The sequence below is a fragment of the Chamaea fasciata genome, unplaced genomic scaffold (genome assembly GCF_029207755.1).
Source record: "Chamaea fasciata isolate MVZ Bird 193981 ecotype frontalis unplaced genomic scaffold, bChaFas1.0.hap1 SCAF_7, whole genome shotgun sequence".
Taxonomy (NCBI): Eukaryota; Metazoa; Chordata; class Aves; order Passeriformes; family Sylviidae; genus Chamaea; species Chamaea fasciata.
Genome location: NW_027094092.1, coordinates 28,107,989 through 28,214,598, shown reverse-complemented (window position 1 = coordinate 28,214,598; position 106,610 = coordinate 28,107,989). Strand labels below are relative to the sequence as shown.

Here is a 106,610-nt window from a genome sequence, read left to right as displayed (position 1 = left end):
CCAATGCAAGTGGTCTTGGGAAATACAAGCACTTCTGGATGCCTGAGAATTCCTAAGGATCTGCCATGAGGGATTTACAGGCTGTTCCATGATGGGTAAATTCCCTCATTTCTGAGCAAAAGATCAGGAAAAAACTCTCCAAAGCCTTACATCTTCTCAGAGCATATCCTGTGGGTTTTTCCACAGAAGGGATGGACAAATGAACAAGGTTTGTAGAAGACCCTTTAGACAGGCTGAGAGCTGGAATTCATCCACTTACAATTCTCTGACCCATGAACCTCACCACATCTGTGCTGGTCATTTTCTGCTCCTGATATGAGCTAGGGAACACGCTTATGGGATTAATAGGTATAGGGGAAAGAATAGCCTTAGTTCCATCCCACTGTCTTGTCTCTGAACCAAGAAAAAATTCACTTGTCTACCACTGGCTGAAGAAGCTGTGACAGTTTGTGAAGATGTTACGTTTGTGTAAAACCTAACTCTTGTTTAATTGATCAGGACTCGGGAGATCTAGGTGCTAGATCTAGGATTTGCCAATGATTTACATCACGACCCAGAGCAGATCACTCCATTTCTAACAGTATCAACATCTGTACAAAGCAATTAAGGATACCTTCTTTGCAGGTTGCTTTCATCCAGATTAAGAAAATATGTCCAACATGCAGTAGTATCAGTGCCACTTAACAGATAACTTCGAGTTGCAAAGAGTTCATCTATTTCTAAGTCCACTTTTCTTGGCTGCACATATTGCTCTAATCAGTCTGGTGCTATTGGGACACTTCATGATGAGTATCATCAGGATTTACTTGTGTGGCAAAGAATTCTGATGTCAGACCTCATGGACACAAGGACAAAATAAAAAGTGAAACCAAGTCTGATGTGAGAAGAGGCTGAAGACTATCAAGTCATGCAGCTGAGAGAAGATTTGCATGAAAAATCATGCAGTCTCAGAACCTGTGGTGTATCTATACATGTGCGTGAACACACGTGTCCATACGTACACGTACGTGTGCTCTTTGTTCACAGGGATTGCCTTATTGAGTTGCAGCTCAGAGCTGTGTGAAGGGAGAGGCTGCAAGGAGAGACAAGTCAAACGTGTGCAGGTGTTTTTTTATAGTTATGGGTTTCTTTTACACTAAGAGCTCCCTACCACATCAGTTTAATGTGGAAGGCTGTTTTTGGAGGCAGGCCAAAACCAGTTGCCCATTGAATGGCTGTAACAAATCTATTCAGTCAGCACAAGAAGGAGAAGACCTTTGTTGCTGCTGCTGCTGTTTCCTTGATCAATCCTGTGCCATCTCCAGCTGGCTGCCAAAGACCCTTTCTTTACAGGCCATATGTCCTCTTTATGAAAGCACTCATCACACCTCTTGCAGGCTTCCATCATTCTGCTGTACTTATGCTCGATTTCATTTAGTTCATGAAGTGATGCAACTGTAGGATGATGGCTTTCTTCAGCTTGTGCTTAGAGAAAACATGGCCTAGGGAAAAAGAAACAATTGTCTAGGACAGGAAATGTTACTCACTGGATACCTCATATGGGTTTTCTTTCTAGATAGCTCTTTAAAGGGTTGCTGGAACACAAGTTATTTTAGATCTGCCATAAAGTGGCAGCGTTTCAGGGCACACTCCTCTCCTCCATTAATAATTTTCACATTCTGAAATCTGTCAACTATACCTCCAGGCACTGCCAATTCTAGCAAATACAAAAAAGAGTATTCACAACACCTTAGGGCATGATTTCATCTTTCTTCTACACTAAGCAGGTTTGACCTGCTCAGTATTTATCTAGGAGACCTCCAGAGAACAGGAAGAAGAGTACAGGAATGGGCAGATCTTGTGAGGCAGCTGAGATTTCTTGCCAGTATAAATCATGCAACATCTCTGGGAATTTAAACCTTGGTAGTTTATAAAAAATAGCACTGCTTCTTCTGTGACCGACCTATGTTGGCACTGAAGCACTGTATCACTAGAGATGTTACCTTCCAAAAGGGATTTAAAACTGAGATTCTTCACTTCTTTTCTCAAATTCAGGTTGTTAACTATGGCCACATTCCATCTCAAGGCAATGAATTACAGACTGTTTCCAATAGTCTTGAATGTCAAAATTATTCTTCACACCTCCTACTAAAGCGCACAGTCACTGCCATGTTCCACTTCAGACAAGGCTGTATTCAGTGAGGCGTCTTATACACACAGTTAGCAAAGGAATTGAAGTCAGACAGAAATATGAAGTTACTTTTCTAATTATTCCGAATGAACTTAAAATCCAAGAAAGTTCTAGGGAAACTGCTAAGATTTGCAGGACCTCTCAACTAAATTTCCCAAGCAAATCCTTGTAAGAAATGCAATTGCATGAAATCATGACTTATATTCACTTCAACACTCTCACTTTGCAGTGCCACTAGTTATTCCACAGATTTCCACAGTTCCCTGTTGATAAGCCAGGTGTCTTAACACTATTGTTCAAACCCTGCCCACATTTCCTCCTCAGAGTTCCTAATTTTTGCCTCTTTTCAGTACCCTGAAATTGATAGGCATTTAATATATGTTGTAATTCTGCCTCTGGCAATGTGCTTTAAACCAGAACTGTTTCCTAGGCAGGGACTGACCAATTCAAAAGGCTGAACTTTCTTAGAAAAATGGCCACAAAGAGCCATAAGCGAGAGGAAATCCTTCAAAATTGAGAAGATTCTCTTGGGGGCTCATTATTGTACTATGGGAGCTTTGTACTTCAGTCAGAGAATTCAACTGCAAACAAAGATCTTAAAATGCAATTTATCCCAGTAACATCACAAATCACTGTTTGGTAGAAATCTCTTACAGAGAGGCACCACTGTGCTGTACTTTAAAGAATGTGGTATAAATGCTGCTAAAATACTGTCAGCTGAGTGTTTGGATATTCTAATTTTAGCCTTGTTTATTATGTTTCATCTCCATGGCATTTTTAGGCAATTCATGTACCAGCAATTCTAGCAAATTCCTCTTTTTCAGAGACCTCACGGTCACTGGGACATGGATGATGCTTCTCATCGTGATTTCTGTATGGACACATTCACACAATTAGTTCTTAAATGTAAAAGTGCATGATGCCTGTACAATTTTTTTGTAAGAAGCACCGAACAGAGCTATTTTTAGGAGGAAAATCCATGTAAAACTCCACCCTTTCTCCAGCAATGGGACTATTAAAGCCATTCTGATTGATTTTTCAACCATGCTGAAGCAGCTGCAAAAAGGTAGGATAGAGAGACTGTGGCCTACATAGCTGTTAAAAGTGTACAGCAGAAAGATGCATAAATACAAATTCTAACATGAAATAAAAAGAATGGAATTGAAGATACTATTGTTCTAGTGGCAACTTACAGAAAGCTGCTATCAACAAGTTGGTAAGAATTTGTTTTTATTAGCTGTCACGAGATTTCTTTGTCTGTGTGGATCTATTTTAAACAGTTTTCCCCTTTCAGCACTTCCTGATAATAAGAAACTTATGTAAGTGCTTTATTCGGAAAGACTCTTACTTTGGTCTTCTTATTTTGTCTTGAGAAAACCACAAGGCTCAGACAGTGTACCAATAGAGCTAACATACTCAAAAGGTAGAGCAGGCAGCAGAGATAAACTGCAAGGGCAGGATTAGTGGGACTTTGGACTCCACAGTTCAGCTGTTTGCAGATGAGTAATTAGCATCCTCCACCCAGTGAATTATCTCCTCCTCAGTAGCACTGTGAGGTAATATGAAAAGCTGCATTAGTCACAGTGATATGAAAAAAACCCAAAACCAAATCAAAAACCAAACCAAACCTAAACCTTTTTTCTCCTTTCTTCTATTGTGAGGGTAAAAACAATGTTCTCCCACATTGAGAGGGACTAGTTTGGCCTTTCCCACAAGGTGCTGGGAAGCGTGTATCCTGAAAGCACAGGTGGATCTGGGGATGTGATTGGTGGTGTGGCTCTCTGCAATAAAGGTGGGTGTGGAGAGTAGTCGGTTATATATCTGGGGCTGCTGCCTGCACTGTCTGTGGTAAGCCTGCCAGCACAGCATGGAGAGGATGTCTGCTGCTACAGAACCTTTCTGCTGATAGATTCCTTTTCTGGTCTGTACTGAAGTACTAGAGAATAGGCATCTTTTTTGTGGTATTTCTAAAGGCTGTATTCTAGTTGTGTATTAGGTTAATATGTAGGGCTAGATTTTGTGAAGTAAGTTCATCGCAATCCCTTAATATGCAAGGCTATATCTTGCGTGACTTCTAGAAATGAAATGGGGTCTGTGAGATTGTCTGGTTTGTGCTTAGAAGTTTGTTTAAAACCTGTACAAATAGCAGATAGGCTGCTGTCAGCTGCTGATGTCATGGCAACATGTTAAGTAGAGTCCTGGAGCTGCTAAAAACTACTTTACTGTAATTAAAAGTTAACCTAGAACAACTTCCTGACAGGCTTTATAAGAAAATTAGCTATCTTTCAGTGAAAGTAGGCTAGCAAATATTATTGTAGAATGACTTTCTGCTTTCTCTCACCCTTGGAAATAAGTTTGTTTCATAATTCTCATATGAGATGAGGGAATAAAACACATCACTGTACTTTTTGACAATGTTTCAAATTCAGATAAAACATTTTCTAACTTGCTTGCAGTTAAAGGAATGGTAGAGGGAAAAAAAGTCAAGGCACCAAATTACACAAAGGTTTAATTCCTTCATATCAAGCATACATTTTACTATTTTCTCTTCAGAAAACCAAAAAGTACATGTACTTTTCTCCTAGGCTGTTCAATTATATACAAAATTGACTTTGGTTGGTTGGGGGGTTTTTTTTGTTTGTTTGTTTTTTGTGCCAAGGTTGTTGCTTTGAATCCTGCATGCAAATCACATAGAGTAGTCTGTGTCACCAGGATGCAAAAATGGGTTGAAATGCTGCTGCCTAGCTACAGATCCCAAGTCAAGGGATCGATGGAAAGACATATATAAAAGTTGGTAGTGAGCCCCCAAGGCCTGGTTTGTTAGTCTTCATCTGAGAATAAATACTTTATCCAGCACAGAGAGAAGTGCTAGCCCTCACAACTGTAAAGTGAGTAAATTGGTGTTTTTCTTGTTTTCTGCTGATTGTTTTATTAGCTGCTCACAGTTTGGTGTCATACAGTGATGATTTACAGTAACAAAAATTTCCAAGTCATAAGCTTTTTTTTCTGGACATAAGTTTTGTCCAATTTAGGCAAAATATTCTTTTTAACTTTCTGCTTCACTTCTTGTCCTAATTATTAGTTATGTTCTCATGAAACTTAGTAATTCTCTTGATAATTAATTTAAAAATTATAATTTTGGGTATCCTGTGAAAGATGTCTGGAGGGAAAGTGTAGAACCTCATTGCCCTGAATGAGAAGATGAGAGACTAATGTACTTCTAATGGTGCAATATTATTCTTAGAAATAGCAATGTGCTGAAGCATTTTGTGACAAGTTTCAGTGTTTTATTACTGTTTTGATTAACTTCCTCTTCTTGCAATAGCATGCATTGGTTGGTCTCCAATCACTTGATTGAATGCCCACTCTCTTAAATATTTTATCTAATAAATTGTCATGCTCTGTTTTTTATAGAGCAAACTATTTTTCCTGTACCCATCCTGAAGAAAAACTGTAAGGCTAAAGTACAGTGCAGATGATAAGCTTCTTATTTGTTGGCATATACAGATTGAATCTACCGCTGTTACTTTCTATCTAACAAAGGTGTCAACTCTTTATTTCCCCATGAAAGCTAATAATTTCTTTTTTCTTGCTTTGTTAATGATGCCTACAACCACACTTGTTATCAATTTTACCTTTGGGTATTGATGGATTCCAAAAATATTATTTCCCCCTCTTGTGTCCAAATGTTTTCAGTCCGTCTGTATTTAAAAAACTAAACATTGAAATCTTAATTGTCCCATCAAACACGTGATAATCTCTTATTTTACTGTATGCAGACTAGATCCTCCCATGATGAAGTGCACTATCTGTGTGGAGCTAGGTTATGCTGGTTTGGATCAGGGCTGAGTCTGTAATTTTACTTGTATTTTATGTGTGTATGTATATATATAATGTTTTGGTTCCTCTGGGTTGGGTTTTTTTTTGTTTGGTTGTGTTTTTTTTGGTTTTTTGGGGGTTTTTTTGGTGGTTTTTTTTTGTTTTTTTGGTTTGGTTTCTTTGGGTTTTTGGTTTTTTCGCTTTTAGCTTACACACTCTTGCCCCCGCACCCTTGCCCCATGCAATACCCCCAAGCCTTCGTAACACCATGGCTGGCTCAATGGTCCAACAACTTCTAGGAGTGGGGCTGGGGAAACAGCTAGAAGCTTCCACAGCATTCAGCCTCTTACACAGGGGCACTGTTTAATGTGAATCATTACTAGGAAGCTGAAGATAATCTGTCCAGATTTAATCAAAGGCTCCCAAACAGGAGCATAAATGTTTCCAAAGCATTTACTGTAGCCTTCAGACATGTTATTAATGAATGTTATCCCTCTTGCCTCCCTTTGTGAAGGTGAACAGCTTTTATGTAACATTGATAGAACAGCTGCTGAAAGAACTAACACTTCATAATCCTGATCACCACAGTGATCACGTATATGTAAGATATCAAAGTATATGTAAGGACAACACAATCTAACAAGTTCATCTTTTAAAAACTGTATTTATAATTTTAGTTTTTAATGGTATTTTGGCAAACACTGCAGTTGAAACAGTTTTACTTTTTTTTCTGAGCATACTGGTGAGCCTTGTCATGCTTGCCTTTAATGCAAAAGGATAAAGGGAATTCCCCCTCCTCATCCATGATAATCCTCTGTAGTTTTTCACTGCTGTTTTTTTCCCCATCCCCCTCCTTTATTTCCTTTAATATCTCTATCCTGTTTGACAGAGTGAAAACATGCTCTTTTGTAAAATATTCCTCCCAGTTTTGCATTTGAAAATGCACTATCTGAAAAAGGTTTTTTTTTTTTATACTGGGAAGAAAGCCATTGTGGTCGAGGCTTTGTGTCCATCCTTTCTCCCTACTTTCTCGCTGGGGGAACAAAAAAATAGATGAAATACATGTGCTTTGAGTCAGTAATTTGTGTCTTCTGGTTTTCCAAGAATAGCCAAATGCTGCCATTGGCTCACTAACTGTCAGGGAGACAGCAGAGACTGAGGAATTAATGCAGCCTCTTGAAAATACCAGCCCAAATGCATGCTCATCATGAGTCATGGCTCAGTGCTTGGGTTATTTCATTCCTGCAGTTTTTCTGCAGTAGAAACCCGGTGTCACAGAATGGGTCAGGTTGGAAGAAACCCCCACAGTGGGCCATCTGGTCCAACCTCCCTGCTCAATCAAGGACCTCCTAGAGCACATGGCAGAGGACTGCATCCAGACATAACCTGAGTATTGTCAATCAGGGAGCCTCTGCAACCTCTCTGGACAATGTGTGTGGTGACCTGCACAGTAAAGATGTTCTTCCTCATGTTCCACTGGAACTTTCTGTGCATTTCTGCCTGTTGCCTCTCGTTCTACTTCTTGGCACCTCAGAGAAGACCCTGGCTCCTTTTTCTGACACTCTCCTCCAGGTACTTATGGACAAGAAAGAAGTCCCCTCTCAGATAGCTCTTCTCAAGGCTGAGCAGGCTCGGTTCCCTCAGTCTTTCCTTGAGAGATGCTCCTGTCCCCTCATCATCTTTGGAGCCCATAGTGTTTGTAGGAATAGGACTCCTCTTGTCCCTTCTTGAGAGCACTGTCTAAACTCCTTCCCTAACCTGTCCCCTTCTAAGACATGTGTATGTCTAAGGGGAAAGCTCAAAAACCCAGCATGATGAGAACTGGTGACCTATAAAGATAGCTGAATGCGGAAGTCAAAATTTAAATCTGTGAGGGACTTGTGGTGCCCCCATAGCCTGCTGTGTTGTTTTCACTCTGTAAACCCTAATGATGCTGGATTTTAGGTGTCGCAACCTACAACACATCCTGTGGTGGGGATAGACATGCCTGGGTTTTGGTAACCTATGCACTGAGAGTAAATGGGGGTGGGGAGGTGCTCAAGAAATGGTGAGGTTATTAGCTTGCTGTAAGTTTGGAACCTTAAAAGTGTATGCTGGACAAACATCTTCCTGTCCTGCTGCAAGGAGAGGACGCAGGCACTTTGCGGGGAGTCAGGCTCTGGGAGAGGCAAAGAAGGGTGGTTTGAAGGGGAAAAGGCTTTAGACCAGGCTCCTTAGAGGTGAGCCTGGAGATGGTATGCCTGTCTTAGGGGCAGCGTCGGGAGCCTTGCTGAAGTGCATCTGCACCAACGCCTGCAGTGTTTAGGCCGGGCATCAGGAGGAGTTTCTTCACAGAAAGGGCGATTAGACATTGGAATGGGGTGCCCAAGGCCGTGGCGGAGTCACCGTGCCTGGAGGCCTTTAAGGAACGACTGGATGTGATAGTGCCATGGTGTGGTTGGTTCGCTGGTGTTTGGGCATGGCTTGGACTCGATGATCACAGAGCGTTTTCTAACCTAATTGATTTCGTAATTCTTCGATTGAAAAACCCCATTCCGAGGGGCGTGTTTCCGCGTTCCACAGCACCCTCAGTGGGCGGGAGCGCCGTGGCCCGCAGGGGGGGCGGGAGGCGGGACCTGCGCTCGGGGCCGGCCCGGGCCGCCAGGGGGCGCTGCGCTGGAGCGCCGGGCGGGCGGGGGCGGGGCTGCGGGCCGGCCGCGCGCAGGCGCAGCGCTGCCCCCCGGCGGCGGCGGCGCGCGTTCCCTGCCGCAAGGGCCGCCGGTCCGTCGGCGGCGCGGGGGCGGGCGGGCGGCCCGGGCCCGGACATAAGATGGCGGCGGCGTTGCTGGGGCGGCGGCGGCGGCGGTTGCGGCTGTCGCGGAGCGCGGGCGGCGCGCGGCTCTGCCCGGGCTCGCAGGGCGGATAGAGCGGGGCCGGCGCGGCGGAGCGGGGCCGCCATGGGCTCCCAGGTGCTGCAGATCCTGCGCCAGGGCGTGTGGGCGGCGCTGAGCGGCGGCTGGTACCAGGACCCGCACCAGGGCGCGGGGGTCAACGCGCTGCACCTCTACCTGTGGCTCTTCCTGCTCGGCTTCCCCTTCACCCTGTACATGGTGAGCGCGGCCCCGGCCCGTGCCGGGGGTCGGCCGGGCCTTGCGGGGCCCGGAGTGGGGGGAGGGCCGGGAGGGGCCGCCGCGCGCGCGCCCCCTGCCCGCGGCGCGGCCCCGCGAACGCCCCGGGCCCGCGGCCGGGCTCCCCTGCGCCGGGAGCGGCCCCCGGCCCCGATCCGGGCCGCGGCCTTTCGGGAGCGCCGGCCCGCTACTGGGAGTCTCTGCGTGAGCGCTATCGGGGCGCGGTGGGGCTATAGGCGCTGGCGCTTTGCCTTCGTTTTTCTGTTTACTTTCCTTCGGAATTGGAAATGCCTCGGGCAGTTTCCGCTGCTGGTCTCCTGGCAGGTCAGTAAAAAGCAGTTTCTGCAGGAGCTGTCAGATTTGGCCAGTGTTTCTGACCGGCAGCAGTATCTGTTTCTGACTTTCGAGTCTGGTGGAGGGATGTGGTTCCATAACCTACAAGTTTTATTTGGATGTAGTGTGATGTACTGGCTGGCGGTGTATCTGGATTGTGTGTTAGCGACGAGAAGTTAGTCTGGCTTTTTTGTTTGTGTCCAGATTTCAGTGAGAATTCCTGTCCTAAATATCTTTGCAACTGACCCTTCAATCAAAGCTGTTAAAACACTAACCTTTAAACCTAGAAACTTTCTTGACGTTTGGACTTGGGAGCACAGAGGAGTGGTGTGATCAGTTACAAGAAAAGGGGGCGGTTTCCTGTTGGCCAGTAGTTTTTTTCCCTGTGTAAGCTGTGTTTAACTTGTGAAATGCTAATTGTTTACTTTGGGTTTTTCAATAAGAAAAGTGTGATCATAACAGTGTGTTTTGACCAGTTTTGTGCATGTGAGGTAGAACATCATTTAGAAGATTCCCAGCTGCTGTGACAACCTAAAGTAGAAGCTGCCTTGTGAAAATTTAGTTAGTGAATGAAATGTTGCAGATAAAATCATATGCAAGTGCAGTTGCAGAAATTGAGAGCTCTGAGGTCGGGCACTTGCTTTGTTTAAAAGCAATTTGTAAGGTTGCAGTATGAGACACTACATACTAAGAAATAGCTAATATGGAAAAGGAGGTTACAACTGTATGGTTTTTAATTCATGTTACAGTGTCTTGGAAAAGGTAGCTCTAACGCTTTTTGTTTGAAAACTTCTGAGCTGCTGGCAGGGAAGCTGAAGTCTGAGACAAATTGCTTTTAAAACTGAAGTTACATGAAAACAGCTAGATAAAACTTCTAACTTAGAAAATACTTTGTCTTTATATGAGAACTATGAATCTGTATTTATTGAAATTCTGAAGAGTATGGAAAGAAGAGACACCTTTAGGTTTCATATATAACTTTACATTTTTTTTTTAATATGAAAGTACTGCTTTTCTGTATTGATAGAAAAATATTTAATTAGCAGTGCCTTGCTGAGAAAGCTGACCACACCTGTAGGAACAGCTATCGCCTGCATGCACAGGAGGCTTTTGAAAGTGGACTGATCTATACTGCACATAGGTCTTTTGACAAGTAGTAAATCTGGGCCAGCCCTTGAGTCTCCTGCTCTTAAAGCAGTAGGTAAGCTTCAGTTACCCATACAATGGGATAAACTTCAGTGTTTCTTGAACACTTTTTCCTGTGTGAAGGGAAAAGACAGACAGCAGCAAGCTGCCTTGGGTTTTGTTGAGGTCAGGGAAATTCTCTTGCTTCATAGCTCTGGACGAGTTAAAGATGCAACAAGTGCCAACTTCCCTGAGAATAAGTAGGGAGATTAGTCACAAGTTAAAGGAGATTGAATCATATTTGGCTCTTTTCCCTCTTTCCACCCTCTACAGTTTTAAGTGTTGTCTAGACATAAACTAAACAGGCAGAACTGTGTTGGTCATCTTAGCTCTTTAGCATGCCTTAAGCTCTTTTTCAGAATAAAAAGCAGTAAGTGTTGCATTGCTGTAGGACATACATAAATAAAGAGAAGATTTGCTTAAAAAGTCTTAGGTAATTGTAATCTGAATTCTGAGCATGGCTCACTGGTGTGTAGGAGGGAGTTTCTAAGCTAGCTTCGAGTGACTTGTTGCTGGCAGACAACCCTGTGTGTTTAAAAAATCAAGGTATATAGAAAGACTTATACTGCTGACAGGTTTTATATTACTTAGAAGACTTCCCCGTGTAAAGAATTACAAGATCATAACATTGCTTTTGTGTATTGCATCAGCAATAACTGTAGTTGTTTCTAAGTTGTTTTGTAGCAAAGTCAAAAGTATCCCCTAAGAACTTTGTAGCTGGCTCTCAAGGCTGAACGCATTTAACAGTAGGCTAATCACTTTTTACCCCCCAAATGTTATTTAACCTCCAACAGGAATAGAACAGACTAGGATATTGGAGTTTAGGTGTACTTACTGCTTTAAGACTTGTTTTACCGCACCCAACATTGCTACTCTTTTTTTCTGTGTATTTGTTCTGTTGATCTGGTATTTTCAGAATGGAATCTGCTAATGGTTGTGGTCAGCAAGTAAAGCCATAAGTCTGTGTGTTCCTTTGTATGTGTATGCCTGTGCTGTTAGGGTTGATGGATTTAATGTGTGGTACAAACCTACTGAAAAAATTAGCATTAGAATTCAATAACCAGCCTTTCTTCCTTGGTGCCTCATCTGCCTTCTGAGTTTCAGCACGTGCAAGTGATGTGTCCTGTGTGAAGATGATGGGTGTTTACCTAAATGTACCCATTTTACCAGTCTGGGTACTTTTTCTTGTGTATTTATACACTTAAACTGCGCTTGTTGGAAGTGTGGCAAAAATAAGTGTGGAGATAATGAAGGAGCTGGGGTCTAGAGTAAGATATGCCTGCTTTAGGGAAGCTGCTTGAATCTGTGGTTTTGGATTTGTGGCTTGGCAGTAGACGTACAAAAATTCTGCTTTCTAGACTAGTTAAGTCTTTCCTGTTTGTATATTTGTATTCAGTAACAGACTCAACTGTGCCTATTGATGTGCCGTTTTGTTGTAAGAGCTGATCCCTGCTTTAATGCAAAATTGGGAGAAGAAAATGTGCTTTCTCTATGGGGAAGCTGTCCAATCACTTTGTAAAATCTAGTGGTAGAGTCGAAAAAAATCCCCTGAATGCAGAGGCCGATGTTATGCATCGGTGTTGCGGGGGGAGGGGAAAGAGAGGCGGCTGCCAAAGCGCTTCCCCGAGTCGGAATGCTGCTTCAGCCCCACCACGTGCGCATGAGGGGGTGAAGTCTTGGCTCTGGCACTTGTGGAATTTTGCCAGTGACTGAAGAGCAGCCAGGACTGTACCTTGCTTGGGGTGATGGGCTCATATGTACCTACAGAACTTGTCTGTCAAAGTCGAGCTCGTTTAGACAACAGTTCACTTAACTTCCTGACTTGTGTACATAGTTATAGAAGTAGGTCATATAAATGCCGCTTTACGTGGAAGTTTTTTCCACTGAAGTTTCTGAAATATGTCCTGTTTCTTAAACTAAGACTTTAATTGAAATTTAATCTGTGATAGCAATCCCTGGTATGCCATATTGTTGCAAGACACTTCTAGTTTCTTGGCTACTCAAGTTTCGGTTGTATGCTTTGAGGTTTCAGTCAAAAACTAGATAACTTGTAACTGAACTTTCTTCCAGATAATGGCTGTTCTTAAGGACTCTGGTTGTCCATGAACAAGAATTGAGGACAAAACTATGTCTGTTTCTTGATTTTTTCCTCTTTTCCAGTAAAACTATTTCTATAAAATACTGGGTTCAAAATACTTGTACTTTTAAGTCTTTTTACAAGATAACTTACTTCTTCATAGTTGATAACACCTTTATGTAGGGATTTGCAATCTGGTTCAATTTTGAAAACTTAGCTGTCGAAAACACTCATAGCAATGTATTTCTTTTTTTGAAAATAATCTGGAGTTTTTGTTACATCTCTGCGGCCTAGCTAAAGCTAGGTAATTAGGTAATCAGATTAGGTAGGATCCATATAATGTTTGATTCTTCATAAGGATGTTGTACAGCCTGTGATCATTGAAGTTTCCTTTGGTTCCTGGCACATATGTGCTGGAAGCGTTCACTTGAGATACAGTGACCTTCTGTAGTTTGAGTGGAAATATTTTGGTGCTGTAGCTGATGGTGGAAGCTTTCTTTTCTATTTTGACCATTGGAATTTAGGTGTGCTTAAACTTTTTTCGGCCTGTCTTTTAATAAAGACGTGTTGTGATACAAGAGAGCTAATTTAACAGCCAGGAGGTTTCAGGAGAAATAGCTAGTTCTCCGTAACTATGCTTTCCTGTATTTTGCCTTTGTCCATATGTACGTCTTGCATTTAGATAAGTTGACTTGAAGGATTTAAATTTGAAAGATAACTTGTGGGAAAGGTGGTAGAAAATCAGTGTCCTTCCCTCTGTCCCCCATGTTTGAGAGTACTACTTTGCTTCCCTTTAAGACTCAGGGACATAATTTGAGGTTGGAGTTTATCTAATAGTTGGGTCTGCTCATTCATTAGATAACTGAAGTTTTCAAAAGAACATAATTAAAAGTACACAGCTTTTATATGGTTCTATGTTGCTCTTTATATTGTACAAGAGCTTCAGTTGTGATGACTGCTGTGGAGTATGTTTTCTTTTGGTGCAAGTGAATAGAAATGTGCAGTAAAAAGGAGTGTTCTCTGAAATGCTGTTGCAGCTGTAGCCTTGTGGCCAACTGGTGTCTGCTAACAAGCTCTAGCCTGAGGGTTTTAGTGTGCTGGGCTCAATTAAAATAGTTTAGTATTCGAAATAATTTTGATATTAAGATGTAATCTAGTGGGAAATTTGTATGACTTAGGTTTGTATTCCAGTCTTGAAGGTGGGTATCATACCATAGGATGCTGGTGAGAAACATCTCTCCTCAAATGTGGTAAAATGCTGAGCATTGAGGTTGGAAGTGGTAATCTCACTTCAACTTGTTTTGTTTTGTGTGGAGAAGACCCCAAATTTATTTTGAATGCTTCTAAATTTGGCTAAGAAAAACAGAGAAGTCGCAAGTGGTTTAGCTTAGGCTGCAGTAAGTTTCCTCTTGAGGCGGTACTGCAGACAAATTGCTGGTACCATGAGTGGCAGTGCTGCACCACAGCATGATACTTGATGTCAGCTGTGTTCGTATGGCAGGCTAAGCTGGTTAAAATGCCCTCTATTCCCAGAATATATGCCCTATTCTGCGGTGGGTAGCTACTACAAATACGAAGAAGGAAAACTAGTCGGTTACCTTAGCTTTTTTTTTTTTTAATTTTTTTTCTGCAATCCTGTGAAAACAGGATGTGAGGAAAAAAATTGAATTCCTTGTTAGGTTTGCTGCAAGTAACATGAGGTGTTTTGCCTTTTTTCTCATGCTTGTTCTTAAAGCTTTCCTTTGAAAAACCGGATGTGTAGATTTTGCAGGATAAACTGGATATACTGTGACCTCACTGCTGCCAGAGTAGAGGGGAGAAATTGATGAGCTCTCTAGACAGAAAAGTACAGGCATGTCTTTCGGGGAGTAACTCTAGCTTTTGTTATCTGGCTTTAGTCTGACTCTTCTGGTAATGGCTTCTGGACACTGGGTATTGTTAAGGAGAGCAAAGTTGAAGCTGTGTGTGATGGGGTTGCAGACTGCCGAGCTGGTACAGGAAGCTCATGCATTTTTCCAGAGTTAAAGGGCTGGCCTTGCCTGCAGGGAACCGACTCTGAAGGTTTTGGAAGTAAAAGCTCCTCATTTCTTGAGGAAACCATTCTAGCATGGCTTCAGGGCTTGTAGGGTTGCCATATCGTTCGTTGTGCATCCTGTTTGCTTATTGATGCCAGTTTTAAGTATCTTGGTTTCCTCTTTCTTCTTAGCTGGTGCTTGGTGAGTGAATCTCTGTTAATCATGGTGTTTTCCAGCTCAACATGCAAAATGAGACTTAGCAAACTTCAGCTTAGTTTGCCTGGCCTACTTCAACTATTATATTCAGTGTTGACTTAACTTGTTTTGGAGGAAAAGGTAGGTGTTGATTGTTTTGGAGGAATACATTGCTACGTTACAGAGAGTCATCATGGTGATCAAAGGTCCAGGGACATCTTGAAGAGTCAGAAGGGGAAAATAAGTAGAGAAAAAGAAAAGGAGGCCTCTCTATTCAGCACATATGACTAGGTTGAGTCCTTTAAAATTTTTTGCTGACTACTGTGGTTAGGTTATGCTGCTTAAAGTCCTTCTAAGATTCAGGGGAATAATTTTAGGTTAGAGATTGTTACATTGTGTAATGTTACCCTGCGTTGTTAGCCAGTCAATTATAAATGACTCAAAATGTTTCTATGTACTGGTTTAGAGAGTGCGTAGAAATGCTGTCGTCTACTCTGATCATTTTTTTTACTTTGCAAGATGTTCCTGGGACTTGTTTATCAATGATTGCTCTTCCCATGGTCTCTGTAGGGAGGTATGAAAATGAGCTGGAGTTGTCCTTCAGCCGTGAGGTTTAAAAAGACAGTTCATTTGTTCTACTCATTTACTACATTAAGATTCAGGCTGGATATCAGATGTTTAATTCTGGTTGTCATATTTGTGTGTGTATTTTTATATTTTGGAGGTATATCTCAAACTACGCCATAAGCAGGGTAGTGGTGTGGTGAAATACTTCAGAACCTAAACTTTTGTTGCTTTTGTAAAGGAAATTGTCTCTTTTTGGATGAATACTGAGACTTAATACCTCATTTTCTTTAGTCACTGCCTAGAGAAATGGCAAAAATTAAAAACACAAATAAAGCATGTTTTAGAAGCATGAAAGCATTGAAGTGAAATCTGAAGTTTAACCAGTACTTTGAACACTTTAAATAGCTGTCAGGTTGGACTCTATCAATACCTATTGCTGAAGTGATTGGTCTGTAAAAGCCTTATTTATCTCTGCAAGAGTTGCATGGCGACTCTTGAGTGCAATTTCAAATGTTGAATTCAGGACTGAGAGTATTTTTTATGTGGCTTCTGGCCACTTTTCATACAGATGAAAATTTTTCTTCAGAACATGCATTGGCTACCTTTCCATGGGCTAACAATGATCCAGCACAAATCTTTGCTGCCTGTGGTCTTGCAGGTTGTGTTCTGCTGTGCAGTGTGTGAGTCATGCATGTAAGCAACCTCTTTAGGTATGCAAGTAGAAAACATTTTGGCTTTTGTGACTGATCAGTGTCTTGTCATGCAGCAGTAGCTGTTAAAAGCTGTGAAGCAAAGTAAAAACACCAGTGTTTGCTATCTAAGCAGGTTTTCTCCCATCTAACCATGCTGTCAAGCTTGCATCAAGTTTTTCTGAAATGGACTTGGTGCTGTGTACTAGCCCTGAAATAAGATCTCACCCCATGCTTGGTTGGTTTTTCATATGCTTAAAATCCTCCCATCTGTTTTTTTACTCTTAACAGTTAATAAAAAATATTGGGTGTCAAACATGCTAGCTCTAAGTTTCCTAGTCTTGCATTGCAAAAGTGTGGAAGAAGAGAATGAGAGTTGAACGTGGTTCTCAAGCTTCAGTGAAATGAGTTTATTTAGCACAATGCTGTGGGGATTTAGTATCTTTGGTAGTCCAACTGTTAGTTTTTTTCTGTGTTACAAGACTTTTGACAGTTTTCACACAAAGACTGGCTCTAGGTGGTGTAACTTTCAGAATGACTGTATTTTCTTACAAAAGAAACTGTTAAAATGTAGACAGCGTTCTTACGGATATTCAACCTTGTGTTCATTAACTTTTTCTTACTTTTTTTGAAAGGCTCTTCCTTCTTCCATGATGATAGTAGCTGTCTACTGCCCAGTGATAGCAGCTCTCTTTATCGTTTTGAAGATGGTGAATTACCGTTTGCACAGGGCACTGGATGAGGGCGAAATTGTGGAGAGGAATGCCAGTGAGCATCTGGACAGAGGTGCTAAAACAGAACAAAGCAATGTTTCAGCCAAGAGGAAAGACAGCAATGGGCCCAGGTAAGTTGTCTGCTGATGTTTGCATACTGCTTCAAATGACTAACAGTCCCGTCTTCATCAGCTGTTTAACTGGACTGGTGATTGAGATTAAACACTGAGGAATATAGATACAGATGTGTAGTTCTGAAAGATGGTTTTAAGTCTGGTCTTGAAAAGCAGACTTATTTATGTATTAGGTTTGAAATGGTGCATTCACAGTAGTTTCCTAGTTCCTCTCCCAAAGGAGTTTGAGAACAATATTGAACATGCTATAGCATGGAAATTATAGCATGGAAACTATAGCATGGAAAATGTGAGCCGATTAGGTCACTAAATACTTAATGAACATAATTAGTACAAGTAATCTTACTTCAGTAGTAGATGTAGTATTAAAAATCTAGCTGTCAAAGACCACATACTACATGCTAATTCTTTTATCACCAGGAAGTGTCTGATTGGGTTTCAATTTTAGTGTTGTAGAAGCAGGAGTCAGATACAATGCTTGACTCCAGTTGTAGTCTTTTTAAGGAGAATGCTGTCCTGTGAATTTGGAAATTCTGGAAATGCTCTGCTCAGTAATGAAGATAATGATTCTGAAGTACTGTCAATAGGAGGTGATTCCTTTCCAGAGATTGCCTTTGTAGCCAGTGTAAAAAAAAAACGCCAGAGGTTTTCCTCCTCTAACCATACTATTTGGTGAAAGAAGGGCAAAAGATGACTCATCAGCAAGGCCAGCTTAACCAGTTTGATCAGACTCTGGATGTGTTATGAGCTCTGCTATCAAAGCCTCTGCCTGCCTTAGATAATTGAGGCCATCTTAAAAGTTAAACTGTATGAAATAAATCAACCTTGAATTGTTAGCTTTTAGAGATGACCTTTTTCTTGTCTCTGAGTTTCCGGTATTAGTAGCCATGAGTAGTTTTCAAAGTGAGGTGATTTGTATGCTGTCCTGACTCTTAAAAGATTGTGTGTCTTACTAAGGAAATGTAGTTGAAAGAAGCCTCTTGAGTCTGTTTATTGTAATGCTTTTGAAGAAAGGAAGTGTTAAACTGCTGCTCTTTAAAATGCTAAGCCTAGAAGTTAAAGGACTTGCCCATGTATATGTGGGGTAGCTTCTCATCGTCCTAGGTTCTTGTGTGTCTTCTCTCAGCTCAGGTATTGTTGGCAAAACCGGTGTCTTAGATTCCTCTGAAGCTGATATACAGTAACTTCTTGTATCAATCTTTTATAAACCTGACCCTTTTTCCATGATGTGTTTGGCAACTGAAGCTGCTGATTTTAATTGTGACTGTGCAGATCACCCTATACCTTACTAAAACTGTACTGAGGTATTTTGGCAGACTGCTTCCCGAACTGTATATCTTAATGCTTACTCTGCTTAATAAAATTCATGGAAGTAAACTAGTGGTCTGTTCTTTCTCATGCAACCTTGGTAATGCATGTTTTAGGTGTGACCTTTAGGCGTTTTGTCTGAGTGGTTTTGGTGGGGTTTTCTTTTTGTTTGGTGATTTTGCCATGTAGCTTTTGCTTCCAAAACAGGGGCCCAAAGCTGGTAAGGGAGTTTCTACTAGTGTTGTGAATTACTTCTGGATGTTTCAGTTCTGTTTTGTCTAGGGAGCAGTTGACATGGGACGAGATACTACATTATAAGCATTGTGAGCTCAGAAGTAGAGGTTAGTTTGATGCTGTGTGTCCTGCTTGCCAACTAAAGTTTCATTAACTTTTATATGATCCTTGTTCCCACTTTCAGGTCTCTTAACTAGAACTGGGAACAAGGTCAATGCAGAAATTACGGAGTTACTATTTGGTAAGTGGGATGTACAGTATATACTAATCTTTGCCTGGAAGCTTACAAGAACTCTGGGGTAGCATTCAGACCAGTAGATGGAGATGGGATGTAGAATGAGTGTTTAATATTGAGCTGTAAGCTTTTTAATAAACTGAACTGGAACACTAATAAAACCCCAAACGTGTTTGGGAAGAGAATGTGTATGTAGGGTTTTCTGATTTTTTTTTAAAGTCTGCTCCCCTAATACATGGTGGATATAGGGGAGATCTGAGCAGGGGTGCTATCTTAAATATTTACATAATCAGAATATTAGTTTTGATAACTTAGGCTACAGCATGTGGTGCTGAATAAATGGATGTAGTTTGCAAAGCCATCCTCGAGTTTTTACCCTGCCACATAAACACGCCAGGGAGGCCACTTTAGATACAAATCTTAGTATATTTGTAGGATTAAGCAGTGGTTGTGTTCAGGATTCTATTTAGCTTTTAAAAACTGCTGTCCTTTTTTTTTATGGAGATGTTTGTCCTCAAAGCGGTGCTTTCAGGTACCTTAAATTATGTGCTGTCATTTGTAGGCTTGCTCAGACTGCTCATTTATCTTCAGTTAAACATGGTTTATGGATGGGGGTTTCTTTCCATGAAACTTTGGCCTGTTTAAGCAAAGAACAACTTACCATTCCTTTGGAATGCCTTGTTTATTTTTTGCTGTCCTCTTTCTATAGCTGAAATTCTCTAGTTAATATTTTTGAAAGAAAGTCTTAATTTAGAGAAAGGAATGTGAGTTGCTGTTTTCCTACTTCAGGTGTTAGTATAGGAGTGTTTGTGTGAGGTTTCATGAAAGCAAGTAGAGGGGATACAGGCTTCTGGTCTCATAGAAATACAGAAGAAGCAGTGCAAACATGATCTCTGTTGGGTATCAGTGGACCCACATAAATAATTTAAAACATTTTTAAGTCAATCCTTTTTTTGGATATATGAATATGGCTTCTTGTCAGTGGCTGTTATGGCTCAAAGTATCATAAAGTGTTCATCTAGTGACACTGCTGTTCCTTATCTCTATCAGCCTGGTGGAACTGTAATAATGATGCTACACTAACCTCATGTGTACTTCTACCAAATAAAGCTAGTGGCTGGAGAATGTTGCATCTTTGAAGTATTTAGAGCCTACTTAAATATGAGCAAGAAAAACAAAATCTTAAAAAGGCAATCTCTAAAATTGCTGCCTTGCCTTTGCTCTTTATTCTCCTTGCAGTTTTCTGTAGTTGGTGGTCCTGTTCTTGATTTTGGAGTTAGTTTTTATTTTTGACTATCATTAGTGACTCCAAGCTTGGAAGAAAATCTCTTAATACTTGAATCTGTTGTGATCTAGCATTTGCAGTCCATGCAGTGGTTCTTGGGTATTTTGAGAACAGCCTCCTGGCTAGTTACCCTACTCTTATATTGGACATTAAGACAGATGATGACTTTCAAAAGAAAATAATAAAAATCTTCCTCTGCTTTTTCCAGAAATCAAAGTAACTTATTCCAGGTTACCTCTTGAAGTTCTGATCTGAATGTCAGATTTCTGTAGTCAATCAGCCTAAGTCAGACTTTCAACTTGAATTCACGTAGACTTATGGCCTCTTCGTGCTTTTGCTTAGTCTCTGACATGCTGATGAGATATACCTGTTGATAGTAATTTTAGTTCAGAGTTACTAATAATTAGAAATAGTAATTTTCATTTGCCTTTATCGTCTTTGAGTGCCTCTTTCACAGCAATCTCCTTTGCTGGATGTAATTTTTTCAGTCTTCTTGATTGGTGTAGTAACTTCGCTGCAGTTACTTTGTTTGCAAACTGAAAAGTGTAACACTTGGTTTAAGGAATGAAGACAGCAAACTATAAGAAACAGATTGTAGAATTTCTTATCAGGAAGGCCTGGCCACAGCACTAGCATCAAGTAGCTCCTAAAGAACTCTGGATGTTGCTGAAGTCCAGGTACTTAGGCATACAGCCGTCAATCCTAGATACCTGTATTTCCTGCTTCTTTCTGCAGACTTTATTTGTTGATGTTTGTTACTGGCTTTTGTTCAGCCATTGATTTGTGCGTGCTATCACAGAATATAGAAGCTGTGAGTGGCAATGATGGATTTTGTTTTTGCTTATGCTGGTATCTGATGGTTCAGTTTTAGTCAAAATTGCCACCTTCTTTGGCTAAATACCTGGTTCTATGCATGAAAGCTTATTTGCAATGACTTACTTTTCTACATCATAAGATCCAGTGTTTCTTAATGAATTATTCAAACAGGAAAGGAATTTCATGTTTTTTTGTGAAAGGCATTCTGTTATATCTTCAGTTGTCATTATAATGTATGCTGAACTTAAACATTGTGATAGTTGTTCTGTTTAGTCTTTAAATTCATGTTATGTCCTTATGTATTCTTAAAATGCTTACAGAAGGCATACTTTGTCTGAAGCTGGTGCTGTACCTTTTAAAATTAATTTTCCTTACCTGCCTTAGTGTAATTGATAATACTAGATCAGAGAGGTCTCTGTAAACAGCCTTTTCCAAGAGTATGCCTGTCTCATTGCTGAGCTGTAACAAAATGGTTGCTTCTCACTTCTTTTTTTAATTTGCTGAAGTTGGCCCATAGTTGTTCTGCTAACTGATGGCTGATTGTTTTTAAGTTAACTTATTTTTACTGAAGGAATGTATTCCTAACTTAAAACGGTCCTTTTTTTGTCACCTCTGATGTAGGAGAAATCATGTGCCTCTTACCTAGAATGATTCCTGAGGTTGTGCCTTTACACCTCTCCAAGGTGGCAACAGCTTGACATGTCATGCTGCAGGATGAATCATGTGTCAGGTCCTTTAGTGTACAGACAGTTTGTTTACAATATCCTTGATTGATGTCCATATATTTAGAAAAATTATTGGAACCACAGACTATGCTGAGATTGAAGAGACCCATCAGGATCATCAGTTCCAATTCCTGGCCCTGTGCAGGCCACCCCTATTAAGTGTTGTTCTTACTGGGTAAGACCTTCCTGTAAGACTGGTTGTCTATTAAGTAAGCCCTGCAGTGCTTTGGTCCACTTCTGCCCCCTTCTTCAGAGGCCCTTTGTCTTTAGTGTATTTTATCTGTTGGGAAGCTGTTGTTTATATTTGGGAAGAAGCAGAGAGGATCAGTGTCAAACTACTGTGCAGTTACTCTTGTTCAGAAGTCTCCTGGATCAAGGTGCTTGAAGAGAACTATTATGGGATAGGAAAAAGATTGCCTCAACTGCTTCCTCTTTGCAATTAGCAATGAATGCTAGGTTGGATCCTTGTGTTCTAGTGCTCAACTTACTTCAGACCCCGTTGTCCTAATGGATGAATCCAACTTGCTTTTGTTTTATAAAATACCTGCCTTTGACAAGCAGAATTCTCTTGAATTACAATTTGATGGTGTTGCTCTAGGAAATACTTTCAAACCAACAGTTATTAATCAGGAAGGGGTGAAATCACTAGAACGCAATGATGTATACTTGTACCTCAAAATGTTTCTTGGTAGGGACTGTAAAGTTCCCTGTAAAGAAGGCAAGTAATTTTTGAGTAGAAAGATGTGGTTTGCACCCGTGGGAGAGATACCATGGGCCTATATGTCTCTGCCTGTTCAAAAATCTTCACATGTGGCTTTTTTCATTAGCCATCCTTGCTTTTGCTCCCAGATTCAGTCTAAGGAAAAGACCAGGAGTCCTTTCCATGCTCTGAGTCCTATGTATTTTATTTTTCTGTTGGTGAATTTCTGGGTGTTACAGTTGAACAGCTGATCCAAAAGTTACATGTGTGCAGGCACAGGGAGAATTTAATGTGTCAGCGTTTTGGAATGCCTTATAGCACCTAAGTCTTGAGTTTGTGTTGGCTGGTGGCAGCAGTCTTGTGGCGGCAGTTTGTGACAGTGTGTAGTGCTCTGCTCTGACTGAGCTTTCTGTGTCAGACAGCCAGTGTTCATCCAAGATATGGGGATGTGTTTGAGCCCCTGATTTTTGAGAAGGGAAAATGTGTTTTGAATATGCACTCAACATAGACAAACTTTTGTTTAACTGGTGGGATAATATGTGTTGGTTTTTTTTTTAATGTTTCTCTCAGTGACCCTGGTGGAGGGATTGAGATGTCAGAGTTCATACGAGAAGCAACTCCCCCTGTTGGCTGTAGCTCACGCAATTCTTATGCTGGGATAGATCCGAACAACCAGGTAAGAATTAAAGCTACTGCAGTTGTTCCTTTAGTATTGCTGGCTTAGTAGTAGATAACCTCTTGCTATTATTTTATGGGGTTTTTTGGTAAATCATATTAAACAGTTTTCCTTTCTATATGGAGCTGCTTTATTAGGAAGGCATTGCATTCTCCCAGCAGCATAGCTCTCATCTCATTTTGTACTTTAATTAGAAATGGCTGGATTTTGAAAGGGAGCCTCCTGTCCCATTAGAAAGTTTTTTTTTTCAGTTAGCTTTCTTCTGATTTAAGAAATCAAAATGGCTCAGAGTATGGTGAGCTAAGTACTAAGACCCACTGTGGTGGGATTCCTTTGTCACTTTGGATATCTGTGAGCTCAAACTGTATCTTCGTCCTTATGTTCTAACTTTGTCTTCCTCCCTTTTTTTTTTTTTTTTGTTCTGTCATTTAAAGCTTAATTGGTAAATTTAAATGCTGTATTTGAGGAGGCTTCTGTTATCTTAGAATGTATCCACTGCTGATTATCTCTTGCAATTGTAAATGGCTTTCTGCAGGCTATTATTCCTAAGAGTTCAGATTTTGTGGTCTAAAAAGTTAGTTGCCTAAACTATAAAGAAAGAAAAACTGCTAGAAATGGGAAAACTAAAACTGTTTCGTTTTTTGCCAGTCCTTTGCAAAATCTTCACTTTCTTGATTCTTCAGCAGGGTTGGGAAGAAAGCAATAAATAGGGACTCCTGCCAGATGGAAGTGCTGAAGAACATGACTTTATTACATTTTAATGTAACTTCTTTATGCTCTAGTTGCCTTGAATTTCACTGGGGAAGTTGCTTTGTTTCTGTATTATGTCTACTAGGTTTCTGTGTTCAAATTCCATAGCGTTGGATGTGCTGTTCCTTCTGTTTGGCTTGTGACATTTAGCTAGTTGTGGCTAGTTTTTATCAACCCTTCATGAGGACAAGTAGATGAACTGGCCAGGCTGTACAGTTATGTTGATAATGAGCAATGCAGCATCGTGGTAAAGACACAGAACCTGTCTGCAAATGACATGGAAGTCCTTGGCATGGTATTACAATATCATGTTCTTCTAATTAGCTCTCTGAGCAAGCAGTAGATAATGAAGTGCAGTGGTATGCTAATGTTGGTGTTTTATCTGAATCATGCTGAGTTACGCAGCATAGATACCCTTAAGAGATTTTCCTTCCTTTAAAAGAGAAGGCATTTGCTGGTGTTCAGAGGAATAGGAAGTGATAGTCCATGTAGGCAGATAGAAACATGATGCCCAGACTAGTTCTTTGGATGGTCTTTGAAAAAAATATGTTCCAAACATAACAGTTTTAATATTAGTGCATGTGAAGAAGTTCATGCTACTGTGAAAGAAAGTATAGCATTTAGAATATATTTGTCCTAATAAAATTAGTATTCACTGGTCCCCTGTGATTGAATGTGCAGCATCAAAAGAGAACATGACCAGTAAGCATCTGAGTTCTGTTCAGTTTTTGTGTGTGAAATAGCTTTTCTGTGATGATGCATTTGTATTCAGTGATAGCATTCATCGAAGCGTATTATTGAATAAAAAAATGTTGAAACAGGACAAAATGAATAACTAAAAGTGTGTGTGACAGTGTTGTAAAGAAAATTTATTAAACAAGCTCTTAGCTGTTTTTTCACATTACACATAAAGCCATTGTTCTTCTGTGCCATGGCTGAATAGGATCTGCACACATGTTCAGGTTACCTGAAATTGCTGTGCTTGCAGAAAAGAATTAGTAGAATTATGCTCTTTTCCCCAGAGCAATTTTAACTAGGAATTTTTGGAAAACAGCATCCCAGTAAGTATATGTCTGTCAGTTAAATGGCCATCATTTTTTATGTATTTTAGGTTCAGATTTTGCCTTTGAGTGCTCTTCCTCCATCTTATTTCTGAGAGATTTAATTATCTGACACATGCATTTTGTATGCTATTTATAGTTGAGAGGTAGTATTGAAAATGTTATTGAAGGAAAGACCAAATTCTCTTTAGCGTCTCTGCAAAGTAATCTCCAATGAGTTATAGGATATATTTAGAAAGGTAGATTGCAAGCCTAAATGGTGAAATTTTTTGTATGAGGAGGTACCATGCCTGCTGGTTTGCCATTGAATGTGAAATTAACTGGAAAAATATATATCTTTTCACATGAGAGCAGTTTTTGTCCTTAGCTTGGTGTTTACTGTGTTGGACAGGTAGGTTTTAATACTAAGATTGTATTTTCTTTAAGCATTTTGGGCAACCAGGATCGCTGCATTAAATGTTCAGTTTTCCAACAGCAGTTATTAGTGGAGCACTGCACTTTGTTGCCACATTAAGTAAGGGGAATTCCTAGATTAGAAACTTTTTAATATCAGCGTAGTAAAGTCTCCATGGACACTGACTTTTGAATGGAATAGTGCTGTGATGTACTTGGATGTCTAATTTACCTAACTTTTCATCTCTTTGTAGTGGAAACACAGTCAGAATTTTAGAGCACTGTGCTGCTGGATGCTTTTGTGCCTTTAAAAACCTCTCCTGGGTGTATAGGCAAATGCGTGTGTTGCAGTAATAAGAAATAACAATTGTTTATTTACTGAAAGTGTACTGCTTTTTACATAATTTCCTGTTTCTAGGTTGGATCTGGATTATCTCGTCTGGGAACAGCAGCAACCATCAAAGGTGAGATTTTTAGCTACTTAAATTACCTTGCAGAAGCACTTCAAATCACTGTTGTTTCCTGCGTTGTTTCCAAATACTGTCTTACTTCAGTCATCTTGATTTTTATTTTTTTTTAGTACAGCTTTTACTAGTTGGGGGAAGTTTTCTTTAGACATGTGAATTATATGACCAAAACATGAGGAGAGGATATTCTGGGGCCCATATTCTACTTCCTGTGTAATGGCAGGTTTTCCCTTTGCCTATAAATTGCAGAGCCAAAGGGTTGGTTGGGGTAGACTTTTCTCTACTATTTTGAGTTCAGAGCAACCAAGTTCCCTTCTGGTATTTTGTATCAATGACTTGATTGCTTCTCATTGGTTGACATCTAGCTGAAGTATTTTCCAGCCCTTGTGAGCTCCTCTTAGATGGAAAGATAACATTTTGTGTATTATGAATATCTTCTTGTAAATGTATCCAGCCAATAATAAGGCAAAAAAGTTTGAATGCGGATTTTTGTCACCTTGATTTTTTTTTCCCCCTCCTTGCTTTTCTGACCATTACAAGTATTATCTTGGTCTACCCCTCTTTTCCTTATGGACAACTATGCAAAAAGAAATATTCCAATAGATAAACCTTTAAGAGAAAAAAAAAATTATTGCTGTTGTTCTGTGCAAGATAAGAAATACAGTGGACAGTACTTGTATCTAAAAGAAATCTTCTGTTATTGTAATAATGTAATTATTGTTACTTAGCTATAAATGAAGAAATACAAGCAACAGTTTTTCATGGCGAGTGAGAAGGTAGATGCACGTGTTTAAACTTTGAGCACTAGTACTCTTATTTCTTAAAATTTGCAGGTGATACAGACACTGCCAAGACTTCTGATGATATCAGTTTGAGTCTTGGCCAGAGTTCTAGCCTATGTAAAGAAGGGAGTGAAGAACAAGGTAAAATTTCTTCTTCTCCATATTTAAACATGGTATTTTGTTACCAAAGACCCTCTGCTTAATATGCTAAATAAGTTCATGCAGTTTGTTGATACCCTTTCGTAGAGTCTATCTTGAAGTTCCCTGTTTCCTTTCTTAATTACTCAAGCTCCTGAGAAGTGTAATTTGAATGCTTATAACTTTTTGTGTTCCTTGTTCTGATATCTTCCAGCTGGTAGTAAATATTTACTGTCATCTTGTTGCTGCAAGATACCTAACTTACATTTCTTTAGACAGTGTCTCTTAGACTACAGGGGGCCTGGAGTTAATGAACTTCACTGTAGACTAATTTGCTTTCTTTACAAGTACAGATAAATATAAATGTGGTGGGCTTTTTCTATAAAGTAAATAACTCCATACAGAGCTCTATGTTCTAAGAGCTGCAGACTGCTTCCAAGATGCAAGTTATCAGAGCTTGGTGAATTTTTTAAAACATTTTTTTCTAATATATATAAGGAAACTGTTGCTTGTGTTCTGAAACAAAACAGGACCATTTTTAATTTAGCTTCATTGCCAGGAAAAGACCTGCTCAGACTAAAATAGAGTATAAAAACAAAGGGAAATCTTTGTTTGCTGATTTTCAAGTACCTGATGATTAGGAGGAAGTTAACTCTGAGAATACCACCTCTCATTTTTGCCAGTCTAATCACTAATGGGTGATTGGAGCCAGTAGATGGATGATTTCATCACTACTGTGTGTTTCAGTGCAGAAAGTGTGTTTGAAATGGAGCATCACAGGTGGTTGTGTTGTAATAGGCATCAGGGTTCTGCTACTTTCAGCTGAGTAATCTAACTGTGAAGTCCCTTAAGATGCATGTGTTCAAATATACAGAAATTTAAAAACTGTAGAAACTTAACTTGACCTCCAGATCTTCTGTTTTTAGTGACAGTAGCAAAAGGGAAAGGAGCTTGGCTTTTAGTACTGCCTGCAGATGGACACTTTTACAGGGGACTACTTGTGATGGGTAAAGGAATGATTGTGTTAACTAAGAGCTGACAGTAAATCCTCATGATTTGCTTTAACAGCAAAAACCACCTCTTTTTTTTTTTTAGAGGTAGTAAAACTCAGTGACTTCATAGGAAGTTTCATTATAGTACAGAAAGGCCTGTGACAGTGCTAGCTGTGAGCTTGCTTGGTATCTGGTAGGAAATACGATTTTTGTTGGGTTTTTGGTGACTTCAGAGTTAATGGGGTTTACTGTGTTTTCATTAATAACTTTAAAGTTTGTTTACTGTATGTAGGAACCACAACAAAAGGCAGGGTACTCTTTTATAATTAAGAAATTTCAGGATATGTAAAAATATTAAGTCAGACACATAAGCAACAGAGGAAGTTGGGGACTTGTCAGAATTGCCTTGTCTTATTAGTTGCTAGGGATAAGCTGGTATTGACAGTTTCTTTTTTTTTAATTAGAAAAAAGCCTGTCAGGTTTGCCCAGATGTTATAAAATATTTTTAAATGGTAATGTGATGAATTCGTAGTACTTGCAATTGGATTTTTCAGCTCATTTACTTTGTCTGTTATAAACAGTTTTAAAGCAAATTGTATAGTTTACGTGAACATTCTACATGAATATTTTTAAATATGTACTTAAACAGATTTGGCAACTGATCGGAAGCTTTTTCGTCTGGTGTCGAACGACTCGTTTGTCTCCATCCAACCTTCGTTGTCCTCTGGACAGGATTTGCCAAGGGACAGCAGTGACAAAGTGTGCCTCTCGAACAACCAGCTTGTGGACCAGTCTAAAAACAGTGCATGTGACACAGAAGTAGCTTCGCTGGTAACTCTGCATTCTCATTCCTACAGAAAGGATCATAGACCACGAGGTGTACCAAGGACTTCTAGCTCTGCTGTTGCTTTTCCAGATGCTTCACTAAATGACTTCCCCCTTTATCAGCAAAAACGAGGACTAGATCCCGTCAGTGAGTTAGAAGCTTCCAAACCCCCTTCTGGATCCCGAGAGTCTTTGGGTGAGAACTCCTGCATTTCAGGAGTTTTTCAATTAGATGACATTCTGAAAAGTAGCAGCCCTCAGCCATTGACTAAGAGTGGGAAGAGCAAATCCTTGAAAGCAGACAAAAGTATGGACAGTCTGAGAAGCCTGAGTACTAGAAGCAGTGGTTCAACAGAAAGCTACTGCAGCGGGACTGATCGTGACACCAACAGTACCATCAGTAGCTATAAAAGTGAACACACTAGCTCAACGCATATAGAAAGTGTATTGTCAGAGCACGAGGAGGAGTCTCCTAGAGAGGAGAAAAAGGATGGTAAGAAAAAAGACTGTGGTGTCGACTCAGAGGATGACAGTAGTTCTACTACTGACAAAAGGACTAGTAGCGAAAGGACTGCTGTGGAAGTGAGTCCTCTGGGTGGTGTTCAAGAGGTAAAGGGTTCTAATGCATCTGATGAGATGCACGGCCAGAAAGGTCTTGGTGCCTCTGCTTCAGAAGAGGCCAATAAGAACCCACACGCCAATGAATTGACTACACAAGCTGACAGGCCGCATGGGAAGGCTGCTGAACAAAGAGATGAGCAGAGTGAGAAGCTAGCTGTGTTAGTAGAATCAAGAGCTTCTAAAGAAACTAGTGGAAAACAAAAAGAAGGAGATGTTCGACCAAAATCTTCTAGTTTAATACATCGAACAGCCTCTACCCACAAGTCCAGCCGGAGAAGGACAGGAAAAAAGCGGGCTAGTAGTTTTGATTCAAGTCGGCACAGGGAATATGTTTCCTTCCGAGGTGTATCTGGTACTAAACCTCACAGTGCTGTGTTTTGTCATGATGAGGACTCCAGTGATCAAAGTGACTTGAGCAGGACATCAAGCATGCAGTCAGCTCACCAGTTCAGCAGTGATAGCTCTTCCAGCACCACCTCCCATTCATGCCAGTCTCCTGAGGGGAAATACAGTGCTTTAAAGACCAAATACGTTTCTAAAGACCGTGGGGGCATAGACTCTGAAAATGCTCACAAAACCCATGTAAGCTCTGAAGGAATTAGCAAAAAAAGATCTACACGACGGACTTCTAGCACAAACAGTGCCAAGAATCGTGCCAGAGTGTTAAGCCTGGACAGTGGTACTGTAGCTTGTTTAAATGACCCAAATAGTTTAATGGCACCAGGTAACATAAAACAGTTAACCACTTCAAAATCTGATTTGGAAGCCAAAGAAGGAGAGGTGCTAGATGAGCTATCTCTGTTGGGAAGGGCTTCACACTTAGAGTCAGTCACTCGTTCTAGGAATAGCTTACCAAGCCAGGCTACATTTCCTGAAGGGGAAGACCAAGAATCAGCAAGTGGAGGTAAGTAAATGACCTGCCGGAAGTACCTTCTTGTATTTTGTTAATGAGTCTGGTATCTATGACTTAAACTAAAACTGTTCTTAAGCATCCTCCTTGTTTCTGGACTCTTGCCCAGTAAAACTGGAAAAGCATTTCTTTCATAATCTCTTGAAGATCTACTGAAGTGGGTCTTCAATCCAAACAGCTTTTACAAAATCTGTAAGTAGAGGTGTTAGGGGTTTGTTACCAGCAGTCTTCATTAATTAGAGCTGTATCTTAAAACTATTATTTGTGATCAAATACAACCTACTCCATTGTACTGAGTAATGCAAACAACTGCAGCCTCTCTGGCATGGCTTGAGGTGGTATCAAGGAATAAAACCAATCCCAAACCCTTGCCATGCTGCCTTTAATTGTGGATTCTTACAATGGTCTACTTACTAAGCTGAAGTTAGTAAGCAGGTTTTTGCTTAGCCTTGCCATTGCTGGCTAGACAGTTGTGTTTACTTTGGGTTTTGGGATTTTTTTGTCTTCATTTTGTGAACACAATAACCTTCCAGTGCTGGAGAGGTGTGTAGTTTCCTCTTATTTTCTCTAACTATTGTTTTGCTTGGTGTAATGTGAACAATAAGCTACCTGGAGTAGCTGTTATTAGTAATGGCATTTAAAACAAAATTTGGAGCTCTTAATATTTTTTTTATATATATTGACTGCCTCAACTGGAAGGCTTCTTGTGTCATGGTAGATAAGTGTCTTTAAAATACATTTTCAGAACAGTATGAGGTTGCTAATTAACTCAGTTTGACTTCTGAAGCTTTCAGAGGCCAATACCTACCAGATAATCTGGATCTTTACATCTAGGTGGAGAAACCCTTCATAAAGTTGTTTTTATATCAAGACAGGTATTTTTAACAAACTATAGCAAATTTGATTATTCCTATTATGTAGACTGCCTAAACAAAGTGTAGTGATTCATCTTAAAAACACATTTCCAGCCCACAGTGAGATAAGATGTATGACCAATAGTGGGGTTTTCTTTTGGTTTTGTTTGGGGTTTTTTGTGGGGGTTTTTTGTGGTGTGTCCCCCAATATTAACAAAAGAACTATAATAATCAGTACAATTAACGTCTGGGGAGGAAAAGAAAGTGTGCCGCACTGAAATTCAGCTGTATATTGATTATTGATCCAATTTGACTGGTTTATAATTAGTTTAGACTTATTTATATGCCTTCACTTCACTGATGTATGCAGGGATTTTTTTGGGTTTTTTTTTACTTTCTCTGTTATTCCTAGTAACAGATTTTTTCAGTAGCTTTAATAAAAGTCAAGGTTGTTCTTCTAGTACTAACTCTACAAGCTAAACAGTACACATTCTTCCTAAGGCCTTGTTTAAGTGACAGCTCTTCATTTCTACTGAGAGTAATTTGACTAATAAAAGGTCTCCTTTATGTATTTACCCTTTTGACTCTATGCTTTCCTTAGCACAGAATTTGATTTTTTAATTTTGTTTTGTGTTATTACTGCTTAAAGCTGTTAAAATTCTCCCTTTATGTGCAAAGGAGGATTAATGTACCTTATCTTTCAGAATATGTCAGTCTTTATATGCACTTACTACTTATTAGTAGTCTGAAAGAATTAATGGAAGATAGATGCTGAATATTATCAAATATTTTGATTGCTCTTCTGAAAACGTTTATCTTCCCCACCATTTCACTCAACCCATTTCAAAGCAGTCTTAAAGGTACAAATCTGTAGCAACTTAAGCAGGAAAGGCTTGCTGTTGTTCTTGCTGGCCTGATCCATTTTCAGTTTAAAATTTTACGTGCTGGTTATTTTGAAGTTGTTAGTATTTTTAATAAGTGGCAGGTACCCAAGTACTTCTCTATGGGTTGCAGGCTGTCTTTGAGAAGCAATCTGGAATCAAGTTCTCCAGATCTGGTGACATGGTACGAGTTAATAACACTAGCTGTTTATCGTTTCTTCCTGCCAAAATTAAAGGAAGTATTTGCTTTATGATTGTAAGGAATTATTGTCATTCTGCCTTGTTTTTTTTTTTTGAAAGCAGAACAAAATCGTGACTTACTGTTCTTTAGCACTACTTAAATATTTAATCAGTCTTGTCTAGCACCAAGGCAGTAATTGGATTGCATTTATCTGTTCATTATCAATCTGAATAATTCTTTCATAATGTCCTCCTTTACTGCTTTTTCCTTTGTGTGAGTTTGTTGGGATTTTTCCCCAAAATTTATAGCTTATATTACAAGTTTTGTAACATCTGTATTTTTAATTGTGGCTTTCTTCTTCAGGCTTACTCATGACTAATAGTAATTAGATAAAATGTAACTCTGTGGAATCTCTAAAGTGCTTTATATTTAGTATTTCTTACTATTGAGATGTCTTCACCTTTTGGGAGGCTTTCCAAGACATACGTGTGTAATATAAATACATGTTGTGTGTATGTATGTATAGCATTTTTTTGACAAAATTAAGAAATTTTATTTACTTGTTGCAGGTGAATTACAGAATAAACTTGGTTTGGATTTTCATAAGATCAGGGGATATTGGTTGGATGTGATTTTTAGGAATGGTCTGATCCAACCTCCTGCTGAAAGAATTGTTTTATAATTTTTATATATATATATTTAAATGTTTGTGATACTTTATGATAACTTTCTGAAACAAATGATTAACAGATGCACACAGGATAACTAAAATACTGATATTAATAACACCTCCTCTTTTCAGTCAGCAGCTTTCAGTTCCTGTTTTTTAAATATGACTTAAATCAGTATTTACAAGTTCATTTTATCCTTCCGTCTTTAGAGACTAGAAGTACGTTCTTGTTTGCGTGACTGCTAAAATGTGTTTTGTAATGGATATGGCCTTCACTAAACTTCCACTAAGCAGGATGTTGTACCAACTTGTACATATTTCACATCTGCAGATAGAACTTAGTAGTTTGATTTCTATATTATTATGCCAGGAAGTGGTGGATGACTCACTTGCTGTGAGATAGTATGTGCATTTGAATAGAAATTGCAATTCATTAAAATGCAGAGAAACAGCAACTGAAAATTCTGAAATTAAGTGTATGCAGTGGATGTGTAACAAAAAATGGAACATGTCTTACAGTAGTTATCCTTGTTCAATTGTTCAGACTCCAAAAGTAGCTAGTGAATTGATGAGTCATGTGTTAGCTGAAGTTGCTCTGCTGTCTAGTGATATTCTGGAAATACCCCCTTTGCCCTGACCTGTGCCTGGTTTCTGTCAGATGTATGCTGTTTCTGGATTGCTGTTTGTAACCATTTAAAGAACCACCATAATGCTGTATATACCACAGTGATGTTTTGTAAAACTTGAGCTGGCCTGAAAAGTCAAGTGTTTTCTCCAGTTCTATATTAACTGTAAAAGATGTGCCCTTTAAGTTGCTGCTCTGTTTTACAGCTTGCTGCTATTTAGGGTTTATATACTTTCAGTTCTTGAGATACATACCCTTTTGTAAATAAAACTGCATGTAATGTGATGCATTTTTCCTTCTGTATGTTCCACAGCAATATTGAAATAACAGCTCATACTGTTTTCTGTGTTTTGAGGTCTGCAGTACATCTCTACAGGCAGGCAAAATAGGGCTTTGTGAGTTTGTGTTTCATATGATACATGAAAACCTGTTCACCCCTTCAGTCTGTGCGTATTTGTACATATATGCTTAGCATGTCTGCTTGCAATTATTACAATTCAGTTCTCTGTTACTCTGCCAATGGTCATGGCGGCTGCTAGCAGTATATTACTTTTTTTCCTACTGTGCTGATGTTGCACATGGTCTTTGTCATGACTCGATTTTGCAAAACATTCCTGTTTTGCAGAGCTGTTCCGTGCTTCTGATGATTTTAGTTTTTGCTACATTTTCCTGCAGATAGAATGAATATAATTATAAAAGATGGGACTTCTGATGGATCTGTCAGTTCATTCTCAAATTACTAAACCAAACAGTTTTGCATGAGAAATTAGAGTTTAGTAACGGTAAAACTGAAAAATGTGTAAAGCTCCTGTGCTCCGGGTTGTGTGTGTGTATTGGCTGTCTCTATTCATGTATTCAGCAGAACCCTGCTGTAACTGGACCCAGGTAAGCAGATCAGCAGCAGAAAGGGCTCTCTTCTATAAGCATTTTACTGTACTGTCACAGCTTTTGTGTGTGAAGGTTGAGTTTTACAGAATTCCCTCTGATATTGGATATCTTGTCATCTCAGTGGCGGTCAGATTGCTACCTTAAAACACTTAAAGATGTAGACTATGTTAGGAATGATATATGAGGCTGCTGTGGAATTTCTGCAGTTTTGGAACTTACCAGTGAAATAAAACTTGGAGTAAGTCTTGCATCTATTAATTGTTAAACCACTTGCTAGTGAAGCAAAATTTTAGTACCTTTTTTGGCGACTCAGTCCTGTGTTTTGTCCCCTTTCTGGTATTTATGGATAATGCAGAGGCTTTCTTTAGATAAATTTTGCTTGATTTGGAAAGAGTGGTTCTATTTTGTTGACATGAGTAGTTCGTGTGTTTGCTAAGCATTCATCTCAAACAGGAGTTGATTAGGAATTTTTGGTATTAGATAAAAAGCTGCATCTTCATGCTGGCTTGTAGATGTACCTGGGTTTATTGGTATACATATAAGCAAGAAAGTTTTAAAAGTTTTATCAGCTGTGATGGAATTGCTCACATTGCTGAAAAATGTAGTGGGTAGATAAAACTCATTCATTTATTGAAGTTGGCCACTAATTAATGTTTGGCATTTTGGTTAAGGCTATGTAATGCAAACATGACTTTCTATGTATGATATGCTAACATAGTATGCCACATGCTGGAAATGCTGTGTTCTGAAGATTTACAGCATCTTTTCCTTTAGGTGAATAAATCTAAACACAAAGTCAGAACTAACTGTATTAAAGATTAATGTCAGTTCTGAACGTTTGTCTGCTATGTGAATGTAATACAAGGTGTCGATACCTGAACCCTGGATATAGGGTCTGTGTTGGGTAGGGGATCAGATGGGGTTTTAATTCTTCTACCCAAAGTACATCAGCATTATGTTCAAGAGGTCTATATGAGTAGCCTAATGTTTTTAAAAGTGGAATAATTCAAGTAGGTAGTACAATGAAGTAGAATAACTAAGACTCCTAGTTTTATCTTTGGCCTTAGTATAAAAATTTTACTGTCAAGCTGGTCTGTAAAAATGTTTGGTTCAGAATTTAAACCAGATGGTTCTATTGTCCTGCTTTGTTCCCTCCTTGATAGTCTTTTGCTTTTCAGGTTGTTGTAGTGACTGTTTTGACATAATTGTAAATATTTCTTTAGGCTAGTTTCAGACTTAATTTTTTTTTCTTTTTTGTCAATGCAACCACAACATTGAAGTCTTGGGCTTTACTTTCTTTCCTGAATTGTGTTGTTTTCTTCTGCACTATTTTCCAGCAAAAGTTTGTAACGTGGAGATATCACTCAGTTCTTCATTGTTTCTCCTTTGCTGCCCGCATCTGTTCTTCAGAAATAGTCATTAGTGATAGTTTTCATTAAATATCCACAGTAAGTTTTAACACACTCAGCCAATGTTTGATTTTTTTTATCAGAGAAGTATAAGTAATCCCTGCAGCTGTAGGTTTTATTAAGATTGCATGATAATATGGTGATTAACCCCTGCATACTGAAGATATGGACTGAACGGACTACTTCGTTCTACTCGGGTATCTTTCAAGTATGGTCTTTAAAATACTGTTAGGGCATGTGAAAATAAATTATAAGTACCTCAGCCATGAGGAGAATAGTAGTGCTAACCCATAAAAGCATGTGAAGTACATCTCTCAGGTTTCGAACACAAATGAGATATAGATGCTCAATACTGAAGAACAACGTTTCAGCTGTTTGGTTTGGCAAAGTACGTTCTATATTTGAAGAATTTCATTGCTTATTTGCATTTGCTAATTTTATTGCTTATGTGAGTGCATGAACCATAAACTACTCATTCCAGCTCTTGCTGAGAGCATGTAGGCTTAGTAATTAGTCATTGAAAATCAGTTTCCCATTTGATAATGTCAGAAAGGGCATGTGCAAGCGTCGCTCAGGTTCCATGTGCATCTTTAACCATGCTTAACCTGACTAATGTTCAAAACCATCTCGGTTTTAAGTGATGGGAGAAGGGGTGTTGGGTTTTTTGGCTGTATTTTTTTTTCCTTTTTTCTTGAGAAGACTGAAGGAGACTTTCTGCTGTGGTAGGTTTTTTTCCTGCTTGCTGTCTAGTTAGACTGCTTGCAGTTTTTATCCTGAGAACTTTATGGTTTTCCACGTGGATGCTTCACCTTTGTGTTAGTTTCATACCATATCTTTCCAGGAATCTTCTTATGAAGATTTTTTCAGTATTTCAGAATTTATCTAAGGCACTGGGTTTAGCATTTGTTGGTAGCAAAATGAAATGGTCTTATTAATGCAATAAAGTTTTGGCAGTTCTGCTTTTTCATGTTGTGCTTCTTAAGCTTCTGTCTTCTAAGTTTTGTTTGAAAGAAGTGTTAAATAGCTGCAGGGAGATATTGCAAATGTTTTGGCTTGTTTTTATATAAATGTTCCTGTTCAAAGGAATATATTTGTCCTTTGCTTCTTAAAGCTAAGTGTCTTATACAACAGTTTCATAGCTGTAGTGTAAAACTGAGTCTTCAGTTCTGTTTAAAACTTAGTAAAACTACAGAGGTGAGTGTAAAAAGGTTCAACGTAAAGTGTCGTTCCAAGTGTCTGATGACAAAATGGTATCCTCATGACATTTTAAGCGTGTAAGTGCTAATTTGGTTCTTTTCCAATCAGAAGTGTTATACAAGTTAATTTTTATGCAATTGTGCATGCTTAACAGATATAAGTGTCATTTCTTCTTCGAAAATAGTTGTATTATATTTGGGAATTGGCATGTGAGGGGTTAAGTTTGCCACAAGGTTGTCACTAGGTCTCCATATCTTATTTTATTGATCTCTGGGATGTAGGTTTGTATTTGTAATTTGTGCACCTTGAACTTCAAATGTGATTTTTTTGTTCTTGAGACTAGATAATGCTGAAGACTCACATTCATATGATAACATGCAGAGGAAATGCTTAAATTTCTTGATATTTCAACGAACATTCTGTAGGCTGAAAAGCTTATCTTCCTCTGCTGATTAAACTGAAGTAAGCAGGAAGTCTAGAAGCATTACCTGTGTTATCTCTTCCTGTTACATCTAGATTTTCTATATGATGGTAGATGTTGGATCTTACATTTCTGGAGACTAGGTTAAGTTGTTGTAAGTAGCAGTACTGGAGGAGTGTATGTGACATCATAAATATTAAATAAAGCGTATTTATATTAAAACATTATAAAACTGCTGTCAGATCATGGTAGAGGGTAAGGTAGGAATTTTTTCTTACTTTCTACTGGTGAACTCACAAGCAGTTGCACTGGTCCTTCTCATTAAAGGCAAGTAGGAACCCAATTAATACAAATTACCATTAAGAGCTTTCCATACTGGTATGTATACATTTTAAATTGTATGTCTTCTGTGAAATGATACTAAAAACGAAAACTCACCAAAACATCCTCCCCAAGACTAGGCAAACCCAATGGGCCAATACAATAAACAAAACAGAACCACAGCCCTTCTGGTTTTCCTTTACAACCAAAAGCAAACTTGGCTCAGTTTGACTTTCCACACTTCATGTTAATACTCCGTGCTCAGCTAGCACTTCTTTTTTTTAAACTTCTTTCGTGAAGTTTTCTGTGTGTAGCTTCTTACAATGTTGCATAAGATAAGCAGACTTATCTTATGTTGGTCTGAAAAGCCCTGCAGGTCTTTTCAAAAGAACTTGTAGACTTGTGTAGTGACCCTGAATGTCACCACCTGCATTCAAGAAGAATGTGTATAAAAGATGTGCACTGAACGAAAGTTTCAAGATGATAAATCAAGAATCTCGTGGTAAAAACAGGTAGAAAGCTACACCAAAATCTATTCTGACTTTTAAAAGTTAAAATAAAATAATAAAAGGTTAGGAAATGCCAAAGCTGTTTGCCTGTAAAGCTTTGAATTTAATCCCCAAGTACAAATTAGGTTTTTAATTTTCTTTGTTTCTTATCCTGAAGGATGTTTGTGTGTCTAGTTGCCTCACAGGACACTGCCTCTGTTAGTTCTTGAGTCTTGCTTTAGTGATAAAATGGAGCTATATAGGGAGGACGTATCGTGTTTTCATAGTCCCTGCTTCAGTTATTGAAGATGTTTGCTAAAGAAAAACAGAGATCTGTCCATGTTAGGTATGCTTGCTACCTTAAAGAATTGCACTAGAATGCTGCTTTTGCTAAGTAGTTGCAAGTGGTAATGGAGATGTAATGCTGATGTGAACCATCTTAATGGTATTTCAGATAAGACTAGTCACCATTCCATGTTTCATGGTGATTAACTATGATCTGATTACCCCAATTGCTTTTGCATCTGAACTCCGTGGAAACTGTTGTAAATGTGAATTTTTATATGCTGATGTGTATCCTAGAGAAAATGAGCTTTAGAAATTGTCATCCAAAATTCATGTGTGGTTTTGACCTTGTGTGTCAGAATTCAGTCTGTCTTGTTTAGTGGTTCACTTGCTTTGTACTTCAAGTTTGAGAGCTGCAAAGAAATGCTTAAAGAAATTAGGCAGTGTATTAAAATAAAGCTGTATATTAAACCACAGGAGAAACTTACTGAATTCCTGATGGAATACTCTGAAAAGGTAGTATAATCTATTGATGCTTAGAATTGTCAAAGCACTTGTGGAGGAATGAGGAGAGAATGAGCAAACCCCTGGTTTTCCTGGAAGTAGAGGAAAGGACTGAATTAGGGTTGCCCTTAAATTCTGTAGTTTTGGTAATGAAATGCTTGTAGCTTGAATGTTGGTGTTAAAGTGTATCTCTTTATGTAGCTTCTTTTGTTTTAAAGAAGGCTATGAATTGAAGTTTCAGATACAGAATTCATTTGGGAACATGTGGTTCATGGGTGAATTAAACTCTTGTTTCAGCCTTTATTGCTTGAGCTATGGCAGTAGTGCACAACAGCAGTAGGTTGCTGTTCCCTGTAGACCAGCATTAGAATTATTGCTGGTAAAGTGTTGAAAGTTTAATGGCAGCGGTGTTGTAACTTGAAGTGTGCTGAAGTGCATAAGGGCTGCTCTGCCTGCAGTTTTCCTGCCATTGCTCTCTGTGGATTTTTTTTTTGTGGGGGGGAAGAGGGAGTGTTTGACACAATTCTTGGTTTTCTCAGTCTAGTAACAGGCTGCTTGGCCACCAAGTTGTGACTTCCCTGACAAGATGGTAATTCTCCTCTTGCACTGACTTCATGTCATTATTTTTTTTTCTCCTCTGCTTGCCTGCCAAACCCTATTTTCTCTCCGGCCCATTCATTTGAGCCCTTTAGTGCTCTGCAGTCAAATTGGCTAGGAGCTTCCTTGGCTCAGGAGGAAGACGTCTCAGATTGTAGACACACCTTGAAGCAGTCCAAATCTGAAACCGATCTGATTGTAGAGCTTAAGAAGCACAGGTGGATTTCGGGGGATAATGTGTGGATAAATATTTTAATCCCTTGAGTGCATACAAACTTTTTTTTTATGATGTTGCCTTATAAATGAACCAAACCTTTTGTCTGGGGAGTTGAAGTAACAAAACCACCAGTCCTTTAAAAGAAGTTATTCTTTCACTTATTCTCAACCTCCTGCCTCCATAAATTTTATTGTAACTAGTCTAAAAGGAGCAGCATGTATCCCTTGATGCTTATGAGGAAGAAAAAAAAAGCTATTCTTGTTTCATCCCCTGAAAGAGTTGTGATGAGGTTAACATCAACCCTACCTATTTGGCAGAAGTTATAAAATTGAGAACATTATGGTGAGAAATGGTAGACAACTTTGCTAGGTTGTCTTTCAGGTTTCTTCTTAATTATCTGGTCAATGAGATAAAGGGTGAGATCAGGTATCTCTTCCTGCCACGTGTAAATGGAAAAGATTTGGGATATCCCTTCTTTTGCAACCTGGCTATTTGGATCTGGGGGTGAAAAAAAAGTAAGCTGTATACTCAACACTCCCCCGACCATCCAGATTTTTGCTAATAATTGTGTGTTGTGATCCTGTCTTGAGGCAGCTTGTTTGAACAGTTAGGGCATAAGCTACTTTCGTTGTTGAGAGTCACGTTCATTAACTTGGGGAGGGTCAGAGGGAAGAAAGGAGTCTTAAGTTACTGTGTACGTAACTAGGATGGGTTCTTATTTGACCTAAAGTCTGTCTTGCTGCAGCAGCACAAGCCAGCGAGGAGACTGTCACATTTCGCCGTGAACGCAGCACATTTAGGCGTCAGGCAGTACGACGCCGGCACAATGCAGGGAGTAACCCTACCCCTCCTACATTGCTCATCGGATCACCCCTCAGGTAGGGTATCTAAATGTTCCACCATATTTAGCATGCATGCAGCAGACCACTCCCCCACACCCACCAGTGTTGCCAGAAAAGCACTTTTTACTTCCTTCCCCACCATAACCTCCTTGAGCTGTCACTGCATGTCACTGTGGGCTTGTTGAATTGTGCATGTATATGTGGCACTATTTTAAAAATGGTCAGGATAGTCAGTCTCTAACATGTTATAGCTGTTTTCAGATTGATATAAAAATTAACTAATGCTAACAAACTTAGCCTCAGTGGTTTTTATCAAAAATTTTAGGAACTTTTACTTCCAATCAACAAAAGAAACCCAAGAAAATAGTATCAGCACTCCCCATTTTGGTTTTCTTGAAGAATGTAAGCATTAGGGACTAGTACTTTGATCACTTTTCACATTTGTAGGTTGTGAGAGTGAAGCAAAATGACAACATTATAAAGAGCTAAATACATACAAAGACTCCAAATCTAAAATACAGGTAAACCTTTATGAAGATCTTGGAGCTTTTTACAGCAAAACAGAAATAATCAAGTGAATAGAATGCCCAGGATTGCTAAGTATTAAATCTAATTGTATGGCACTTTGCATGCCTTGGCAATGCTTAAAATGTACTGTGTACATGTTATCTCAGGAGTCCTCCAACCTTTACTGGCCCCTTTGTTAACAATACTGAGCCTAATGATTTGTTGCATACAGCAGTTCTGTTTGATCAATCAGCCTGAGCAGTAGAAACAGCTGCCACTATAAGTTTTTAAATTTGTGTTTTAAGTCTTTCAATTTCTTGGTTACTTATGGTATTGGAGAATCTGGTGAGGAGAACATGGCCTGTAGAAGAAGGAACACTCCCCTATCAGTGTTGAAGTAATTCTTCCTTCGGTTACATGGTCAATATGTAGGAGTAATTGCATATATTACATGTTCTTAATGATCTTCCTTGGTATGTTAAACTGGTTTGGGGAATATTTTTGTAATTTTTTTAACTAGTCAAACTGCAGAAACTGAACAAATAAAAAGAAAATACCTTACAATAGAGGATGGCAGAGGAATTGTTACCTTTGTCACACCACTAAAATATTTGAGGACTACATTTGCAGATTTTCCTCAGGCAGGGGGAGTGCAAGAATGGTACCTAGAAATCCAACAGATGAAGGATTGGCTTCAGTCATATCAAGGACTGAAACTTGTTAGGTGTGTTTTTAGTGGCTAGTGCAGTATGAAGCAGTGATCATGTAATTTCAGATTTTTCTTTTTTAAGCTTTTGGTCTTGCTGAATGTAGGGTGTTCAAGCTAGTAATTTACTTCATAGTGAAGGATGATAAAACTTTGTATTCTTTCTGTTCTCTTTTGCTTTGCCTGGTTGCCTTCACTTGCCTCTTGAGTTTTTGTTTTCCTTTTTTACTTTTTAATAAAGGAAGGTAGTGCAGCTTTGTATATTGCAGCATAAGAGGCTGTTCAGACTAATGAAAGCTCCTTAACTGTGTATTAGTTAGAAAACAGCGTTTTCTTTCTTGTAGGTATAAAGTAAGGAAAATAAAGGACTCTGTTTTAAACAGTGGTTGACAGCTGCCTCATTTCCACATGCTAGTGCAGTCATTAAGGTTCCCATGGCTTAAGCTTGACTTCAGTGAGAGACTATGAAGTAACTTTGTGAACTTTCTAAATCATGAATTTCACTTCGTGAAGTGGGAGCAACTCTTTAATCAGACAAGATGTTCAAGGGTGAAAAAAGCAGATTAAATATTCTAGCCTTGTATTTCCTCTAAGCATCTTTGTTACCTAAATTTGTTCTGTTCTAAATTTAAAAAAAAACCACCCCAAACTCTGCTCACTGTACTTTCTCTAACATAATGACATACATTATCAAAAATACTTTAAATATAAACATATTCAGAATTGAATACTTCATTTACTCAGAGTACTTTTTGTGATGCTAAATGACTGTCACTTGGAGTGGAGTTAAATTGCCTCGGTCCAACCAAACACCAAAGTGCTTTCGTATTTGTTTGACACAAATTCCATTTGAGCTATCAACTGTGGAATGGATCTGAAAAAAATACATGTATTCGTGTTCTAATTTTTAGGTGAACAGTCTAAAAAAAACCCTTTCCTTTACATAGGTGGCTTAATTTTAGTGTAAATTCTGTGTTATTGGAAGAAGGAAACCCTTAAAGATTTAAAAGAAGTCATGCCTAAGGAGCAAATGTGAAGAAATATAGAGATATTTTTAGCCATTGACCACCAAGAAGTTTTCAAAATATTGCTGTGATTGTACTGGCATCACTCCTGTGTGCTGTTGGTGAGCTGCCCCAGTCTAGTTTCTGATACTGGTAATCCATTACTTCAGATACTGAACTTCTAGGTGTATTAGATTCAGTAGTCTTTAGTTGCCCTGATGTTATGCGTTTCTTATTCTTGCCAGCAAACCTTTAATCTCTAAGCTTCGAACTCTGTCATAAAATTGGATGTTTGGGGGAATGTTCCCTAAGAGCTGTTGAGTTAAACCTGATTTCTTTTTTAATTTCCTGTCCATGATTGCAATTCCTTTTCTCTTTCCTCTGTGAAATATTTAGTAAAAGAGACAATAGCATTATATATGTGTGTCTTTGGCGATGGTAGACAAGTCAAACCTGGTTTAGTAAATTCTGCTGGTTTGATGCTAAATTAGACATGAGATTATTTTGCCTGATAACCTAAAAAAACAAACCTAAAATACACCATAAAACACCATCCACCCCTGCTTTTGTCCTGCCTAAATGTCAGCAGTGTTTTGGGCACTTGAAAAATAAGTGTTCATTGGCATCCCATGTAGTCAATGGTGTATGCATGTGTGTAAGTGACTGTATGGAGCAGAATTTTATTCATAAATAATCAGAGAATAAATGTGGTTTTTGCATATCTATGTAATTGGTTGACATTGATATTCTGGTGTGATTTTTTAATCGTGACAGATGTGGATAAGTATTCAAAGGGCAGCTGTGTATATACCTCTTGAGATGTACCTGCTGTTTATGGGAAAGCAGTATTGTTTAGCATTGGTTTGGTGTTGCTTCAGGAGGGCAGTGAAGGTTGGCACATCTGTGGACTTCCCTAGGGCTTTTGTTGCTGCATAGCTCACTGAAAGCCTTGTGTACTGCAGCAAAACGGAATTTAAATTTCAGATTAAAATGTTAGAACACAGTAAATAATGCGTTGCAGTTCTTTTCTTCCTCAGCTGTGTGCATGTCTGCATTATTTTGCATGAGCTTTTTGTAACACCTATTCTTATATCCATATTTTGTTTTCCAGTGATGCTCTAACAAAAGAACTGAAAAGTAGATGATGTAGAAAATACTGTTAAAAGCAAGTACATCAGATATAACCCTTCAACTATTAGTAAGATCTTTTTTTTAGTTGCCTCATTTGCCATCTTTAGCATCATGCTGTAAACAGTGAAGTGTTGAAAGCAATGGCTGATACATATTGTTTTTCAAAAGAGTGTTTAAGCTATTTTCCTGTCTTTAAAATGCAAAAATCTTTTATCTAAGACACATCTAACGACTTACATAATGTAGCTTCTTTAAATCCACAAAATGAGGGATAATAAAACCACTGCACTTGCTAAGATGGTATGATATCAATTGTAAACATCATGTACTCTGACACTTTATCATACCTAATATTAAACAAGCTATTAAAAAAAATCTAACTTTTATAAATAGCTTTATAAAGTAATTTTGCAATGGAACTCTGTGAAGAGGAGAATTAACATTTTCAAACATTGTCTGCTCATGGCTATAAGTGTACAAATTTCTCTAAAAGCCAGGTTGATGTTTTAAACCTGTGTATTGGCAAGTAATAAAGTTTTTGCTGTAACTTTAAAATAACTTCAGAATCAACCTAACTTTTGCCAATTAGCAACTTTCTGTAGAGAGAGTCTTAATATGTTCAAAATAATTCTGAATCCAGACATATTACTACCATTATCTACAAGGTCTGTGGTATCCTATGGCTGTTAACAAAGCTTAAAGTTGTTTTTCTAGTTAGTGTGGATTAGTAATAAGAAAAGTGATGTCTCAGTGATTAATTAAAAAGCCCTGAACAGCTGATCAGGTCATACTTGAATAAGCAAAAAGAACCCCAACTATTGTGAGAAGACTGGGATAGTCAGTGTAAATATAGGTGATACCTCTGGTTAGTCTGTAGTTAAACTAAACTGCAGTAATTGGCTTTTGCACCCACAAATTAGGATTTGAAGAATATACTTCTTGGGTGATGTGGGAAGATCTTAGAAAGCAATACTACTGAAAAGTTAATAGGAACAGTTTTTCTAGATTACTGAATGTAATTAGGGCCTAAATTCTGTTACATGGAACTTAGGGGTTACTTTAACCCTAACTGTTGGCTGCTTAATGCTACTATACTCTTTTAAAAAATGGTTTTCCTCTTTAAACAGAAAAATCTTATTTTGCTTCACTTCTGGCTCTTTTTCACTTCTTCCTGGTAATGTGTCCCCAATGCATGTTTTCTTGTAGCCTTCAAGATGGTCAGCAAGGCCAGCAGTGCTCCTCCCAGGTCAGAGTGCAGTCCCGCCCCCCTTCCCAGGCAGCTGTGCCCGGCGCTAGCGCCTCCTTGCTGGTGAGAAATGGGAGTGTCCACTTAGAAGCATCACATGCCACTGCATCTGCTGTAGGCGGTAGCAGTTTGCACGATGAACTTGGTATGCAGGCCTTATGTAACCTTGGTGACATGGACATTTTAATACAGCAGGTTGATTGGTAATGCAGTGAAAATCAGCTAACCTGAGCTTTGTTTCTGAGTCTTGTAGGTGTCTTTCTAGGAAGGCCACATTGCTCATCAATTCGTTGCCTTTGTAGATCACCTTTCCAGGCACTTTCTCTAACAAATGCATGATGGGAAATAGGGAGGCATAGATACAAGTAATGATGGTGTGAGAGTTTTCTTGATTTGAACAATGTAACACTAGTGTTAAATCTTTGTGGTCCTGCAGGCAGTTGAGCAGAGATGGAGACTTGGGGGATCTTCTGGTTCCTGAAAAAAAAGACTTGTTATGGTTCCTAGGAATTCTTCATCTTACCTTTTTTAGATGAGTTGTTTAGCTGCTGTTCAAAAAAGAAATACTTATGTAAAAAGTAATTTGCTTTTCATGTACACCTTAATTTAGGAGCTTGGTATCGAAAGTAAATCATGGACTCCTTCGTATATCAAATGTCACAATTTTATGGAGCTTTATATTGCCCTCTTAGTTCTTCATGGTCGATTTTGTGTGGTATTCTTGATTATTAACTTCTTAATTAACTTCTATGCAGCTAATAAAATTGCTAGGAAGAAGTTAAGATGAATTTAATAAATGACTGATTTGCCACATAGTGCAGGGGCAGGTTTGGAAAAATTCCTGACAGGGATCTTTGCAGCTATCTATGCATGGCGTGAATTACTTATGACTTCATCATTAATATGTAACTCTTCCTTGAATTATTAAAATGGGCATCTTGAGCACTGACAATTATTAGTGATGGAATTTTGAGCAGCTGTCAGCTGTAATAACCTAAAAGTGCAGGGTTGATCAGAACACTGACAAAACATTTGTTTCAGACCTTTCTGTAATCCAGTACTAAAAGATAAGTGAGTTGTCATCTTACCCCGCTAGAGGGGAAGACTCCATGAGTTGCCAGTCTGGTAACTTTTCAAACATGAGTTTGACTGAGACATTCTTCTACATCATCTAGCTGCAGTATAAGGAAAAATGGAATATAAGCAAAACTGGAAACCACCTTGATGTACTCTGAGATGTTTTGTGAAGCTTAACTACAGATGTAACAAACACATATGATCTAGTTATCTAATAATTTTTGTTGTACATTCTGCTGCTTTACTGTTTTCTAGATGGAAGTGTCGTTGTTTCAGTCTCAGTGCTTGTGTCTCGACTATGAAAGCTTGTTACACAAAACCTATTTTCTTTATTTAATTTGGTTTCATTTCTTACTTGAAAAAATATGTTTGCAATATAACTCTGAAATTGTTATACAGGTTTTATCTGTCCAAGGTTAATGTTGAGCTGTATTCCTGAGGCTGCCATTATTTATTTGAAGGATTTCATTTATCTTACCCAAAATGATAGTTAAGTTCTGTAGAATTTGTCATTTAATGTAGAATCTAGGTCTACATTATTTAAGAGCTTTAATTATTTGCTCTAGCAGAAATCAAAGTAGATTATATATAAAATTCAGCATGCCATTCAAGCTCTCTTAAAAGGCAATATTGATTGTATTTTTTGTGCATTGGAGTCTTCAGAAATTCATATGACTCAATCCTTCGGGAACTTTACCCGTGCTGTGCTTACAATTAAATGGGACATCGTGTTGTCTTTGGGAGGCACAAAACTTCTGGGATCTGCTAGAAGGAAATCTGATGTATAATAGGGATTTGTTTCCTGTTTTGAAATTCTGAGCATCTAGTTTAGAATCCTTTGAGAGAAAGGAGCTATTCTAGGCAGGATCTTCTTGTGTTATTTTAGGAAAATAAAATTTTCCAGTTTGTGTAGCAGGTTTTGTGGAACAGGTGCTATCTTTGGTTAAGAGTAAAATAGTTGGCAAAATGGTGCAAGCTTTCATGTGTGTGATTCCTTTAATCAGGCCTGACAAAAAAAAGTATCTTTCCTTATAAATGGTATATGGTTAGTTTGTTTGGGGTTTTTTGTTGTGTTTTTTTTTTAAAATCCTCACTCAGGGATGAATAAACAGTATTTTTCTCTTTCCATTGAGTCTAAGGCTCTTAGTTTTGCTGTTATCCCAAGGTATCTTACAGTGAAAGATGACCTTGTTACTTTAGATTGTTTGTGGATTTGGTTGGGAGAAGGTTGTAGTTTTTTTTCCTTGATCAGCATCAGAGTAAAAATTAAAGCAATGAAGGAGGTATGACCAGTTCTTTGTCACTGTGAAAATCATTGTAACTGCCCAGTGGAAAAAAAAAAAAAAAAAAAAAATTAGTGGCTAGGGGAATATATGGAAGCAAAACTCGGTTTACACCAACTGGAAATACCAGTGACAAACAGAGATGGGATTATATATCTCTGTACAGTGCATATAAGAGTTGCTTATTTAAATCCTCTTGGAAAGGCAAGCAGGGCACGTATTTATTTACTTTAAAAGCCCTCACATATAGGGCTCATGTTTTCCTTTACCAGTGTACTATCTGCTTCTACTTTTTTTCTGTTCATGTTGATGTTAAGCTGCAGCACTTAACAAGACACACAGTTTTTGGTTTTGTTTGCTTTCAGGTTTCTTGTCTTGTTAATTTGATTCTGGTGGCTTATTTTACCTAGGATGAGCATCAGTGTATTATACCTGTCGCACACCTACTGGTGATGATACAGTTGTCTTTAACTTGGTGTTGCCCTGGGATTAGGGCAAGAGATGCTGTGAGGCATTATCTTCAGTCTTCCAGGTTCAAAGCAGGAAGATTTTTATCAGTTATACTGTTGGAAGGTTGAGGGGGGAGGAACTTGAAGGGATGGAAAAGGAGCTTGATGGGGAGCATTAAACATGAAGTAATTCATAGAAAGAATGCAGGATGGAAAGGAAAGGTGGCAGGCTAAATGCAGGATTGATAGAATACAAATCTCAAAAGCAACAAAACATATGCTGTTAGTTAAATGAATGACAGTTTTCAGAGCAGAGTGTGGCAGTACTGATGCTTTTTGTTCTCACTAATATCTCATTCTTTGGTCAGGTAGGTGGGAATTTTCAGCCCTTGCAGTGAAGGTTGATTAAATTCATATTAGAACTTGTCAAGTAGTTAGGAGTCCAAGTACTGAGTTAGTAGAACAGATGCCCAGTGTCTGAAGCTGGGGAGAAGTAACACTTGTCCTTGGCTAGATGACTTCTTAAAATTGTTGTTGTGCTTAAAGAGAACTGCTCATCTAGGGCTTTAAAGGACAATAACGGTGCTATAGTGGACTTCTGGTTGTATTGTTTATAAAACAAGCAATAATCTTTCAAATTTAAGCGTTTTAATTTATCAAGGCAGTTGAATGGTTTTGAATATCAAAACTTTTATGTAAAGATAAACTTATATGCTGGTTACTTATATGATTAAAAGCAATTTAGAAGCAGTTACTCAGTACCTTTTGATAATAAAATATACGTAATTTATTTGGGATGGATGTGGGAACATGATCAAAGGTCCATGTAGAAAATAAATATTCACTTCCTGTGAATATTCCTGTGGAAAATAGCCATGTTGTGGTCTGGAATTTGGTATAATACGTAAGTTACTCTTTTGACCAACTTCATATTGGAACAAAAAATGAAGTACTTTGAAGTGTTCTGACAACATGTATGTCTTCCTACCATAGGTAATGGTAAAATTCTGACCTTTAGAAATAAAGCTCCTAGCAGTCTACCAAGTTGTCAAATTCTGAGACTTTGGTTTTGCTGACTAGGATTTAAAAAATACTGACTGAAGCAGAAGACAAATATATCTTGATCTAATGATGGTGTAATTTCAACATGTCAGTAAGCCTTTGCATGTGAACTAGTCTGAGAGGTTTGAAAAAAGGGAGTATTTATTAGATGTAAAGCTGGAAAGCAAACTCAAGATAACTTAGCTGAGGAAAACATCAGAGCACCATTTTAGCTAGATCCTGAGCCATTTAAGTCTTCCAGGTTTTGTCTGTGTAAGCTCATTAGCCTGTTGCTGTTGCCTGTTGATGCCCTTAACTGTGGGAATATGAGTTTGTACAGTGTGAGCTGTTACATGGTTGTCTCTGGATCTGGTGATGAGATATTTTGGTCGTTTGCAACAAGGAAACTTGCTTCAAAGAACATAATCTGTCTTTTCTTCTCCTTGTCAGAATGAAGATGTATTTTGGTTTTGTGTGCTTGAGTATCACAGTGTCTTGGTTTGGTATTGTAACCTGGTCCAAATAGAATATTTTTGAGTGACTTTAATTTGCTAAGAACTTACAGGTTTTCTTTTTTTTGTGTGTGTCTTTGTGCAGAGATGTTACAGACATTTATGTTGAGTGGGAAAACGTGCTATTGATCATATATCTTGATTTGCAACATAATCTTTGGAGTCTCCTATTTGTTCACAACTTGATAAACCTACAGGCTTTAGAGAGAAAATACATTCTTAAGCTTATTCAGTGTGATGCTGTTCCAAGTGTCCCACAGAGAATGCTGTGGGAGACAGGAAAAGGAGAGAGTCACTAGCGTAAATAAAAATGCTAGGTATATCCGTATGTATTGAATCTTGAGGATTGAAATTCTTTGTTAGAATTTGTGTACTGTGAGGAAGCTGTTCCTATCTCACAGTGTTGAAAAATTATGGGGTTTGAAGCTCAGATGCATTATCTCCAGTCGCACTTCGGAGTTTGTGTCATCAACAGCAATGAACAGTCCTGTCAAAGTTTTCTACTCAGTTGAGGCTTTTCTAAAAAATATTTTTATTTAAACCAACTAAAAAACCCCAACAGAGCAGCCACAACAAAACCAAACCAAATCAAAAACAGCGAAAGAAGAACAAAAAAAGGGGGCAGAAAAAGATTGTTTTATGAGAAGATGTGCTTTGCTTGCCAGGGAGCAGACTTTCAATAGGAAGCGTATTTGAATAGGTGGGTGAATTGCAAGCATGACATACTCTGAGTCCATTTTGTAGTTTGTGTATAAACAGTGGGAATTAAGCATTCTCTTTGTTTGCTACCTCTGTTAATCAGGTTTGTTATATCCCACTGCAGCAGTGCAGTACTTACTGCAGCAATATAAATGCAGTAAATTTCGATAGATTCAAAAATAAGTTGGGTGACAGGGAGCTGTAGATATGGGTGTACTAGTTCAGTAAAGTTCTTCTGAAATAAATATCCGATGTGTTTTCTCAGCCTAAGGGAGGGCAAAGTTACATGTCCAAGTAGTATATTCTGACTTCTGTGAGTAGAATCTCATTAAGTTAAAAATTAAAAACTTGAATTTCCAAGATCTCTATTCGGTAATGCAAAACCATGAGGAATTTAACCCGATTTTTTTTTTAAGGACTGGTTGCCCAGGAGAGTTTTCCATAATTGTTTATGCATGTTTTTGTCCTGAACAGAACCTGAAGTGTATTTGTATTGTCCAGTATCTCTATGTTTGCTCTTAAAACTTTTATTGACATAGTTAAGAAATAAATCTTTGTAGCCAAGGATTTTCATCAGTTGTGGGAAGATTCCCCATGTTATCTACTAGTTCAAATGTTAAGCTTCATTATCAACAGTGTACTACACACTGCATTGAAAAACCAAAAGATAATCAGCTAAAGCACTTCATTAAAATGTTATCCATTGAGGAAAAAGTCCTAACAAGTGAGTTTTGTACTTATGCCTGTGGCAGATGTAATTGAATATCAAGAGGAGTGCTGCTGTGTTGCTGAGCTCTGGCACATGCCCTTTGTGCCTCCGGAGCTATGCAGGGGACTGTCTTGTCACAGCGGTGCCTCTGAGCACTGCTGTGGGATTGCCTGGTTCGTCTGAAGTGCTCCCTCTGAGGGGAGAAAGCTTTAGGAAGATGTTTTCAATATACCAGTATTTTTTCTTCTTTTCACTGGCTTTAAGCACCTAGTTTGAAGGATTTCACCTGCTAAGATTCAAATGCTTCTGAATCAAACTTAATTGTCTGTGGGTTTGAAGAGAAGCTGGAACAGGATTATATTGTGTTAATAAAGTCAAAATCCATGGTATTTGAAGTAGGTGATGTTCTCACAGAAATGGGAAAGATTGGACCCTCTGATCTTGTGGGGATTGCTTGTTATCTTTTATCAGCAGAAGGAAAAGCTGCAAGACATACAGCTGAGAGATGTATACAGTTTTACTTCACACGCTCCAAAGTGGGATTTTTTCTTTTGTTTATATAAGCTGATCTTGGAATATTGCATGTTTTGCATCATGCCTTAAGAGGGATTTTAAGCTAGAAGAGATGGAGAAGTTGGCAGATGATTTCATATGAGATCAGTTTCAAAATCAGGTTCCCTGTATTCAGAGCTGAAATGTATTGAACCTGGCCTTCAGGGAAAATTGCAGCACTTATCTCTCTGATCAGGCCAATGTTGGGAGGAGGGCACTGTGAAAACATCATATTGTAAGGTAGTTTACCATTTGAGTTATAATCTTTGGCTACTTTTTAAAATTACGTATTTTGGAAGTAAGTCCAAATGGTTTATCAAAGAAGTTAGTTTGCAGTCCTTTGTTCTTGCACTGAAGCATTTGGTTTAGCTTGTAGAATAAATCTCTGCCTCACATTCCTTTTTTGAGTTTCCTGAGTTAACTTATGAAGCATGCTAGTTCTTTCAGTCTTTGTGTTTCTTTTCAAATAGACATAGTCTTCTCAGAAGAATTCTGTTCAGGATACTTGGGTTACCTCTGTGGTTAAATGTTCTTAAAAGCTGATAGTGAATGATTTACTGATGGTTCTGTTGGGGGTGGGGAAGAACTGAAAGAAGCTGGTCACTGCAAATTTTTGATGTGTTTATTCTCTATGGGGAAAAGAAGGCTTACATTGTCCTTTTGTTGTGTTAATGGTGGCATCTTGTAAATACAAACTCTTTAATTCAGTTCTGCAGTTACAGTATATGTGTTATGTAAAATGGTACAAAAGACAACTGTGTAGCTAATGTCTGCACTGGTGACATTCGTGTGTAATCAGATTTTATCTCTTGACACTGATGTAAATTCAGATGTCTGAATTGATCTCTATAGTAAGTTAATGAACAGAAGCTGCTGCCAATGAGATGAACGATGAGGAAATTTTGACCTGCTTTTGACCTTTTCTTTAATAGGTAAGTTCAGTTCTACGCTCTACGAGACAGGGGGCTGCGACATGTCACTTGTGAACTTTGAGCCAGCTGCAAGAAGAGCATCCAACATCTGGTGTGTGTGAAGGCCAGTCAAGAGTGATGATTCTTGTCTTACACAATATTTTATTTTAATTTTAAAAGGTTATTTAGCAGGGACTACCAAAAAAATCAATACAATATATTAACTGTATACTTTTACTTTTGTCACCTAAGTGATTTTTACTAGAAGATGACATTGAATTAAATATTATCTCAGAAAATGAAGACTACTATTAGCTTAAGCAACACAGTTCCAAACTGAGAACTTGACAAATGCATTTTTTGTTGGCTTATAGAAGGTCTTTGTTAAAGAATGTAACCCATTTTTGAGAAAGCAGATGGCTGTTGACCATAATGGCTATTTAACTTCCAGTTGTGAAGCCATTGTAAACTGATCAATTCATTCTCAAGTTCATAGATGGCATCAGACAGTATATGGAAGTGTTAACATATCTGAGATTAAAATTTGACTTGCAGCTTAAATAGCCAGCTACATACTGGAAAGTTCATCCTCTGTTGGAAAGATGCCCTTTCTTTCTCTGGAGGGATAGGAAGCAGAAGAAAGAAAAGCAACCCAAAACCTCCTGTGGCTTCCCACCTGCCCCCAATCTACTTCACTGTGTAGAATTGCTCTGAAGCTGTTGTGCCCTGCTGAATGCTTTAATTCCTACCACATGTAGGTGGAATAGCTCTTGGAATTGTGGAGTAATGAATATAAAATGTCCCATCTTCAAATCTTTCTTGTGAGAGTATGCAAGTGCCTTTTGTAGAATTGAACGTTGACAAAAAGTTCTGCTTTCCTTCCACAAAGCTGCCAGTCCTTACCTCTACTGCTTGCATGTTCTAGATGCAATGGCTTTGCTGATGGCTGCTGTTATGAAGTTGTATGTGCTAATGGAAGGAGCAAACTGGCCACTTCAGATAATCAGATCTCGGCTGTAGAGAATACTTGAGTTTCAGTGAAGTAAAATTGATAACAAAGAATGTTTTTATCTTAAGGCAAGGAACTGAAGGAAAGTTGCATTAATTTAATACAAGTCTTACAACCATGTGATTTACATGGAAAACAAACATCCAAAAGCTATCCAAAATTGGGGAAAAAAGCAATGGTTGGATATGGACTCTCATACAGTAAGAGAAATTTCGCTTCCTCTCTAATGAATGGAAATTGCAAAGTAATTTTGCTCTTCTTATCAGAGGTTTAACTTTATTTAAAGTTAAGTTTTTCAAAAGCAATTTAGGTAGTTCACTTTACTTGTTCTAAGTATGTACTATTTTTGGCAGTTTTGAGATCTTGATAAAAACAGTATAGAATTAAGAGAAACTGCATGTGGACACCTAGCGGCCTCTGCACTTCTTTAGAGATGTGATGTATGTTTACAAATCAGTAGCTAACAGCTTATGAAATATTTTTGTTTTTTCAAGTGGAATAATGACTATCATTGTAGTTCTTTTTAGGCAATTTAGGGACTGGATGTTGAGAAAATGTTATTAAGGGTAAGATTAAAGAGTCTCTTAGCTTACTATAGGTGTGGAATGTACCACAATACATGAGACTAAGTGGCTACTTGCATTTATAGTAAGTGACTGAAGGAAAAACTTAGATATTAAAAAAAAATTCACAAAGTATTAAAATTAATTTGGGCCACTAGAACCTTATAGTGACCTGTTGAAAAAAAATGTAGTTTATAATCTGAAGTATTTTCCCTGTTCTTATAGTGACACGGACTCTCACGTATCGAGTTCTACCTCAGTTCGCTTTTATCCACATGATCTTGTAAGTTTTTCTTTCTTATTTTTAAAGCATGTGAAGAATGAGAAGACTATCCAACTTTATAACACTGATTAATCATTCTGTGTGGTAGTTCTCTGTTCTTATGAAAGAATTGTCTGGATCAATGAAGAGAAAGTATTTGGTATTGTAGTGTCTTCATATATACATACAAATCTTTTTGCATAGCACTTTAAAACTTAGTTGGTTTCCTCTGATCTAAAACATAGTGATTTAAAAACACTCATAGAAGTTGGATGTTCTAAGATACCTTGTAAAAATTTCCAGAGATAATGTGTACAATTTGGACAGTTTTTCTTCTGTGCCTTACTGAGGTTAACAGGCAGCAGAAAGACTTAAGTACTGTGTTCTGCCTGAAAGAAACTTCACTTGAGTAATTTCCCTGAAAGGAATTTAGAAATTTGTCATTGGAGTCGGCTGTACAAAATTTAAATTAATGTGCACGGAGTGACTGGGAAAACAAGGCAGAAGCTTACACTGTTTCATCCTGCAAATAGCTTTATAATTCCTTAGTTCTATGATCTCGTAGTGTTTGTATTATTGTCAAGTGCAGACATACCTGTACTCTTAATTCTGAAGTCATATGTTATGAAAACAGTACAAATGGTCATGATTCTTAAGCTCTTGAAGTACCTAATGACCTAATCAAGAGGGAAAATGAAATACAGCCTTAGGATTTGGCAGAGGAGCAGCAGACCTACATTTGCCTGACCATGCTTTTGATCAAGAATGTGCTTTTTAAACTTGGTGTCTGCTAGAGGAACTTGGTTTGCTTTCCACAGTCCCCCTTGAACACGTAGTCTTTAGAAAAGAGGCTGTATCACCTCTTCTGTGCTTTTGGTTTGCCAGTGTAGTCCCATTGGAAGGAATGATTCTGTTTTAAGGCAAATTTGTGACTGTAAAAGCTCAGCCCATGCACCTAAATGGAAATTTCCACTGGAATTTTTTATTATTAGTGCCATGAATGTTATGCTGATTCTACTTTTTAAGAAACTAAGTTTTTAAAAAATAGTCAAAAAAGAACCTGTTTTCTGACACAGCTTACCTTAAATAGTATGGTTTGTATTTTTGAAATGCCTTTGGAAAGGGAGTGTTCCTGCTTGTTTTTTCATTAGTATTTTTCTAGGAAAGAAAAGCTGGCTAAGAGCGCTGTTAGGTACACTGATGATTTAAGGAGTGAGGAAAAAGTCTTAATCAAGAAATTGAATATGTAACTTAAATGATTGTAGGAAAAAAGCCCCTCCAAACACTAAAGCTGTAGTTTTGACACTTGAGGGTGGCATGAGTATTGAAATTTTACTCTGCCTTACTCATTTGTGAAGCTTTTTCATTAAAGGACATTTTAACAGTTATATTGCCTAAGAATAAAGGGCAGTACATCAAGATGCTTCTTGGCCTGTTAGTGATATTTAGAAACTGGATTAGACAATGCACATGTACTATTAGCATTGATTACTCTCCTTAAATGTCTTCCATTGTTGTTAGTATTACTGTGATTTTTGTGAGAACTCTAAAACTGCAAAATAAGTAATAGTCAGTCGAAAATAGTACTAGACTGTTTAGGGCAGAGCTTTTTCTTTGGTTTATTTGAGTGTATTCTGGATTCAGTGACTTTGAATTTGACTGCTGGTGCATGAGTGTTGCTTTGTCATGCAAAAGGAACCATTCAGCATGGGTTTGCATGCAGATTAGCTGATTATAAGAAATGTGTTGTAATTTATTTAAATAATAATTGGATTATTCTTGTAGTGTATGCTGTCCATGTATCAGTTTACTTGTCTTCAAATTTGAAGTTTTCTGAGTAAATGGGAAAATGTGCTTGGAAGACACGTTGATTTGAAATAAGGCATATGCTGAAATGCCAAAGAGTTGTGTTGTATGCAAACTGTTAGTGCTGATAGTCCTGTTCATGTGCTGTGATAAGGACAGAAAAAGTAAGTAGAAGCCTGTGGCAATGCTTAACATAAAATTCCTCAAAAGTGAAACTGAAGAATTTAAGCAATTTTCTTCAAAGCAATTTTCAATATAATACAATGTTTTGATATAAATGAGCTTTTGTTAATGCTAACTTTCTTTTAGCTTTCTCTTCCTCAGATCAGGTTGAACAGGCTGCTAACAATGGATACAGATCTGCTGGAGCAGCAAGATATTGACCTGAGCCCTGACCTTCAGGACCACATGCAACCTCAAGAGGAAGCAGCTCAAAAAGTCAAGCAGTACTATCGCTTTTGGATCCTGCCTAAACTTTGGATTAGCATCAATTTTGATAGGTTAACTCTGCTGGCTTTATTTGATAGGTGAGACCCTTGTATGCTATCAGACCACAAAAAAGCAAAGATGTAAACAGTTGCTAAACTGTAATATAGGTAAAACTATCCTTAGAGAATTTTATTTATTTGTAGTCTGAAAAATGAAAGAATAATACTGAATGTAGTTTTCTAAAGTAATGGAGGTTATCCTCCTTTTTTCTCTAGCAATCAAAAAAGGAAAAAGGAAACCAACCCTAACTTTGCCTGAGTAGGGCAGTAACATATTTGAATGATCAAATAGAAAGATCTGTTGCTAATCTTTAAAGGTAGAGTATAACCTTCTCCAGAAATTAAGTGAAGGGGTCTACAACCTGGCATGCACTTAGTGTTTTGGTAAATAGAAAGAATTTGCCTGCTATTTCAAAGCATTTTTTCAAAGATTCGTTTAGTACTGTGATGACTTGTACCTGCTACATTTACCTAGAGGAATAAAATTAAGGTGGTCCTCCAGTTACCAGCTTTTGGAATATGCAGAATATTGATACTTTGGTAGTGAACTTCCTTGAAATAAACAAGATAGTAGTGATTCTGTCCAGGGAGGAATACTCATAATTCTGTTCTGAAGCACTAGCAATATCATAGGGAATTAGCTGTATTCCACTTGGCATATCTTACTCAAGTAAGTCTATTTTTAGTTTCTTCATTAGAAAATCATGAGTGACAGATTATATACACAGATAAGTTATCATGCTTGTTTTTCATAGGCTTATAATCATCTTGGATGGGCTTTGAATATAGATTTATGTTACAGTCTGTGCTTTTGAATGATATCTAAAATTATTTGCTCAAGTTATCTTCTGCTGTTTAAGGTAAAATTCCATAAGATACTAACTGCTTGCAGCTGTCATTGAAATCCTGGTAGCTCCTAGCTTTGCTGAAGGACAGTGTGCTAGTAGACTATGGAAGTTCAAATCTATTCTTAGCTACTTTGTTACCAGTAGCATAACCCTTGTTAATTTTTGACCCTAACTGCTCTTTTGAAGCTTTTTCTAGACATAGCTAGCTTTAAATTCCTTTTTTTCTTGTTCTCTCCTTTTAAAACAGGAATCGTGAGATCCTTGAAAACGTATTAGCTGTCATCCTAGCTATTCTAGTTGCATTTCTGGGCTCTGTACTTCTTATAGAGGGCTTTTTCAAGGATATTTGGGTCTTCCAGTTCTGCCTGGTAATAGCCAGTTGCCAGTACTCACTGTTGAAGGTATTTTAATTTCTCTTTACTTTCTACAAACAATAGATATAAATCCAGTTGGGTGTTGCAGGTTAGTTAGAGCTTTAAGGAAAAATGTGCATACTTATCATTTATAATGAAATGAGTAAACTTAGCCTCATGGAAAGTTTGATAGATGGTAATGCAAGGTCAGTTCACAAGAATGGTTCTACATATGCTTGTAAACAATCTTTTGTTTATTATTCTCATGCATTTTTTGGTTTCATAAAGAGGAGTACATTCTTACTCCTTGAAAACCAACTACAAACTGTACTTGAAGTTTTATTGGTTTGCGTTTTAATTTTTAGTGTCTACACCTCAGAGCATTAATATGAGGCAATTATGTCTAAACATATTTTTAATCAGATTATTAATTTTTGTTAGACTGTTAATGGTTTGTTGTAATCTGAGAACAATTGGTTATTTTTTATTATTTGACTATCGGCATGGAAATTAGATTTAAAATTAAAGTTCCTAATGCTGTTGAAAAACAGTAAAAGTCCTGAAAATAAGGAAGTTGGAGATTTTTTTTTTGATTTTTGGTTATAGACTTATACTCTTTAAATAGGTTTTATGACATAGGTTTATGACATTGTGCTGTTTAAAGGCTGTATTGTGGTTTGACAAGTGTAAAATTAATTGTAGATATTGTTAAAAGAACTTCAGCCAAAAAGGTGTGTGTAGGGAGGTAAACTTTTATCCACCTTTATCTGTAGGTTGGGTAACTTTCCTCTTTTCATTTTGGTTTCAGAGTGTTCAGCCAGATTCTTCTTCCCCTCGACATGTAAGTCATGGGCATGTGCCACTGCTCTAACCCTGCAGATGCAGAACTCCTGCAGAGAATTGATCATTTTGGTTCGACTTTCCCGGCATTTCTCTTACGTTCCTTCTTATAGGGCACAAAAGCCTTTGTAGTTGTCTTAATGTGTGAGAAGGGAACTGATACTATTTCCCCCCGCTGTACTCTTTGTATTTAGCAAATTATGTCCTCCTGTTTGTATCCTGTCTTTTGCTAGGGAGCCATGTCATAAGCTTTTTGATGAATCTTTATTATTCCAGCAGTTATACTGAGAAGTATTCTTACTGTTGTAATTTGCTCTGCTGGTATGAACTGACACAGCTTTGATGTTCTGTTTTAGTCTTGTAGATCATTCAGTTGTCCTAGTGTGCACACTGCTTTATTTTTCACTCTAATAAACTGAGTTTGCAAGCTCTAGTGAGTATTAATATTTGAACATGGAAATGTTAATGTTCTGGTATTGCACAATACGTTTATATTCTGTTGTGCGTATACTAGATTGCCAAGACAAAATAGTACCTTTGTCCTCGATAAGATGTATAAAAGCATTATTCCTCTGCAGCAAGTCATTAATTTTGTGTAAGAAGTTGTGTTTTGATAAGCACCGTAGAGCTTCTGTCCCCACCTCCAGCAGAAGCAGTATCTGAGTAATAAGCTTTAATCACTTTTTCTCAGCTACTCATAAAGCCTAGTCAGAGCTTCTCTAGCATTTAGTATAGCAAACAACATAGCAGAAAATATAGCTGAGACTAAGGGTATATGTAGCTTAGTCTAACTTAATCTACCTCTTGTGTCTTTGTTATATCAAAGCCACGAAAAGCAGACTGGTATCACTGCAAGGCAATGCATTAAGGATTTTATGAAGAAAACTTTCGGGTATGGTGAGGTGACAGTATATTAGTTGATGACCAGTGATTAATTTTGGTTCTGAAGCTATCTGTAGCAGAAGAGTAAAAGTTACTTATGTAAATAAGTTACAAACGTTGGTGGTTTTGTGGTTTCTCTTTAAACAGGGTCACAATCGTATCATAGCCTATAGTAGGCCTGTATATTTCTGTTTGTGTTGTGGTCTGATTTGGCTCTTGGATTATGGCAGCAGAAACATATCTACAACAAGATTCAGGTTGTATGGAATGGCTTTCACCAACCCACTGCTGCTGCTGTCTGCCAGGGACTTAGTTATAGGTGAGTGGCTTTTTCATGGATTTGAATTGTTTACTTTACAACAGTAGAACTTCATGGGGACATTCTCCCCTTCTGTAGCTTTGCTGTAACGAGTGGCAGAGATGCCCTCTACTAAAATTTTTCATTATCCAGTATCTTAGTCCTTATGCTTAAAATTTCATATTTAACTTGGACCTGCAGACACTACCCTTTGTTTGGACTTACCTGCTCACTATTTAAAAAAACATTTTGATTTGGACCCTTTCACCCTCTCTGGAGGGGCTTGTGGCAATTGTGTAGTACCTAGTCAGGTTTTTCGGTATTTAGCAATTTGGCAGAACACTACAGACACAATTTTAAAAAACATTATACACAGGTTTAATCTTATATAATGTGCCTCTTCTCAGAACAGGCCTATCAGCAATACCAAAAATACAATTTTTGAGCTGTACTTTCATTTTGAGGTAATCCCATTGTTTTCTGAACATCACGGTGCATTCAGAATCTGATGACATTTAACTCCATTACCCCCCTAAACCTAATGTGAAAAAACAACAACGCAAGCTCCAAAACAACAATTCTTTCCCCTATTATGAAAATGATGACAGCCCTGTAGTCTCAAACAGAGCCCATAGAAAGGAGAGAGACAAACCTTTGAAGACCATCTTATCATGGGAACTTTAATGGAACGAAGTTACTTGGGTGACCTTCTGGAGATCACTGCTTTGGGTGGGGTAAAAAAATCTGTAAGAATTCATCTGAACTGAATGCAGTTGCTCTTCAGTTGTGTCAAAATACCTGTGTGTGAAAGACTCCAGCAGTTAAATGTTATGTCTCTGTGCCCCCAGACCATTTTCTGTCCAAGAAAAATGAAAACTTGTTTTCAGTGTGGGTTTTATAAAATTTTAATTGATTAATAAGAATTACTGACTCAAGCATTTTGGGTGTTAATTTTTATTACTTGATTTTGGGAACATGCTGTATTTTATGCCTCATACTTCTTCCCCCTTCAACTTTCTGCTAAAAAATCAGTATTTAAATGCCCAGAGGGAAAATGTCTAAGCTGCATATTTATGAACAGAAATTGCCCAGACGTTTTCAAAGGTGCTTTTTTGAGCAAATTCTTTGGTTCTCTTCATGTACTGGCATACTTGATTCTGTGTGAGTAATAAAAAAAAAAGATAGAAGGTACTTTTGACTCATTCACAGTACAGAACTAACTTCATTTCTCTTGATAATGCTCTGTCAGTTCTGGAAGTTTTTTCTTCCCTTTTCTACCATGTGGAGTCATTGCCATAAGGTATACCCATATCCCCATAAGATAATACATAAATATACGTGTAGGGTGGTGTGTGTAGCTCACTATGGGAGCGAGCTATTTTTTAAAAGTACTGGAGAGTGACTTTCAGAAGATATGGTGGCATTTTCACCAGGCCATGTCCATCTTGGGATTAGCTTTTAAAACTATTAAGTTCAGGAGTTCATACTTGTGTTTTACTGTTTTTCTGGGGAATCTTGCAGCAATATATGTGGTTTGTATTTTTTAGCAGTTCTTCCAATAAAAAAAATCAGATTACCAGAACAGTTTACTCTACTTAAAAAAAAAAGACCCCAACAATAAAATAACCGAAACAAAACCCCAAAAACCAAAATGATAAAACACCAAACAAAAAAAATGCCCCACCAACCTGCAGTGCGCATCCCACCCCACCTTCCCACATGATACACTTGCCCTTGGAGCCACTCCTAATGTTGCTGAAACGCTGTTTTAAGGAGCTTTGTGTGTAGTGCAGACCAGGCTGGCTGCTAGCAAACATACTTCATTAGGTAAAAAATCTCAGCTGCCTTTTTTCCTGTTCCCAGGCAAAGGTACTGGAAGACCACAGGTGCAGGGCAAGGCAGACTTTGTGTTTAAATAATGTAAATGTTGTCTCCTTGCCAGCAGACAAACAAGGACTAGCATAAATGCTTTCTTTTGTGTCCTACCTATTGCACTTGATCAATTGCTCTAAAGCTACTCCACATTTATAATAATTACTTTATCTTTTCACTTTGTTGGTCACTGTTAGGAAATCATGATGTTACAGACTGTAAAAGCATCATAAATATCGGCTTTTTACTGAACTTCTCTTCAAAAATTGTGTATTCCCAGAGCTGTGTAGTAATTTTGTTTCCAATGGGCCCAAGATAGTTGACTTACAGACTTTTGGGAAACAACTTTTTCAGCTGTCAGTGACAGAACACTGTATTCGCCTTCTATGTCGGCTTCCTTGAGTAATGACTTGAAATAGAGCTTTGACTTGAGAATTCAGAAAAAGTATTTTCTTTAGGTATTGAAGAGCTGATTTGTAGTCCTATATTTCCTGATTAGCGTCAGTAAAAAATACAGAATTCAGTGTTTTGCCCAGGCTTGCAACCTGCATGTTTTTAAATTATATTGTTGTTTAGCATTACTGTGGAGTAGAGGAAAAAATCAAATTCCCGTTATCTCACAGTAGATATTTCTAATTTGATGTCCTTCAGTATCTGACCATTCTGTGCATATGAAATTAGAAAATTAAATTTGAAACTCGTGTGCTTTACAAAATACTTTAAAGTCTGTTTCTTCCTTTGAACATTGAAGCTACAAGTCAGCAGGATGTTAGAAAAATCCTCCCTAAACTGCTAGATTTTATCTGCTAGGGCTATTTTTGTTATTTGATCCTTCTATCCGTCAGAACTTAGAACTTACAATAAATATACTGTTTCATGTGAATTAGATCTGAAGTACTATACCTGAACGTGTCTAGATTATTTCTGCATCTTTTATTAAGATGGGAAGTAAATGATATGTACAGGTTGAGACATACCATTGTAATTAGGTGGCATTCATTTATCTTCACATTCTGAAATCCTGTAATTTGCAGGTGTTTTCATGATTCATAGTTGTCTGTTGTTGTTTAAAAAAACGCCAACCAAACAAACAGAAAACCCACTCATTTAGGATTAGAACTTTCAGAAGTGGTGTGGGAAAATGAGTGAAATCGTCATTAGTAGCAGAAAACCCAGAGGTGGAGTGCTTGGCCCCCCTTACGTCAAAGTGGCTGGTGTTAGGTTGCTCCTGGAACTCCAGACAGGCAGTTAGGCTTGCATAAGCCTCACTTACAATGAGTGAAAATTGCAAGTCTAATCTGTAAACACTCCTCGCTGATCTTTGCTAAATAAAAATGGAAAGCCTGAATTGGCCTGTGTCCATGTCTACAGCAATTAAAAGGAAAGTACTATTGATTTGTATGACCTCTGTGTTCGGTCAGTTCTGAGTCACTGAGTAGAACTTTACATAATGTATATTTTCCTTAGAAATTTATAATAGAAATACTTCAGTGACATTGAGTTAAAATGGGGTGTGTGATACCCTAGAACTTAAACTGAAAAATATCTTACTGTGCTGTTTTTTTCATATTCACCACTTTTTCAACTTTTTTTTTTTTCCTGTAGTGTTTACACTATGTTTCCCTATAGTATTCTTCATTGGTCTCCTGCCTCAGGTGAATACATTTGTGATGTATCTCTGTGAACAGCTGGACATTCATGTCTTTGGTGGCAATGGTGAGTGTTGTGTTTTGTGTCAGTGGCAAAAGTATGAGATGTGGAGCAGCTAAGATCAGTATGTTAGTTAAAAAATTTAGTGGTTACTTTATTTTTATTCCCACCCTCTGAACATAGATTATTTAACTGTATTTTAAAAAAGCCTGAAAGTCTTCTCATTGATTATTGAGAAATAGAATTACTGTCCTACTAAGTCTGTCACTTTATTCCTCAGCTGGTTTCTATTGCAGTTAACTATTCCCATGGTAAAGCCGTTTAATAACTAAGGAGATTTAAAAAGCCACATAAAATCCTCTTGATAAAAGTCACTTGTAGGGGAAAATACAAGTAGCTGCTCTGGTTAGAATTGTCTTTTTTTTTTTACATCAGAGGAAACTAGGGGGCTGATACTTTAAACTGAAGTATTTTGTATTCTCACTTAAGAAGATAATTTTTTTTTTCTTTTCATTTCTATGCTATCCAGCTACCACAAGCCTGCTTGCAGCACTTTACAGTTTTATCTGTAGTATTGTGGCAGTAGCATTGTTGTATGGACTGTGCTATGGTGCCCTGAAGGTGAGAAAAATTTTATGCACAGTAAACATTAATGTTTTGGGGTTTGTTCTCTGCTTCCTTCTGTGTTAAGTAACTAAAGTATGCAACTACTGAATTAGAAATATTAGTTTGGTTTACTAGGGTTTCACACTCACTTAGATGTGATGTCAACAGAGGAGATGCAATGCAGGAACAAAGCAGCTTTTTTTGCTATTAAAAGGTGTGTGATTTGTGCCTGTTCTAACAGGCTCTTTTTTGGTTGAAAACACATGACATTTACCATCCATTCCATTTACATCAGTTCTTGAAAATAATATGCGAGTGACCTGTTTCTAGCAGAGTCTGCATGTACCTGTATGTTAACCTCTCAAAATGGCTCAAGTAAGTATTTTTTTCTGGTGCTGCAAAAATGAAGTAGTATTTTCTGATGAATATTTACTTGAGAAGAAACCACAAAATAGTTTGTAGAGTCAAAGGGAAGATGTGTGCCTATCTGAAGGGGAGAGTTAGAGTTAGCTGGCAGAGGGACCCCCCCCCCCCCCCCCCATACACCCTGTTTTCCTTGCTTGAAATGTTTTTTGAAAACAGTATGGAGTGTGATGCTGGTTCTGTTTATTTATTTCATGTGTGTGTCAATAATCAGACATGCTCAGTTTACAATGACTTGTAGCATGTGTGGGTTCAACTCAGAGTTGACTGGCTTTTCCACTTTATCATAGAGTAGAAAGTTCCTAGAGGAGTTACTCCCATGATGCTATCACCTGCAGGACATCATTAACTGCCTGTGAATTTGTACACTTGTCTCATTAGGCTTTTGTAAACACATCCATTTAAGATAAACAAGCTTTAGCAAAGAAAAACTGTTTCATCTTTGCAGATCCAGTACAGATCAGGAAAAACACAAAGCCACTGTTCAGTCTGCATTCAGCACATTAGAAAAAATGAATCTTGAGTCCAAATACATATAATGTTCAAAATTAAGAAGTGACTAAATACAGCTCTTAAGAGCTTGTGTTCTCAAGGAATGCAGGAAATGCTTCATAAGGGTTATGAGAAATGATGACTGTTTAATGATTAAGAGGGTGTAGGCTTGAGGGATGTGCCCTGTATTAGACTTTCTGATCTATCGTTAGACATAGGTAAAGATGGAACAGTATTTTTGTACAAAAAGCCCTGGCTTATTTTTGTGGAATTGTAGTTAATTTCTCCATGCTCTGTGATATACATAATTCTTGTATGTCAGGTAAGTGGTGTGTACTTTCTCCTTTATATTAACATTTTGTTTCTGTCTCCAGGACTCCTGGGATGGGCAGCATATTCCAGTTCTCTTCTCCATATTTTGTGGTTTGTTAGTGGCAATATCGTATCATCTCAGCAGACAAAGCAGTGACCCTTCTGTACTTTTGTAAGTGACTCAGTTTGTATCTCTTCCCAAATGAAGATGTAAGTTGCAAGGAAAAACTACGAGTAATGTTACTACTTAGTACTGTTTGAACTTTTCTCACCAGCATTAATCAAAAATAGTACATTCCTGGTTAGCTAGAAATTCTCACATTTTGCGTCTAATTCCTTCTCTAACAATGACCTTTTTTGTGGCTTCTGGTAAGTCCACTTACATGCCAAAATCAGATTTTACTGTCTGCTGATGTTCTCCACAATGTCAGTCAAGTGCCATGTTTCTGCTGGTGGGTTTGTTGGGAATAATGTGTACCCTTCCTGTGTTTAAAGATGTGCTCAAGGCACTGGTTTGAGCTGAAGTCCACAGACTTCTTTAACACTTTCATTTCATTTGTTGATGTATTCTTATATTGAATGTGTGCTCCAAGTGCTTGTTCAAATAATTTTGCTTAATTATAAAGATCTGTTTTGGTGATGAATATTCCTGTCTAGCGTGGGGAAACAGGTATTCATGTTATTCTGAGTTGGAGAAGAGATCAGATGCAGAGGGTGTTGGATTCAGTTAATAATGATACATGTAAAACAAAATAGTTCTTGTAGGAGAAGCACCTCCTCCAGAATAGCCAAAAAAAGCTCAACCACACACCTAGGTTAGGCAGAGCTTGAACTTGGATTTAAATGTAGCCATAATGTTAGATGAATTTGATAAATAGTGGCGTGGGGTAGATAGCAAAGGACCTCCTCTGTGAACAACAAAATTAATGATTCATGAGTGTTTACAGTGGAGGAAATTTCTTATCTTTGGGTTGACCACTAAACCTTGTCCAATTACTCTTAGTTCAGTTGATAGGAGGTCCTTTTTCCTAGATACTTGTTCTTTTGTTCTTTCCAAAAACTGAAGCCTGGATGTTCATTTGACCTGCAATTTCACATGTTTAGCCAGATGTGGCACAGTTAAGCATTGTAATACATTGCAATATGTAATTTCATTTGAAGATCTCGGGCTTGTTCTGTAGTGATCTTCCTGTCCATAAAATGAAATAATCTTTCTGCACTATGTATAATGTTGTAAGAAAAATCACACTGAGAGATTGCCAGAGAGCTGGTTATGGCAATTAACACTGCACATGGGCTTCCAAAAGCTTAAGTGTAAGATTTTGGGGCTTTAGTATCAGCAAGGCCTGCTAAGAATTGAGAAGTTTGGCCAGTGTGGCTAATTCATTAATTCATCAGTCTAGAATACATTTATTTTGTTATTGCTGTTAAATTAAACCCAAGAATTCATGTTTTTTAAAAATTGTGTTGGCAAATAGACCACTTCTAAATTTTTCATGTTTCTGTTCAGTTATTTATGGGTTGAAGTTTTGTTTTATGATTGCTAAATTTTGCCTAAAATTCAGGTTTTGTTCAATTACTCCTGTGTTGCTACCAGAGAAACTGCAGTTTGAACATCTGGCTGCTGCTCTTTAATAGAGTGTTCTGTGTAACAGAGAACCAATTCTTTTAAGAAGTTGAAGTATCTGTAAATTTGCTCAGCTGTGTGAAAGCACTGATGGGCCAAAAGTAATTTCTTGTGATCAATATGTAATAGAACTTCTGAACTGTTATTATTATAAAACCGGACAAAACAATACATGCTTTTCAGTGGGATTTTTTTGTCTTTCTTTTAAGCTCTTTAGTGCAATCAAAATTTTTTCCTAATTCTGAAGACAAAAACCCTGAGGATCCTCTGTCTGAAGTAAAAGATCCTTTACCTGAGAAGCTTAGAAATTCTGTAGTAAGTAGGCTTTTTAATTATTGCATTTTTAAAATTCCATTTAAGCATTTGCTTTATGTTGGTTTATATAGCATTTGTCTGGGTCAAACTTGTCACTTAGCATGGTTCTAGTTAGAATGGGTATCACGACTTTTCCTCTCAATCTGCGGCTGAACTCATGTGCTGCACCTGCAGTGTAGTGCTGATACTGCAATTTTAGGTTATTTAAAAGCAGGGAGTTGGAATTCCCTGCTGTGGAATCGGTGAAGTATCACTGAGGATCTTCTTTTAGCTCATGGATAATAACAGGATGATGCTTGCTTTTGTGCAGAAGTTAGTGGGAAAGAGTTAATGATGGGAAAACTATATTAACTCAGTATTTCTAATAATTGTGAGGAAGAGCTTTGTGCTTGCTGTTCCAGAAATGGAAAATAAAAATGATGGAAAGTATTTTGGGACTTTTTGTTGTTTGTTTGGGTGGTCTGAGTTGTTTTGTTTGCTTTCTATTGCAAGCAGGTGTAACTTGTTCCATTTACTTAACCACTACTTCGAATTTTTTTACAAATTCACTCTAAACATTTACAGAAGTAGTAATATTTAAACATTATTCTTTTTCACACAGTGTAGCAATAAGTAAGAGACTTAAGAAGCTTAGTGTGTTTAGCTTGTACAAAAGAAGATTGAATATTAATTTAGCTTTGTGTGGGGCTCCAGCTGTAGGCTGAACTGTATAGCTGGATTTTTCATAATACAGCGGTTACAAGCATGATGAGGTGAAGTATGCGGAAACTGCAAATAAATATTTAGAGCAGAGAAACTGCAATTCTTTTAACATTTAGCAGGAGAGAGTGACCATAGGAGCTGCAAGCTCTTCTTTAACTCAAACTGTGGAGCTAGTTTTCACGGGGGCACAGGTGCTGAGGATTTTGATGGTCTTTCTTGCAGTGGTTTTTAAAATCAGTACAACTGATTTAAAAAAAAAAAAAAGTAACTTGTAGCCCAAGAGTTAATGCTTTGCAGCAATAATTGCTGTGTGTAATTATTTGGCCAATTTTGGAGCAGATAATCCTTTAATGATTTTCTGGGCTGTAAATATTGATGCTCTTTTTACAGAATGTGGGAACAAGTCTTAACGTCAGGCTTCGAGTTGCAACGGCCCGAAGCACGCATTGCCCCCTTGTGGCTGAATCTGGCATTACTCGTTTGGTGGGGAGTGTTGCCTGATATCGACAGCTTTTCATTTTTTAGGGGTAGTGGAAAATTCAGACTCGTTCCTCGGGGTCATTCCAAAGCTGTCTTTCACCCTTCTGCAGAGAAAGCAGAAAAGGGTTAAAGAGCCTGGTTGTTTCACCTGGTTGGTAGCTCTGCTTAGGCAGCACTCTTCCAGAGCTCTTAATTGCCCTGTAGTTTAAACAGTTCTTAGAACATAAAGGGGAACTTCGATTGTCCCTTCCAGCGCTTTCATCAGTGCTTTAAGGGGATCCTTACACCACCTCACAGTCCAGGATTAGAGAATATATTTGGTATATTGATTTGTCCTGACCCACTGTAAATATGCACCTTTCCTTTTCACTTAGTTGAACTGATGCTCTTAGTTGTAAGATCTGTCTTGTGAAATTTCTAATAATTTCAGTGGAAGTAGTAAACACTGGCATCATTTTAAAAATCTTTAATCAGTTTCAGTGTTACTGCGTTTATGTATTAAGGAGGTATTGAAAGGCTGGACTCTACATTGGGGGTATTTTCTAACTTTAATGATTCTAAAAGTCAACCAAAGCTGGTATTTTCTAAAATTATTTTATTTTGACTCTGCAGAGTGAACGATTGCAGTCTGACCTGATTGTGTGTATAGTCATTGGTGTCCTCTATTTTGCAATTCATGTCAGTACAGTATTTACTGTTTTACAGGTAAGAAATTACTTCACGTCTTCAATTTGCCTTCTGTATGTGAATGCTCCTGTTTGATATAAAGTGTATTCTGGTAGTTCACTGAGTCTTCTGGCTAATTTTAGATGGTCTTTAGGCATATAGCGTGACAAGTACATGACTGAAGGTCTTTGCTTTTATGTGCTCGAAAGATCATCTTCCCTAGCTCTTTCCTACTTCCTTTTATGTTCTGCACTTTTATTTTAGCCTCTGACACAAAGCACCCTCTTTTGGGTCATCTATCTATTAAATAGTGTCAAGATTATTTTGAAATAAAGAAAAATGAAACTTAAAAAAAATTAAAATGTTTAGTGTTTAAAGTTTGAGGAGCTGAACCTTGACTCAGCAGTTCCATGCTGGCATGACTCTTTGTAGGCTACAGTATAGAGCAGTGCCCCTTTGCTGGAATGATTATTGACAGGACTTCAAAGTTTCAAGTTTTTGACTTGTCAGTCTAGCTAGTGTTACTGCTTTGGATACTTTTAATGTCTGTATGTGACTCTTGATGATAATGGCATGGGACTAGATCCTGTGCTTGAACTTAAACATCTCCCCCAAGAGCTGCAGTTACTGATTTTCTTATTTTGGTATTCCTGTTATGGAACCTTTGACTAGCTTTTGAATAGCCTTATGTAAGACAAATGAAAATTTTGGGCATGTATTTTAGGAGGATTTTTCCTTCCTGTTGCTGCCTAAAGTTAAAGTAACTAATTTTTAAAAGCATATGCATTTAGGTAACTTCATGTGTTCAGATGAAGTGCATTACTTATGCATGTGTACTTGTGTTTTCTGAGGACTATATCCATTCTATTATTGTATGTCTGAATTTCAGCACTCCACCTGACTGGTGCTTTCACCCACGTTTGAGAGATTTGGCGTTATGCTCTTCACCTGTTGTGTATTTCAGTAGGCTTGGGCATCATGGAATTTACAAAGAGCTTATGACAAGATAATACAATCCCAGTTTTGCAATTATCTAGACTTAGACAGAAATTTAGAGAAAATTTTAATGTGTAGAAAGCATTATTGTGAAATCTGGCCATCATACCGTGTTAATTTTGCAGTATTTTTTGACTTCTGTGGAAGGGATTGGTCTTGTGGGAGACTTCTTACCTTCCCAAGTGAATGTGAACTTAATGATTTGTTTTTGCATATGCTTATACCTCCTTTAATCCAGCAGATGGAAATGTAAATTGGGCTCAGCCTTTAGAGAATAATACCTTTATAAAATGAAATGCATATGGGTCAGAAGCAGTGGACTGTGAAAGAAGATTGGTGTACTATTTTTACTTAAAAGTACATTTCAACTTCGTGAAAATTTGTTAGATACAAAGGGGGGGGGGGTTTCTCACAGGTTTTCTTGTTTTATCTTAAAATTGATAGTACAGTTTCTCATGAAGAAATACATTAGTATTGTAGGAGCACCTGCCTGTATGCTGAAAAATACACTAGCAAAGTAATATTTTATTTTGTTTATAAAACACAAATCTTAATTTCTTTAATTCTTTTTTTTAGCCTATTTTAAGTTATGTTCTCTATGCATTGGTGGGTACGGTAGGCTTTGTGACCCATTATGTTCTGCCTCAACTCCGAAAGCAGCTTCCTTGGCATTGCTTTTCTCATCCCCTGCTGAAAACCAAGGAATACCATCAGTTTGAAGTCCGGAGTAAGTATTGTTTCTAACACTTTCTTGAACTTGCTGTAGTTGCTGACCAACTTGTTACCTATTGATATACTTCATCTCTTTACTATTCTCACCACTGGAGGATTTCATTATGGCTGATCTATAAATGTATTAGTTTCTCAGTTCCTCATGCTTTGATTCTATAACATTTTATGTATCTCAACTGATGGTGACAATGCAAGTGTTAACATTATCTAAGAGCAATTCTATTAAAACATAGTCTTCAAAATCTTAAGTGGTAAAGTTTGTATTTATGATTGTCTCAAGAATTTTTCATAAAGATGGAGTGTGTTTCACTATGTATGTTTTCCAACATAGCAAGTTTTCAGATGTTTTAGAGGATTAGATATGGTGAATGCTGGTGGAGACTTCATCCTGGCACTGATTTGGTTTTTAATAGTATTGTTGACGTGTTTAACAATAGAAAATAGTGCAAGTGGTCAGCGGATGGATGAAGACACCAAAGGACCAGACTTAAAACTTGATCTGCATAGATATGTGCTTGCAGCTTGTGCTAAACCCCATGTTTTCATGAAATCTTTCCCCAGAGATGCGGGAAAGATGAAGTCATTCTGCTTATCAGTTTTCCAGAAAGGATGAATGTTGTGGTAGATTGTGAGGACTTCACTGTTGTAATGTTTTTATTGTTAACAGCAGACTTGAGAAATTCTGTCTAAATTGCCTTGGAAACAACTGAAACGATTTTGGTTTTTCTTTTCAAATAGCTATCAAAACAAGATAGCGTTCTGCTGCTTTCAGGTGCAGAGAATTATCAGAATTGATTTGCAAACTTTCTGCCTTTGTACCAGCCATTCATTGTGGTCTTTTCATTGATGTCTAACTTGTGGGATTTTTTTCCCGGTGATTGCATGTAAAGATGGATAAATATGAATAGCAGTTGTAGTATGATGTCAGACTTTATCTTGAAGCAATGAAAAGTGCAACTGTATGCCTTAATTAAAGGTATACCGTCTCTAAAACTAGAAAAGCTACAGTTGGTGCCCTTTATGTATGCATCAATGTTTGCCATAACTTTTGACACTAAATCTTCTAGCCTGTATTGTAGAATAAATCTTTTTATCTTAATTTGCCTTAATTTGAAACACACCTTACAATTCTGTTAGAAGTTTAAAAGAAGTTGCTGAAGTGACAGGCATTTGTGTTGGCAGGTTACATAGGCTCTTCTGTATTGTGGACTTGTAAACCAGGAGTCCTTCAGATTGAATAGAGTTGAAAAACATCCTTTTGTGTGAGATAAAATGCATCATTTCAAACAGCTTCATCAATAGCAATTTTGAAATTATTGAAGAGGTGGAATACAGTTTGTTTCCTTCTGCATACAGTGAGCAAGTAGCTTGCAAACTGTTCTGTTGTTTGAACAGTGCTAAAACTCCACTGGGGCTAGATAGGAGCTTCCCTTTATTTTGGTTAAATAAAACCTCCAAAGTCCGTTGTGAGAAGATGGTTAATCCAAGTTAATTGGATGAAGAATTTTTATTTTGTAACCAGGGATTTTTGATTTGACAGTGCCATCTGATTTTTTCTTTTTAATACATCTTAACAGATGCTGCACATGTTATGTGGTTTGAGAAACTTCACATTTGGCTCCTTTTTGTTGAGAAGAATGTTATCTATCCACTGATAGTCCTCAATGAGCTCAGTAGCAGCGCTAAGAATATTGCTAGTCCAAAGAAACTGGATACTGAGTAAGTATAAAAGGCTATTAAGAAATCTTGAGTATGTCTGCTGTGGTGGAAAGTTAAATAGTGACTTCTGGCATCAATAGGAAGGCAACACATTAATGGATTGTCTTAAGAGTAAGGCAAGGAATAAATAAAGCTTTTCTTTATTTGAAAACCTGTATAAAGCTGAATTAAACTGTTTGGAGTATTGCACTGTTGAACTAGACACCCCTGCAAAGATAAATCATTCCACTTGTAGCATGTACTGTGAAGATGACATGTTGCGGCATTACCTAGTGGTGTGATGAGTTTGCTTGTTGAGCTACAGAGTCTATAATATGATTATCCAGATGGCAAGTTCAAGATAGTGTTGATATGTTCTGGTATTTTATCAGGTGTGAATTTCAGACTTTTTCTCTGAGTTGGTGTGTCAGTGTGCTGCCCCTCTGTAGCTTTGTTCTCTCATCAAGGAATTCCCCAGGCATCCTAGCCCCTAAGTATAATCCGTGTCCAGATGAAATTGCACACTGCTTCCTAAATTGAGTCTTACACTGCTTAAGGGATTATAAGTATCTGACTGCCTCAGCAAATGATAGCTCAATAATAGGCCCTGCATTTTTTGCCTCCAAGAAACAGTAACCAGGTGTCTTTTTTGGATTTGAAGTTCTATTCATTTAGAACAAAAGAGTGTAAATATTGAAATGAAACAGAAAATATTTTGGGGAGCAGGTTGTTAGATTAATTTTGTGGTGTGGTGTGTGGGGGTTTTTTTGGCATTCTTAGTCCCTGCATCTCCTAAGTTCTTGCTTTGGGTTCATTATCACAGTCACTACGAGACCTTTGGGAGGAATAGTGCCATTATGTTACTTTAACTTCTTTTTTTAATAACCCTTTGATGTGTCAGTTGCTATGTCTAAAAAAAATTGCAATTACCTCAGTAGAAATTAGAGCAGTATAGTCATGCAGGAAACGATAATACGGTGTTCATTAACATCCTCTTGATGATTAATCTAGCATTTTTGCATTTTGGTATTTGTAACCTAAATTAAAGACCAGGTTTCTCTTCACTCTACAAGGATATTTCATCTCCTAATTTTTTAATTTCTTTTTTAGTGGCACACTTAGACATAATGCTAATTCTTGAACATTGATTGGCTTGAGAGTACTGATGAAAAGATTGAGATAGTAACCTGTTTCTTAAAAAAATCTGAAGTTGTCTTTAAAAAACCAACAGATCATTAACATACCCCCCCCGCCCCAAATTCCAAAAGCAAACCCAAATCAAAGTTTGAAGAGATTGGTATTGCATGACAGCACAGCTTAAGTGGTCTTTAAGCCCCTTTCAGATAACAGGTAATAACTGTTTTGTGTGACTTCCTTACACAGGTTGGGTGCTTTAATGATCACAATAGCTGGCTTGAAGTTACTGCGTTCATCATTCAGTAGCCCAACGTGCCAGTATGTCACTGTTATTTTCACAGTGCTCTTCTTTACTTTTGATTACAAAAGTTTTACTGAGACCATGCTGCTAGATCTCTTCTTCATGTCCATACTCTTCAGCAAGGTAACTTTTAACTCTATTTTTAGGTGTTTCAGTTCATCCAAAGGGGAAAACAGATGGATAGTCCTGTCTGATAGGTAATCTTGCAGATTCTCAGTATTTTGTACTGTAATAGATATGCTGTAAGGCAACTACGACTTCTCCTTCCCGAAGCATTTATGTTGGCTTGAGAAACCATATGTAACTTTCTAAACATCTCCTGAGTTTGTATGTAGAACAATGAAGTGCATCTTATGTTACTTGCTTTTATAATTACATCCTTTTTCTAAGTCTCAAAGCTTCTGATAGATAAATAAGAACTCTAGGATGATCAGTAAATTCCTCAAGATGCAAAACATGTTGACTGCTAGCCAAAATACTGAATTGTTTTTCTTTTTTATTTTTTTCCCCTCTAGCTTTGGGAACTCTTTTATAAATTGAGATTTGTATATACCTACATTGCTCCCTGGCAGATCACATGGGGGTCTGCCTTCCATGCTTTTGCCCAGCCTTTTGCTGTGCCACGTATCCTTTGAAAATGCAAACTTTCTCCTGAAGTATTGTATTTATAATTTCTGAGCACTGCGTTATAATGGATTCTGTGTTATGAGGTTAAACTACTGAAGGAACAGGTTTGTCTAGTGAGTATTTACAAAGTAGCTGTACACATTTCCTGCCTTGTTACAATGCTATGAATTACACAGTAATGGTAGAAATAGCATCCTGACTTAAAAGAAACGTAGACTAGAAGTAGTTCTGAAAATCACACAGCTTTTCTTTTGACAGTCATTTCCTTTTACAGGAGTCACTAATTATGGTTTTAGTCCTTGACTTTTGCATTTTAAACTTCTGTAGGCTGGTTTGAATGGAGTGTTGAGTTAGTATGTTCAACAGAGTTTTTGGGAATGACTATCATGTTTAGTGCCAAATTTCCATCTATTTCTGGTTTTAAAAACAAAAAGAATCCCCTTCTTGCTGGAAATACTGCAAACATCTTTGCCACATAGAAATTCATAGAGATCTTGTTTTGCTCTTAATTGCTGTCTGTATTGAACACCATCAGAGAAGCTAAAAAAATGTAGTTGTTGCTTTGCTTTCCTTAATTCTCTTATCCTGCAGATTCTGCCATGTTGTTTGTACAAGCAGCTGTGTCAGCTTTCTTCTCTACTCCACTGAATCCTTTTCTGGGAAGTGCAATATTCATCACTTCATATGCCAGGCCTGTCAAATTCTGGGAAAGAGACTACAAGTAGGTGAAATAATAAGGTTTTTAAAAATTTGTTTTTACTAGACTAGATATGTCTGAAGTGTTGGTTTGGGGGTTTTGTTTGGTTGGTTTTTTTAACTTGCAAATTTCTGCAATTTTTTTTTCCCTCAGAGAAAACTAGTATAAAGCACTGAAAGTTTTCACTGAACTTGTTTCTGAAATACTGTAGTAGCTGTTTTTTACACTAGGATCATTTGCTTCAGCTGCTTAAGTAATTTCTGCTTAGAGGTATGCCATCCTGGTGTTTTTAAACATGGAATTTATGGTATTGTGAAGTGCAATTTCAATCAAAAAGTAAGTTTATGTATACGAAAAGGTTTTGGGGAACAGTTCATAGGTGTTGGTTATTGTTTTGCTCACAGCAGAACTGGCTAAACTTGAAACAAAAATCTGTCGAAGTAAGTATTTTTTTTGTTGTTGAAGGTGGGATCAATAGTAAGAGAATCTTCAGGTCATATTGTTTCTTTTTACTTAGGCTCCCTGTTGCTAATACAGTGTATCAGACCAATAAGATATTGTATAAACAACATAGGGCAAGTTGAAGGGATATTTCTGGTATTTCTTATTTCCCTTCTAACATTAGAACAATTTAAATGCAATGTTCCAAATCTTAGACTAAAGCATTATGGTTGTAATTTCAGACAATACAAGAACTGTCTAAAAATTGAGTCTTCCACTAAAGTCTACTGAAATGTTAGCTGTGCTAATTTAATTGGTCTGAAATTTTTCTCACATCTAAACCTTTGATATCTAAGAAAACATATGCACTTTAGATAAAAGTGCAAGATTACTCTGTGGCTATTTACTGCAGACAGACTTTATTAGGCATGATAATGCTATCAAATACAAAAAATACTCTTACATATGAGAACAGCAGCAAATATGCATCTAAAATGATTTTAAAGTAACTTTTTGAATCTATTTCACTGGGAATATTTAACACTATATTAGTAATTTCTTTCCTTAGACATTCTTACAGTAATATATTTTGTATTCAGTGTGCTTTATTATTTTCAGCACAAAACGTGTGGATCATTCAAATACTAGACTGGCTTCGCAGCTGGATCGGAATCCAGGTAGCTCTCGTAGTTGGATTTTAGTAGTTGGAGTTTTTGAGGGGTTGGTTTTTTTAAGGGGGAGGGGAGGCATTTGGGAAGTGGATTGTTGGGTTTTTGTTTTGGTTTTTTTTGAGGGTGAGTTTTCTTATAGTGGCGCTTTTTTTTTTTTTTTTTTTTTTTTTTTTTGGAATGGAAATGGGTTTTACTGGATTTTTATAGGATTCATGATCAGTTTGCCCTGTGATCTTGTCCAACCATGCCCAACATCTGTCACTCTGTCTCCTGTTAGTTTTTTTTCAATCATCTCTTTTGCTTTATTCTTTAGGCTCTCCTATAAGTTTTTTGATTTCACTCTTAGGTTTGCTTTACCTTTTTATTTATAATTACAGGAGCCATTAAACTGTTTTGCTTTTTATTCTTGAGGTATTTAAAAAGTGCCAAGTATCATTTGAGGGTGTCTCAATGTCACGGTAATGAGACCAGTACAATAGACATCACTGAGATGTATCTGTGTTCATTTGCTTTTGCACTTTATTATCCTGAATACGTTGATGGGAGATGCATGAGTGGAACTGAAGGAATAATGTGGAAAATGGAGGAGTGGCTAAGAAAAAGTTTGGTTCAAAATACAAGTGTCACTTGGCATTCATTTGGAGTAGTTGTCCTGTAAAGAAAGGGGAAGGGGGGTAGAGTGTGACCTTGAAACAGGATTGTGGTTAAGAAAAGATAGGATTCAGTGTGGAGTAATAATTGGCATTCTAGCTTGATATTTTTCTGCAGTTTCAGATAACCTAAATCCAATCTTCCTGCAGGTTCAGATGATAACAACCTGAATTCTATCTTCTATGAGCATTTAACCCGTTCCCTTCAGCACAGCTTATGTGGAGACTTGTTGTTGGGTCGCTGGGGAAACTACAGTACTGGGGACTGCTTCATCCTAGCCTCTGACTACCTCAATGCACTAGTACACCTTATAGAGATAGGAAACGGCTTGGTCACCTTCCAGCTGAGGGGGCTTGAATTCAGAGGTGAGTGTCTTAGATGTCCTTAGCTGTCTGCACTAAAAAGTAGGCTTCTGCTTTGGAGACTGAAGTTATTTTCCATTCTACCCTGGTATTAAATTGCTTTGAAAATGGGCTGCAGGGCCTCTTGGTGCGCTGTTGCTTGGTGCTAAGTCCCTTTTTCCATTTCACTGCAACATGGCTACTTGTTGGAGAAACCTAACTAAAACGGGATCTTAGAGTGATAAATTAAGCCATCTAAATCTTTTAGGTTTCTTGGCAGATAGTTCACTTAGTGTTCAAAGAATTTAATTGGAAATAAGTTGAATTTTAAAGTCTTCTAAACACAAGTTCACATTAAAGCAATTGTATGAAGCATTCAACTCTTTCTTCTGTTTTGTCCTAAGGAACTTACTGTCAGCAACGAGAAGTAGAAGCCATCACTGAAGGTGTAGAGGAAGATGAAGGTTTTTGTTGCTGTGAACCAGGCCACCTTCCTCACATGCTTTCCTTTAATGCTGCCTTTGGGCAGCGTTGGCTGGCTTGGGAAGTGCTTGTAACAAAGTATGTTCTGGAGGGTTACAGCATCACTGACAACAGTGCAGCTTCCATGCTTCAAGTCTTTGATCTCCGGAAAATTCTCACCACTTACTACGTGAAGGTGTGGTTTGGCTCAGTGCAGCCTGTGGGGGGAGGCTGTCTGGGCTACACCTGGGTGCTGCTCAATGTCTTGAACTCATGTCTGTCCCATGAGGATCATAGGGTGAGGTGATAATTACAGACGTATGAACACCTTCTGCAAAGGAGGACAGCTTTTTCTACTGAGGATGACTCAGTACTCTGGTGCATGAGAAGGACAATGATCCTGTACGCCTGATTAGAGAAAGGACACCTCCTTGCTGAAGCTGGAATGGAAACTTTAAAACTGTTACCCAAATACAGTAGCTCTGTAGTAAATGAAAAGGTGGTTAGTTTGTTTCTTTAGAGAAAGCCAAACTGCTTTGGTCTTCATAAGCTGTCCAAACCCATCTTTGTTTCTTAAAAAAGAAATAAGCCGCCTCCTCCAGTTTTAAGACAACTGTAAGCCTCAGATCCTTTCAGATAATCAGTGTACTAATTGAGATATTTCATAAGCTACTCTTTCTGAGAGCTGAAAATTCTCTGGTTAAAATATTTCAAGATACTTATTCATACATGCATACCAGTTGTGTTCCCTAGCACAGAGATCTTAAACTGTTCTGTGTTTTAGCTTTTTTTTATTTAGAATTCTTTAGACATTTGGTATCTAAGCCTCCATGTTAATGAAATAAAAAATTCTATGTGTTTGTTTTCTGCAAAAAACAAGTGAGGATCCTATCCTATCCTTTTTTCCTTTCCTAATTCCTTCAGTGTAGGCTTTAGAAATCCTGTCAGTCTTTGAAAAATACTCTTATACGCCACCTGTATTGTTTCCTGTGCAAATCTGTAGTACCTGTGAGTGATACAAATGCTGCTGTGTATCAGTTTTGTTCATTTTCACAAAAATAATGCAAATAAGTTGAAACTGTTGAGATTGCTGACTGAGGTTTTTTTAACTGCAATATTGACTCATATTTTTATATTGCTACTGTTTCAGGGAATTATCTATTATGTCACAACATCCCCCAAGCTAGAGGAGTGGTTAGCTAACGAGACAATGCAGGAAGGGCTGCGGCTGTGCACAGACCGCAATTACGTGGACGTAGACCCAACATTTAACCCCAATATTGACGAAGATTATGACCACCGTCTGGCAGGGATCTCACGAGAGAGCTTCTGTATGATATATTTGAACTGGATAGAATATTGCTGCTCTCGAAGAGAAAAGGTGAGTATGTGGAGAAAGCCATTGAGTGTTCTAGGATGGTGTCACTTTTTCTCCGGTTCTTCTAATTAAACTTACAGATAGGTTTCATGCTGATTTTTAGAATGAAAGTATTTTGATTGAAATAGTTTTGATCTTCCAGTTTTGAGATGGGAATTTAATAGATTGTGTAAGTAGTGTATGGTTTAACCAGCTCATTAATGAGCTTTATTTGCCAGCTCAAATCAACCAGTTGAATCTTTTATGACATTTACCTACATACAGAAGGGTATGTCTGCAGAATTGATGTTTTGTACTTAGATATCAGTGTTCACAAATCAACCTTAACTTAAAAATCCCTAAAACCCAAGATACTGTTTCCAGCTTATCAGACTCACTCATTATTTCTCAGTGATCACATCATACCCTTCCTTTGGACCACTGGAATTGTTGGCTTGTGAAAACAATCATTCTACATTCAACCTTTTCTTCTTTCCGCAATCCTTCCATCTTTTAAATAGGAGTGTTAGTATGTTTGTAGAGGAATGCCTTGACTTTTTACTGTTTACAGAATAACTGTTTCAAATTAGTGTTGCCTTTGAGAATAAGCAGAAATTGATTGAGATTAAAGGGACAGGAATATAATGGGAATGTATGTGTTTAATGAGGGGTCCAAGACTTAAGCGTTCAGTTTTGCTTTGGAGGTAGAAGATCAGTTAAAACCCGTTTTAACGGGGGTAAGACTTAGTATTCTGTGGTCAAAGGACAAACAACAGCCAAAGAAAATTATTTCCCTCCCAGAAATGAGCATGAAATACTTAGTGTATGTATTGAAAGTGAGATTTAATCATTTAATTGAATGATGCCATCTGGTTGGGCATTTTATATATCCTGGCTATACTACTGGCTTTGAACTGAGGGCGAGTCTCCCCTAACTAACCCCTTGACTAAAGCTGTAGTCCAGGGAAGATGTCAGGTAAATCAGGCTTAAATGCTCCTAACGAGTGATAATCCACTGTATTCACTGAAAATATTTTTGTCTAAACCCCATAATTTAGCTAATCAGCAGTTTGCCTGCAAGTTACACACCATGGAGAATGTAACATGCATCTATTTAGCTTACAGTTTGTTTTACTTCAAATAATATATGTATGTGTACCTTTACACAAGTACTCTTAGGTACCTGTAAAACTCTTGCTCACACTTCGAATCAGAATTGGTGTTTTAGGAGTGGCTGCTGTGGTAGGTACATACACACACTTGAGAACTGCTGTGTTTGGGTCTTTAAACTCCTTCTGGCAGAATCTTTTTTCAGTGGCCATTTCTTTATTCCATTCACCTATTTATTATTTTTCTTTTGTTATTACAAGCCACTGGATTCAAGTAAAGACTCACCCCTAGTGACGTTGTGTTATGGACTGTGTGTTCTGGGACGGAGAGCATTGGGAACAGCTTCACATCATATGTCTAGGTAATACAATGTTGTTGCTGTAAGCTTCCTATCCTCAAAATCCCTGAGTTCTAAGATTAGGTTTTAGATGTGTATCTTCTCATAGAAGAAATAGGTAATTGATGTCATCTTTCCTTAAACTGGGCAGATTTGACATGTAACTTGTCTTCATTACAACAACCAGTGAAATGTTGAAGCTAAAGAAAAGCTCATGAGGGAGAACTTGCAGCTAAGCATATTGTTTTATTGAACTAAGTCAAGGTGGGAGTTCTAATATGGGTAAGGACTGGTTATAACCAGTTTAAAACTGATTGAGTTCTAAAAGTAAGCTCCATTTCCTGCCACCAACTAGATGTCCTATGTGGAAGTAAGGGGGAAAAGAGGAAAGTTTCTTAAGATGAAAAACTGATAATGTCTTGGTGGATGTTAGATGGAGACTACTGTGGTAAGTTTCACAGTTTAGCTGGCTCTGTGGCAAGCAGTTGTGTTTTGTACAAATCTTCATTTCAATTCTGTTGTTATATGGCAACTTCCTTGCCGATTGACACCCTCAATTTAAGAAAGCAAATGTAAAATACAGCTGTAAAGTTCAGGAAATCACAACGTGATGGCTTAAAAAGAAGCGCATAATTGCATGTGTTAGCTGTTGGTCAGTTGGGTGCTGACTATAAAAGCTGTTCTACTTCAATTTCAGGGCAACTGTTGATTAATTCTTCTAAGTACCAGCTAATTGCCTCTTGAAGGTTATCTGTATATGGAGTTGCAAGATTCATCAGAGCATATTTAATTTTTCACTCTTAAGCTAGCTTAGTAAATTGAAAACAGTGCCTTCTAAGCACGAAAAGTTGACAGGGTTTTTATTTTGTACTAAAGCATGGACAACTGAAGTTGCTGCATACCCTCTTTAACTGGTTTGTTGTGTTAAGTACCCTGAGAAGTTTTGCCTTTAAAAAATCTTCAGAATGAAATCAGGCACTCCTCATGATGTTTATTTGCTTTAGTCCATGTAAATAGTCTGTTGCATGTATGGTTTGTTCATTACCTGTTCAGTGCAGGTAGACATCTGATGTACCAAATTTTTTTACACACATCTTTTCCCTGTCTTATCTTGTTCCTTACCTTGGTAGAGAAGAGTTGTGTGCCCTTCTGTGCAGCTCAGTAGTTTCTTTTCAGTGATGATAACTGTGGATATGTTTGTACTTCTGTTAATATTTGGCTTTTCATTTCTTTTTCCCCCTCAACAGTAACCTGGAATCCTTCTTGTATGGCCTGCATGCCCTATTTAAGGGTGACTTCCGTATATCTTCAATTAGAGATGAATGGATCTTTGCTGACATGGAATTACTGAGGAAAGTAGTGGTTCCTGGAATACGGATGTCACTGAAGCTACATCAAGTGAGAGATTACACAGAAAGATGTGTCCAGTTTTTTTTATTTCTGTTTATTTGTTCTTTTAAAAATTAGTGGCTGGGAGAAAGGTAAAAGGATGAGAATAAAAGGACTATGATAGAAATTGACAATTGAAAAGGAGGGAGTATCATCTCTTGTCCTTTGATTTATTACAGCTTTTGTGGAAGGTGATACAGAGGGAATGCTGTTTATGCTCAGAGCTTGAAAATTACATTAACTGTAGATGAGAGAACATGTCAAGCCCTGTTTCATACCAATCTAGACATTCCCCTTATGAACAGCTTCTCCAAAGTTTTCCCTCCCGCTTCCCTCCCTACACATATGTAATTGGTTTAAAAGGTTATGCGTTCAAAGCTGCATAGTCCTCTCCTCCAGTGGGAGTTGTTTTTCTTGTTCTTTTTACTTTGAAGTGTTGTAATCACAGGTTTCAGGTGAGAATGAGAAGGTTGCTTTTTCATAAGCTGAAATTAGTTTGTCTTTGTAGTGAAGTGCAGGTGAAGATGAATGATCTCAAATTCTGTCCAGTGTGTGTATTAACTCAACAAGTACAAGAAAACATGTACTTAGTGAGAAGCACTCTGTGAGGAGGGAGAAGTGTTGGTACTCAGGAAGAATATATTGCTTGAAAATCATAATAAGTAAACAAATTTTATTTGCAGTTTAAAAATTATTATTTATTTTTTTGCCTTCATTGCAGTCTGGAGTCCCCCAAAACTAGCAGTGATTGAATTAACTCATTCATATAACACAAGCTCTCTGAATTTAGGAGAATATGTGTGTTAGGGAGTACATATAGCAAAGCAGAGTAATTACCAAATCATTGTTGAAATCAATAGAAGTACCACTTCCACAACTCTCTAAGTGTTCTCAGAGGATTACTGTGCAGAATGGGATTGATTGAAGTCAGAGAACGAAAAGTGAGAAAAAAACCAGATCACGCTAACAATGCAAAAATTAATGTTCTGAGCATTATTCTGTTAATCTGTGAAAGAGATTATTTTATTCACTTGCAGTGGATGAACATGCCCAGGCTTCAGTCAATTTGGAAATTTAGCTATTAACCACAATCCTTTTTTAACTAGAAAGTAATGTTACCCAATACTGAATTGAATGTGCAGGTTTTGAGTTTTTATTTGACTGGCAGTAATGTAAGTTGTCTTGATAGTACCTGATGCTGAAAAACTTTGGTGATACTTTGTCATCAAGTATTAATGTGAACTTTTTAACAGAAAATATTTTATTTCTTCTTATTGCTATTTTCATATAGTACAGTCTCATTGAATAATCAGTGCTTTACTTATGTGCATTTTATGGTGGGAAGCTTCTGAGTAAGAAGAGAAGCTAAAACTAAAAAGCTTCTGCCAACAGTATAGATACAAATCTAGTGTAAAATTCACCTAGAAGTTTACTTGAATCAGTGATAGGCAGGTCCTTCCAATCATTTTGGTTTTAAGTTAAAAAAGAAGCAAAAACAAGTAAACAGAGCCAATCTGTTGTAAAAGAAGTCATCTTTAACAGTGTTCTAAAGTAGGTATTTGATACTTTTGATAGCTAATTTGTGTAATGCACTGATCATTTCAAAAGTTTGAGGTGTAAAATGTTCTATTTTTATATGTAGTTCCATCTGAAATGTTAATCATACCTTATTGAACATGTGTTATTGGAAACAGGATCACTTCACTTCTCCAGATGAATATGATGATCCTTCTGTCCTTTATGAAGCTATAACAACCCATGAGGAAAATCTGGTAATAGCACATGAAGGGGACCCTGCTTGGCGGAGCGCAGTTCTCTCCAACTCCCCGTCCCTTCTTGCTCTGCGTCACGTGATGGATGATGGCACCAATGAATATAAAATCATTATGCTCAATAAGCGCTATCTCAGTTTCAGGGTCATTAAGGTAAGCGTTGTGTACATTTCACAAGGTGACAGCAAGTTGGAGTGTATTTTAATAGCTACACCTAACAGCTGCCTCTACTGAAATTTGTACTGTTCTGTTTTTAATAGGGCTGGTTCTTCTCATACAGTGCAAGTGTTGTATCAGAATATCACTTTCTTCTCACTTAAAACGTTATTTCTCATCCTGTTCTTAGATTTGTTTATCCTCATTGTTGCAGCTTGTTGTCCCTAAATTCAGCCTGTAAAAGAACTGAATGTGAGTGCTGGCAGTGCTCATGAAGGCTTTGGTGTAACACAGCAGTCACCACATGCTCTCATTGCTTTACTTTGTGACACAGCCTCTCTCCTTGGCTTTTGCAGGTCAATAAGGAGTGTGTACGTGGCCTGTGGGCAGGACAACAGCAGGAGCTTGTCTTCCTGCGCAATCGTAATCCAGAAAGAGGAAGTATCCAAAATGCTAAACAAGCTCTGAGGAACATGATCAACTCCTCTTGTGACCAGCCAATTGGATACCCAATCTATGTCTCACCTTTGACTACTTCCTATTCAGATAGTCATGAACAGCTAAAGGACATTCTTGGGGGAGCCATCAGCTTAGGAAACATCAGAAACTTCATAGTATCTACATGGCACAGGTGAGCTGAGGAAAGGGGTTCTCATTAGTATGTGTTTGTGCTCTCATATTCCATTAACTAGTCTTGCACAGGCCCAACACAGCATAATTTATAAAATTCAGTCACATGAAAATAAATAAATTTTGACTTTTACGTTAGGTGCATCAGTAGCATGGCAACTGGTTTGGTACAGGATTAATCTCCAAGGCTGAGTAATACACCACAAACTATGTAAATGAGAGCTCAGAGGAAAGAGGACCAAGTCTAGATGCAGGAACTGCAGCTTCAAATCTAATGTTAGGTCTGATAATGAGAGAATGCAACTTCTGTACTGTATTTTTCAGCACAGATGGCTTTTGCAGTCTATAATACCGTCTTTACAGAATCAGGACTGTTTGGTAGGGCTCCTGTCTGGCAGATATTTAGCATGAAAGTGCCTATATTAATGTTTTAGGGCATGCTCATACATAGTTATGCAAGCTTTAGCTGATCAAAATCTCACAAGTGCTTATATGTTACATAATGCTGCACGTTAGCTCCAGATCAGGTAACTGGAATGATAAAATTATTTCTCCGTGTGACCCCTGGGTAATCCAGTACAAACTCCTGCTGTGCTGTGTTTTATAGGCTGTGAGAACTTTTACTGCACTTTTGGCCCTCTGACTGTGGCTGCAAAAGCAAAAGTGGCAGCTGTGTGGCGTTCAGAAACGTGCTTCCCAGTTCTTAGTGGTTCCAGGAGCTGGTGCCTCGGTCTGAACAGTCAGTAGCTGTTCTGATGGTTGTATTTATCTTAGACATATACAGCATATCAGAACAGAACATGCTGCTTCACCCAGAGTGCCAAAAATGCCACATTTACCGCAGTCTGTGGTTGTCTCCTATTGCCATCAGCTTGTCCAACTTGATAAAACAGGTGAAAGCATGACACACAGGACAGTTTGAATCCAATGTGTTTATGCTTCAGGATTCTGTGTCCTGGGACAAAAAAATTGGAAAGGAGTCTACTTAACTGTGACAGAAAAGAAAAAGTAGGAATTGAAGGGAGGAGGAAGTGTGCTGTGGTTTTTGTGTCCATTTGAAGTTTATTAGTGTTAACAATGTGATGAAAAAACTGTGTGGTTATGTATACTGGAAAATGATGGCTAACCTACTGTCTGAATGTTCCGTATGTGCTTCAAACAATTGTGAGTGTATTACTGAAGATAACAGAAACCAAATACATTAAAAATCCAGCAAACGTTCTTTCCTTGCAAGTTTGGGCAGACAGAGATTTTGCACTGTAACAGTTACACATGACTAGTGTGTTAAGTAGCATAAGTTTTACTAAACTGTTCCAAAATAATCAGGATGTTCTATGAGCATTTGAGTTGGAATTTTATTGCTTTATTGTACTTCAGAGGTGGCATAATCTTTAAAAAGCTAATTTGTATGAGCATTTGACTCGTCATAAATAACTATTATGGAGTAGTTGTCATGAAGAAAATTGCAATCTCTTAGAAAGGAGTGTTTATATTTGCAAAGCATATTCTGAGAAAATAAAGTCAAGTTTTAATTGATTTTAGAAAGTGCTGTGGATTGTGCTAAGTAAAGCCTTTTGCTTTTGAATGGAATGAAGCATTTCTTAGGAATCCTAATGATTAGGAGCTGTACCTTAATGTATCACTTGCATTATGTTTCCAGACTAAGGAAAGGCTGTGGAGCTGGCTGCAATAGTGGTGGAAATATTGAAGATTCAGATGCTGGAGGTGGAACTTCTTGCACAAGTAATAATGCAACTATCAATGAGTCACAGAGCAGCATGTCACAAGGAGGAGGGAATGCAACTACAGGGCAGGGACCTGGACCAATACAGCACCCTCCTGTTGCAGCTCATCCCACAACTTTTCCTGCAGCTCATCCACCAACTCATCCCTCCACTCTGGGTAAAGTTAAAACAAGGAAACAATTTCATACAAGTTCAGTCTTACAGCCAGAACGGGCCTTTCAGCTCTTTGGCCTGAGTTAAAAGAAAAAGCAAACAAAAGTGATGTGATTTTTATGTTGTGTTAAGAGCTGCTGGACTCATCTCAAACTACTACTGTTTAATGCAGTACAAGGTTCCCAAACAGGTCTGATAAATAGTGGTATAGCTGTGCTAATAAAATAGTTTAAATAACTTTTTATAACAGGTTTCTACAGACTGGAGCTTTTCACTTCTGTTGTATTGTTTGCAAATGCTGAACTCATTTTTTGGGAATGTTTGTATTTCTTATTTATACAGTGAAACAAGTTCTTATTTGCACAGTATTCTAGCTGAATCTATCCAAGGGTCTGTGGTGATCTGTAGTTTAGGAGGCAACAAATATTAAAGCTGAGAAAAAGTCTTTTAAACATTGCCATTACTCAAAAAGAAAATACAGATATATGTAGTTTAATGAACATAATTAGATCTATCAGCTGAGGAGAGGTACCTGCAAATATTTAGTATAGGAAAAGCAATTACATCAGTGCTCATGAACTGCAATTTCTGTTTTTAACTTTAAACGTATTAAATTTGAACTTGTTTTAAAATAGCTTTTGTTCTAACAAATTTTCTGATCCAAACTTTGAACATGTAATCAAACATATTAAGAAAGAATAGTAAGTATTTTGAAACATGGGCATCTGTACCTCTCTTATTGCCTTAAGTATGGTAAACTGAAGTGCTGATATTAAGTAAGAACCTGTTAATGCAGAAGGTGCAAGACTGAAGCCTTTTTCAAGGTACTTGTCTGATAGGGATTGTGAATTGAACAGAATGTGAAATTGTGAGATAAGATGAATGGAATGTATTGAAATGTTCTGCTATGTGAGATGCAGCAGAGATCTTCTGCAATACATCTGTTTCCAATGATGTTGGTTAGACCAATCAGTTTTGTGTATCTGTGCACTAAAACATTTGTGTGTTGGCAATCTATTGCGTGTGGGAGGCTTTATCAAACTTTCCTGATTATGTATCTTTTACTTTTAGGCACCAGTCACAGCTCTCACTCTGTGCAGTCCAGCCTTGTCAGACATTCCCCTGCCCGTGCCTCAGTAGCTAGCCATTCATCCTATTGCTACGGCAGCCGTCATTCATCTCTCCGCACATCCACGACAGGCTTTGTGCCTTGCCGACGCTCTTCCACCAGTCAGATATCCCTTCGTAACCTCCCATCATCCATCCAGTCCCGCCTATCTATGGTGAACCAAATGGAACCTACTGGCCAGACTGGGGTCAGCGTGCAGCATGGACTGCCGTCTTCTAGCAGCTCCAGCCAAAGCATCCCAGCCTGTAAACAGCATGCCCTTGTGGGCTTTCTAGGGACAGAAGGAGGGAGTAATGCAGCTGAAACTCAGTCAGGTGGCAGTGCAAGCCCTGCAAATCAAATGCAAGCCAAAAAGGATGACGTTATTTACAGAATCCAGGTGAATAGTCTAGAAGAACAAGTTAACTTACGTTTCCACGTGCTCTTATTAGTTGTTCCTTTGTATGTTGTTGAAATTGCTACTTACAAATACACATTCTGGAATATCTGGTATACAGTTTCTGTGCAGTTATATTTGGAAAGTTATTGTGAAGAAAAGGTTTTCTGAACAAGCAGCCTTCCTGTGTGTTCCTTGTTTACATTATTTTTGTGTTTTGCTGTAGTGCAGCTCTGAGAATGTCAGTGGAACTCAGTTCCACTTCATATTTAGTTTATCTTTTATACATTACAGCATGTAAAGCTAAACAGCTTCATTTGCAGGGTAGAAAGCTTTTTTTCTTTGAAGCCAAGTAGATTTTCCACAAAAGTAAGTGCAAAAATACTTGCTTTCACTTTCACATGTGTTTATTCTTTGGTTATAGCTACTTCAGGGCTTACTGAACAGCAAACATTTCACGAGTGACTACGTTAATCATGGCAGCCTTACTTGTTTTGTGAAAATCCAGGAACATGTATTCTCGCTTTCTTAGCTTCTGTTCACCCTACATACATGTCTTTGGCACTATACTTGTGGGAAACCTCAAGAAGTGTGTATTTAAGAGGTTAGATCATAATACACATGATTTCATTGCTGATACCAGCTCAGTTTAGAGTAATCCTTAGTAAATTGCATCATACTGGGCAAAGTTAAACTAATTTTTCAGGTCTGTGCTTAGTAGCTTTTGTTTGCAGGCAAGGGCCCTTTTATGCAGCTGCTTACTAATTCCTCTGTCTGAGGAGGATAAAGTGGATATGTGCCCTTGGATAGTGGACATTATGGAGTTCTCTCTTTCCTTAAATAGGAAGAATTTTTCAGGAGTTTTCTCCTGCTTGCCCTGTGGAAAGGCCAGTTTACTTCAAAACACAGGGTGGGTCTCAACTAACCGTGCTAATAGATAAATACTTCTTCTGCCTAACAATGAATTCCCCAAGTTTCTTTAGATATTCTGTAAGAAGTAATGAGCCGATTTTAACAGCTCATCATCATTTAACTTTTCCCTGCTACTAGACTGTGTGCTGCCAATGCTTTTGTTGTGCCAGCTCCCCAGCCCTGCCATGAGCTAGTATAACTGAAAGAAGTGGAGAACCAGAGCTGTTGCTTCAGTGAGCTGGCATATTGTCAGCTGTGTCTGAAACCACAGCATCATTTCCAAATTCGGTGCTCTTTGGGCATGGAGAGCCTGGAGCTCAAGTTTCCGACCTTGAAATGAGTCAGAAATCAATTTCAGTGGGTTAAAGTCAGTTATCTGGAATTATTCAAAAGATTACAGTTTATCTGTTTCTTTTAAATTTTGGCTGAACTAACAGTCAAAACTCAATTCCTACTTATAGTTAATGGATCCCAGTCAAGTACTGGAAGGGATCAACGTGTCAAAAAGGAAAGAGCTGCAGTGGCCAGATGAGGTGATACGGCTAAAAGCTGGAAGAAACAGCTGGAAAGACTGGAGTCCTCAGGAAGGCATGGAAGGCCATGTAAGTTTTGCTTGGAAGTTGACAAGCTAACCTTAAAAAAGGCAGTGTCTTGATTCTGTGGCAGTCTGCCTATATGTCAATGCAAAGATTGATGTAGTAGGTAAATTAGATCAGCCAGCAGCTGTTCTCAAAGTAACTATTGCTGGAGGAGCAGGTCTAGGATCCTAATCTGAGGCAGGGATATTTCTGCAACTCTGTGCAAAAGATGCAGGATGACGTTTCAAATGTTGTCAGCCACCACTCCTTTCTTGCCTTCTTTCAGCTTGTCATGTTCTCTCAGGCATTGCTCTCATTCATCCAACATTCATTTTCCTTTCGTTAAACTGTCATTCCCTGAACAAATAAAGATCAATTTACTAACAAGTCCTTAATTGAAAGATTAACAGTAGTTGGTTTTAAACGATTCTGATCAAGATAGAGTAAGATAAGATTGTCTTTAGATGTCTCTTTATTATATAATAGATACATGATAGATGTTTACTTTCCTTTAAGAAGGAAGTCTGTTCTAATGAAAACTTGCGAAAGCCCATGACTTGAAATTCCATCTCTCTTTTCCCTACAGATGTTACATCTGCAGTCTACAAAAATTCACTGCATTGGCTAGAAAACTTACTTCCCAATTAAGGTTCCTTTTATGAGCAAAAACCCCAGTGTGGTCTTCAAAGCTTTTTGATTTTTACTGAGATGTACTTTTTTTTTTTTTAAGATCTTGATGTCTGTAAAGATGTTCCAGTATTCTTTCAGTGATAGAGGGAAGAGTCATTGACACTGTGTTTGCATTTATTCAACAATACAGCTGTGTTTTCATTTGGAATAGAGAAATTTTGAAGAAAATTTTTTGACTGTTTACCTCAGCTGGAGGCATTATTTATAAATTGCTTTTAGGGATAGATTTTGCCATTTGCAAGTCCACATCACTGTGGATATATGTGCAAACTTCAGGTAAGAAATGGAGATATGCCAGTTACACAGTTTTCGCTGTATCTACCTTGCAACCTTGCTGTTGCATTTACATGAAGAAAAGGGCCTTGAAACACAATTATTCATGGAAGGAATCTACCAGAGTTTATAGTCCACTCTTAGGACAGTAGGGTTATGTTGTAGGTAGCACCTGTGAGTAGAAGGCTGTTGTAAACATTCTCAGTTATGTTGGGTTTAGACATACTGTTGCAGATCAAGAATGTGGTAAACATGGTGAATATAAAAGATTATACTGAAACATGTCCTCTTGCATGGTATTGCTGGACAGTTTTTTTTCAGGAGTTTGTGAGTGCATTTTGTGAATTGCAGTATGCTGACATGTACAGTGACTGATGCTATTGGGAAGATTAAAACAAGAGGATTTAAAGGTCAGAGTAAGCTGTTGTTCTCAGTGCTTCTTGTCTATTTTTGGTACAGCATATAGGCAGGGGTTTTTTAGAAGAGCATCTTTTAACCTAACAAGAAAGGGGGGGAAGCACCAGATTATCCTGTGTGTGATTAGGAGGAAAGGATTTAACTTGATGACATAGTTTCCACTGTCTGCTTCAGCTGCCTGCGGTTAAGCATACTAGTAGCAGTAAAGCTCTTAGGACAGTCTTCCCTTTCTGATCCTGTGGCTGTGATCCTTTCTGCAAATAGGCAGAAATTATTCTTACCTGCTGAGTTGCTGCTCATTAAGCAGTTTACTTTATGTCTGCTCTCGGTATGAAGATCAGCACTCGGTAGTTTAAAACTTCGCTGCTACATAGAAAAAAGCATTTTTGCTAACTTCGATTTTATCTCGCTAAGTATGCAATGCAATGTGTATATAAGGCAGAAAGACGTTATAAGGTTTCTTGAAGGAAATTACATTTATCAGTCCTCTTTGGTATTTAGCTACTTTTTCCAGGTTTTGAGAGAGTATGGCCCAGCATTATCTTTCTATCATACATGATACTGAGGCATAGAAGAACCCTTTTCCTCCAAGAGATTCTTGACTATCTAGTGACAACATTTTACATGTACGAAATAAATGCCAGTCATGATAGAAGAGATGGTTAAACTGAATGTGGCAATATGGCAGTGATGAGTTTCAGTCTGTGTACAGCTCTTTGCATATACAGTTTTTAAGGAGCCATGATAGCAACACCTGTAGCTATCTCAAAGGTACCAGTGTGAAATTGAACAACAAGGAGTTGGGGCTTCATTGGAAAACTTTTTGTGTCTGGGGACAGGATATTCCTGGTCCCATTCCATACAGGAGCTTAAATTTATATGAACACGCTTTGAAGTCAGACTTGAACAGACGCTTAAATATCGCACTGTTGTATCAAAGAGGAACTGAAGATGCTGTGCTTCCCTGGCTGAAATGCAGCATAGATCTCATGCAATGTACAAAGCTAAATGTCCTTCACCAGTGTTAAGAGAAATTGCCAGCTGTATATGATGAAGATTGTGGCTTTCTGACTTTTTTTCCCCTTTATATCTTTAGGACTCTTGAAAACTTGACTCTAGAAAACTTGAAAAATTTCTAAAAACTAGTTTTACTTTCTTTTTGACTGACTTTGTCTTGAATTAAGGGTTCTTTTACCACAGTTGGAAAATTTTAGATAATTCTATTTCTGTGAAGCAGATGATACTTACACCCATGTCAATGGAGCATCCTTATGGTTCCTTTGGGGCACCCAGAAGTTAAGGGTGTATTTTTAAGCAGGCAGATGAATAGAAGAGTTATGGACAAAGGGACCTCCTGGCAGTCAGTATCAGGCAGGATCCTTGGAAGTTAGTGGATCAAAGTACTTGAATTCTGTACATCCAAGAGAGTATGGTACAAGAATTTATAGCACTATTTCTGAACTTCTTCTTTATAATATTTTATATTTAAAATTATCTTTGAATAACTTGATTTAGAAGATCAACCGTGAATTCACAGTGCATAGGTAATAAAATCAGGGCAAGAGCTTTAACTTGCAAGAGACAGTAGTTTACACCTGACTCCTGGTAAACTGCAGTCTGTGCTGCACAGCACTGAGGTATTTTAAGATTGTTACATATCGAGCATCAAAATATCCCAAATCTCTGTGTGCACTTTTTTCAGTTGCTACTCACTTTGGATGAACTGTTTGGTTCTGATTTGGGTCAAGCTGTTTGTTCCTACTCAAATCTAAATCAGACTGGTTGCTCTCATGGGTTGTAAAAGACCTAAATGTGATTTTAAGCTGCAGATCTTCAGCAAGACTTCAACATGCAACTCATCTGTGGGTATGCTGCCATTGAAAAATGAGCAACTAAGTCAGTATAGCAGCTGTATTTTTGTTCCTTTGGCCCAGTAAGGGTCTTGAGTTATCAGTCTCAACTTTGATATGACAGCTCTCCCTGTGGAGCTTACATTTTATTACACTTTTTTTTTTTTCTCCTCCAGGTGATTCACCGCTGGGTGCCTTGCAGCAGAGATCCAAGTAGTCGGTCACATATAGATAAAACAATCCTGCTGGTTCAAATTGAAGATAAATATGTTGCTGTTGTTGAAACTGGAGTCCTTGAACTTGGGGCTGAAGTGTAAATCTCTTTGAGACTGAAACTTCCCCTTCTCCAATGGTTGAGAAGAGAGAAGGGTCCAGAAGAAGCAGCTCCCAGGACATGAAACTTTGGTCTGGTTGTAGGAAAGGACTTGAAACACAGATTTGTCTAAGTCCCTTTCCCCAAATAAACAAGTGTAAGAAATTTTTTAAGTTGTTAGCTGCTGAAGAAACACTTGCATGAAGGATAGATTTGTTGAGACATATCTTTTGTTTATAAATTTTGTTATGCATTGCGTAATGCTTTAAATCAACAAACTTTTCGGTTCTAAGATCAGAGCACCTCATATTTTTCTAATTGTTTTGCCAAAAATTGCCATGTCTTGTCACAGAGTGTGTGGAATTCATCCACCTTATTTTAATGAAATTGATTACAAACCTTCAGTTTGGTAAAACAGTGTAAGGGTTTCAGGTGTGGCAAGAAGAGACTGAACAGATGTATAGATTCTTATTCCTTATGAGCTAAACATTAATGAGAACTGCACTAATTTTTTTACAGCAATGCACTAAAAACAACCCTGAGATTGCTGAGAACATTTATTTATATATATAAATATAAGTATATAAAATACCATTATTTAAATTGCCTTTGGGATTAATCCCCTCCCTCTCCATATACATGTTGATGGTAAGGGCTGTGCCATGGGTTTGGTTCTATGTTCTGTATTTCGTACAAGTGCATTTGCTGCATCCTCTTCACAATAAATGGTAAAATAACAAATGTGTAGAAAAGCACCTGAGTATCCCTGTACTACATCAGACTTTACTGTGGTAGCAGTGGTACCTCAAGACTGCACAACATGTCTAGCTTTAAAGTGGGCCTCAATACGACTTTCTGTCTGTCTTCCCTTCACTAGCCATGGGTTCTTTGCTTCTTTACACCCAAGAGCTGGCTGTGTTTTTTTTCATTGGCTCTTCTCTGGCAAACACGGTGGTTTTAGTTTTGTAGTGGGAGGTGCAGGTCTATGATTACTTAACGGATGCTTGAAGGTTTTTTTTTACTCTATCCAATTTTAGAATAAAAAACAGCAACAGCTCCCCAAACAAAATGAGAAAAGGATCCAACAAAACTTGACTTCTGCTTTTAATGATCTTTTATAGAAGGCACAGCCCTAAACTTGTATCACTTTTACCACCTTGCCTTTTCTTTCCCTTTAGTCTTCATTCTTTTCTATGACTTGAATTTTATTTTCTGTGATTATATATTCTATGTAAGTGTAATTTGAGTATTTATAACTGTGAAGTTGAATTATTCATGTGTTACATATCCTAGGTTTTATTGTATTTTTTTAAAAGTGTGTATTCAGGGAAACAAGTAACTCAGAACTATCATGGGAGTGTGAGAGGGAAACTGGTTTGTTCTTGACCTGCAGTTCCTATGACTCACTTTTCTTAATCCGTAAGAAAGAAATGTACCTGTTGTGATTGTTTCCTGTTTCTGACCTGTAATTATATAGGACTCTGTGGGGAATTTGCATACAGTTCTAGCTTTTGGGAGCAGCCATCTTCTTCCCAGTCACCTCTACTTCTTTATATGTGTTGTAACTAGGAGAAACTTCTGATATACCACAGAGGTTATTATAATTAATTCTCTGACATCAGAGAAACATTGTCCATTATGTACCTAATGTAAGAGTGAAATTACATGGGATAAGGAAAAAGGAAGAAACAGCTACCTAAGAAACACTGGTATTCCAACTCAAGTCACTGTATGCCATCTAGCCGTGAAAGGGTAAGTCTGTGTGCCTGGTAGCTACTCAATTCCAGTTACTGTTCCCAGTGAATGATACTGGGACCTTTTTGCATCATAGACTATGCAAACTTGTCCTCGAAATGCTGTGCATCTAAAAGTTGTATATTACTATTCACTTTATTCATACACAGTCCAATTTAATCATGTTATAAGTGCACAGATCTGCCACCCTTGAAACTATGTGGAACAGCAGAATTATTTATCATATGTATCACATTCTAGAATTAATCTCCTGCATATGTGAAAATGTATTACAGTAGATGAAATTTCTGTAGCGGTCTGGTAATGCTGCTATCAGGAATGAAGAAAATGTGTAAGTTTTGAATCAAAGGCCTTTTAGTTAAGGTTTTATTCTATGTCCTTCCCTTTAGGTAAATACCCCTTTAATTAATTAACCTTCCAGGTTTTCTGTATTGCTAGGAAAGTTGCTTCATTTAAAAGGGAGAAGCTTGTTGGAAAATAAGCGCCTATTTGACATTAGTTGCACAGGGTTGGGTTTGGTTGTTGGTTTTTTTTTTTTCCCCCTTGTACTGAAGCCTTGAGGTAAAGAAATGACTGAAAACCAAAATATACAGCTTAGGGTCTTTTTGCCTTTTTTTTAAAAGCTGAGTGAAACAACTTTCTGTATGTTAACCCTGGCTGAAAAATCTCTCTCTTTGGGGCAGGGTAGGGACAATGTCCATTACTGGTAAAAGACATGATAGGAATTAATGGCTTGTTAATGTGGAAATTTCAGTGCATATGTGTATCTGCCTGGAATTAGACTGGAAAATAGCAGATAGGGGAAGAGAGGCTTTTTTTAGGGTAAAGAGGATTGATGAATATTTCTATTTTTTATAAAACATAAGGCTTTTGGTGTGCTACCTTAAAGAGACGGATTTTAGTGTGGACAGCTACAAGTTAACACTTCCTTTCAGGTACTCTGCTAACATCTGTTGTGAAACCATTCACGTAGTGCTTATACCTATTCCAGATCTGCTCAACAGAAGCCACCTAGTTGAAATTTCACTCTTCCATAAGGCTTTGGAAAATTAATTTAAAGTTTTTCCTGAACTCGTTAAGATTGATATGATTATATATTGGTTTATACAGTTTGTCTTTGGTTTCCAGTGCGCAAGTGACAAAAATGTTTGTCTTCTTCTAACTCAGAATCACACAGAATTAACTAGGTTGAAAAAGACCTTTGAGATCATAGAGTCCAGCCTATGGCTGAACACCACCTTGTCAACTACTAGACCATGGTACGAAGTGCCACATCCAGTCTTTTCTTGAATACCGCCAGTGATGGTGACTCCACCACCTCCTTGGGCAGTCCATTCCAATGCCCAGTCACTCTTTCTGTGAAGAATTTCTTCCTCATGTCCAGCCTAAATTTCCCCCTGTGCAGCTTAAGAGTGGGTCCTCTTGTCCTGGCGCTGGTTACCTGGGAGAAGAGACCAATCCCCACCTGGCTACACCCTCCTTTCAGGGAGTTGTGGAGAATGATAAGGTTTCCCCTGAACCTCCTTTTCTCCAGGCTGCACAACCCCAGCTCCCTCAGCCTTCTCATAGGATTTGTGCTCCAGACCCTCCACCAGCCATGTTGTCCTTGTCTGGATGCCTTTGAACATCTCTGTGTCCTTCCTAAACTGGGGTTCCAAAATAGGACACAGCACTCAAGGTGGGGCTTCACCAGTGCCCACTACAGGGGGAAAATCACTGCCCTGGTCCTGCTGGCCACACAGGCCAGGATGCCATTTGCCTTCTTGGCCATGTGGGCACACTTCCCCACAGGGTAGACCTGTCTGTGGAAACCTCTGTTCTAGATGGAAATTATTTCATCTTTTGTTTTATTTTCTTGGGCTTTGTCTTGATGTGTAATATTTTTCTCCTGTTATAAGCATGGGAAAGATGGGTATTTTCAAATTAGTCCTGTCGGTCCAAATTGAACCTTACCATAGAGCAGATTTTTTTAGATCTTTCTAGACTTTCATGAAAAGAACCCTTACAGATGTTGCTTTTATTTTGTCCCCCTTGCATTGTGATGTTCTCTTGCCATAAGAGCATTCGAGTTAAGTCCTATGATTGTAAATTCCAGGTAGATCCCAATCTATTTTTTCTCTGATTTCTTTGGAGGTGGTATCTATGTGTACATATGTAAGGAGTTCTCCCTAAAACACTCAGTTGGAGAAAAGGGCTTGAAAACCCCATTAATCAGATAATGTTCATTAGTAAAAATGGCTACTATATGATGTTTTAAAACCTTTTCCCCTTTCACTTCTCCATGAAATCTTTTTAAATGTTCTGATTAAAAAAACCAAAAACCTAGAACTGTGTATGTGACACCACTGATGACACCTAGACTTCTCTGCTACTTGCAGTGCATGATACTAGTGCTGGATTCTGGGGATCTCTCTCATGGTCCAGCATGTGTGAAATGGTTTCAGAGTTTGGGGGAGATGATGGTGATGATGATTTCTTGAGGTAATTCCATGTAGTCTGAATGGTCCTACAGCCACCTTGCCTGGGACATCTGGCATGTTTCTGAGTTGTGATGTCAGTTTTCTGGTCTGGAGTGCAGTTACCACCAGTCGTTCCTCATCCCATGGTCACGATGCCTTTGGGAACTGAAGAACTCTTTGAGAAGCCTGGATGACTGGTGAGATGGCAGATGAAGACTTTTGGCACAGGTCCATAAAGCTTTGAATTTGGGCAAGGGGGGGGAAGAGATGCCTTATGATTGATTGATCTTTCTCTGATAATGCACGCACACCATCATGCAACCTCGGAGCGTAGATAACAAAGACGCTGCTTTAAAGACCTTTCTCAATTACAGAACTCTCCATTTACAAAATGGAGCTGGATAAATTGCATTTCTTACCATTAACAATATTATTCAACTTATATTGGATTTGGGGTTGTACCACCACAGGTTTTATGTACTTAATTTTATTAAGGAATTTTATACCTATTATATAGGCATCTATTCTTTTCTTGTCTGGCTTGCTATTTGATATTCTAATGCAGTACATTCGGTGGCACTGGACTCTTTCAGAAATTATACTGGTAATTCCTGGTGCCTTAGTAAAAAAGTGGGTACATAACACCTTGGTGGAAGGTAAAGCATGTGACTTGTTTCACCCCAGCATGATATGCATATTTCTAAAAAGGTGATTAAGATGGCTGCCCCAAAAGATTTTGGGAGTATACCTACATCACTTGGTCATGAACATTTGAATATGAGCAATTTTTATGACTTCTGGTATGTACAGTTTGAATAGATAAGCCCAGTACACTTAGGCCACAATTTTGAAAGATGGCAATCAAATAGTTGGATATGTAACTTCTTACACAGATGCCCCTGAAAGCTGGACAGTAGCTGCTGGTTAGGGAATGGAGAGGGGAGTAGAGCATAAATAAGAGGATGGCTTTGGTTTTTAATGGACAATGAAAATATATATTGCCTCTACCAGCAAACAGTTACCTTGCCAGGGATAGGGATATATGTACCTGCGTGTCTGTGAGTGTGTATGTGTCTGCGTGTGTTATTGGAAACAGCCTGTAAATATTGTAGCTGTTTAAAATGGAAAAGGCAGAGAGTTTTTTTGCAACTTGTTGCAGCAAAAGGACAGTATTGACAGTGGAGAAACACTGAGAAATAAAAAAAACCTTTTTTCACTTGTTGTCATTTATTGCACGATTACATTCTCTTAAGATGTCCTTCTCACAAGTTCCCTGTAAGGACTGTTCTGAGTTTACTCAAATCATCTTTTAATGAAGGATTCTCTTGTTTAAAACTTGTCTTTTGTAGCTATGCAAAGAATAACCTCAGCTATTCCTGTTTTACCACCAGCATCATCCCTGTTTTCATGCTTTTGTATAAGTAAGTGCCACGTGCCCTCTCTTCTACAGTTAAAATGTTTTGTCTTTGTCGAAGCATTTTCTCCATCAGTGATTTCCCTTCTCTTGAATGTTTTTCAAAGCCCAGAACACTCTTGTTACTGTCTTTGTGCTCAGTAATTTTTCATTTGTCATACTTTGCTGGGAAATACCTTACCTAGCATGGTTTAATCAGTCATTTTTAACTTTCTGCAGTCCTTGATCTGATAACTAAGAGCAGCATTATGTGCAGTCTTCATGATGACTGTGCTTACATGGAACAGTTTTTGATACAGTGATACTAGTTTGGACAGCTGTTGTCTGACCGTTCTCTCAAATATTTCACACTTGTACAGAAGCAACATTATCTTGACCCTTAGAGTTTGAAAAAAATCACTTCTAACATAAAAAATGGTGATTGGACCGCTGTGTCTGTAAAGATTGGATGTTTCCTTTGTATAAAACCTAAACAAAGTGTTTGCAACTTTTCTTCTGCTTACCTGTGACACTTGACCCATAGCTGCTCCAGGCCTCAATTTAAAAATGAGGAGAACACAAATAGAGCAAGTGTTCCTAAGGAAAAACAACTTTAGTTTTTTAATGTGTGCAAGTGAGTCTCAGTGAACAGATTGAAAATTCTGTAACTGTTTTGTTTATAAGAAGGAGCTGAGCTTTCAGCTGACAATATCAAAAAAAAGAGGAGCAGCACTTCCAGACTGATTTAGGGATGGCAAGGGGTAAGGCTGTTGCTGTAGTCCACCGTTTCTTGCCAAAGGCCTGCAGCTGGTAAAAAATTGGGGAACCAGAGCCCTGGTTAGTGGTTGGAGGCTATTTCTTAGGGTAGTTTGGCCTGAGAGAAATCCAATTCACTTACTCCAAGGCAGTGTATCCCTGTGAGCCTGTCTAGGACCTGGGAGTAGTGTCTTTGCTTCCGCAATACACAGCTGGTCTGGGTGAGTGGAATGCCTGTGGCCTGGCTTCCTTGGATTGCCGAAGATGGTCCTCGATCCTATTTTTAACCGGACTTCCCTGTGACCCATAATTGTGTAGAAAGATGACACCTGGGTATTGGCACTCTTCAGATCTCCCTGGTTGACTAAGTTTTTGTGGATTTTCCTCTGTTCACCAGAAGGAGGTTTGGGTTTCTCTCCGAGCCCCCGCGGCAGAGCACCGTGTCGTGCCGCGGCGTCTCTGGGAGCTGCCGGCGGAGCCCGCGGTCCCGAGCGCTGCTCCCGCGGTCCCGAGCGCTGCTCCCGCGGGGGCTGTGCCGTGCGGCGGGAGCCGGCCCGCCAGGGGGCGCCGGAGCCCGGCGGGGCTCGGTGTGAGGGAGCGCGGCCGGCGGGCGCCGTGGGAGCCGCGCCTGCCTCCCGCCCGCTGCTCTGCTCCGGCCTTGCCTTGCGCCGGTGCTCCCGGTGACGCCGCTTTAATGCCCACCCTCACCGCGGCAGCCGCCTGTTCCCGCCTAACACACCGGTGCGTCCGCGCTGCTGGGCCGGCCCGGGGACCTGCGCGGCCCCGTGTCCTTCCCTCTTGCACAGGAGAGAACGGTGCATGAATCAATTTGACTGTGATATTTTTTCTCCCACTCTTTCATGATGTCTATTAAGCTATCACAAAGAAAGGAAGACACGCCTACCTAACTTTTTTCTTTTCATGTCAGTGATCCCATGGCCAGGAGAGTAAGAAGAGGGGAACAAATAACAAGAAAGAGGGAGACAAAGATATTGGGGGAAAGATACATGAGGAAAGAGAAAGGCCACTTTTGTCTTTCCAGAAGCTGAAGGAGATGAAGTAGGCAGCCCCAATATAATTTTTCCGCCTCTTTCTAGTAATCCCCCTATCTCAAAGTGAACCAGAGATGAATTCCTCAAAAGTACAAATTGCTTTGGCATGTATTCTGATTTAGCAGACATCAGTCTTAGAAACTACTAAAAAAGTCATGATGGGCACCTTTCTTTTACTCAATGTATTGCCTATATTATGGTGCATTGTCACACTCAGGTAAAATTGCAAATTAAACCTGAGGGCACAGCGTTCTTGCCCCTTTGTGATGCTGGGAATGAAATGGCCGCAGTTTCCGCATGTGGTTCCTAGGAATGCGTGTCTAACTCCTGCAACCCAAATAAGTATCCGCACTGCAACTGCAGTAGAAATGTCAGCTGATGCGAATCTGAGTAGCCTCTCCTTCTTGTTTGGACCCCACATCCATTCTGCTGTGGCAGGCATTACACGATGGCTTAGAGCAGTGTACAGTGACCTTGCACGGAGTTCAGTATCTCTTTTTCACTTCAACTGTGGAAAGAAAGCTTGGAATCTGGGCATTTAGAAGCTCTCCTGCTAGCCTACCTGTGCCATCTGATGCATGTGCCAGAAAAGGCAGGCAGGAGATTGTTGCCAGGAACTCAACGCTGTCTTTGCAAAAAACAATTTTTACCTTGCTAGTGGAGCACATTTTACATGTACCAGCAGTGGCTGACAGGGACAGAGAGACCTTAGCGATGTTCCCCAGCAACAGGAACTGTTCCAGTCCTCCCCCTTTTTCACTGTGGGAGTATCAGAGGTTTGGAACAGACCAGCTCCCCCTCCCCTGCACTGTCATTGCTGTGGTATATGAACTTTTTCTCACTTGTACCGTTTGTGTTTACCAGCACCCGAAGCAGTCAGCTCTCTGTGCTCCCTGGCTTACTCTGAGGGAGAAAGCCAGTGCCCTTTGCATCATCTGTCCTTGCTGGCACATTTGCAAGCTCTGCCCATCACTCAGAGGTGCAGAAAGCAAAACTGGTAGCAGCTTGTCCCTCTGCAGGCAGAAAGACAGCAGCTGTCTCTGGAAGAAGCAGTGCTCTGATATATTCAGGGCAATTATATATCACAGCTTCACACTTCTTGCCATTCTTGTTGTTTGCTACTAATGGAGAGTTTTGGTCCATCCAGAGCAAGACTGGGCTTGTTTCCTCCCCTAGAGCTGCAAAGACCTCCTTCCCAAGCTTGCTTTCCCAGCTGTGGTAGAGCCCAGAGATTTTGTTTCTTACCTCCTCAGGATCTTTCCTATGAATAACAAGATAACCTCCTTGCTGCACCCTGGTTTTAGTGCTCTTCACTTACCTTTGCCTAAGGCTTGGAAACCTCTGGGTGGTAGCTTCCTGCAGCACTCTTGTCTTTTGTCACTGAATCTATGAAAATGATCCCTGAAAATGATTCTTGAGTGTGGCCTGGGTAATCTGCTTTCCTGGTACCTTATATGAGTTTAAAAAAAAAAAAGAAAGAAAAAAAGAAAAAAAGAGAAAAAAGAAGGTATTTGGAAAATGCCTTGTACTTCAGGGTAGGTTAGTTGCTGTCAGGGAAGTACCTGGCAAAATACAGCTAACTTCCATCCAGGGAGCCTGCTGCTGTTCCACCCCACAGCTGCACATGCTGTAACCACCTCCCCCCAGACCCCTCTGCTTGTCCTGCCCACCAGCACACTTGACCACAGTGCCTGCCAGCCCATTTGTGTGCTGCCAGCTCACAGGGAGCCACGTCTGAGGTCTGAGATATCCTTTTTTTTCAGTTTGGCATGATGTTGAGTGCATTAGGACCAAGGAAGCCAGCACCCGTGAGAAGAGATAGCCCTAACATCATGTGAAAGTGCCTCTTCAGGCGATATTGGAGCCAAGTGAGCACCCTGTGCATGGGCAGGTCTTCCATCTGTTGTGTGGACCCTCCAGCCCAGGTAAGGATTAGATGCCCCCTGGGAGCTTGCGCCTTGTACTGGTTGGGTACCTGCGTGGGGTAGCATCATAGGATGGCTTGGGTTGGAAAGGACCTTCAAAGATTATCTAATCCAAAGCCTTTGCACAAGACCAGGTTGCCCAGAGCTGTGTCCAGCCTGGCACTGAACAGTGCCAGGGATGGGGCATCTGCAACTTCTCTCGGCAACCTGTTCCAGTGTCTCACCACCCTCACAGTAAAGAATTTCTTCCTAATATCTAATCTAAACCTATCATCCTTTCGCTTAAAATTGCTGCTCTTCCTCCTTTCACTAGAGGCCTTGTTAAAATATCTCTTTCTCATAAGCTCCCTTACTACAATGAAACATGAGCTGTGAGAAATCGGGGGCTCCAGACATCAGAAACAGCAAAGCTGATCATCAACCAAGACTGATTTCAACCAGCCAAGCGGGACCTGCCTGAGGGGTGATTTGGTGAAAGCCCTGCACATCTCTGCCTGAGCCTCACCAGCCCTTCAGCCTTGCTGTTGTAGCCCTTGGAGCCCTCAGTGTGCGCTGGCGATCCCTGTGAGCACCCAGCGCTCCACGGCGTCGCCTGGCGCCGTGCAGCCCCTGGCGTGTAACGGGAGCGGCAAGTGACCGTGCAGTGAGCCATTGGCTGGGAGCGCGGCGCTGGACGCCATTCCGGGCTCATTTGTACGTGTTGTTGCACTGCACGGCTCCCGAACTGTTTTCAACACAATTGATTTCCATTATGGAAAACGCGTTCCCCGAAGGAGACGGCGGTGGCGATGAGCGGCGGCACAGCGGAGCTGGGCTTCAGCTTGGGCACGAAACACATCGTGTAAATACATATCAGTGTCGAGTCTGGGGGAAGTGGTGTTTTTTCCACTGCTGTTCCGAGCCCCAAACCCCATGGTCACCCTTCTCTGTGGCCAAGGAACTGTCAGCACCAGGGGGAAAAGGGAGGAGGTGGACACTGCTTTGCTTCTCTCATCCCTGCTTACTTCAGCTCCTCAGGGGTGGGACCCACCCCGTGGGACCCACCCCGAGCTTACTGTCATCCTCTTCCATGCTTGGTATCCCCACTGCAGGAATGAGGGTGAACGCTGCGGTGTTGCTCCTGTGAGCCCCTGGCATGGTCATATCTGGATAACTGTGTAGGGATCATTCTCCAGCCGCCAGCTAAGGTTTTGGAAGCACACCGTGACTTACTGCTAAGGTATTCTCTTTTTTATTAAGTATTTAGCAGTGGCTGTTCTAGAGATTAGTGGAGAATGACAGGGAAAGAAAACCCGAACCCCACAGATGACTTTTACAGTCAGGTTTGGTGTACCAGTACTCCTACGCCCACGTTTCTCTCCCAACAGGAGCCAAATTGCACAGCCTTATGTAACCAGCTATATAAAGAGTTCCTTGGAGGAAGCTGAAAATGCCGCCCAGCCCCCACCCCCGGCACCCTCACCCCCAGCACCTCCTGCCCTCCTCCAGGTGTGTGAGCTGCCCACACCCCAGCTGCCCCCAAAAAGGGACCTGCAGCCTGAGTGCTGCTGCTTAAAGCTGCCCAAATGCCATCTCCATGTGTGATGTGCCCAAGGTGCATCTGTCCCTATCTGTGCCTCGGGAAACTGCCTCTAGCTCTAGTGTGTCACTGGCTGAGGTGTTTCCGTGGTCAGGGGTGGGGGGATGGAGGACAAGGAGAGGGAGTTTACACACACCATGCAAAGCATAAACTGAGCAGTGTGTTCAGGCTGAGAGCCTTTGCTTGCCCAGCTGCAGAAGGCATTTGGAACAGGGGGAAAAATCATTCAGCCTTGTGGTTTGTCTCTTGGACCTTTCAGATTTGTGCAGGGGCAGTCCCGGGTGGCTAAAGTGTTTCCAGGACTTATTTTTCTGCATAAGTGTGTGCATATGTGTCTATACAGACACTCCAGAAATGAAGACTGCCTTACAGAGCTGTGACCTGGGATGTCTGCAGCAAACCAGGCAGCAGACAGAGATTTAGGCACAAAGCATGTGGGTTGCATGAGCAGGAAGCTGGAAGAAAAATGTAGCTGTAACTCAGTGTTCCCGCCTGAGCCCAGCTTGAGGACTTGCTACAGGGTGCTCACACCTGCACTACAATTGCCTTTTCACTTTAATCCTGAAAATGTTTTGCAAACAATGCCCGGGGACAAGCATGGCTTTACCAAGTCTCTCTCTCTTTCATAAACATGCAGATGGCTCACCTTTCCTAAACTGTGCTCCAAATGTTTTCCTCGAAGCTCTAAATGACACTTGGGAGGATGTGAAAGGCAGCAGTGAAGGGAGCTGTGCCTTCATTGTGCAGATAATTCCAAAACAGTCAAGTAAAACACGTAATTGCTTGAGCAAGGACTGCTTAAAATATGAATTTCAACTCAGCTGGCAGCTGCTGTAGCAGGGGCCAAGGATGCTGTGGGAGAAGGTGTCTGTGCAGAGGTTAAAGCTGAGCAGCAAGGCATGGGGTGCAGGACTGCTGTCAAAATTCTGCTGCTGTGGTGACTTTGGTTAATTTTAATTGTTTCTACCTGCCTTTTGGTGCCTCCTTATAGATGAAAATGGTTTTATCCACCTCATGAGAAAGAAGTGTTGTGGGAGGCAATTCACATACATACATACATACATATATATATATACACGCACATATATATATATGTTGTGCTATAAGATTTTTCTAATACTGATGTGGATGGAGGCTTCAGATTTTTCTCATTTTTGGGGGGAGGCAGGATTTATGAATTAACTCAGTCAACACTGAGCTAGAAGCCAGCCAGAAAAGCAGCCTAGCTCCATGAATACTGTCATGCCCAAGGAAAATCCAAACTGTAGATGTAGCACCTTTCCCTAGAGTAGCAGAGCCACAGCTCTGAGGTGGAGGCCTCCTTGCAGCCCACGCACTTCACAGGGGTCGGGAGAAAAGCCTTTGGAGTGATATAATCATCCTGTGTGTCAGCACAAGTCAGGTTTCCTGTGACAGGGCTGGAGAAAGGGTTTTCTGTGAAAAATACCTGCCCAGGGGAAGGGGAGATGCTTAGGCTGTTTTCACCACAGGAGCACTGCCTCATGAACTCTTTGCTCTGGATCTCCTTCCCTGTATCACTGCTTCTCATTTTTTCCTTCGCCTCCCTTGTTGTACTTTGCCGTAGGCTACATTCAGCTCACAAATCTGGCTTTTTATGTTTGTACAGCTCCTTAGACAATATGGCCTTTGAACACTTATGGTAACATGATTATTTTAGGGCATTGACAGCTGTTCAGATTTCCTTTATAGTATTGTTTAGATCCTTTTTCTTCAAATGTGAAAGTCTTGCTAATGCAGGCTGTGCTGGTAATGCAGACTCAAGTTAGTTTATTTCAATATGTATGAGATTTCTTCCAATGCAATATGGGAACCTTCCTGAAGTAGAAATGAGTCATTACTCCCTCATAAAACCACTGCAGACAGTCCCCTCCGCTGGCAGCAGCTCAGAGCCGTGTTATGCCACTTGCAAAGAAATGGCTCTGTGTGTGTGTCTCTCTGTTTTTCTTCCTCTCCCCCTGCTGCCCCTGGCTTTCCACAGTAATTGCCATTCTCCTCCATTCCCATAAGTACAGGGAGAGCTACAGGAAATGATATTGCTAATTAAGCTGTAGAAGAGAATACAAAAGCCCTGAACTATAAATACTCCGTCTGTGTTAAAGACGAGTGACGTGTATTGTCCTTGCTGGTTGGAAGCCAGTGCAGCCAAGGAGCTAGGCAGACTTTGGGAGCAGGCAGTGCAGGCAGCACGATCCCAGAGAGCCTCTGACTGCTGCCCCCAGGCTCAAGTCACAGCATCACTGCAGCAAGAAATCAGGATCACGAGCAAAGCCACGATTCCATGTTATCTGGCTTTTCTAAATACAAGCTGCACCAAAGTACAGGTGATGCCTGTCAGGATTTTTATATGGCATCAGGCTTAAAGCAGCAGCTTTCTAGCAGCAGCGTAGTCCGTGGTGATGGGATGAAGCTGGAAGGCCGCTCACGGCCTCAGCAGCAGAATCCCCAGCAAAGGTGTGCGCTGGTTCATCAGTGCACCCCAGGCCCCTCTGCACCCCCGCACATCTGGGCCTGCTGCATCTGCCCGGAGCATTGCCCAGGGCACAGCCTGCTGGTGCCTGTAGCAGCTGTCTGGCGCCCAGCTCGTCCACACCCAGTACCTGCACGTCCTGCCCGGCTGGTGGGGCTGTGGGGCCTTCCAGAAGGATAATTCCTCAGGGCAAGGGTGCGGGACTGGTGCCTTGCTGGGTGCCATTCATTGCCTCTGAACACCCAGTTTCTTCTTGGCACTGCCATGCACGAATCTATACTTCCTGTCATCGGCCGAGTTCCTGTCTCTAAATCCTGGATTTGTGCAGAGGTGATAAAACCACGTTGTGTAATTTGATACTGAGGCAAGTGGCTGAAGAGGGAGAGAGGGCGCTGGGAGTGTTGCCTTCTGCTACTGCACCCACAGGCTGCACCCCGGCTATGAGTTTCTCTTTACAACCAAATCAAGTTAGGTTTGGAAAAATCCACACTTTTTGGTTTTGATGGAATTTGACATGTTCCCATTCTTCACAGGCAAGAGACTTAAGAAAAATACCAAATATTCAGGAAGAAACAATGAACCTTGACATTGAGTGATGTGTGTACACAAAACTCCTGCTTTCTATGTCAGAGATGTAGG

At 38.9% G+C, this 106,610-nt stretch overlaps 1 protein-coding gene across 6 annotated transcripts; it reads left to right on the top strand.

Annotated features, from left to right (window-relative positions):
- The first annotated feature begins 8,807 nt into the window (after nt 1–8,807).
- PCNX1 (pecanex 1) lies at nt 8,808–97,994 on the top strand. 6 transcript variants are annotated; one of them, XM_066188184.1, is made up of 36 exons: nt 8,808–9,078; nt 16,793–17,001; nt 22,878–22,983; nt 25,606–25,651; nt 26,488–26,577; nt 28,216–29,916; nt 40,206–40,338; nt 44,857–45,041; nt 52,151–52,241; nt 53,927–53,984; nt 56,094–56,296; nt 57,353–57,506; nt 58,267–58,299; nt 59,328–59,499; nt 62,956–63,066; nt 63,530–63,621; nt 64,896–65,005; nt 66,670–66,775; nt 68,570–68,662; nt 70,196–70,346; nt 71,929–72,070; nt 73,433–73,610; nt 74,003–74,111; nt 74,706–74,835; nt 75,871–75,929; nt 76,724–76,939; nt 77,320–77,573; nt 78,528–78,758; nt 80,105–80,205; nt 81,429–81,579; nt 83,265–83,495; nt 83,855–84,129; nt 85,789–86,030; nt 87,098–87,534; nt 88,905–89,045; nt 92,428–97,994. In XM_066188184.1, exons 1-36 carry the CDS (start codon nt 8,926–8,928, stop codon nt 92,566–92,568), a joined length of 7,035 nt encoding a protein of 2,344 aa, XP_066044281.1. In that variant the 5' UTR covers nt 8,808–8,925; the 3' UTR covers nt 92,569–97,994. The 6 variants fall into 6 exon arrangements, with proteins under 6 accessions (XP_066044281.1, XP_066044280.1, XP_066044286.1 ...); XM_066188183.1 differs by having other exon boundaries at nt 56,079–56,296; XM_066188189.1 differs by lacking the exons at nt 40,206–40,338; nt 44,857–45,041.
- The last annotated feature ends 8,616 nt before the right edge of the window (nt 97,995–106,610 follow it).

Coding starts and splice junctions, on each gene's coding strand:
- PCNX1 (XM_066188183.1), top strand. CDS start 8,926: ATGGGCTCCCAGGTGCTGCAGATCCTGCGCCAGGGCGTGTGGGCGGCG. Junction 76,940..77,319: donor GAGGGGGCTTGAATTCAGAG/GTGAGTGTCTTA, acceptor TTTTGTCCTAAG/GAACTTACTGTCAGCAACGA. Junction 83,496..83,854: donor TCAGTTTCAGGGTCATTAAG/GTAAGCGTTGTG, acceptor TGGCTTTTGCAG/GTCAATAAGGAGTGTGTACG.